Source organism: Mytilus edulis, chromosome 1 (assembly GCF_963676685.1).
Source record: "Mytilus edulis chromosome 1, xbMytEdul2.2, whole genome shotgun sequence".
Classification (NCBI taxonomy): Eukaryota; Metazoa; Mollusca; class Bivalvia; order Mytilida; family Mytilidae; genus Mytilus; species Mytilus edulis.
This window is the reverse complement of record NC_092344.1, coordinates 34,061,800-34,204,903: the sequence shown is the minus strand read 5'-3', so window position 1 is coordinate 34,204,903 and position 143,104 is coordinate 34,061,800. Positions and strand designations below refer to the sequence as shown.

Sequence of the window (143,104 nt, the reverse complement as noted above, 5' to 3'; positions counted from 1 at the left end):
ACATAAAATACAAAATACACGGCATACACTCCGACAGTACAAACATTCAGCCATATTGTCCATCCGGCAACACATGTCTCTCTCTCTCACGTCACTATCACACAACGTCAAAAAATACGGGAAACAACGTTTACGCTGTTTTGCGATATTACGGACATGAAGACAAAGTCAAATTCACAACACTACTCCCTCTTTTCAAGAATATTTCGTCCTCGAAATAAAAGATAATCAAGACAAATTGCGTTTTCGTGTTTTCCAGTTCATCTCAGGTAACATTGATGATCCACAGGAGCAAACATCACGTGTATAACTGTTTTCATAGATGTTACTATCTCTAAATTGGGTGAACCCATTTCCACGTACAAGTTCTTTATATGTGAAGTCCTTTCCGTATACTGGTCTCGATAATCCAGTATATGTTGAAACTCTAGGTTTGTCATAATTTTTTTCATCATCATTTTCAGAAATATCAAACTGTACGTCACTTTGCTCAATAGGTGTCCATTTTCGGACGCTAACTTCCTCTACCTCACCAGAGGGTATCGTCTGTTGTTCAACGTTTGGACTTCCAAAGTTAGTTGTCATTAGCTTAGAAACTTTTGCAACTGCAACCTCGGTTGCCTCAACAATTTCGTTAAGTTCCTCATATTTCAATTCAACCTTTCTAACGATAACATTCATCTCTGTTCCACCAGTAACCACTGTCTGCTTTTCAACGCACGGAATTTCCAAGATAGCTATCTCTTTGTCCAAAACTTTCGCAACTTCAAATTCAGTTGCCTCAATAACGTCACAAAATTCCTCATGTTTCAATTCACATGACTCAGCGATGTAATAAACAGACTGTTCACTCGGATAAACGAAATTATTACGTACATTTAATTTACCAACAGTATAATTCTCTTTCCCCAATTTCTGGTTAATATCATAAAAACTAATGTCGTTTTGCATATCAACGTCAGTATTTTCAGAAACTTTATTCCTCGAATATCATGCTCTGTGAAATTCATATTACGCTTATTGCCTATTTCAAAATGTTTCTCAAAGTTACTATCTTCAGTGCAACGCGATTTTTCTACGGACTTTAAAGATTGTCTACAATGTTCCTGCCACAATATTTCTTTGATAAGTTCACTAACTGTTGACAGTTCTTTAGTCAGAACTCTATATCCAATGTTACCATCAGGATATCCATATATAGCATACTCAGTAATCAGCTTCACTAATAAATCTTCGTTCACACCAGGGAACGATTTCCGAACATTTATCTCAGTTCTACATACGTACTCTTAAACGCTTTCACTTGTAAGCATAGTTATATTTCTCAATTTCATTCTACAAATCTGAGCAGTCTCAATATCACCAAATCGACTTTTCAATGCAGAATACAAAACAGATACATTATAAAGATCTCTGTTTGGTAAATACAACACATATTCTAAAGCTTTACCTCTCAGTGAAGTAACCAAATAAAAAGCCATATCACTAGATGACCAATTAAAACGTTCAGCAAAGATAGAAAATTTCATCCAGAAACCTTCAAAAAGTCCAGTACCGTCAAACTCTGGTAAGTCACACCAGCTCATGGTTATATATCAAAATGCTGACAAATATAAGTTATTGACATACATAAAACAACAATTATTTATAGATACACGTGACAATGTTGATTTCTTTCAAATTTGCACCTTAGATTATCATTTTATCCTTGAGGCTAACACCGAACAAAAATGTTTAATTAATTTCCGTCCACTTTTGCCGATTAAATACTTCTCTGTTAATTATGTGGTCGAATCTGTTTTAATTCCAATATCACTTTTAAAATGATGAATCTTCGTATTCCAGTGCCGTATCGTCCTTCTGTTGTAATGCATACATTTGGTCACAATCGTATTGTCGAATAAACTTGTTTGCTGTACCTTCATTGTTTAATTTCATATTTCCTCCCCTCTTTAAATGCATTCCGTCTGTATAAAAATATAAATCATCTGTTTGCGTAGATCCGTTTCTGTTCGCTGCCACCAATGTTGTAAACGTAGAATTCCGAGCGTTCATAAATTTATAACTTAACACCATCTTTGTAGAAAATAGCAGTCACGATTTATTCACACTATGTGTATATACAGACGTTACATAAAATACAAAATACACGGCAACAACGTGTCACGGTACTTGTCTATCCCAAATTCATGTATTTGGTTTTGATGTTATATTTGTTATTCTCGTGGGATTTTTTACTGATGCTTGGTCCGTTTCTGTGTGTGTTACATTTTAGTGTTGTGTCGTTGTTCTCCTCTTATATTTAATGCGTTTCCCTCGGTTTTAGTTTGTTACCCCGATTTAGTTTTTTGTCCATGGAATTATTAGTTTTGAACAGCGGTATACTACTGTTGCCTTTATTAATGAATTTGTTGTTTTTGTGTTACATATGATTAGGGACTTTCCGTTTTGAATTTTCTTCGCGGAGTTCAGGATTTTTGTGATTTTACTTTTCAGTACTTGGCCTTGTTTTGCAGATATGAATTCAATTCATTAAAGATATGTATAACTTGAGGATACCGAAATTGCACCTATTTTGACAGTTTTTTCACAGACGTTTTTTGTGCTCCAAACAAAAGATCCATTCTGGGTTTATTTTGTGGAGATGTATCCTAATTTAATATATAGTTACACCGATTTAATTTTGAATCCATATTAAGTCATACAAAAATGGGTCTGAATTGACCTCCAAACGATCCATGATTCTGTAATGGGGAGTACCCAAATTGCATCCATGCTTAAATTCACATCCTTAAAAATCGTATAACAGATGTTTTGTTTTAATTCTTCAAATTTTTAGAACAATTTTACATTAGTCCATGCTTACTATTCTTTTGTTTAAGAAATGGATGTTTGTAACATATTTTATTTGTTAATTTTTTCTGAACGTCGCATGACAACGTTTATTAGATTTTACTTTACAGTAAATACTTTATCTGTTAAGATAAACTGTGAACGTTTTGTTAATATTTAAATATATCAACTTAAATACGTGAATAATGTCAAGTCATACAAATACTAATATTTTAGTCTCAAATTAAAACTCTTAAGATTTCCGCAGCTATATTTGTTCAGCAGGTGTAATTTGGGTAGTCGGTGCAATTTGGGCACTGTGACGTAAAGTAATCTATCTTAAATACTAAAACAGAACTAATTTTTGGGTAAAAATCTATAGATTAAGTGTCGTTTTATACGCCCCCTCACAAGACGGGTGATTTAAATTACCTTCTTGTCCGTTTGTTTCTATATGTGTTAATGTTTATAATCCATTTGATGAATGACCATTTAAAAAATCTTTGTTGATGGAAGATGAGAAGGAAATGAACCAATACTTCTGTACTTTTAGTATAAACAGACAAATTTCACTCACATCAATTTCAAGTGAATTTCACCTCAAACGAGCGTGAATTTTAAAATAGATTATTTCAAATATCTTTTTAATTTTGTGAGATTCATTTGAGATAATGTGAAATTCATGTGAGAAATGTTGTCTGTGTATATCATGTTGAATTCATTTAGTTTTCCAAAATAAACATCGTACTTCCTCGTGACAAGATATGAACTATCAGTATGTATGTGTAAACGCCATCCAAAAAAGATAACAAACACATACAAAAACAACAAAGTTTTCTTGAGAAACACCGTGAAATAGATGCGAAAGATATCGAGAGGATATGCAAGCTAAAAAATCGAAAACAAACTGACAGAAATATGGCAAAACACGAAAACCAACAAAAAAGACATTGTTCAATTGGATGCAAATGACAGCATGTTACGCCTTCATAAACAAAATATCAATCTGTAGACTTTACCAGAATTAATGTTTCTCTTAGAAATCTATTTACAAGTCGGCCATGTTTCATGCACTAGGGATGTATGTTATATTTTACTTTAATGAAACATCGTATCTAAAACAATTAAACACCAACATGCTATCTATCGGGTTCTGTTGTACTTGAATTTAGTCCAAAGATAGACTTCATGCATATAAAGATCATTACCCTGAACCAGTCTCAACATTGGTTGCTATTTGTCGTATTTTTACTTCTCTTTGTCCTTTAGGGAAAATAGGTTTTGTGAAGGACAGACTCTGTAAAATATATTAAGAACTTTCAAAAACTCAGGAGAGAAAATGAAATTGACATATTGTATGGATATCAATTTATTCTGTCTAGTATTGAAAACCTTATGTTGAACTTAACTGTATTATAAGTTTCGCAGAAAATTGCTTGTATACCCGTATCTCCTTTAATACATACCAAGATAGCAGTGAGTTCGACACTGCGACGATATAAAGTTTCGATTTAATAAACTACCAAAGGTCTGAAATCAACATCAAATCAATAGTGTCATTTATTCAAACATTTGTTTTACAAACCAAATCTTTTAGAAGGAAATCCCGCTGTTCGAAGTATGTGAGGACAGTCAAAATAAATCAAACACAATATGCTTAACGCACTGTTGATCACATGGCTTGAATCCGATGCGCTTTTTTGGATTTATCTTTATCAATTTGCTCACAGCCATATATTTGAAAGTGATGATTTCCAGGAGGTAGGTTAAAAATCTCATCTGGTGGAATTATACCATGAATGATAAACATTCGTTTGCAAAACTTGTTTTTTTCTGTAACTGTTGTCATTACATTGACCAAATATACATAATTATCTAAGAGCACTCATCTTTTTTTCATGTGTGATTTAAAACACTATAAGTTTCTTTTGAAAAGCAAGTCTCAAAACAGTTAAAGCCAAGACGATTTAAGATTGTTTAGGCAAAAAAGGGTTCTGAAGCAATATTGCCCTTGAAATTGTACATGTTCTTATAAAAAAAAAGATGATGTAGTATGATTGCCAATGAGGCAACTCTCAACAAGAGACCATAAGGACACAGAAATTAACAACTACAGGTCAGCGTACGGCCTTCAACAATGCTCAAAGCCCAAAGCTATAACAGGGCCCGAAATGACAATGTAAAACAATTCAAACGAGAAACAACTAACGACCTTATTTATGTACAGAAAATGCTGAGATACATGTACAGCAACAGCTTTTGGCTTAACTAAGATAAAGAATTACAGACTTTTCACGTCTCAGGATAAGACCTTCAATGTCGGGAAATTAATGATGTGTATTACAGTTCCGATCAACTGTCATTAATTCATGTTCATTTTACTATGCATAAATTGCATACTGAAATTCAATATTGAAAAATCCATTATTAATACGTGTTTATTTGTTTTGGTAATCTGAAATATTCACCATTTGTTTTACTAAACAATGTTTACAACAATGCAATATCTGTATTTCATTTCTTCTGCCAATCTAGGCACACCTCAAGAGAAGCACACCTCCAGATTCGTGACTATTTGTAAATGTTTTACTTTTAAACGAGTAAAGTGAACATTTGTTTTTTTAAAAACATGTATGTATAACGCACACTTTTTAATAAATTCAATCAATATCAATCAATATCTAATAATACCACATTTGCATTACTAAATCAACAAACACATATTACCTTAAATTAGGATAGAGCGAAGCAGTCCTAAGCTTTTTAGGAATCTCAAACGTGTATTTATTTAAATACAATGTTTCTTTAAAGTAAAAATCTAACATATGTCCCTAGTGCATGAAACATGGTTGGCTTGTAAATAAACTTCTAAAGGAAACATTCAAACTGGTAAGGTCTGCAACTAGAACATTTGTTTATTAAGGCTTCACAAGCTGTCATTTGTATCCAAATGAACAATGTTCTTTTTTTCTCTTTTTCTTCCATGGTACTGTCAGTTTGTTTTTCATTTATTTAAGAATTGAATGCTTATTTTTGTAACTTTATTGGGGTGTAAAAGTGTTGACCGAAGTACATTTTGAAAAATGTGTACACTGTCAACGCTTTTACAACCATATGAAGTTACAAAAAGAAGCATTCAATACTTATAATTACATTTTTTAGCTATGATCATGAAAACACGAATTTTATAATTTTTTTTATTTAATTCACCTGTGCACTTTATTGTGGGACCACGTGTTTTCGTGAATGATAAGTTTTATTGACTGATGCAATTGCTTAAGGAATAACATGTGATCTGCAGTTAGCCAATCAGATTAAAGTATTATAATGAAACATACATCTAATGTAATTATTAGCTTGTATGTCCTCTCGATATCTTTCACATTTCTTTCACGGTGTTTCTCAAGATATCGTTATTTTTTTTTGTAGGTGTCTGTTATTTTTTTAATTTAATCCATATCTACAAAACAATTAACACAATTAATATATAACCAACAAAACCAAATTCAGTTAACAACACTGGATTAACAAACACTGTTTAGACATAAACTAAATTATTTTGAAGTTTACTTTGCAAAACATATGATAGTTTATATATTAGTCACATATGTCAACCCAAAAGGCAGTTTATCTTCAAGGATTTTTAACATATCAATTGCAATAAGCTGTTGTTTTCAATGAAAATCTGGAACACAGTAAGATGAATAATAAGAACTGTAACTGTGAAGTTATTGTCACGTTTACAGGACACTCTAAGGAATTTAAAGACAAAATTCAGAATCAAATCAATTTAGTTGCAAAGTAAGAACTTAAGTAGAGCTATAATAAGAATAAAGTTACTCATTAAGCGTTAATTATTTCCCTAAACATTTTCATGCAATTTTGCGCATTTCATCTCATAGGAGCAAATGTGTAATTAATGAACACAAAAAGCCTTCAAAACATATGTTTCTTAAACCAAAGACTCAATTTTCAAAATTTGAAGTAGAAGTAAAAGAAAACTCACAACAAACTAATTCTTCGACTTGATGACAATTCATTCTCATTTTAACAGGTTTATAATCTATTTCCGGCAATGTCGTAAACTTCAAGAAAAACTGAATGTTTTACACTCGTTTGGCTAGGAAGAACTGTATTAATACACTGAAATAGAAAATTATTTCAAAAGGTTCTGTTGTACTTGAACTTTGTCCAAGGATAGACTTCATACATATAAAGATTATTACCCTAAACCAGTCTCGACATTGGTTGCCATTTGTCGTATTTTTACTTCTCTTTGTCCTTTAGGGAAAATAGGTTTTGTGAAGGACAGACTCTGTAAAATATATTACGAACTTTCAAAAACTCAGGAGAGAAAATGAAATTGACATATTGTATGGACATCAATTTATACTGTCTAGTATTGAAAACCTTATGTTGTACTTAACTGCCAAGGCTCGGTGTTGAAGGCCGTACATTGACCTATAATGGTTTACTTTTTAATTTTTTTTATTTGTATGGAGAGTTGTCTCATTGGCACTCACACCACATCTTCCTATATCTATTATATGTTTCGTAGAAAATTGCTTGTATACCCGTATCTCCTTTAATACATACCAAGATAGCGATGAGTTCGACACTGCGACGATATAAAGTTTCGATTTAATAAACTACCAAAGGTCTGAAATCAACATCAAATCAATAGTGTCAATTATTCAAACATTTGTTTTACAAACCAAATCTTTAAGAAGGAAATCCCGCTGTTCGAAGTATGTGAGGACAGTCAAAATAAAAAAGGGGAAAAATCCAACACAATATGCTTCACACACTGTTGATCACATGGCTTAAATTTGATACGTTTTTTTTTTATTTATCTTTATCAATTTGCTCACAGCCATATATTTGAAAGTGATGATTACCAGGAGGTAGGTAAAAAACCTCATCTGAATGGTAAACATGCGTTTGCAAAACTTGTTTTTTTCTGTAACTGTTGTCATTACATAGACCAAATATACATAATTATCTAAGAGTACTCTTCTTTTTTTCATGTGTGATTTAAAACACTATAAGTTTCTTTTGGAAAGCAAGTCCCAAAACAGTTAAAGCCAAGACGAATTAAGATGGTTTAGGCAATAAAGGTTCTGAAGAAATATTGCCCTTGAAATTGTACACGTTCTTATAAAAAAAGATGATGTTGTATAATTGCCAATGAGACAACTCTCCACAAGAGATCAAAAGGACACAGAAATTAACAACTACAGGTCATCGTACGGCCTTCAACAATGAGCAAAGCCCATACCACACAGTCAGCTATAAAAGGCCCCGAAATAACAATGTGAAACAATTCAAACGAGAAACTAACGGCCTTATTTAGGTACAGAAAATGCTGAGATACATGTACAGCAACAGCTTTTGGCTTAACTGAGATAAAGAATAACAGACTTTTCACGTCTCAGGATACGACATTAAATGTCGGGAAATTAATGATGTGTATTACAGTTCCGATCAACTGTCATTAATTCATGTTCATTTTACTATGCATAAATTGCACACTGAAATTCAATATTGAAAAATCCATTATTTAAATACGATGTTTCATTAAAGTAAAATCTAACATATGTCCCTAGTGCATGAAACATGGTTGGCTTGTAAATAAATTTCTAAAGGAAACATTCAAAACTGGTAAGGTCTGCAACTAGAACATTTGTTTATAAAGGCTTCAAAAGCTGTCATTTGTATCCAAATGAACAATGTTCTTTTTGTTGTTTTTTTCCATGGTACTGTCAGTTTGTTTTTCATTTATTAGCTTGTATGTTCTCTCGATATCTTTCACATTTCTTTCACGGTGTTTCTCAAGATATCGTTATTTTTTTTGTTGGTGTCTGTTATTTTTTTAATTTAATCCATATCTACAAAACAAAACCAAATTCAGTTAACAACACTGGATGAACAAAAACTGTTTAGAAATAAATTAAACTATTTTGAAGTTTACTTTGCAAAACATATGATAGTTTATATATTAGTCACACATGTCAACCCAAAAGGCAGTTTATCTTCAAGGATTTTTAACATATCAATTGCAATAAGCTGTTGATTTCAAGGAAAATCTGGAACACAGTAAGATGATTAATAAGAACTGTAACTGTGAAGTGATTGTCACGTTTACAGGACACTCTAAGGAATTTAAAGACAAAATTCAGAATCAAATCAAATTAGTTGCAAAGTAAGAACTTAAGTAGAGCTATAATAAGAATAAAGTTACTCATTAAGCGTTAATTATTTCCCTAAACATTTTTATGCAATTTTGCGCATTTCATCTCATAGGAGCAAATGTATAATTAATGAACACTAAAAGCCTTCAAAACATATGTTTCTTAAACCAAAGACTCAGTTTTCAAAATTTGAAGTAGAAGTAAAAGAAAACTCACAACAAACTAATTCTTCGACTTGATGACAATTCATTCTCATTTTAACAGGTATATAATCTATTTCCGGCAATGTCGTAAACTTCAAGAAAAACTGAATGTTTTACACTCGTTTCACTAGGAAGAACTGTATTGATACACTAAAATAGAAAATTATTTCAAAAGGAAATTGCTGATACAATATACAAAACTACTCAAAAACACTAATTGTTAATGAAAAGAAACATTAACTCTAGATACTCTACTTTGTGCATCATTTTACTTCGATTATGACCATTTATTCATCGACGTTTTTTTATGCTCAAAACAAAAGTTTCCATTCTGAGTGTATTTTGTAGATGTATCCTAAACAACTATATAGTTATACCGATTTAATTTTGAATCCATATTGAATCATACAAAAATAGGTCTGAATTGACCTCCAAACGAGCCATGAATCTGTAATGGGGAGTACCCAAATTGCATCCATGCTTAAATTCACATCCTTAAAAATCGTAAAACAGATATTTTGTGCTATTTTTTTGTGAACGTCGCATGACGACGTTTCCGTAGATTTTACTTTAGCAGTAAATACTTTATCTGTTGAGATATACTATGAACGTTTTGTTCATATTTAAATATATCTACTTACTATGCTTAAATACGTGTATAATGTCAATTCATGGAAATACAAATATTTTAGTCTCAAATAAAACTTGTAAGATTTCCGAAGCTGTATTTGTTCATCAGGTGCAATTTGGGTACTGTGACGTTAAGTTACATATATTAAATACTAAAACAGAACTACTTTTTGAGTAAACATCTATAGTTTAAGTGTCTTTTATACGCCTCCTCGAGAGAATATGCAAGATAATAGATTGAAAACAAACTGACACTACAATGGCAAAAAACGTAAAACAACAAAAAGAACATTGTTCATTTGGATACAAATGACAGCTTGACACACCTTTATGAACAAAGGTTATAGCTGCAGACTTCCCTAAAATGAATATTTTTCTTAGAAATTTATTTACAAGCCAGCCATGTTTCATGCACTAGAGATGAATGTTGGATTCTACTTTAATAAAACATTGTATCGAAATGAATATCCACGTGGTATCTGATTTTGCCGCACCTGAATCCAGTCCAAAGTTAGACATCATTGTATATTTAAAGATCATTACCCTGTACCAGTCTCGACATTGGGTGCCGTTTTGTCGTATTTTACTTCTCTATGTCCTTTTATGGAAAATTTACTTTGTGAAGGACAGTCTGTTAAATGTATTTAGAACTTTAAAACTCGTAGGAGAAAATGAAATTGACATATTTTATGGAGATCAATTTATTCCGTATATCTAATGTGTGTGTTTCTTAGAAAATTGCTTGTATAACCACATCTCCGTTTTTTTCCTAATAAAACGATGATTTTGCGTTCGGTTAACACTGCGACGCAATACATTTTAAAATCAAACACACTGCAAAATGTATAAAATCAACATCAAATTATTAATGATATTTATGGCAAAGTTTTTTCATGAAACCAAATCTTTTAAAGGGTAATCTCGCTGTTCCACGTTTCATTAGAAGAGTCACAATAAACAGGGGGGAAATCCTCAAAACATTCAAATGTTTATCGCAGTGATGCTCACATGGCTTCTTAAATAAGATTGATCTATATAGATTTAATAATTAAACATAAAAGTAAACCACAATGTTAAAAACGAAAACAACACGTAATGAATTTTATGCGTCCGAAGCGCGTTTCTGGATTTACCTTTATCAGGAAAGATGGAAGCCGAATTTTGAAAAGTTTTAATTACTAGGAGGTAAGTCTAAAATCTCGTCTGCTGAAATTATATCATGGAAAAAATTCATATGCAAACCTTGTATTTCGATAACTGTTGTCAGTACATAGACCGAATATCCATAATTATATGAGAATACTATTCCTTTTATTGTCATGGGTGATTTAAAACACTTTAACTTTATTTTAGGAAGCAATTTTAGGAAGAGAAAAATCTAACATTGTTGTGGTGTTTAAGATGCTTAAAAATAGCCAAACAATGTAGATACAATTCATCTAAATAGCAGCCCAAAATGTTAGATCTTTAAATTTGCGGAGTCAAATGTTTTGTTCTTCTTTTGCCGGGATTCGAACTAATGCAACTGAGATGTCGTAGCACCAAATCGCGCTGCACGATGGAGTTGCGATTAATCGCTTAATCGACTACAAATACCAGTTTCCATACCAAAGATTGGTTATTCATTCTATTTTCTGACATCAATAAAAACTGACCGCAACGATATATAAAATAGTGCTGAAAGTGGCATTATAATATCATCAATCAATCAATCGATACGTTCGAAATCAAATATTAGTCGACTATTACAGTATTATACCCCGTATCCTGAAAACATTTTAATCTTGACCATCAAATGTATGGATCATAAAATATTGTTAACATTTTGATAAATGGTTAGCTGATATTACAAACAAAGAGAAGCGAAAGATACCAAAAGGGACATTCAAACTCATTTCATTCTATAGAGCCTGGTTTAATTATACTTTTAGCTGTCTGAATTTTAATAGCGTTCCTTCCTTTCGGTAAATCAGTTATACGCATGAGAATCTGTGCACTTTATGGTTTTAAAATGATTCATACCGATTAGTACAGGTAAACAATACTACAATACAATTACATAATAGTTTGTTTATCATGAATGAAGCAAAGTGACTCATTTAGTCTCTGAAATTTATTTTGTTTGTTTTGTAGAAATATCCTAGATCGTGTAGATATACTTATCTTTACTATAAATAAACACTAAATCAAACTGAAATATTTCATACGTTGTTTTACTTTTGTAAGATTTGTTATACATTACATCTTATCTTTAATTGTTTTATTTTTTTTTATGTTTGTGCAGCGGGTTTGTTTCCGAGTATCTACGTTATGCAATATAATGTTTCTTTCATTGATATCATACATCAAATATGTTTTCCTTTGGGCGCAACTGTTAAATCTTATTTACTGTATATACATAAATAATGAAGATACTGTTATTAAATCTAAGGTTATACGTCTCTTTTAATGACAATAAAAACAAAATTAAAAAGACAAACAATCTTACTGACAGATCGATAAAACCTAATCACTTTAAAAAAAAGGCAATTAAAATCATTCTTAAGAGAAAAGAGGAAAAGTAAAAGAATTAACGATAGATAGAGGAAGGATGTATACGAACATAAAAATCCTAAAACAAGTCTTATAAAAAAAGAATCTTCATAATAAGTACTCAAATTCATAAACCATAAAAACTGTATTTTTATTTTCCAAGACAGAATGGGGACACTAACATTGCACAACGCCCTTGCAAAAAAGGCAGAATAACACAAAAGGTATACTAAGAACATATAACACTCTTGGGGTGGTCTAAGGAAATGTCGAGTTTTATTGCTAAAGAACATGTATGCATAAAAAATTAAAATTAAAATTTGAATTTGAACGTTATTTTTGTATTGTTTGAGTTTTGAGGTTACCACAAATTCTTCTTCTAAGATACTAAATTAGGGAAAAAAAATAGCTTTTGTGTTTTGTTTCTCCATCTCTCTAAAAAAAAACATGGTTCCTACTCTCCATGTAGTATATGGCATGGTATTGCGTGCAAAAATTCGATATTTTTCATTTAAATGCAATATTTTTCATTTAAATGCAATATTTTTCATTTAAATGCAATATTTTTCATTTAGATGCAATATGCTTTATTTAAAGGTATAATTTTTCATTTGAATGGTATATTTTTTTCATTTAAATGCAATATTTTTTTTTCAAATGGTATAATTTTTCATTCAAATGGTAATATAATTTTTCATTCAAATGGTATAATTTTCATTCATTGACAAATGCAATATTTTTTATTCAATTGGTATAAATGTCATTTGAATGCAATATTTTTTTTATTCAATTGGTATAATGTTTTTTTTATATGTAATAATTGGATCATGGGAAATTCTTTGATGCCTTAAGGTCAAATTTGCAACAACGTTTGTGATTGGTCGGTATTTATTTGGAATTTCTCCCCTTTCTTTCTTAACTTGAGTGACCAAGCACTGGCGTAGCTGGGTCATTTTTACGTGTACGTCCGAACCTTGGCGAGGAATATGAGGGGTGCCAACGGTTCAATGTTAAAGCACCTGCTGGTAGTGGGTTCGAAAGGGACGAATCCTCCGATAGCTATTAAGAATGAGATACCATAATGATTCCTGTCAGTAAAAAATCATTGATAGCAACATACTTTTGAATCTAACTGGTTTATTTGAATTGTTTTGGTTAAAATTTGTAATATGTAAACTTATTCATCGTGTTAAGCTAGCTAGCCTAATGGTCATTGGTTTTAGAAAAAACGTCCAAACCAATATTACTTTTAAATAAGTTTACACCAAATTTACAATAACCTTGACAAATCTCACTACTAGCCTTGTTTGTAGTCTGCTCGACTGTCTTCTCTACTACTTGATTGTCTATTAGTGTTCTTTGTACCCCAAATGAATTCTTTAGAAATATATTTAGTAACGCTTCGAATACCAGATAGTTTGGCCGTATAAACTTTTCAATGAGTTGATAAGTCATTTAATTACACCTTATGTAAGAATCCTGGGTTTTGATTGGTTGATAGCCAGTGTATTTTTCACCAATTTACTGCTATCAAATGAATATCGTTCATTTTTAACGTTGCAGGGGTATATGCCAAAAGGATATGCCTTTTTTACCCTCTCTGCCGTGGTATTTGCCAAAAAATACTCTATCCGACTGGACGCTTGTAACGTCACGATCATCAATGCGTTTTAGACATACGGTGTAATTAAACAGATATAGCATGTTCTTGAGGGGTATTTGCGAAAATACCCCTCCTTAACATGATATATCTGTTCAATAAAAAATCTGGACTGATTATTGTTATTATTTAACGTATTATTTATTGTATATTACATATATTTATTTGAATATTGCCGGGTGGTCAACTTCTCGGGTGTGCACAAACACTGATAAATGCATGACTTTCATACTCATGATTTAAACTATTTGTACTTTGCATGCGATGAAGGGCCAGTTTTATATGTATATCGTGGTAATGTTTACCTATGTAATACTTTAATTATCCCGTCATATAGTGATTTATTTTGACAAATATCGTCGTGAGATTCAACTTGTTTACATCTGCCATGACACCGTTTTGTACTTTCACTTTGCGATCTCACATTATTATTTGTTTAAGTTAACACTTTATCAATGCAGATAAATTGCGTATTTATTATGTTTGTGCCTCCCTTTTCATTAACATTGTCTTTATTTATGATAGAACAGGGTTTTCATTGATCTCATTTAAGCATTATATCTAATGCGTAAGGTTATGTAAATTACACCCAAGTTCATACGCCGTATCGAGAAAGGAATTTACTGTCCGTTTAAATATAGCATTATATAGAAATGTCCTTTTAGTTTTATTTGCTTTTAAATATAATTCGGACAAGAAGGACAAAAAGAGGACAACTTAATAACGAGTCTTTATTTAATAATAACGAAATCTGATTGTCTTCTTGGACGTTTCAAGCCAAAAGACGTAAGAAACGTTGCTTTTGATTGGACGATTATATGTTTACTTTAACGTCATAGTAAGTGCCAAAAGACATAAATAGGAGCCTGTAGACAGACATGTCATTCTGAATCAATCTCTTGAACCGTCAACTACCTTTTATATTGACCACCCGATTTATTGTTTTATTTGTTGAAAGATGAAGTTCAATGTGTATTTGATGTTTATTATATTGAAATAAAAAACTGAGTCAAAATACGACTGAAATAAATACTATTGTTATGTATTACAAATCTTAGTGTTTCTTCACACTGCCGTCGATTCCACTCCTCCTGAATGATGGTTAAACAGTTTATAGTAACCCTAGGTTTGTTACAATATTATAAATAGCCTCTGACTGAATTTTATTGTATCTAACTGGTTTGGTCTTAGTAGTATTCACCTCATGTCAGATTTATAAATAAGCAATCACACGAAATTCCTTCACCCTATTATACTTTCAATGATCTTCAATAGCCTATGTACTATCGCCCTTCCCCTAAAAAAATACATTTCAGAAAAGAATCACTATAATCACTATTGTACGGTTTTGACGTGCAAACATTACTTTTTACTTATTTACTCCGTTATTTACTGAATTGTGTTGGGTAAAATATACATTTTCATTCGGTTTTGGTGAGGTTATTCATTTTTAAAGCCTAACCATAAACCATAGTTAGTAATCAGTCAACCTATAAAAAATTAGTTGCGAGAAAGAAAAGGAGCTAAGTAAATTAAATAATAATAACACAATTTGCAAAATTAATGTAAAAAAAAATAGTGTAATTGGTATAAATAAATTTATGGCTATACTAAGGCCATCATAAGACACCTTTCGTGTAGTCCTAACTTTATGACCAATTTAAAGAGATGTCATAAGTTAGAACCGCTTTGTGAAACCCACTTAGGACTTAGATGTGTCGTAAGACAATCCTAAGAAATGTCTTAGTCCTAAGACAGCTTTGTGAAACTGGCCCTATATATCTTGAAATCAGTAATAAAGGGCCCGATATAACATTATATGAAACATTTTAAACGAAAAAATCAACGTGAAACAAACTTGTCCCCAAGAGTTACATGTGATTCATTAGCAAACAAGATTAGGCAACAATAGTTATCAAGTAATTGATGAGATTTAAACAAACAAACAATTTTCCCGGTATTCGAAGCGTTACTAAATAAATGTCTAAAGAATTCATTAGGGTACAAAGGACAATAATAGACAATCAAGTAGTAGAGAAGACAGTCGAGCAGACTACAAACAAGGCTAGTAGTGAGATTTGTCAAGGTTATTGTAAATTGGGTGTAAAGGGTGCCGTGAGTTAGCATACAATCGACAAAAGCACCTTTTAATGAACACGAAAATAAAATATTTCTAAGAGGTGCAATATAAAAAAATTCTGGAACACCTAGGATTTCTTCCCACAAAAAGTGAATTAATTTATCATTATTTCCTTTAAAAGGATTTAAAAAATATATAAAATTTTCTTTTGAAATTTTTTTCTTGATCTGGAATATTTCACGATAAAATCTTCAGAACTTTTAAACGAGTTACTCTTCAATACTGCATTGGGAAAGGGGGAGGGGGGGGGGGTATACAAGTTTATTTTGTGATACAGTATATAATATAATAAGGTTTCCAACAAATTATATGATCGACGTTTAGCTATTATCTAGACCCGTACAAAATGTATATAATAAGACACATATATAACAGGGGCGGATAAAAAACCTCGGTGTCTTACAAAATATCAAATATGAGTCGAGACATGAACCAACGACAACCACTAAACTACAGGCTCCTGACCTGTAAAGGTACAGGTAAATAAAGAATATGGCAGGGTTGATATAGAAACGAAGATGTGGTTTGATTGCAAATGAGACAACTCTCCACAAGAGACCAAATGACACAGAAATCAACAGCTATAAGTCACCGTACGGCCTTTGACAATAAGCTAAGCCTACATCGCAGAGTCAGCTACAAAAGGCCCCGAAATCACAAATGTAAAACAAATCAATCGAGAAAGCTAACGGCCGAATTAGTGTACAAAAAAATGAACGAACACAAATATTTATAACAAAGCAACAAACGTTAACCACTGAATTACAGGCTCCTGACTTGGGACAAGCACATACATACAGAATGTGGCGGGAATTAATGTTAGCGGGATCCAAAATCCTCCCCCTAATCTGGGACAGCGGTGTAACAGTACAACAACATGTTTGTGAGCACTCAATCCATCTTGAATCTGGGAATTTGCTCAAAGCTAATAACAACTAGAACTGCAATAAATCTTGTTCTTCCAGATTGAGTTATCAACAGTACACAACGCGTTCTTCCAGATTGAGTTATCAATCAGTACACAATGCGCGGCAAAGGATTTAAACAAAAAAGAAAACGGTCTGAGAAACGTTGTATATAGATATAAGAAGATGTGGTATGAGTGCCGGTGAGACAACTCTTCATTCAAGTCATAATTTGTAAATGTAAACCATTATAGGTCAAAGTACGGTCTTCAACACGGTGCCTTGGTTCAAACCGAACAGAAAGCTATAAAGGGCTCCAAAAATGACTAGTGTAAAACCATTTAAAGTCTAATCTATTCAAAAAAAAACCCGGTATACTTTCATATAAATCTATATACAATGGAAGTTTTTGAAAAGTGGCCCGAACGTTGTGACCATCGAAATTTTTCAATAGAAATACTAGTTAGGACCACAAGATTTTAATAAAACAGCCATTGCCGAACTCGCACGAACGCCAGATTTAGTTAGAGGGGCGATATTCTGAAGTGTTTTTTTAATGATTGGTCACCAATGATTAGAAAGAAAGGGGAGAAATCCAAACAATTATCGACCAATCACACACGTTGTTGCAAATTTGACCTTAAGACGTCAAAGAATTTCCCATAATGCAATTATTGCATATAAATAAAAAAAAACTATTATACCAATTGAATGAAAAATATTGCATGCAAATGATTTTTTTATACCAATTGAATAAAAATTATTGCATTTGAACGAAAATTATACCATTTGAATAAAAATTATACCATTTGAATGAAAAATTATACCATTTGAATAAAAAATATTGCATTTAAATGAAAAAATATACCATTTAAATGAAAAATTATACCATTTGAATAAAAAATATTGCATCTAAATGGAAAAATATACCATTCAAATGAAAAAATATACCATTTAAGTGACAAAATATACCATTTCAATGAAGGAATATACAAATTGAATATAAAATATTGCATTTAAATGAAAAATATCGAATTTTTGCAACCAACACCATGCCATAGTAGTATGAAAAAAAAAATGTTAATCTCCATGATAATAATTTATTTTTGTATTATGGGGAATAATTCAGAAAACACATTGATTTCTAGATGTCCTTTCCGTCTTTACTATTAGAATCATATTGCATTCCTTCTTTTAATATCGGTGTTGTGTCCCTTTGCAACATCTATGTCATACAAATGTTATGATACGGGTTGGACACTTCAATTTCCGTGATTTAATCATCAAAGATCTATAAAAAGTCAATAGTAAAGTTTAGCTGATTGTTTGAGTTATTATATAATGTTCCATTCTGACATATTCCCTTAACTGATAATACAAAATTTAAAAAAATGACTGCTGTATTTACAAATATATATTTAGAGTACTCTTTTGAGTTACTTTTAGAATGTATATATATAACGCAAACCTTTCCACAAACAAATGAAAAAGATAACCATTTTCCCGAAACTTATCACCTCTCATTCCGATTTTTATGTTATCAATGGTTAAAAAAAACTGATACTAAAGAACGTGTATGTTTCAAAGTCAAACTGAAAATTTATTATCTTGAATCATTCGAAGGCGGTTTTCTATGTTTTTGAGCATCACCTAGTTTTAAAGGAAATGTTATTCTGGGCGTCATTTTAATTAAACACCTCAAAATTTCAGATGTCGCAATGTATTCATTCTTCGTAATATTTAATTGCATAATGATCATAATCGAAGTAAAATGATGCACCACCGGCAATGGATTTCTTTATATATATTTGATATATTTACTATATACATAAAACACATTAAACAATTAAAATATGTAAAGGAATAAGCAAATAGAAAACTTTGAAACATATTTTGAACAAAAGAATGAATTAATTTATGTGAACTCAAGATAACTCCAGATTAATAAAAGTAAAAGTGCAAAAGTCACGTATAAATAACTTAGATTAATTCCTCGGCTTATACGGATGTATGGAGGAGATGTTATGCAAATTAAGCTAATCTTTGCTGTATAAACTTCGAAAATTAATCAAGATAACTATTATTTGGAACCATGTTTAGATATGATCAGTTGTTTAATACCAAGAAAACATTGCATGGGAATCTTATTTCTACCTTGACTGTTAAAGGACATAACTCAAAAGTGGTATATTTTCAGTCACTTAGTATTACACAGAAATTTTGGCTTGCATACCTTTGCTTTTTCATGGTTTTAACATCGGTATACTACTGTTGCCTTTATTTAAACTACATGCATTTCATATTGCAGATTTTATATAGGCAACACAATTATACACATAGTTAGTTTATTTTGAATTGAAACACAGTCATTTAGCCTCTGACGTATTCTAATGTTGTGGTTTAATAACAGGACGTGAAGGTATAAATGAACAAACACTTAATCAAACTGAAACATTGTATATGCTATGTTTGGTATTACATCTATTCATCACTGTATTAATATTCTTTATGAATGTGTAGCGGGTGGCTTTTTGGTAGCTACAGTATGCAATAGCGTGTTGCTTTCATCGATATCATATATCAACTCAGGTTTTCCTTACTGTATATATGTTGCAGTGAATTTGTATAATCAGTGATTATGTAAGCTCCCTGAAATTTTCAGGGATTATATCGAATCACTGGCTAGCTAGGATAGGGATTATATATGATCACTAAAGTTTTCAGGGATTATGCATAATCATTAGAAAAAACGTCAGGGATTATACATAATAACTGAAATGAAGAAATAGTTTTATTTATAAAGAAAATGAGTACAAGTCAAATAATTCATTTATAGAATCATATTAAAACATCTTTATTAACATGAATTGTAAAATGTTATTAAGCACAATCTATCAAAATGATAACCCATTTTTTTTTTAAATGTTAGTACCAATATATTAAAATAGTATGCTTCACATTTGTTTTAACACATTATCCACATTTTAAAAATCCCTTTTCCTTCCCATATCGAATCAGATTTTACGACACGACTAAGAAAAGTAGAGTGTTCAGTAAAAACATCTGAAAGTACCCCCAAAAATGGGAATTAGCAACCTCGAACTGGATCGAGAAAGATCTCATGTTTTGTGGCCAGGTGATATCCTTTTTCGGACTTTTTGTGAACAATTGCCATTGTTTTATTTAAGTTTCCCTTTCCCTTTTTCATACTGTTTTGAGAAATTTCACAAAATGCCAGCTTACTCTAAAATTTTGTTCTATTTGTCAATCCTAAACTTTGGCTGTTACATTTAGATGCGTAAAATCTCTCAGTTTGACACAAATGTTTCTTGTTCATTTAATCAACAATAAAAAAACACACAAAAACCAACACAAAACAGATTTTCCATAATCTTCTCACCATTTGTTTTACATGTACCACAATTACATGCTCTGTGGATTTGAATATCCATTTGACGCTGGCTTTTGATAAACAAACCATACATGTATTTAGTTATCGCTATGAAGGAAATGTTGATATTATTAATTTTGAAGTCTTCAACTTTATCTCAAAATCCTATGTTGGTTATATCTTTAAGATCGTCCTCTGTTATTAAAACAAAATAAAATTATTTCATCTGGCAAGGAATAAGAAAGAAAAAAGTGTGTCTATATTAACTTTTTTTTTTATCAAACAAAGGATCCTTAAAATATTGACAATCCCTGAAATCATATTAGGGAGTTTGTAGAATAATTATTAAAATGTTCAGTGATTATGTAAAATCAGTGGTCATTTTCAGGGATTATAAATAATTACTAATGATTTTAGTGATTCTACATATTCACTGAAAAATCCGGTATTCTACATAATCCCTGATTATACAAATTCACTGTAACATATATATATATACATATGTTTATTAAAGTTATGTATACCGTATTGCCATGTGTATTTGTTTATAATTATACACTTGTTGAAAGTAAATAATAGGTAAAAAAAAAATTTCATTGGTCTAGTAAGAACTGACAATAATATGTTAATAAGGTCAATTCAAGTATTTTGTGTTATGCTTTTGGCGGTTATATGAATTTAAGATATTGTAATTTGAGGTTCGCTTTTGGTGCCGTAAAGTAGCGGCCTAGACAGACAGTAACAAATGCACATTTGGTATCTTGCATTTGTGTTTAATAAAATTAAAGATTTGCTGCAGACTATCAGGCTAGCTGATCCCATACAAAGATGTTGAGTTTAATTTGTAAATAATTTATGTTCGCTTAAAGTTATGAATTAGAACATTAAAATTAATAATGAAGATACTGTTATTAAATCTACGGTTAAACGTCTCTTTTTATGACAACATAAACAAAATTCATAAGACAGATCAATGAAACATAATCAATTGGATGAAACGGGGTCATTAAAATAATTATTTTGAGCAATGAGGAAATTGAAAAGAATATGAAAGGTGGATATAGGAAGGATGTCTACATACAAAAAAAAACAAGTCTCTGATGCATGAATTTTAATTATTAATTGTTTTGGCTTTTAACTAGCTGTCAGTACTGCAAGTAATTTCAAATCATACTTTTTTGTTAATTTGACCTGTTGATACTATCTGTTATGCTTTTTTGTTATTTTATATTAATATGAATCTTGTCTATATACCAGCTTTGATTACTTGGAATATCTACTAATTGTCACTTCTTCGTACTATGAACATCAAGATTATTCTCCTTAAATCTGCACAGGGAAGTTTTATTTAGCTCTAATTGTATAGTGCCTGTCGAGACGTTGAGGATGATATGTGCCATTGAAGTATGTACTTTTGATCAGCTATAGTGTCCCGCAGAGAATTTTGTAAAACTCTTCTCCATTCATATGTTTACATTCCATATATACCAGTCATGTCAGACGAATTTACAGCTTACTGCAAGCTCAAGCTAGACAAAGATTTAAAACCGGCTATATCAAATGCTCTTTCTCCTCATCTTCATAAAGATTTTCTAAGCCGAGGTGAAATTTCGCTGTCTCTCGAAATTAAGAACAATTTTATCAGTGAAATTCACAAAACTAAAATGAAATTTTCCGATTATAAGTATATAGAAATTTTAAATACTCAGATTTCAACCTTTCAATTAAAAGGCACAGACCGACTTGAAGAAAGACTTAAAAAGACCGCGGAACGAGTTTCTTATCAATACAAGACAAAATTTAGATGTGGCCGAAAACGTTCGTCTTTCAACGAGGGAATAACAAAGATTGCTGTGTATGACTCTGAACTTCAGGATGTGACTTCATTATCGTACCGCCTTTCAAAATTTGAGGAAGATAAAATAGAACTGTCTATTAGATGCAAAGAACTTCATAAACAATTACTTTCCGAAGAAAAACAAAGATCGCGAGGGAATGCCGATTACCAGAAAAGTTAAAACGCGAAAACGACAGCCTACACAAATGCTTGGACTTGTTAGAAAAACACCATATTTCAAGTGTCGGTGGAAAACCGGTTGGTGATCTCGGCAAGTCTCAGAGATATGCTAAAATGCAAACGCTAAAGACACAATCTGCAAAGGCGCTATGGTTTGCTGAGACTTATGGTTTGACACCAAAAAATTTAGTTTTTGAAACCGAACACGGAGAAGACATCAACATAAGATTTGGAGAACAAACAGAAAGTCAATCGGAAAATGATGAAATTCGCCTGAAAGAAATACTTTTTCTCCTCGATAAATTTGCAATTAGTGATCAAGCATATCACGAGATAGCGATGAAGACAAATGACCTGCCAAAATTTTACTTAATAAAGAATTGCAGAGATAAATTTAACAAAGGCATACAGTTAGAACGGACGCCTGGAAATGTACCCGGCGCATTCTTGAATTTCAGGTCAGAAGTTGAGAATGCAATTAAACAGAAATTTAATGATGTTCCGACAGACGATGCTCAGAAAAAAGTCAGAAGTCCTAAAAATACCCAAGAACTTGATTTTTTAAGGTTATAAACATTTTTCGGTTAGTTCTCTGTGTTCCCTTTTTTGCTCTTATATCAAAGAAATTGTACATATTCATTCATTTAGATATCATGATATCATATGTAATCCTGTAAATAATGCCATTGTATCAGACATCTGTAGGGGTATTTTAGTAGAATTTTTTTAAGGATGTATATACACAGCAAGTTAGCCTCGTATACCGTCTCATCTTGAGTATCAAACTGAAAATATTGATTATAACAAGCAAAGTTTAACCTTCATTCCATCATTTGATAATATCTGGTACATAATATATTGACAGTTTTCAATAGTCCCAGATGGTGTTTATCTTGTATATAAAAAAAATTATGTACAAAAAAATGTGCTTTCTTTCCATTTTTGTTTTTGTTTTAACATTTAAAGCATTTACGTCACTAAATTCTCGTAGGTTTAAACAAAAAAAAGTTTTCTTCGTTGCTGTTTGATCAATTTGTAAATGTATATATATATATATATAGCTGTTTGTCCGATTATTGTTACAGCCATTGTAGTGTTTGTATATTGATTCACAAACTTCGGAGGCTTACGGCACGGAGAGTAAATTTATTAAAGTTTGAAAATGTATTTTAGATATTGTTCTTTTATGCTTATAGACTTAGTTTTCTGTCATGCCGAAAAAAACAAAAAAAACACAAGATAGTGTTTTACTATCACCAAACGAAAATTTCTGGTCATTAGTATGGTTTTATATGTTTATAAATATATTGTTATTGAAGTTTTTATATAGTTGATATAGAAAAGATGTTTTGTGATTGCCAACGAGACAACTCTCTACAAGAGACTAAATGTCACAGATATTAGCAAAGTCACCATATACGGCCTTCAACAATGACCATGTTAACGGGCGCCAAACCCTTCCCTAACCTGGGACAGTGGTGAACAGTACAATATAAGAAAAAACAGTATATAAATCATTGGGAAAACTAGCTCAATCCATTTTATTACAATAGACTGCTTGATAAAGCTACCCTTGTTTATTGCAGTATTATAGTCTTGAAATAAATTGTCGTACTAGAGTAAACACACTTATTTTCTAAAATGTTTGAAGTCACGAACATCGGCTGGTCAGTGTTTTCGTTTTTGGCAGAAATTTATGGCAGATCTTTGCTTGCTTTAGTTAAATTTATTAGAAACTTTGATATTGGGCGATTAAGTGCCCGTTACATTATATAGACTATTGTTCCGGACTGCCACGGTATTTATCCCTTTTTAAATGGTCTACTTGTTATTTTTGTAGTTGGCTTGCGGACTTATTGACGTACAACATCACCTATTGTTCATAACAAAAACACATGCTGCTATAAAATGCTTATTTATTACATATTGTTCTGTTTAAGGTAGTAGACATTATTTAGTTTATAAACGTGTAACAAACAGCCAGAACAAAAAAAAAAATGTTTCCAAACTCTTAACCAAATATTCAAGTTAAAAGACAAAAGAGACACAAGAAACAAAAACAGGCCTTCAAATATTACCATTAAAATAAGTGATATTAGAACAAACAAAAGCATATATACAAAAAAAGCATAACACTATTCCTCCTATAGAAATATGAATAAATCGGGGTATTAGAGTAAAAAAAAACACAATTAAAATCTAAAGTAGAATAAGATGACACGTAAATTGTTACATTTTACTAGTAAACTTGTCAAAACCGAAAGCAAATTTATTTTGCATGTTTATAACATAAATTTGAGATAAGAGACAAAAACTACAAGGTGTTAATTGCCTGGCCTCGTTATGTAACCATGCACGCTGGGATGTTGAGATAGCAATGTATACTCCGAGTTATCTGTTCTTGGAAGGAATTTTTCAATAAGATTGGATTACCTCCCTTAAACCGGACTAATTCTTGGCAATGAGATTTTTACCATTCTGATATAATTTAATTTTGGATGTAAAGCGTCCACTGATTGGCTGACGTCCTTTTGTTTATCAGCCCATAGACATAATTTTGTCATGTGGCTGTGATGTCATCAATGTTTTTTCATGGTTTAATCCCGTTTAAAATGAAATTTCAAATTAAATTATAAGAAATAATTGAAATTTTTTTTATAACTATTCAAAATAAAATAAAAAATGTGGTGCACACTGTAAAATGGCCCGTTATGAGAAAAAATACTACAGTCACTCCTTAATTGTTCAAAAATAGTCACATTTTTAACTAAATTTTACAAGGTTGAGCCTAAACGGTGGGTAAAATATGACACTGACCTTTAATTTATCATGTTTATTTTTTACATTGTGTAATGTCAACTTATGCACTTACTTCATGATGTTGTATAAGATTTGCGAAATTGTACATTTTTATGATCGATTCATTTTATTAAAAAAAATGTGATTTGGAAAATTTTAAATGCATACATGTATTTACATGTAAGCAATATAAAAAATAAAATCAAAATAATTGAAATTACGACACATTTGTTGTTGTCATGGTTGTTGTTTAAGATAAAAAAAAATAATGAACATATTTCAACAAATTAAATGATTTAAAAAGGAAACTAATGTGCAGACAATTTTAATGTGTTTTCGGACATTGATAATATATCAATTGTAGCCTTTGCTATGTTTGAAGGAGGTCAATAATTTACATTTTAAGATGTATTGACTGAGGATAACAATTTTCTAAAGATACAGTAACATGTTTTAAAAGATCTTACCTGGAACATGAACTATACAGTAAGAATGATCTAGGTCTACTGTTCCCTGATCAGCTGATTTTCCTAAAATAATGAAATGCTTTATTATATGAAACATTACACATTTATACAAAAAATTACAGTTTATCAATTTGATAGACATTGTTTTAACTTCACCCAATACATGTAACTACATGTAATATCTGACATGAAAATAGGGAAATGTTGTGGATTTAAATATGTTCACAACAGTCTTTACTCTTAGCCACTTGTCTGAAGACGCAGACCAGTATAAAAAATTAATCAGACTAGTTAGTTGTTGTTTATTTAGAAACATATGTAAAATGTGGGAATATTGGTCTTTTGACTAGATCAGTAGGATTTTGATGCAGACTGCACCACATGCATAAGATATTAATAACACAATACTGTACATGTAAATGTACATGTCATGCATATATTTTCTGTTTGTGAATACTATATTTGGACAGACTGGTAGCCGTAGGTACTGTACATATAAATGTATCTCAATGTCAGTTTTATTTGTGTATGTCTTTGAGCACGTTGAACTGCCTTTAGCATTAGTAACACCAAATTTTGTGATTAAGCATTGTGACATTACAGTGGTCATTTTTTAAGTCTGCAGCTACATGTACACAAATGTTAGTCCAAATAATTATGACGTCTCGAAAGGCTTTTATATTTTTTTGAGGCAATAATTATGAGGTCTTGAAATGCTATTATATTTTTTTCTTTGAGTAAGGTGTCAAAGAACAAAAAAATAGCCTTTCTAGACAGCCTTTTGAAGACATCATAATTATTTGGCCTACACAAATACTGCTATTTCAGTCAGGCCTAAATTAAATATTGTTTGTTTCCCCAATCCCGACCCTGCAAAGCCAGGTGTGGGTAGGTACATTTGTAGGTTGGAAAATAATTTTATTTTTCCATAAGCTTGAACAATATTGGACGATCCGGCAAGCCTGAAAATTTGAAATTAATAGAATAATATTTGACTTAGTTTTGACAATAAAATTTTATGAGCTGCACCAATTTTGCAGGGTTTGTCGGGATTGGGGAAACAAACAATATTTAATTTTAGGCCTCAATATTCATTGGCATAACAGCCTTGTACTTACAAATTGATGTTTTTATAAGATTGTAGTTTGAACAGTTCAATGTATGAAATATGAAACTGTTTTTGGATAGCTCCTACATAATTTCACACAATATTTTTTAGTATCATGAGTTCATAAACATGTATAAATGCAGCACCTGCATGTTCAAGTAAAAAGTGCCATTGGGATATATGTCAATCATGTCAAATTTTAAACAAAGTAATATTTAAACATAATGAACCTTTATATCGAAAATACAAGCATTGTATTACATTATATATACATTTCGTACCTGGTTTTTTCACCTTCCTACACACAAGGCTTGGACGGTCTATTGGTGCCCTTCTTTTCCGGTTCTGCAGCATGAAATTTTCCTTCTCAGCTTCACAGGCGCCTGCAGGAATAGGATCGGGATATTCCTCAGTCGGACCGTTCCCCCTTACAAAGTGCAGTGAGCAGATGTAGCTATATTTCGTCACTTTTTCAACGTTCAGGTCAGGTCGTCCGCAGGCTCTTATCCATCTTTCACACTTCACTCTATTCCGTAATGGCTTTGGGAACGGAATAAAGTGCACATCCTTCTCCGCGAGTCTCTCTGGGTACCTACTGTCACTCTTACAAACCCCGTACATGCAATTTTTGTTCACCATAGTCAATCGGAAATGTGTTTGTTTACCCTGGTTACAATGGCGGATTTGGAAATTCTGCCCGCCTTTTGGTACAGTCAATATAGATTTCGAAATTCCGAAGTTACATACTTCCGGTATGACTAATCACCAAACAATGTGCAAGTGGTCTATTGTTGATATTCATCCCATATGTACATAGTGTTAAATTAGGTATTTATATTACAGAACTTTCTTGGTATTCCTTATTGGAAGATTTTATATGCACTGAGGTAGTATACCTAAAACGACAAAGTTATTTTTCATTTACCTGTATATATTATGAGAAACTGTTTTTTTTTTTAAATTGATTATTTTCTAAGGGTTGTTAAATATTTTGCTGTGGTGTCTTGCCATGGGTTTGTTTGTTTGCTTTTTGGCCTTGAATGTGTGTTCCTAATATTTATTTAACTACGTTTTTGCATTCAGGTATCGCAGGTCAAATTTATTCGTTTATCGTGTGTTAATTTACGTGTTGAAGGCCGTATAGGCGATTGACTTTAACCATAAAATTAAATTTTTAATGCACCTAACTAAGACACGGCTAAATTATATATCATTTGAAAGCTACCCATCTGTACTATCTGTTTTGCCCGGTCGTAATAAAATCGTACGGTGCAATTTCCGTCAAATCAAGATCAAAGGCCAAGGACGAATAAGTGCATATTTTCTAAGATTTTAGCCTGATTGCATAATATGACTTTTATATACTAAATTCACATATGCAAACAATTTAAACTTTTAGCAGATAGATTAACAGTCATTATTCAAATGCATTTTTTAATATTTAAAGCGTGTTTTTGACAGAGAGCACATGTTTCCTGAAATTCGAGTAAAAGTTAACAAAATGTGTGAAAACCCAAATTTTTCTTTCTGGTGCAAATGCTAATCAATTAAAACTAAGTGAAACCCTGTAATGACTATCAAAGGAGTTTTTGACATCATAAAATTCCCTAAAATTATGCTTACTTCTAATCAAACAGCAAATCATAACAACGCATACAGTTGCCCAAAATACCGCCATCTGCGAAAAAACAGCTTTTAAGCATTTCTTCCTATTTAAACATTGTATGTGGTCAATATAAGATTTAATAAACAAATTCTTAAGAATCTGAAAAATTTAGAGTAAAAAAATATGTGCGCGAATCATCTTATTGCTTGAAATAAAGGGGGTGAAACTAAGAGATTGTAATCTGCATTGTAACTACCAGACTGAAATAAACATATTTCGACTTTTCTAATTGTTTGATTTCAAGCTTCATTATAAATATTGATGTAGTGAAAAGACCTTTTATTTATGTAATGTGAATTGAAACTTTAGACGAAAATAAATAGAAAATAAATTGATGAAAATTGAAATTTCAAAGAATTTCAAAAACTAGTAAACACTTATAAAACTTGACTACTTGATTTCTTAAATTGCTTTGTTCATTGTTTACATGCATTAATTCATCAAATAAGAATAATTTTGAAGAAAAAATATCCATTAATACGCAACGATTCTAGTTACAACTAGACTTCCTGAATAGCTTGAATGACTAGTTCATTTTTCATACGAGGATGACCTCATGCAAGAGTTTCTGATGACGACTGAAAAGAAGCTATCATTATCTTGAAACTTCACTTTCAATTATATAGATGATGTCATCTCACTGAATAGTGCAAAATTTGGACTCGTATTTTCCATTGAAATTGAAAATAAAAGACTCAACAGATATAGTTTACTCTATCACGTATCTTGAAATCGATGATGAGGGTTGGTTGAGAACAAGTTTTACGACAAAAGAGATGAGCATAAAACAACCCATAAAAACACTCCTTACTACCAAATTATAAACGTTTCATTTCTATGTAACAACATTATAGCAACGCCTGCATATCTATACTACTAAAGGAGGAGAACGATTTCATTGAGCCTCAACTCCTCTGAAATAAAGGCAACTATAGTATACCGCTATTCAATAGTCATCAATCGATTTACTAGTAACTGAAATAAATCTGGGTCACAAAGCAAAAACTAGGAAAACGCATCAACTATAAGAGGAACACAACGATATAACAGAAACACAGAACTGCTACAAAAAACAAACGCCAACATACAAAGAAACAGATTATTCGATACCAACTGCCATATGCCTGACTTGGTAATGGACATTTGAAGAAAAATGGTGGTTTAAACATGTTTTAAACCAGAGTTCAAATGCAAAGTTGAAATCATCCCTTTGAAAATTTAATGGACGCCACTACGAGCTGGTTGACAATTATGAGATATCTGTTTCGCCAGATGACGACTGATAAGTTCCATCGACATAACCAAATTGCCGTCATTTCTGCCGTGAATGTCACCAACCGAATAAGGCTTGGCACCGAGTTTAGCAATATATGAGCCACAAGACGGGTAAAAGAGAGCCGTGGTGTAGTGGTTAGTGCATCGGACTACTAACACAAAGGTTCCTTGTTCGATTCCCGTTCCGTGAGATTAAAAAATCTGAATTTTCGGCTCTTCCTTGATACCATTTGTGAGTATGGTCTTGAGGAAACGATGAAAGTCCGTCGGAAGGGGACGATAAATGGCTGACCCGTGTTAAAAGAGAGCCATATCTCTTGCACGTTAAACACACCTTTGTAGATTTCGAAAAAGAGCAGGCTAATGCCGCTACAAGGCAGCACACGTACCTGCAAAGTGGAAAGCGATTAATTTAAGTTGCAAAACTTGTTTCCCAATCCACTATAAATAAATATGTTTAAACTAAGACGGGTGTCACATGTGGAACATGATCTGCCTACCATTCGGGAGCCCCTGAGTTCACTCAAAATTTTTTTTTTGGGGGGGGGGGGTTTGTGTAACTCAATCTGTAGTTTTATATGTTGTGTTTTGTATACTGTTGCTTGTCTTGTTCGTTTTTTGCCCGGCTTTGTCAGATCGTTTTTAATTATGAGTCTGATATCCCTTTGATATATTTCGTCACTATTCAAATAGTAAAAGGTTTAAAAATTATAGATCAGTGTAGCTAAATGTATCATAATAACGATTTTGTTCTATATATATCATGTATATATCATCGTGAGCAAATTAAGTTATTTTCGCGGATATTTGTCTTATTGCGTTAATCTTCTTCACATTACTTTGAGGTGATTTTTTGGCCGATTTTCATCACTGCAAGTTAATGTCTTTAAAGTAAAATAATACCAAAGGGACAATCAACATCTCAAACCATGAATCAAATAAAGTTAATTAAAACCATGAACAAAATAAAATTAAAGTCCAAGAGACGAACAACAGTCCAAAAAACACAGCATACCATGAAAACAGCGAATGATCTTATGAGGTCAGGGAGGGTATTTAACTTTTTCATTTTGTTAATTCACAACTGCTTATAGTGTTTAACGTACATAATGACATGCATTTGTATTTTTAAAGCTTATGTAGAAAATGCTCAAAGCATCTTTTATTCAATTAATTAAAGCGATTAAATTTCTAAACACATTTAATATGACTTACTATAACACGATTTTAAACTAAACAAGAAGCAGCCGCATTTTATTTAGTTCGTTTACATCCCGCTTTAGACAATCAAGTGTTTCTAAACAAGGTTACTTATTTCAATGTTGCCTACGATTTAGTCGAAAAGTAATGTTTGCATTTAAACATGCATGATTACAAAAAGTAAAAAAGTTTGACTTCTTAAAAAACATATTTTAACCTCAATTACCTCACATATTTTCTTTTCTTACTTTAAATACCCCTTCTATTATTATGGAAAATCATTCTTCTCCCTGATATTCACAATTAGCGATGTTCTATTTTAACATAGATTAACAAAATGATCGCTATTTGCAGATGGCAGATTTTTGGGCAACTGCAAACACTTTAATAGAAGGCTGATCCGTGAACATTAATTAAAAATTGCATCATAAAATTACAAAACAAATATTCCTTGACCTAAAACATATACATTTATCTATTTTTTTAGCATACAAATATCGATTCCCCAAGATATATTTTGCTTTTTGGATAATTTTTCATATTTTTTTAGGATTTGTGATAAATTTCAATTTTCGGGAAATTTTGCGCATCGAATCTCTTATTTTTTGTTTGATTTGAAAATTATGTATCATGTTCCATAAAGTTCATATGATCTTTGGAAAATTTTATGGTACAAGAATTAGAAAATGGCGTTTTATTTAGTAATCGCAAAAATTAGAATGTTTGTTCATGACCTTTGACCTTGATTTAACAAAAATTGCACCGTACGATTTTTTTAAGACCGGGCAAAACAGAACGTACAGCTTAACAGCTTTCGAAAGATATATAATACAGCCGTGTGTTAGGTGGGTGCATTAAAGTCGTTAACTAAGCGTCTTTTTGAAATAAGTCACTCGCCTAGTACGTTGACCTATAATGGTTTACTTTTATAGATTGTTTTTTGGATGGAGAGTTGTCTCATTGGCACTCATATATATCATATCTTCCTATATAGTACGATGATCAGACCCAATATTTTTAAAATTTAATCGTCAAACATACTATATGGCTATATTATATATCATTGGATTCGGAAATATGAGTACTTTTGGAATATCGATGTCGTAAAAAAAATGTGGTAACAGTTTTGCACAAATTAAGGTCATCATAGGGGATATGTCATAGTTTTGAAGACGAAAAACTACAAAAGAAATTAGGGAGAGCCTGTTGGTTTTCTTTCACAGAAAGAAACTTCTTCGAGTCAGGAATCATTCTTCCTTCAATAATCCGATAAACTGGCGGAAGCTGTAGTCTTTGTGCGGCTTTCCTTTCCAGTGTGAAGTGTAACCTTTGAACTACCGATACTGTGATTTATAGGCGTATAGTCCTAATGACGACTAAAATCTTTTTCTTACTTGGTCACCGTACTAATATCTAAGTCTTATAACAAAAAGGATTGATGATAAATTCTCCTATTTATAAAGTATGTTTTTTTTTTTTTTTACGAAGGCTAAATAAAGGCAACAGTAGTATACCGCTGTTCAAAACTCATAAATCCATGGACAAAAAACAAAATCGGGGTAACAAACTTAAACCGAGGGAAACGCATTAAATATAAGAGGAGAACAACGACATAACATTAAAATGTAACACACATAGACAAAATCCCACGAGAAAAACAAATATAACATATATATTTAACATCAAAACCAAATACATGAATTTGGGATAGACAAGTACCGTGACACGTCTTATCGCAATGTGAATTTACACTAAAAAATAAGAGAAAACGAACGACACAACGTTATAATGTAATACACTCAGAAACGAACTATAATATAACAATGGCCGTATTCCTGACTTGGTACAGGGCATTTTTAAAGGAAAAAATGGTGGGTTGAACCTAGTTTTGTGGCATGCCAAACCTCGCACTTTTATGGCCATGTGAAATATAACATCAAAATGACAACACAGGACTACAATATAAATAAATTGGAGAACACAATTGACAAAGAATCACACGAACAACAGCTAAAGCGTGCATAAGCAATATACAACACATTTATAAAAAAGCAGAATAACAAAAAGGTGTTTCATGTGTACTAAGAACATATTGTCCTCTGAGGGCAGTCCAGTAAAAATGTCAAACTTAAGTTATAAACAACTCGAATAACAAAGTTGAAAAGAAACCTTGGATTTGACCATTATATTCATATTGATTTAATTTTGAGGTATTAACAGGGTCTTTTGTGAAACTAAATAAGGAGTACTGTACATGTTTGTTTTGAATTGCTTCTCCGTTTTCCAGATGAAATAAAAATATAGCTCTCCCCTTTACACGTAGCAAGCTAACAAAGGTGATTTAGCCTCAGTGGTGGATCCAGGGGTATATTTTACGGGAGTTGAAACCCTCTATTATTTTACGATTTTTTTCAATGGGGATCTACAATCTGTCGATACCTGTAACTTGGCATTGCACAATGTCATGTTTTTCTCTGACTGTTTATGATGTCTTTACAGTAAATCCTTTGGATGTTGGATGTGTACGGATTGAAAGTTTAGTCTTAGATGCATGATTTTTTTATTAGTTGTTAGTGGCTTTGAACTAGCTGTCAGATAACTGCAAATACTCTCAGATCTGTTCATTGTGTCTTTTTGTTGTCGGGATGTACAAGTTCCCGGCCACGTCCACTTTTATTTTTGTCCATCTAATGAGTTAAGCCTTTTTAAATTGATTTTTATAGTTCGTTCTTATGATGTACTGTTATACCACTGTCCCTGGTTAGGGGAGGGTTGGGATCCCGCTCTCATGTTTAACCCCGCCACATTATTTATGTTTGTGCCTTTCCCAAGTCAGGAGCCTGTAATTCAGTGGTTGTCGTTTGTTTATATGTTACAAATTTGTTTTTCGTTCATTTTTTTTGTATAAAATAAGGCCGTTAGTTTTCCCATTTGAATTGTTTTACTTTGTTATTTAGGCCCGAGAACACAGTTATTTCGTAGTGCATTACTTTTAGGCAATAAATTCAAATTAAAAAAATCACACCTGCTCTTTCTCAAACAGATTTTTACAGTGTAGTGTACTACTAGTGAGACAAATAATATCAAAATTATAGAAACTTCTACCAGCTCTAACTCAAAATATTGACAATTCTGTGTTAAAGGGGTGTAAAATTCAGTTTGACAGCTTCAGACGTGATAAAATTTGACCTTTTTGAACTGGACCAATTCACTACTTAACATAAAGATACAGCACCCAATTTTTTTTAACATGTAATTACATTCCTCTACTTAATATTTCACGCATTTAATATCAAGAAATAAATTGGGAAAGTGCATCAAATAAAACATGCAAGTTATACACTATTTAAAATAGGGACTATATTCGTAGACAACGAAAACCAAAAGACGATAACCACATCTTATTTTTTATATTTATATATATGGTTGGAAATCCATCCTGAACCCGCCTCTAGTTAACATCTGTAATAATAGGATAAAATTTGGAAAACCTCTTGATTTCGGTATGTCCTTTCCGTCTTTTTTAAACGATGTTTTAATGTATTATTGTTGTGTCCTTTCGCATCTACCATGTCATACAAATATTAGGATACGGCTTGGAAAGTTCAATTTCCGTGATATGACCTATCAAAGGTCTTTGATACACACTTACAATAGTTGTTTGAGAGATTAGAATATGTTTTATACTGACATATTCGTTTTACCGATATTTAGAAATCAAGAAAATTATCTGTATAAACAAATATCTATTCAAAGTATTCTCGTGGTTTTTTTTCTAGTATTTATATACATAACACGAAGTTTTCCAATTTCAAATATATTTGGCAACCATTTTCCCGCCTCTCAATCCGATTTCTGATGTTATCAATGGTATAAAGGCCAAATTATACTGTAGAACTCGCATGTTTCAAAGTCATACTGAAAATTTATTATCTTTAATGATCTCGAGAGCTTTTCTTTATGTTTTTGAGCAACGAATAATTTGTTGGAACGTTATTATGAGCGTGTTTTCAATTAAACACCTCAAAATCTAACATGTCTCTTCGTAATATGTTAGTGCATAATAAACATAATCGAAGTAAAATAATGAATCAAGTGCCATGTTTTTCTTAGATATATATACTACATGCATGAAACATATTAAACAATGGGAAACTATATAGGAAGAAGCAAATAGAAAACTTTGAAACATATTTTGAAGAATTAAAAAGAACAAATACATTCATGTCAAATCTAGATAAATCTAGACTAATACAAAAATGTGCAAAAGTCACGTAAAAGTGCTGACATTAAATCCTTGGCTTAGCACGGATGTATGGAGGGGATTTTATGCAAATTAGGCTAAGCTTAGCCGTATAAACTTACTTCGAATATTTATCAAGATAGCAATTATTTGGAACCATATTCAGATAGCAGCAAATGATTAGTAAGTTAATTAAAACCATGGCAACAGTGCATGCGGATCTTATTTCTTCTATGACTGTAAAATATGTTTTTAACCGAATGAATGATGTGACGTCAAAATGTTTATGTTTTTTTTTAATAATGGAATTTGATCAATTTTGTTTGACCTACATGTCAAGCTATATGATGTGATGTCGAAAAATCTAGTGATTTTAACACCTGAAGAAAAAGATTAATTTTACGACCCGACAAGACATTCCGCGAGTCATTAGATTGTAAGAAGATACAATTTCTAAAGCTGCAGATAATGAGTATTTGTGAGCTACATTTAAGTAGTGAGTATACTTCCCGAAATGTCGAAAATCTCACAATTGAAAACCCTTATATAGAAGTTCAGTGAATTCCGATTCCTTCTATCGAGAAAACCTTGCTAGATAATGCGAACTCCTGCAAATCGTATTAACAGATATTTTAGTTTTCAGGTAAATAAAGTAAAATTGGAACCATCTCATTTTGTCTTTAAGTTGAGTCACTCTAAATCGAACTCATAATTGTATAATAATTATTATTCATGCTATTTTTTTTATTCTTAGAGAAAACTAACAGCGAGACAAACGACAGATGGTTCTTATTAAACTGTTCAGTGTTAACCCGTTCAATATGTGTCAGGCTTGGTATTGATTGTGTGCATGTTATACATGTTATACATGTTATATATGTTCGCTTTTTTACATTTATTTTGCATGTGCTTTGTTGTTGGTGTTTTTATATGTTTTATATTATATGTATTTGTAGGTATGCTTCTATATGGATTATGTTATATAAAAAAGAAGATGTGGTATGATTGCCAATGAGACAACTATCCACAAAAGACCAAAATGTCACAGACATTAACAACTATAGGTCACCGTATGTTCTTTTTTTAATATATATAATTTCTATTTTTATTTTTGTTTATTGTCTATTGAAATTGTGTGATAAAAAAAATCAATGTACTGATTATGCCCGTAATGGGTCCATTATTGGAAATAAAATATATTTTATCTTATCTTGTCTTATATAAGTAAATTATTATGAAAGCTCTAAATAGTTCATTTTCTATGTAATTCTATGTTTATATAAAACAAAATTCTGCTCAAGGTGGTATGGGTGTCTTCCGCCATCTTGGATTGTAAAAAACAGAGGACCTGAGGTCCAGATTTTTTATCATGTAAGTAAAATTTGATTCAGGAATGCAGATATTTAACGTGAATTTATTTAAAAGAACCAATTTATAAGAATATAACTTATATATATTAAGTGTAGATTATTTTTTGTTGTTTTTTAATATTTTCAAATTCGCATTTTAGGGGGAGGTAACTCTTAAACAGTGCATTTTCTGAAGGAATCTACATGAAATTTTCCTATTTTGTATTTTAGCCGAAAAAAACCGTACGGTGACCCTATCTTTTCTTTTGATATTCTCAAAGCATTGTCTGAAAGCTATCTTTTACTGATTTATTTTACAATTCTATCATTTCGTTTAGTTTATAATCACAAAATGGTGTTTTTTCCTTTATAATCCATACAAAATGTGTCATTTTGTCACAACCTGTAGTTTGAAAAATGCGCGGTGACCTATCATTTTTATAATATTTTTGAACATATATCAATAGATACTACGTTTTGGTAAAGTATGAACAAATTCTATCATTTTTATTTTAGACTCCCATACCACCTTAAGGGAGTTCTCTTCTCAGTTTCAAAACAATTAACTTTCAAAACACTAGTTCATATTGATAGGGGATTTATAAAGGAATCAAAAGAGCAAAAAAGTATATAGGTCAATGTGGTTGCTTTCGAGATATTAGCCATTGAAATTTTGGCGGGAAATATTCTCTCTTGACTTTTCATAGCATTATCATTGACATGTTTCAGTTCTAAAAAACTATAAAAAAATAATTAAAATTGTATAAAGACTTTTACAGATGGTTTATCATGATGCATGTAAAAGATTTATAAAAATAAAAATGGGAGTCAATGGGCAATTTTTTTTGATGCATTCAAATGGATAAAACCAGAAAATTCCAAAAATCTGACAAAATTCCATAACATAGCAAGCGAACTTCCTTAAATAAAAAATGATTACTTACTTCCGTATGTACTATGAACATAAAACGATAAATAACTAGTTTTCATTTCATTATGATGAAACTGTGCGAAAAAATACGATGTAAATGTCATTAGCAAAATAACAAATTTGTAAAATATGATCGGATTTTACAACGATCATACACGAAAAACCTAGTTGCGATTCATTACAACAGTTAACTCGGGGAAATCGAATGTTCAAACACATTTTATTGAGATTTATAATACGATTCTGCCAAAAGGCTGTAAAAAAGTGGTGCATTATGGACAGCAAATTACATTGCGAGGAAATGAATCGGATTATAAAGTCATCGAGTAAATAGTTTAAGTTCTACTTGATTTACAATATTCCATATTCGTAAACAAATCCATTAATCTTTTAAATCAAGCGTTTGGGCTCATTTTTTTTATGGATGAAACTAATAACGAGTTACATAAAAACGAAGTCTCTAATTCAAGAACAACCTCATACTTAAGGATGTTTGCTCCTCCATTTTTTGACTTTTTGACAGTTTTTCGGAATCCTCTGGTTTTATCCATGTATTGTCATTAAAAAAATTTGCCCACTAACCCCTACTTTTTTTTTTATAATTTTATTACATAAAGTTTAAAAAGCCATATTTCAAAATTTTATAAAATTTTTGTTATTTTTTCATAGTGTTAGAAACAAATAAGGTGCCAATGTTAAATATATGAAAAATCTAGAGAGAATAATTTCCCGCCAAATTTTCAATGGCTTATATCTCTAAAATGAGCACACGGACCCTCCATTTTCTTCTTCTTTTGTAGTTTCATTATTTATATACTATCTATTCATAATAGTCTTTTAAAAAGCTTGTTATTTTTTTAACAGAGTAGCGAACATCCTTAAAGAATAATTCTTCATACGGAAGTATTTTGTTACTCTTTAATTGCTTTATTGATAATTTTAAGAACGTTACTATCTGTTTGATCAAGTAAATCATTATGATAGTTTTTCATTAACTGTTTTGTCGAACCGTTCAAGAATTCTAGAGCAGTCTTTAAAGTGCCTGTATATAGTGTATCACCTTTGCGAAAAAATCCGTGTAATCTAAATTATGCATCAGCATGAGGGTTTTCATTATCTTTTCGTCGTATGCCATCCATCTGCAATAAATGGTAGAAGATATCACGAAAGGGTAGATTTAAATATCATAAGTCGCAAAAACATACATCATAATCAATAAAAACAATTATTCAAAATTCAAATTATTTAAGCTCCGAAAAACTTTACCAAATGAAATTAAGATTGACTCCAATCATTCCTAAGGTTTCCAGTTTAAATTTAATTCATTCAGAAACTCGCATTCATCAACCAACGTGGCTACGATCACTAAAATAAAGCATAAGGGTTAAATGAAAATAATTGTCTTATAGCTTGAAAATAATAACTTCATTCCACCATACCATAAAAATTATGCTAGAGGAACGCTCTTATTACTGATGGGTATAATATAAACGCAGTAGTTCATACTGATTATGTGTGTTGAATACAAAATAAAAATAGAGAAAATTGGGTATGAAAGCCTGTGATACACATCTCCACCAGAGACCAAACTACATTCACATTATCAACTATGGGTCATCGTTCGGCCTCTAACTATGATTAAAAGCTATAAAAGGCGCGGAAATGACCAACTAGAAAAACTAAAGGTCTGGTTTATGTACAAAATAAAAAAAAACAAAAATGATATATATCACAACAAACGACAGGTTCTTGACTTTGAATGGGTACAGGTGTAGAGAATATTACACTCTAACTAAAAATGAAAATTTACAATAGCCTTTAAGAGGCTCCAAGTCAGGAGCCTCTGGCCTTTGTTAGTCTTGTATTATTTTAATTTTAGTTTCTTGTGTACAATTTGGAAATTAGTATGGCGTTCATTATCACTGGACTAGTATATATTTGTTTAGGGGCCAGCTGAAGGACGCCTCCGGGTGCGGGAATTTCTCGCTACATTGAAGACCTGTTGGTGACCCTCTGCTGTTGTTTTTTATTTGGGCGGGTTGTTGTCTCTTTGACACATTCCCCATTTCCATTCTCAATTTTACTGTATGTGATCTGTTACAGTTGTAAGATAAGAAATTATTAATTATTCTCGTATTCTTTTAAATTGCAATAAAAATATCGTTTCCCAACTTTTTGTAACAATGAAATTTCCCTTTTTCTACATTTTTGAATATTTGCCATTAACATACTTTTATTCATAATCTTTTAACATTATCAAATGTCTGTTTTTCTGCTACGTAATATATTTTAATCCCTGTAACTATGTGGTATGAATATTTTTACTAATATCGTAGAGGATCATTCAACTAAAATTTTGAGGAAATCCTTTCACTTTTTTGGAAAATCATATTTAAAGGACGGACGCAAATTATTGAAAGCATGTAACGTGTAATATGTGCCTAAAAATAATCTAATCATGATTTTTTTGCGTATCCAAAAATGTAAACCTTTATTTATTCACCTGTTGTGTGTAAAAATTATATTGAAACAGTGAAATGATTTCTGTTAATTATATTTTATATGTTGTATTTGTTGCTTATTAACGTTAAACTCTTCTTTTGATATTAGTCGATCTCAGTATAGAAAATTTATATTGGATATTTCTTAAATATAACTTTGTGTTCCTGTGAAAATAACTAATACAGGGAATCAATAGGAATCCATCAGTTCTTACTTAGCTGTTCATTGGACAATTTCTGGAACACTAGAATAAGCATCTGTTTTAAGTTAAACATTTATTAAAGCAGATCGGAAATGGATCCATGAAGAAAGCAAGTATGTAACATATTCAACTCTACTTTTAAAGTTTATTTCATTTGCTATAAGGACTTTATAATAGGTTTAACTTAAAATGGCTAATAATTCATTGATGGATTTTAAATATATCAACTTTTCATCTGAATTGTCATTTGAATATCATGGAGACATAGAAAATTTGAGAAAGCCATGGGTACGTGATGCTCATTTTATACCCACGGTAACTATATACAGTGTAGCTTTCCTTGTCGGATTAATAGGGAATGCATTGGTAATTTTTGCTGTATTTGGAGACAGAAAGTCTAGAAGTGTTACGAAAAACTTCATGGTTAGTTTAGCTGTTGCTGATATACTTTTTCTTCTGGTGTGTGTTCCTTATCAAACGATAGGATATACTATAAATAACTGGTCATTAGGATCCGTTATATGTAAACTTGTTGGATTTGTGGAGATGTTAACAGCCATGGCGTCCATCCTCAATCTATCATCTGTAAGTGTTGAAAGGTAAGTTCGTTTCACTTTTTTGACTCTAGATTATATTAAATTTTACGTTTTGTTTATTTTAAAGTTCATGTTGATATTAAAGTATGTTCGTGTAATCATATTTGATGCAACTTGCATATGATTTAATTAGAGATGATAAACGCCCAAAGTTCAGTCATACAGCACTAACAAGTCTTAATGCTTTTACAGTCTGTACAAACGACTTCAAGTCTATAAGTTTGAATGAAAGAATGAATATTTTATTGTTTGAATACTATATGCATACGACATTGATATCATAAATGCAGATTGTATACAACATATGGTTCAGCTTAAAGTAAATAACAAGTAATGCATGCAATCACTTAATTGTTCGGTCGGTTTACTTGAACACATATTTTTGCAACTTTATGTGGTCACTTAGAGGAGATTTCTGATCGATAAGACTTTGTAATAAAATATTGTTTTGGCTACTTTCTGCTGTCTATGTATATCCTCTGATCTTCATTGCTAAGCTGCTCAAGATATAAACGCGGATATGCTTATGTTATTCTGTTGATGTTATATAAGGTAGCAGTCCAATCATTTTCATGTATTTAATCATTATTGAAATTTAATAATAATTACATTATATTTTTGTTTCATTATAATACTTTATTCTGATTGGCTAACTGTACATCATGTGTTATTCCTTAAGCAATTTCATTACTCAATAAAACTTATTATTCATGATAACACGTGGTCCACAATAAAGTGCACATGTGAATTAAAAAAAAATATAAAAAACTCGTGTTTTCATGATCATAGCTAAAAAATTTAATTATAAGTATTGAATGCTTCTTTTTGTAACTTCATAGGGTTGTAAAAGCGTTGACCGTGCGCACATTTTTAGAATGAAGCCCTTCCGCGCTTCATACAAAATGTACTTCGGTCAAAGCTTTTACACCTCAATGAAGTAACAAAAAGAAGCATTCAATTCTTAAATATACGATCGACCTTCACTACATATGACGTGTAATTGATTTCAAGTGGAGGGGTACTCATTTCATCGGACTCGAAAATTTCTACAGAAGTATTGTGTTTGAAGTTTACTTTCAGATTCAAAATGTTTGTATAAATATTTTTATATTGAAGATCTATTAATGTAAGAATTGAATACTGTTTTTAAAATTTATAAAAAAATGAAAGCGCGTCTGTTGCTGTATTCATACAACATCTGCAGGTTACATGCTATCATTTCATATGAAGTAAAGGAAAAAAAAACCTAGTATGCGATTCTAGTCAATTTGAATTCATTAAAATGTTTGTTTACGCCTCATTAAAAAAGAAACAATCAAGCTACAGTCAAAATGAATATAAATACTTCATGGCCGATATCAATGCATACACGAAATTGAAATGTGTATTTACATCTCTGCTTAAATGAATTATTCAGATATATAAGCGAGCTTAATTGTGTGTGTCTGTAAAAATAGGAAAATGAATAAAAAAAAAATAAGGATACTATCGTCCTAATTACATATACTGTAGAAACATCAATTTTCGTGGGGTTAAAAAGTAGTGGTTTTGTCTCTGTTCCGGACCATATGAATATTTAGACCATATGCGTATGGTCGGGGTAATTAACACTCTGTTACAGTTTACTTTTAATACTTCTAAACTCTTCATATGGTATGAACAATCATTAAAAAGACGCTATCATATAGGTTATTTTATTATTATATAATAATAAAACGATTAGCTAAATAAAAATAAGAAGTTTCACAAAGTTAATTTTACTTACTTGTCAAAACTATAATAAACACATTTTAAACCGATGGTCATTACCGATTTGTTATTATGAGTGAATGGCAATATGTCGACTTAAAAAAATAAATTCCAAAAATTTCGTAATGAACTGTTACACAAAAAGTCACTGGAAAGTAACATAGTTTATTTAAGTTATCTTGTGAGTATGGTGTATTACAGTCATGCTACGATATTTGAGATCTAGCGCTTCTTAAAAACACCGTCGACATATCGGATTGGCCTAAGACCTCAGTATCACTGTACGCAGCTACAAAAAGGCTAGCTTTTCACTCGCAAACACAAGGTGTAAATGAAAAGGATCTAGCACAACCAAGACTTGCAAATGCAAAACAGTTATGATACTAGTTGGAAGTAAATTTCACCCCAAGTCTACATGCAAGAATGTAATTAGCGATGTAAACTAACTATGGCATCAATATTTAATTTTTACGTAGTATTTGAATTATAAAAATAATACATTGTCATGTAACCATCATTTTTTTTTTAGATTAAGGTTTTGTATTATTGAAACTGTTATAATGTAATTTAAAAAATACCATACCTATATCATGTATATGGTCCAAATACACATATGGTCCGGCCCGTTAATATCCAAACGAGTATTATACTCATATGGTCCGACCATACGCGTACGGTCGGACCATATGAGTATACGCATATGGTCCAAATACTCATATGGTCCGGAACATCTCTATATTCGATTTCATTGGGATTTAATTTCGTGGTTTAAAAATAAAAGGAACTGACATTATATGAAGGTTAAATTTTCGTAGGGTATCTAATTTCGTGGATATATTCTTCCCACGAAATAAACGAAATTTAATCCACCACGAAAATTTTGGCTGTTCAGATTTGAGTAATGTATGAAGTTCAACACTATTTCAATGGAATTATAATCGAAGGATTTTTCTTTGTTACGGGTGTTCTATGAATACCATTAATAGCATAACCGTGCAGGACTTGAACTTACTAAGATTTTCCCATAGAGATACTGAATGTAAATATTATGAAAATTACTTGAAGTTAATAGGCCGGAGTTTCCTTATCTTTAGTTTCTTCTTTGGAAAATGTTTACATTAACAGCTTTAGCATATTGGCCCTTGAGGGTTTCAGTAGTACGGAATCTGTATACAACATCTTATATAAGATACGTTTATCATTGAACAGAAAATAAAAGTACAAAACAAAGAACATCATTCTTATTCTTTTTCCTTAAGAAGTTTAATTACGGTATATAACTATTTGTGTCAGTTCATAGTCAGGAGCCTACAATCTTGTGGTTGTCAATGGTTGCTGTCTGTCATATTTGTTTACTGTTGTCTCATAAATCTTTGGTTTTCCTCGTTTGAATTGATTCGCATTTTGTCATGTTGGAGCCTTGTATAGCTGACTACACATTGTTGTATAGTGACGTATAGTTATTTCCTTCAACTTCATTTATATCATTTGCATTCATACCACATCTCTTTCTTTTGTATTTATTTGGTATTGACCAAATATAGGAGTATTTAATACTGTGTAAAATCTCACGGGAAACATGTGGAATTTTCCGATTTAGATTTATAAGGCATATTTTATATATAAGATACAATAGTCAAAGAATTCTGCATTTACCTATGATTTTCAGTAAATAAATTTAATTCTTTTCTCTAAATCAAAGATCTCAAAGAGTACGTAAAACCTAATCTGGATGATTTGACCTTTTTTTTAAAACTTTGAAGCAATCTCAGATTAGATATCCATCAAATGATTATCAAGGCATAGACTCACTCAAAACAACAATATATGTTTAACGAAGTTAAGTTAAATTTAAGATGAGAATGGAATCGATCATCCTTTTAAAATTAATCCTTTAACATTTGTTCTGCTGACAACAAAGGGAGAAATTGAGTAAGGGAAGTGAAAGTCACGTGGTGAAAGTCAGTTTTACATGGAATATATTCATATCAAATTAATCCGTGCAGAACTTTAATAACTCTGTCTCAGAAGAACACAGATACATTAAAGTAATATATTATACAATGCATTATCGTCATGATCTTAGAGGTAGGAATTTGATATAACGATATGGTCGTTTGGACTGCTCCTGTCTGCCAGCATGATAAATGCTGAATTGAAGTTCTTGTAGATATACTAGATGTATAAGTATAGATTATCATGATGATTCTGATTTCCCCCATTTCTTAGACGGTTTACACTTGAAAAAAGTAACAGGAATAGGGTCTTTCCGCACATTGTGACGTCGATCATATTTTCACCTCAAACATTGTGACGTATTCATATAATGCTAATTATCATTAGCAATATCACGTATCATAATAATAACTGATGTCACGAATGATACTTATTTCATCTAAATAGACAAGTTTAAAATGCCATTAATTACAAATGTATGTATTTACAACCAACATAAACAAATAGAAGAAATGTGTGCTGTGTTTTTGAAAATTAAATATAGGGCCTTAGAATGAAAGGTTTTATGCTTTATGCAAAATGTGTAGGGTCGGTTGAAAACAAAACTTTACGACAAAAGAGATGATTTCAGCTTTCCAATTGTGAACTTTCCATTTCTAAGTAGCAACATTCCAGCAGCACCTGCATACGGGGTATATATCTCCCAATTGATACGATATTCCCGTGCTTGCATTTCCTATCATGATTTTCTTGATAGAGGGTTACTTCTCACAAGGAAGCTATTAAACCAAGAGTTCCAAATGGTGAAGTTGAAATCATCCCTTCGTAAATTTTACGGACGCCATCACGAGTTGGTTGACCGTTATGGAATAACCGTTTTACAAATGATATCGGATATGTTCCTTACGTCGTAACTACAATCCCCTTCCCTTTCATGAATGTGACCTACCGAATTAGACTATTTACCGGATTTGTAATCACATAAGCAACACGACGGGTGCCACATGTGGAGCAGGATCTGCTTACCCTTCCGGAGCACCTGAGATCACCCCTAGTTTTTGGTGGGGTTCGTGTTGTTTATTCTTTATGTTCTATGTTGTGTCATGTGTACTATAGTTTTTCTGTTTGTCTTTTTCATTTTTAGCCATGGCGTTGTCAGTTTGTTTTAGATTTATGAGTTTGACTGTCCCTTTGGTATCTTTTGTCCCTCTTTCCTCCGTAAGAATTAAAAAAAATAAACCAAAAAAACCTACCCAACTTCAAACATTTCAAACACCAATATTTTACTTGATAACAACTTGAATGTGGTTACAATCTTTGTCATTATAATATATACAATTATCAAATATCAATTACAATCAATCCGATTTAAATTAGGTGGGTTTTTTTTTTTATCTTTCAGGGTGAAACATTTGTATAGGTAACTTATTACACTTAGTCTGAATAAAAGTGACAATTCTTTTTAACATTCTTTTATGAACATTTAAACTCACTCTACGTGCTGATTATTCTTTTAAATCAGAACCAAAAATCTTAAGTACATATTAAAGGAACACTCATACACGTATCTTTATTAACATATGTTAGTTTTAACCTACACATTATCGTGAATGTAAGACTTGTTAAAGAACCAGACAAACCTAAATGAAAACAGTTTAAATATTTGCTATGTATTAAATGACATTTGAAATACAAAAAGGGATTACAATGCTTTTTTAAATATCAAATAATTAGAATGAAATCCTACTTGAATTAAGATTCCGTGAGCACTAAGTAAAAAGCAATCCTCGAATTACTGCACTGGCGCTCACTTGATTTAAAAACGTTTCTGCTAACATGTGAACATTATGTTCAGTATCAATAAACAATTATATACACGTCGATGAGACAGTTAACTCAATAAAACAAGTTCATCAATAGGATAAAAGTCAGCGTTGGTTTGTTAATACAGTTAGAACTAATGTAACTACAACGAGAAATCTTTTATATATTGCTTCTTGAATTACACAAAGTTCCTTACAAAGAATTGTCCACCACTAAGTGCTTTGAGAAACATAAAACTCGACGGATCCCTTGACAGAAGATTCTTAGCAAGAACCAGAGTGACAGTCTATCTTAAGCTAATTTATTTCAAGAAATATTTTCAATTCTCGCAATTGTTTTAAATGACATTGTAGTAGTTTTTGAGAAACTAAATCATTAACATTTTTTTAGCGGGATAGGTCTTGTTTTTCATTCATCACCTTAATTGTTGTAACTATATATATGTTAAATATATGTTTACCAGTTACCTGTCCTAAGCTAGTTCAAGATTGTACCATCATGTAACACGATTCAGTTTATTGCACGTTAACGTCCTTTTAAGGATTTCAAAGTAACGTTTCTTTATTTGTTAATTAACTGTAATGGCAAAAACAACGGGACCTGTAATGAATTTACAATTATATTGACAGATAAATGCTGTATTATTGATATTTTTGTTTCTTTTGTAATCACAACGAAGTATTGAATTCCTGTCTTTATCAAGCACTCTATTCTTTTAACGATGCTATGATTATCACGAATATCAAGAAGCATTGACTTTCGAATCTGATCTCCGCAAAGTAAAAAAAATCAAGACATTATTAGTAAGTTATCATAATTTATTTAAAAGGTTACTCTTCAATGTCACTTGATGATACTTAAGAGCTAAATGCTTTATCTTAATTCTATTTACGACACTTTTCAACTTGTCCTATCAATCCCAAGCTCTTGATAAACATGTTCTTTAAATGTTGATTGTTATTCAATATGTATCTGAGACGTATATACAAGCTGTTGATATTCTATTTAAATTGCCTAGACGCTTGCATTTAGGGAATTCGATAAGAGAAACAAAAATTTCTTTAACAATTGTGCAAGACTGTGAAATGGAATTGAATCAAAAGCAAAAAACCCAACCCATTCATATGTTTTAATATTGTAAAATAAATGGATACAAAAGACACGAGGGGACATTATAAACTCATGTTATAGGTAAAACGGACAATACCAAAACCAAAAGTCAAGTACAAAGAAAAAAAAAAGAAAATCCACAAATCTCTTCAGAGGAAACTAAAGAATGAGCCAAACGAACACCACAAAAACTATGTAGGTGACACCACGTGGCTAACTATTATAATCCGTAATGTTGGTCAGGCAAGTACAAATTCAGTGATACTTATACTTCTTATTCGACTACGTTACAATCAAGGAAAAGGGGAAGGACTTGTGATTAAACTAATGGAACATATCAGTGGTCATCTGTGACACTGAGTACGGTTTGTCAACTGTTCAACCCACCATTTTTTCTGAAAATGTTATGTTCCAAGTCAGGAATACGATAGCTGTTGTCAAGTTATCCTTTTATATGTATGTTGGTGGTTTTTTTGTTGCATTTTAGTATTTCTGTTGTACCGTTGTTTCCTCTTATAGTTGATGTGTTAACCTCAGATTTAGTTTGAAAACCGGATTTGTCTCGCCTAATCGAATTATGACTATTGAACAGCGGTATTCTACTGTTGCTTTTATTGTCTACATATCGTCTAAAATCATTAAGAACTGATTCCAATACCAAACCTCGGTAAATACGATATTTTCACACTCGACATTAATAGTACTTAAACATTACATTTATTAAAACTAAGTTAAGTCGTATGTTTCATCCCCCATTATATTTTATCGAACCCGGTATCCCTCAAGCTCTTTCACGTCACAGGTATGGTTAGACCGACAAAATTGTCAGTGATAACTTTTTGGTAGACAGTCAAAATCAAAGTCAAATTCAAATATAACGTTAAATCCGATGCCTCGTACAATGACACATGATATTTCGCATATGCTTTGTAATTTGTAAAGCGGCAATTTAATTTCATAATTTATTTCTGTATAGATTAAAAACACGATATAACAAGCTTATATTTAGGAAGAAAACAAGTAATTACAAAAAAGTGGATTAACCAAATAACCGAACTGCAAGGAACATTCAAATCGGAAAGTCCCTTATCAAATGGCAAAATTAAAAGCTCATAAACATCAAAGGAATGAAAAACAACTGTCATTTTCCGGACTGGTATAGGCATTTCCTTATGTAGAAAGTGGTGGATTAAACATTGTTTTATAGTTAGCTAAACCTTACACATGTATGACAGTCGTATAACATTCCATTATATAGAAATAAATGTATGACAACCATGTGTAAGAAAAACAAACAGACATTACAACTATAAATGTCAAAAATATAGGGAACATCAGTCATATTTACTTCCACTTTTGTGTATCGTCATAAAGTTTTCCGTTCATGTCTAAAATAGGACTTCTACATAATATAGGATTCATAAGATGTGCAAGTTTTCCTTATTTTATTCAATAATTATAGTATCTTGATTTCTTTCTAATTCTTTTGTTTTCTACTACATTATCCGTGTAAGATTTAAGAAATTCCTGAATTGAAATATTGGAAGCTAGGTCATAGACTAATACTTATTTATTCATAACGGGCAGAGTGTTCTAAGAGGTTTATCTTTAGTGATCGCTATAGGCTGTAATCTATGAGGTTTTTTTCTCCATGGGTACACAGGCTTCCTGAAACAATAAAACTTGGACGTCAAAACATGGTCAAAGTCGCAGAAAAAGGCATTTAATATAAACAAAAACGAAACAAAAAGAACAAATATCATCGAATTTTGGACTTAACAGGAAATAAATAACTTAACCCAATTTCATTCTAGATAAATTTGAAATTAACAAGATTTTGATTGCAAAACATTATTTGACTCAATATGTATTTGGAATTAGCATGAATATAATAGTTTTATTTTAATTTCTTTCAATAATTTGACTCAATATGAGTTTAACATGAATAAAGGGCTATATTGGGTATATCTCCACGAACTAACTACCAAACAACACTTTAATACAAATCACATGTATGTCCACATAATATTTTTTACAATGCAAATGTTATAATTTGTTAGTATCAAAATGTAAAAAGCTAATTGTTTCCTTATGTCTATCCACTAATAGAAATTAAATTGGATCTTTTCCCATCTTAATGAAAGTTAAATATATTGTGTAAATGGATTGGCATTTGTGATCTTAAAATAGCGATGACAAATTCTAATTTAATGGGTTTTAGATTACTGTCATTTTCTTAATTCCGTATAATAGATTTATTCTGGAACATTGCTATATTTTTAGATTTTCATAGGGAACTCCTTTTCTTTAAAAACTCTATTGTAAATGATTTTATTATGGAAATTATATATACATACCCTTCTGAACATGCCATTAGAGGTTTTTCCATGTAACCATTTAAATGACATTAAAAATACTTGAATACAATTGAAAGCATATACAACTTTATTGGTAGGGTATGGGTATGAGTGGGTTAAGTAACTACATTTAAACTTGATTTCCGGAATAAGTAATACCCGTTACAATGATTTTTTTGTATAATAGTACTTATTTCAAAGCTTCAGTTTACATGCACTATTATTTGCAGGTTACTTGTGCAGACATACTTGTGATGAGCTAGATGCAGGTCATTTTTTCTTTCATTTTCTTTATTTGTCAAGACTGGTGCAGTTTTTGTTTTAGTTGCCAATGCATTAAATTTGACTTACTTCTCTCCGACCCAGTCCTTACAAGTACGTCTACTTGAAAACTTGAAAAGAAGATAAGTAAATGCCACAGTAGTATATTGGTGTTCAAAAGTTATTAATCGATTGAGAGAAAACAAATCCGGGTTACAAAGCTTAAGAGAACATCAAGTATAAGAGGGAAACAAAAGAACAACAGGAACAAACAAGTGCAACAAAACAAACGCCAACATACATACAAACGAATTATTTGATAACAATTGCCATATTACTTACTATGTAAAAGACATTTAAAACAAATTAAGGGTTGACCCTTGTTTAATGGCTATTCAAACCTCCCGCTATAAGACCTGTTAAGACTTGTCATTAACTTATTTTAAAGTTAAAAGTTATTTTAAAATTTTTAATTGTTTAAGAGAACACATAAAAACAGAAACAATGTTATCTCAACGTCAGCTTAAAAATTCAATATGAATACAAGATGTGAAATTACTGTCAACAGGCAATCAAACCAAAAAACCTAAAACCCAAAAGACATCTAGTCTGAGCCTAATATACTATCTTCAATAGTCATGGGTAGTTCTAACATTGATGTATACCCCACATCTTTATTTTTCATTTTCAAATGTCATACTTTGCATCAAAAAAATATTTTGAAATAAGCTTTATACCATGATACCATATATCCATTTATTTTAGGAAAGGCGACACATTATCAAATTAGTTTGGGGAAAGGGTATTTTTAATTTACCAAAATGTACCAAACTACGATTGAATCAAAGGCTAAATACATAATAACTCTTTCCACGTAAAAGTGTACATTAAAAAAAAACCCCACCAACATCAATAACCGAAACACAAACTGTTTTCCTTGTCAAGACATGCTAATCAAACACACATTTGTCTAGTACCCCATACGTTGATACCGATTCTTGAAGGATTTATAATGGTGAGTAATCCATAATAGTAACTTCTATGTAATATTAAATTTGCTAGATAAGATAAAGGCGGTAATTGCAATTTTCACAATAATGTTTTAGCACATTTAAATTGCAACATTAATTATCATGTGTAAGCAGCATGAAATGTATGATGTTATATGAACAGCAGAAAACACAATTAACCAGATAAACACTTGTTAATGAAAAATACAATATAGATAACTACATTAATATGATATTTCTCAGTTTTCAGCTTTCACACAAAAAACATTAAATTGTAAATATCTCTTTTTGTTTGAACTTATAGTAGATCTTGTTTATATGATAAATGTGTGTGTTTTAGTTTCTTTTAAAGAAAACAAAAATGACGAAATTGATTCAAGTCAATAACTCCTATAAAGAATCAATTGATGGTTTCATCATATGAATAATATTGAAGATCTCATTTCGGTGATTAGTTTGTGCTGTTTACGATCATCTGTGTTTTGAACTGTTTTCATCATGACAAGCAAACGCGTTATATTGGTATAAAAATAATCGACATTTAAAGGTAATAGCTATTTCAAGCTACCGATTGATGGTTTCGGTCATATTGTTAAAAAAATAAACGGATTGTTTCAGTTTTACCTTTTTTTTGTTGTTGTTTTTTAACGCTATTTTAAGCACTGCTTTTGGGCTTCTTCGTGGTGGCGATATTTTATTGGTAGAAGAAGCCTGAGTGCCTTATAGTAGATCTTGTTTATATGATAAATGTGTGTGTTTTAGTTTCTTTTAAAGAAAACAAAAATGACGAAATTGATTCAAGTCAATTCATGAGAAACCACCGAACTTCGATAGAAAATCTGAGAATCCTAATCAATACACATTGGAGTCGAACGCACCTGCACGAACGGGGTTTGAACTTCATTGTTATCTGTACAGGGGTAACTACTTAGACCACTTGGCCAACGATGTCCCTTTAGTTTTACCGGAAAAGTAGTTTATATTTAAATGCTGAAAAGTTTAATAGGTTTACAATTTCTATATTAACCCTTTTAATTTTGAAGACAATAAGAAAAAAACTCTCGCTTTATTGTTTCAAATCGTGATTTAAGAACACTACCTCCTTTCTTATGTTGTGAAGAACCACACTGATGCGAAATCAAAAATATACTGCCGATGATATTATAAAAATGCTGGACTTTTTGATCGAGTTTGGAGGATTGATATTTTAACAGACATTCAGTTTCAAACGGGTACTGATTGTGCACTCCTACTGTCCAACTTGTTTTTATATTCGCATGAAGCAGAAAAGGTTCCGAACCTTAAAAGAGACAACGGAAGCTCATTGCGAAATTATTCAATATAACTTTCAGATATATTGCTGATGTCCCTTCACTAAATAACTCATATTTCAGTCAGTAATTACATCCCATACATCCCTCTGAACTTGAAATTAAGGATACTACTTATATGAGAAGGACTGTTTTATGCCTTAATCTTTTCCTTAGCATTGATACAGAGGGACGACTATTTCCTTTATAAGAATTTAAGTTAAAACAACTATATGCACCGGAATTGTTTTGATTATACACATTTTTGATTAAGAAGAAAAACAGCAAAAATACAAATTTTACAACATAACAAGCAATATTCTTGTCATGGGTTGAAAAAAAATTAAATTACTCCTTTACAAACTCAATTCCGATTCTATATTCTCTTTGTAGAAATTCGCCTATAATGTAACAAGCGTCACAAAAATAAATCGTCAATTTTTGTAGCATTGATACATTTGTGTCCGGATGTACTGTCATATAGTCATGTAAGGTGTGCGTTATTATTCTGTGGTTACCATGTTGTAATGTACCATTATTTTATATTGTTTATGTATCTTTCTCTTCTTGGGTTCATTTGTACTGAATTCCTGTCACGTAAAATTGTTATTTTAGCGGTATCTTAAACATTGTCTGATAAGCGGGAGGTTTGGCTAGCAATAAAACCTAGTTCAACTTACATGTACATAGTCAGGAATATGCAGGTGTTATCAAATAGTCCGTTTCTGTGTATATTGGCTTTAGTTTTGGTAGCAGTTCAGTGTCCATGTTGTTCCATTTTTTTGTTCCCTCTTATAATTGATGTGTTTTAGTTTGTGACCCACTGTCGTTATTCATTTTTCTCCTTAAAGGGACACTAGTTACGAGATATACACAAATTCTGTTTATTCTTTCATTAATGAAAATGAAATAGTAGCATAATAATTCGTGTTTAGCACCCAGTACGGTTCAATTTTGTCAAAATAAACTAAGTAACATCGATGATGAATTATTCACTTGCAAATGAATAATTCGACCTAATTGAATCGGTATGCATGTGAACTTCAATTTGATACCTTAGCTAGAGATGAATTACTCATGATTTATGCGTGTTCAGTTATCAAAAGAAAAGAATCTCAACATTGAAAGTGAAACAAAGGTTGAATAATATCATCCACAAAAAATCATTTAGGTTAAATCGAAAATTATCTTATTTGTTTTAAGCTGTAACAAGAAAGAATACAGACTAAGAAAAATACAATTACACGAGGTCGCTATCCATCTATATATGAGTTTATGTTTATATCGTGTTATTTGACCGTCGTTAGTTATCGGAGGTCATCTCGATAGTTAATTAGCCTGGACTAAAATAAAAATGTATATGCATTGTTAACTGTTTTGGTTATTATAAGATTTATTATAATTTGGATATGTGTTTCAAGTATGCTTTAAATCAAATAAGATAATTGGATTCAAATCAGTGAACATGATTTTGATAGCTAGTGTCCCTTTAAGGTTATAATGAAATAACTTGCTTTTACCTTTTTTTATCTACTTTTTAGTGTAATACCATCAATGCATAGTCACCTCGGTTACATACGAAAAAGGGTCGATCTAAATTTGACTTTAAACTTGACAGTTGTATGTAATAAATCTTCAATTTTATGGCAATAAAAAAATTGTGGGTTATAAACGTTTATCTTTGGTATTTCAAAGCACCATTTTTTTTTATTTGCGAATTTTATAGAATATTTTGGAAACTTGAGGTTACATAGTAACTTAAGCTTGTCTAAAAGATAGAAAAGAGGTGAACATTTGATTGGTTAACTTCGAGTGATGGTTACTTTCTTATATACAAAAAATATCATGTGAAATTTTGTTTAAGGTACTGAACAGAATAAACTTTACTCGTGTCAAGAATTTCTTTATCTAAAACAGAGATGATATCTGTGCATTTTTTGACAAGTGCAAATTTAACATAGGCTAATAGAGGGAAATCAATGGTGGTATTATACCTAATTTTGGAAGCTGCATAAACATCTTTGACCTTGTAAGTACTCTCATTTGTAAAAATTTCTTGGGTGAAATATTACAAGATTGAGATTGCATGGTTCTTGAAGCTTGTACACATGTAGACAAGAGGTGAACAGTTGATTGGTTAACTTCTTGTGATGGTTATTTTCTTATATGCAATGACATATGATGTGAAATTTTGTTTAAGGTACTGGATAAAATAAACTTTGCTCATGTTAAGTATATCTTTATTTGAAACAAAGATAAATTCTATACTTCTTTTTTGTTTGAAAAGTGCAAATTTAACAGATTAGGCCTATTAAAGATAACCAAATTGTTTGAAATTTCTCAGGTTGTTGAAGGCTTTAATATATATCTAAATGCTGTTAACCGCTCAATAGGACTCTGAGTGACAGTATCCTCAGTAGCAATCATACAACAGCTCGCTATTTTATAGTGTTTATTTTAATTTGTAATTGAATTTGAATTCTACCCTGTTGATTTAAATAGTCAAAACATAGAAATGATACAATTTAAAAAAAAGACAAAAATGAGACACATGTGACATATTAAAACTACATCAAACTCCTCGGTCTTAATGAAATTTCATTATTTTTAGCAGAATTGTTAGTAATTAGGTTTGTTATATATCGAACATACTGAACGTTTTCTATTTATCTTATAGTTATAGGAAGCCAAACTTTAATGATTCTCAGATGCAAGAAAGATTTAAACATTTGTAATTTGATATCAAATATTCGTGCTGAACCGAAGGTTTCAAATTAAACAAAAAATTCAACGTTACAAAATACCTTGGGCACTCTTTCATTCCTTTTTGTAAGTTTTGCCAAATCATAACGAGTATGATTTCTTAAATTGCTAGATTTACGTGCTCTCTAATATACACGCAAAATCCTTCTTCAAGGCTCAGGTGAATTAACAATCAAATGACAAAAAAAGTCCTTTAGCCATTCGTCCTGTTTTTTGAAGTTTCACGAAAAAGTAAAAATAAAGTTTGCCTGGTTTAGTTGATTATTTTTTTCCCAATTTATTTGCGTAAGAAACTGCCAAAGGCAATGCAACACTTCATAATTTGCCAATTAATTACCTTGTACTTTTGCAGTTGTCGATGGACGTACATCACTTTCGCACGAAACGGAAGTCCCTTACACTTTGAAAAAATTTCTATGCAGAAATTATTTCTCGACAAACTTCTATCCTACTCATTACATATTATGAACCATCAACAAAGAATTTTCCCATCACCATGTTTAACACCTGTAGCGATGTGAAAAGGTTAAACATTTAAAACTGTTTTTAGCCAAGCGAACATTAAAAAAAATGAATCTTATTTCAAATTCTCTTTCAAATCATTTCTTTTGTTTTGAAGATGAATTGTGCCATTAGTTGGTATATCAGATAGGGGACTTAATAGAGCTTACCATACAATATGGTTCTAACGATGTCCTACGTTAATAGAATTATATGTAATTACAATAAATTTCCTTATTCCTTATATGTACAGTGAAAGAAAGCATACTGTTGTAGAAATCAGAAAGCATATATTTTGTTAGTATCAAAAGTAATATGACATTAACTTTCATTCACGATTTATCTTGGCATTTTAAAGCTATTGTTGATAGGAATCCAATTAACTTCCCATCGATCAGTATTCTAGACCACAATGACGATTTCCTTAAGCTTAAAACTGATCATTTACAGATTTATTGTAAGTTCACAGCAGTTGGATCATACAATAACAACTAGACAAACGTAGCCAACCTAGCTTTGGAACGAGCTCATTAGTTCTAGCGCTGGAAAGGGAAAGGGTTGCTAGGAGCATTTTTCTAAATTGATTATTTATCTCTATATATCTCTATACGCATGCTTTTTTTTCTCACTTTGTACAGATTTCTGTCCTCAACTATTCTATATTACATGTTGCACAGAATATATTTGTTCCTTCAGTATCACTTTTCGGTTCTTACAAAGGTACCAAAGTGTTTCTTTTTAAAATCCAACCACTCCCCGTTCCAAAGTAAAATGGTCGTCCACTAAAGCTTTTTTGCACTTTATTTATCATATTTTGGTGGGGTTCGTGTTGCTTAGTCTTTAGTTTTCTATGTTGTGTCTTCTGTACTATTATTTGTCTGATTGGCTTTTTATTTTTAGCCATGGCGTTGTCAGTTTGTTTTCTATCTATGTGTTAGACTCTCCCTCTCGAATCTTTCGACCCTCTTCAATAACAAACCAGTATTTACCAAATGTCATGTGATTCTTAAACTCATGTATATCTAACCAGATCAACAGTTAACTTGAAATTTTTTAGTATCTATTTGTAGGAATCTATTCTATTTGTACTTCGATGAAAATTCCCTAATCAATTGGCAAAATCAAAAGCTCAAACACATCAAACAAATAAATAACAACTGTCATATTTCTGACTTGGTGTAGGCATTTTCTTTATAGAATGGTTTTGTAGCTAGCTAAACCTTTCACATGTATGAAAGTTGTATAAAAATTCCAGTATATTGACAACAATGTGTGAATCAAACAAACAGAAATGATAGGTAAAAATATCAAAATTAGGTTTAAGCAGTCAAAAAGCTTATACACAAAGCAAAATAGCAAAAATGAAAGATCAACATACAAATCTTTACCATAGCACAATAATACAATCACGGGATGTACCGAGTCAAATGGATATTAACAGAAAAGACTTAACAGTATATATATCACAATCAAAGCGACAGTCAAGTGATTTAGACTACATTAAGAATCGTTCAACTGTCTAAAGATCATGCTCCGTTTTAAATCCGTCAGATATTCAAAATTAAATAGTATACAATGATGCCATGTTTAATTATGTTGTCAGTTTGGAGGCATTAATTAAAATTCATGGCCATTATAAGATCAAAGGTAGGAAGAAAATCGTATTTGGTTTTCCTTTATTTATTCTAGTAGATTTCGTAAAAAGATGAACACTCAAAGTCAAGAAGGATAGAAAAACATCAAAGATAAAACATTTTCCATATTAAAAAACCCCAACTAGATTCGAAACCTAAAGTAATCTGCAACTTATTACTAAATTAGTACCCAGAATGGTTTATACTACACAAATCATAAGTAAAACCGTTTTGCATTCTGGTAAATTTTCTATTTATAATGACAGTGAATATGTTCAAATGTATTTACAGCCGTCGAAATCAATTTTGAAACTATCTGTTCATCTGTAGTTGTGGGTACAAAACAAAATCAAAGTGCCCTTCGGTGAACCTTAGGCAATTAACTGATTACAGACATTTGTAACGATGTTTGTATACAAACATGAATTAATAACTCACAAGCCGTAAACTTAGTATTATCTATATAATCACAACTTGTCTTTGATCGTTAATCATGACTTCTTTTTAAACGCGATCTGTATGAGATCTACATTTGATGTGTTTATTTGAAATTTTATTATTGTTTAATTTATAATTAAATATCGTTTCATATAACTAGTTTAAAGTTCACTATTATGTTGACAAATAATGAAACAAGACGTAATATGAAAAATACTAACTCCACAGGAACAGCTTATACAGATTGTCTAACAAGTCGGACTGTATGAACATATTGATGGGTTTCTTCGCATGTTTCTGATTTTGTTCGTGAACATACAAACAATAATTGCTCATATGATAGGTTACTTTTTAGAAACGGTTGTGCATTATTCATTGTTTTATTGACACAAAAAGGACTACTGATACACATAACCAAGAACCAAGTTATATTTTGTAGTTATTCAGCTTGACTTCTGCAACAATACGTAGATCTTTCGTGAAGATGTCTAGCGATGTCATCATATCATAATTCAGTTTTAGAAAGGTAATAACCAAATACCACATCCCAACAAATATCAAAACTTTTCACTGGACGTTAAAGATTTATCCGAGTACTCGAGTACTCGCGAGTATCATGACCGAGTACCCGAGTATTATATTTCAGATCTTTTGACATCCCTAGTAATTTTAGTATCTAAAAAGTCTGTAGAATATCGAAATCAGATACTTTATATATATAAAGACACATTTGACATTCCATTAAAATGTCAATATCTTGATATTTCTAAGCCTAACTTGTCAATTATGTGTTGACAAGAAGCCTCTTGGTCTTGGATCTCGACCAGTTTCGATATATTCGAGGTCAACTTATCAATATAATAAATAAATAGTTTAAGTGCAGATAAACTTGTTGTCGACAACTAGGATAAGATTTTGATCGCCATTCGCGGAGTGAAATTTTTTATCACAAAAGTAGCAGGACATTTATCTCGTCCAGCTTAAATGCAGCTTTGATTTATTGTCTTCGAGGAAATTTTGATCTATTGATATTAATTGATACGATAGTTGATATAGTACAATCAAAATACGAATGACGTACTTATAATATTTTTATAGACAATTACGTGACACAGTGGTCGTATCTTTTCGACTTGTATGTGTTTATTATTAAAGTGTCCTGAATTTCAAAACTTTGGTCGAGATCATCAGTTACAATGAAGTCATTACTGAATGAGTCGACTCTATATGCTGATAGGTCAAGTGTCGTTCCTCAACTGCAATATGTAACTTTTCACATTATAAAACAGTTTTGAGACTTTCTATAGAGTTTCGTCTTTATAGAGGTACACATGATTGCTCTGATTAAGTTTTAATATTGAACATGTCGAAAATACATTCTTACATTATACTGATAACTTGATAATTTCCATAGATTAGACAACTATCTTTTTTCATCAATTTCGACGACTCTATGTTATAAATGATATGAAAATCAAAATAGATAAGTGTTACCTGTTTTTATTTTTCAACATGACTTTGACTTTGACTTTGAATGATTTTCTCTCTAAACGAAGAGCGTCAAAATGTCCTCTACGTACTTTATGAAAGATAACACGCTTTTAAGTGCTAGAATTGCAATTTTTTTGCTATGATCATGAAAACTCGAATTTTATTATTGTTTTATTCAATTCACCTGTGCACTTTATTGTGAGACCACGTGTTATCATGAATGAAAAGTTTTATTGAGCAATGCAATTGCTTACGTAATAACACGAGATGTGCAGTTAGCCAATCAGAATAAAGTATCATAATGAAACATACATCTAATGTAATTATATACTAATACTGTGAACTTTAGTTGTTTATATGCGCCTGTTTTTGTCTCTTGTGAACAGTTGTTTCAGTTGCAATCATACCAAATTTGAATTTTATATCAAAGATCTATCGACAAGAGCCTTGCTATTTTCTGAACTGTTTTACAGAAAACAACAATGATGAACCAAAAAGTAAAATCACAAAAATACTGAACTTAGAGGAAGATCAATTGGGAAAGTCCATAATCACATGGCAAAATCAAATAACAAAACGCATCAAAAACGAATGGACAAAAACTGTCATATTCCTGACTTGGTACAGGCATTTTCAAATGGAGAAAATGGTGGATTAAACATGGTTCTATAGCGCTAACCCTCTCACTTTAATGACAGTCTCATCAATTTCCGATATTTTTACATTGATGCGTTAAATAAACAGACACAATAAATATAATAGTCAAAATATGGGTACATCAGTCATCATCGTTTAACAATTTTAAAATGAAACCATGAATTCATTATTATTCAATAAATAGATGATATTTGCCATATCAGTAAAATGTGTGGTTAGATGTATTTTCTTTTTAAACAAAAAAGTAAATATGAGAGTGACATATATAATTTCCAAACATTATTATTTTTTTCTCAACTTTTTACTAAATTGGTCCTTAAACTTATATGATTCGAGCTTCACCGGTGAGTCTTGTTTTATTACAACATTATAGGTTTGGTAATTTTGATAAATATATAAAACTCCGGTGTAAATGTCTTTACTGGTGGACAATAGAATCACCAGGCCACTAGTCATCCTTTCTGTGTTTACATGAAAAAATCAATAGAATGATCATTGTAATAAATTGGCTGTTTGCGAAACTATAAGTTAATCTAAATGCTAAGTATTGCTAACTCATGTACTGATTACCGTAGCTGATTTTAGCATCACGTTTGGGCATATTTGTTCCTCAATGTTCTCCAATTTTGTAATTTACTTGGCCTTTTACTTTTAATTTCAAGCATCACTGATGAGTCTAGTGTAGACGAAACGCTCCTCTGGCGTACAAACTTATAAGCCTAGTACCTTTGTTAAATATTCTATAAGACAGTTGTTAATACATCAATATCAACATATCTTTGATGAGGAAGATATTCCTTAATTAAAGATAAATTTGTCTTAAGTAAGACTCGAGGCAAACATATTTCTAGATTCAAAATAATTTCAAAAACTTTGAAACAGCAAATCTCAAAAATCACAATAACCGCATTTCCATGCTATTATCAAAGTACTGGCTACTCGGCTAGTATTCAGTTGCACATTTTTTGTTTTTACATTTGTATATTTGTATCTTTGTAATGAATTTATTAGATTCGAAGTTTGGTGGTTAACTTCTGGTGACTTTAATTATTCATATCATAATGTTGTATGTATGACGCGATGGTTGTATTATCTTGTCAGTTTTATAGAAAGCATTGATTATTTATTTAGGAAAAAACATAACAGCTTCCTAAATACACTTTCTAAAAGAATGGTTTTATTTAAACACTTTCATGTAAAAGGTTAATCAATACAGTAAGATCTGTGGCAATGGACGAAAAAAAAACGTGACAAAATTTCCTAGGAAGGCAAATCAGGCGTACCTTATAAACATTGAAATACAGTAGTTATAGGAAACCCTTGAGATATAAAACAAATAGATAAGAGCATACGTAAAATGTAGACTGGATGCAGTTGCCGGAATTTCTAACTTTATGTAGTCGTCGATGCTGGAATTGTCTTATATGCCATTAACCTCCTATTTCATTATGATTACAGCATAATTTAGTGCGTTTAATTTATTTTAACCGTAGTTTCATGCAGACATAAAATTGGGTAATAAGGCAAGATATGACAAATTATATATAAAATAAATAGTTAGGTCTATGATATCAAAAAAGGAGCAAATTTGAGATTTAAATTAAATTCTTAATGAATGTTTCAATAGCTGTCAAAGGTGCTAGGCTTATAATTTAATACGTCAGACGCGCGTTTCGTCGACACAAAACGGAAAGGACATCTAGAAATCAATCTGTTTTCTGAATTGTTCCTTGATAAAACCAAAATACATAATAATCAGAGAGGTTAAAAATCTTTTGTTTGCATACTACCTTTAAGTTAGGAAGCGATGTATATTTATTTAATCTGTAAGATGGAGAAGCTAAACTCAAAAACATGTACAGTTATCAAAGGTACCATGATTATAATTTAATACGCCAGACACGCGTTTTGCCTACATAAGACTCATCAGTGACACTCGGATCAAAATAGTGATAAAGCCTAACAAGTACAAAGTTGAAGAGCATTGAGGACCCATAACTCCAAAATATAATGCCAAATACGGCTAAGATAATCTATACATGTTATAAGAACAGCGTAGATATCGTTTTTTACAATCAAGGTATTACAAGGTTATAGGCAATATCTGCCAAAATTGCATTGATCTTTATAAAATCATGAGTTAACATTCAAATTGAATGACACATGCGATACATGATCTGTCAATCATTGTGACTTTGTCTACAAAATGATATTGCAATAGTTATTGTATCGTCACAAAGAAACAATATCACGGAATGTTTTGTAATCTTACTTTAAACGAATAACTCATTTATTATAAGTTATTATTTTATTGGAAATATTTTTTGATCTCATACCTTAATTGTTTATTTCATTTGTTACCTGTCAAAGCCAAGTCGATACATAAAACCTCATCAAAGATACCAGGCTTATAATTTAGTACGCTAGACGCGTGTTTCGTCTAAATAAAACTCATTAGTTGTTCAAAAATCAAAATCTTAACAGGAAATACATTTCAGACGCATGACAGCATAAGTGGTATTATGTCTGAGGTAAATGGTCAAATGATTTTCTCACCTTAGTCGACAGTAAATAGACGACTTCAAAAGACAGGATCCACGATTACATTAGCATTGTTCTCAAGTGTACGTAAAATGCAACAAAATAAACAAAGGGTTTACTTTAATAGCAATGATAAACAGTAAGTTCAGTTTGTTTCATCAATACATTTTATGATACTTACCATTGTTGAAGCGATTCATCGTAATAAACCATATCGTATAATATAAATACTATTTGATAGAAAGCATTGTGTTTCTAAACATTAAAATTAGATTTCACCACTCTTTTTATAAAACACAGGAACACTGATTTAGATTACACATAGTTTGGAGTTAAGGTTTGATTTTGAACATAGTTTTTGTAATTAATCAAATGTTGATGAATTGTCAAAGTTAAATATCAATGATATTGGACAATATGATTGTAAAAGCTTGATTGCATTATATGTCTAAGATTAGAATAAAGAAAATAAGGAATGAAAAAAGAAAATGACGTTTCAGAAGAAGAACCATATATACAAAAACTAGATGAATTAAGATTAACGGAAAGACTAAAAATTTATCGTATCGAATGTATGTTTTCATTAGTAATTTGTTTACCTTTAACAACAAATAAATAAGAAAAAAAACCAGAATGCAAACCAACTGTTAACATGACAGAACGATGATTTATAACATGGTAAGGTACACGTCGTTTCATGTGTTCTATTGTTTTTCTGTTTGTCTTTTGTATTTTTAGCCATGGCGTTGTCAGTTTGTTTTAGATTTATGAGTTTGACTGTCCCTTTGGTATCTTTCGTCCCTCTTTTTCTAACGAAATTGAAGAATACGAAAGAACAATCAGTTACCGTTGTGACGTCGAAAAGCAAAAGAAAAGTCACAATAAGTTACAAAGAAAACTAAGAAAGCAAACAAAACGAACCACACTGAAAACCGAAATGAACTAATGTGCTAGTGACACTCTCAAATATTGGTCACTTATTTGACAGAAGAAATATTTTTTACTTCCCAATAATCGATATGTTTTAATCGCTTTGTAAAAACAAGAAGTATACAAGAGGGAAAGGTAAATAGTTTTGTGTCAAGCGATCGTGACCACTCTTCGTGACAAGTAATTGAATTTTCGTCATTAACGTTTTGAGTATAAGAAGCTCAGATGGTCTTACATGATGCTTGTTATTCAGTAAACAAAAATGTTTATGTATGTATACGAAGGGTGTCTTTTCCCCTAAATTTCAACCTTGCACATCAATAATATGTTGCTACCAACGCCTTAAAGATTTTAAAACTATCCACAACAGTTAATAGCTTCTCATCGGGTAAGATATAAGATAGTATGAAATTCTTGAAAAAAAGAGATGCGAGGAAAAGTGACTTTAAATTAAACAAAAGTGTTTATGACATTATGTAATCGCTCTATTATATGACATGCATGTAAAATAATCAAATTTGTCTATATTGTGAGCAATCGAGTCACCTAACAACACAAAGTGAGTTAAACAATATCAATCTAAAATCAACGGAAGTTGGTAAAACTAGTCTTCTTGCTGTTGGTTAGTATTTAATATACGTTTTTTCGAATGTTTCAACTAAACTTTACTGATATAGTTTTTTTTTTAATGAAAAACACACATGTGATACAATATTGTTTGTCCTTCAGATAATAATAATCTAACAAGGTTACCAGACAAAAAAAAATCAAATTTAATATCTGGTGTAATAAAATAAGTGCCGTTAATGTTATTACACGATAACTTTGAGGCAAAAACTCTCTCAAATATTGAGAAAAAAGAAATAAAACATTGGTTTTTATCTTTCTCGTGTTAGTATTGGATCGCAAATATAACTAATTGCTATATATTCTGGGAATAATAATAATCATTAAACGAAGAAAAAAGGCAAATCAATTTATAAACTTGTTTTTTTAAAACCCAGAACAACGATGTGTTGATTTATAGTCTTATATATAGTTATCGTTTGGTGCAAAATCCGAAACGATAATTTATGTTTACTTTTGAAATCTACATATATGTTGACTTGCTGAAACAAAAACATAACAAGTAAATATGATTTTGAGATAACAAAAAAATCATAGTTGGACATAATAATACCACATTGATGTGATTAGGGACTTTCAATTGAATTTTCCTCGGAGTTCAGTATTTTTGTGATTTTACTTTTTACTTTTGACCAGTACCCTTGCAAAAACAAAAATTATATTGAATCATTCATTTGAAAATGCATACAGACAGTAGGACACTTTCCGTCATACACTTTTTTCTAAAACAAATTTGCAAAGAGAAGGAAACATTCCCTTTAAAAGGCTATAGTTGTGTACCGCTGTTCACAAGTCATACATCAATTTAACTGAAACAAATCCGGGTCACCAATGAAAATCAAGAAAAACACATGAAATATAACAGGAAATATAACAGGAAAACAGAAACACTGAACGGCTACATAAAAAAACAAAAATCACCATACATAGAAACGGGCTATTTGATAACAACTGCCATATTCTTGGTACAGGACATTTCAAGAAAAAAATGGGTTGAACCTGGTTTTATAGCTAGCCAAAATCTGCTGTTTATACGGCAATGTTGAAAACAACAATATTTCGTGACAAGAATACCGTACAAACAAACGCAAGTACAGAAAGAGACACAGAAGATACCAAAAGGACATTAAAACTCATTAGACAAAAATAAATTGACAATTCTATATTTGAAAATGAAAAATCTCAATAGATTAAAAGAAAAATAAGAAAAATTACAGTACACAAAACATATATACAAAAAAAAAAACCAGAACACAAAACACAACAGTGAAAAACTAAAAACTGTGCAGCACTCGAACCCCCATAAAAGAGGGGCAAAAGATACCAAAGGGACAGTCAAACTCATATATTGAAAATATGACAACGCCATGGATGAAAATAAAAAGACAAACAGACAGATTAAAATACATACGACAGACATAGAAAACTTAATAATGTGAGATATTATTGGCCTGAAATTCATTGGCTGCCGTTGGTTGCTGTCTCCCATATTTGCCTTTATAAGTCTAATTTTTCCATGCGTTTTTTTTTTTAACATTTTATCAAGGCAGGATCACTTATGGCTTACTATACGATATGAGTGTTACTACTTGTTGAAGGCCGTATAGTAACCTAAAGTTGTTAACATCATTGTTCAGTTGTAATAGGTCGGGAGTTGTCTTAATAATAAATTTACCAAAATCTCGTTACTATGGATTCATTATTATTCGTTGGATACTAATTTTCGTTGTTCTCGTGGGTACAGGTGAACCACGAATTTACAACGATGTACAAATTTCTACCAGGTTGTATGCAGACTTTGGCAAAACAACGAAATTACATATCCACGAAAAGGCAACTTTTCCGCAATCCACGAAAATTGGTACCCACGAAAATAAATGAATCAACAGTATTTGTACATTTTTAAACTTCATCAACTAAATGAAATAAATGGAAAATGATCTAACGAAAAAGATTCAAAATGTTGCTATTTCATTCGGAATCGTCAATATAAACATCTTAAACAGACGAACCAGAAAGAACTCATTGTAATATCAACGAATATGTACAAAGTAAAATCACAAAAATACTGAACTCAGAAGAAAATTTAAAATGGAAAGTCCCTGATCGAATGGCAAAATGAAATGGTACAACACATCAAACGAATGTACAACAACTGTCATATTCCTGACTTGGTACAGGCATGTAGAAAATGGTGGATTGAGACTGGTTTTACAACGCTAAACCTCTCACTTGTATGAGATGTCCATTATTCTGAAAATATTGTATTTCACAAATCATTACTGACATCAACGATCGCAATAACAAAATAAAACAAAAAAACTTGCAGAAAACCCCAGCAAGGTTTCTTAGTAAATAAACTATTGTAATAAATAAGATTACCAAAACTACGATAACGTAAATCGGTTTTCTTTTCTCACAACAAATATATCCATTGTAGTACCACTCACGTGCTGTAATCTGAAGTATGTTTCTCATAGTGTAGCGGAAGAAATATCTTTTAAAAAACCTGTAAATGCTGTGAAATTGCGTACAAGTGGTTTGTCTCTGTAAATTTATATACACTTTTTTTCCCAAGATTTTAGACCAATTTATTTGGTTTTGGATTTTTTTATTTTTTTTAAAATTTCGCTCCAAATTTGGTTGATTTTGTTTTATCAATCCACATTTCAAAATATTAAAAAAAATACGAAATATGGTTTTGTCAATTAAACCCCCGTCAGGCAGTATATAAAAGAGGGACGAAAGATACCAAAGGGACAGTCAAACTCATAAATCTAAAACAAACTGACAACGCCATGGCTAAAAATGAAAAAGACAAACAGAAAAACAATAGTACACATGACACAACATAGAAAACTAAAGAATAAACAACACGAACCCCACAAAAATTCATTGAATTCGTTTCGAATTTCTTATTACCGGGTGCAAACAGACATGAAATGAGAAGTTAGAATCACATTAAGACAATTTTTATTGTATAACTAATGGCATGCCTCAGGTGAAACAAAAGTCGTTAGATTACATTAATATAGATGCTTGACACAATTGTTTTGAGTAGAAATCAATTAGGAAAAAAACGTTTTTTTTAAGAGAAAGACTCAATCTAACAATATTTATGACTCTAGAAAAAACAGCAACAAGATATCGCTGAAAGATCTTTGATCTCAGAAATAAATTTTAAACGTTGACTGTTAAGACATTTTTAATGAGTTAACCAATCAGCTTGCGACAGAGCTATTTATGATGATGAAAAATTCATAATTCATGGCATACTGGGATTGCTTATCAATAAATAAAGATGCCGTTAAGATGATACTTTTAAAAACACATTTCTTGCAAGAAAAAACCTGACCTCAAAATTAAGATTTTGCTAAAGAATTATTTAACATTTCATTTCATTTCTGTAATCAATTTTAGTATTTCATGCTTAAATGTTCAATTGTATAATTCTGATTTTTCCCATAAGAATCAAGTTTTCAAACCCCGAACAGACTGCGGTAGTGCTTTGCTCATTGTTGAAGGCTGTACGGTGACTTGTAGTTGTTAATCTCTGTTTCATTTGTTCTTTACTGAAAAGTTGTCTCATTGGCAATCACATCAGATCGTCTTTTTATGTTAATACATATTGTGACCTTAACATTGAAATATTACCATTCCCTCATAAAAAATATGATACCAAAAGACGATACGAACACATAGATCGACAATGTCGATACAGCAAATACAAAAGATTCATATTATATAATAAGATAACACACCTAAGATGCAACTACATCTATGTCTTTTCTATATTAAGAAAAAGCAACATAATCAAAGATCTACGTCATAATTCACTTGGTAATGGACAGTATTTTAACGAAAATGGTTAAAGTAGTTGAAGTTCGTATAAACATTAGTAATTTGCATCGGAAATGTATTTACCACCGGTGTTTATTTTTCTTAATGAAAATATCAATTTCACACTGTTAAAGATCCAATTAACACTTCCCCCATGTATGCATAATTTCCTAGTCTTGAAAAAATAAACAGAGAGATTATGTTATTAGCATTATGGTCCTGAAACAAATGATTTATCACTGTTCATGCTGTATGAGGGCATTTGATTCTATCACAGTTCAGGTAAAAATCAAATAACAATACTGCTTAATTCTCCAGAATGAAATGATTTTTATTAATAATGTTTCACATTACTTGTTATAAACAAAACCATACAAATTATCTGTAAAATTGAAATTTCGTTTGACTTCTTAAGAGGCAGAGACACAATTATTAGATAGTGGATTATTTCGAGAATTGAGACATTTTTATACAAACGATTCTTTTTTTGTGTTATTTTAATGAATTACATTGACATGTCTTTTTCGCCAACTTTGAGAAAATTTTGTCTGTATTCTGTATATGGCAAAACCCTCTTCAATCTAGTTATATTGTGTTATCATTTCATTTCACCTTAACAACAGATAACTGTTTATTTGAAGTATATTTCAACTGACTGAAGATTTTACCAAACTGCTCTAATAGAGTGTCTAAGTAGTATATGTATGTGTTGATCATGTATGTTTAACTCCGTGATGATATTTTTTGATATTTTGGGTTTCTAATCGATTCAGTTATTTATATGGATATATATCATACAAGGAATGATATGAAATCTTAAATTTTCCGGTTTTTTTAGCAAAACAAAAAAAGAAAAAAAAGAAAAGAGAAAATAACCTTACTATTCATACATCTGATTATTCAGAAATCAAGGTTTATTCTGATAGTAAAGATGAAATGGTAATCAAATATCATATCATTTGATTAAAAAGTAAACCTTCGATGAATTATCAATAACTTAATTCATGTACTTTACCTGTGAACTTGATTGTTCAAATGCAGTTTCCGATCATCTTGTTTTGCAGAATCATACAATAATTTGTTTTCTCTCTGATTGTTTTCCTTAAACACAATGCAGTTGTGTATCCAATAAATGGATATATTGACAACAACATTAAAAGAAATGTCTATTTAAAAGTAAATAACGATAGGTCTCATATTCTGAACATAATCTCAAGTAAAGTCGACAAATAGAATATAGAGAGTTGTTACAAATTCAAGCCAAGCTTATTTTTAAAGTTCATAATGTCAGTTAATCTATTCGTGTCCTGGTAGTGATAAACTTGACAGATTTTCTTACATAATTGCAGCTTTTTAGACATTTTTCGTAAGATGCAAAATAAATGAGTAGTGATTACAAGAACTTTACAATCCAACACCAGTAATAAGTTTTCATGAACGTTGAGTCAAAGTGTCACAGCTTATTCGTGTCGGATAAACTTCAATGAAACCACAATGACTTTTAGATTAGTGAAATACGTGACAGACTTTGCTTTTATAATTCGTTCTTATTTTCCGTATGATTCTCTAAATCACTTAATTATTTACTTACTACCTAAAACTAATTTACACTTGTTGAGTTCTGCTTTCACATCTACTTTAAATATGAAAATAAGAAGATGTGGTATGTTTGCGAAATAAGACAACTCTCCACAAAACGTCAAAATGACACCGATTTCAAATATAGGTCAAAGATATTAGCCCGATAGTTTGGATGCAGAAAGAGCGTTTCATCTGCAAAATACTCATCAGTGAAACTCGAACGAAAAAGGTTAGAAGTTCAAATCAAGTACGAAGTTGAACATCATTGATTACCGACAATTCCGAAAGGTTTGCCAAATACAACTAAGGTAATCCTTTCCAGGGATTGATATCGAAATTCGATGAAAATACATTTAGTTATTTAGTCTGGCTCGTTTTAGTAAAATGCAATATTCATAGAATAATACGTTTTTTGGTACAGGAATAATAAATGCATATAAATCTTTATTTCGAATAATTATTACAATTACATCAACTAAATAGAAGAATTTGAAAGCTTTTTAAGTGCTTACTTGGTTAATTGAGGTTTTATATGGATAAATATTAAATTGGTTTTACATCTATATTAACTACGTGTGTGTGGATTGGAATTGATGACAACTTAATTAGATTGAACATGCACTTTCCAAGTTTAAAACACTCATAAATACATGTGCAAAACCACTAATTACAGTTCAATGCTTTTTGTCGATTTGATGTATTTTAGAAAGCATAGCAATACATCAAGAATTGTTTAAGGAATGCGTTACTACACTTTTATCTTAAAGATCTGAATTAAGAGAAGGAGAAAAATTCGAAATAGTTGTCGAAATTTATTTTCAGATGTTGAAACTCAAACGTTTATTAGCGTTATCAAATGTATTTTTATTTATGAATGAATGTAAGTTTGAGTCTGGCAATCGGTAAGAGAGAGAGAGATCAAATTCAGGAAATCACAAAGGGACTTTCTAAGTAAATAACTAAGACAAACTTATTACATTGTTTATGTTTAAATTTCATTGGTTATTGCTACGTAATTACAATTTCCAGATTAGCTTGCGTGCTTTTCTGTTATGTATAATGAAAAATATTAACAATTGGTTTATTACAAAGCAATTTTTTCAATAAGGTGTGGGTAGCTTAGAATCGAATTTATACTTACCAAATACATATATTTGCATTTAGCAATTAATCAAATAAACGTTTATGTTAATACCACTTTATGCATGCGCACATTATTTCATTCAGCTACTAAACGGTTAAATATTATAACTTAATTCAACCGGATTGCATTGATTCAATAAAAGAGGGACGAAAGATACGAAAGGGACAGTCAAACTCATAAATTGAAAATAAGCTGACAACGCCATGGCTAAAAATGAAAAAAGACAAACAGACAAACAATGGTACATATGACACAAAATAGAAAACTAAAAAATAAGCAACACGAACCCCACCAAAAACTAGGGGTGATCTCAGGTGCTCCGGAAGGGTAAGCAGATCGTGTTGCTTATGTGATAACAAATCCGGTAAATAGTCTAATTCGGTAGGTCAGTTAGGATTATGTATTATACGGCAATACTTATCTCTTCTATTTTTTATTTTGATTATTTTCGAATATTTATGTGTATGAACATCACAACGCGTTCAACATGTGGAAAATAATCACATCAGCCAACAAGGGCACATGTGAACGCCAGTTTTTCTTTTGTGGGGTTGTTGTTGCTGACTTTTAGTTTTTTATGTAGTGTTTTGTAAACTAGTGTTTTTTCTTTCGTCAGTTTTCAACGGTGTTGGTGGTCTCTACTCGGCCTACCAGTTTAAATTGTCTCTTTCATATCTTGTGCATTTTGTTATGTAGAAGAATAAGATAATGATAATGATCTCATTCGCTTTCCGACAGAAAACAATTATGTGTTCATTCTGTCAAGAACATTATCTATTTTGAACTCCGGTTTTTATTTAGTCGTCTAACTGTTTTAATCGGAGCACCACTAATGTGACGGATGGAGACAACACGCGCGACTGGTATACACAACTATAAACATGGTATCTCTGGTGTGAGTTTACTTCATAGTTTCAATTACACATACAGTCCATGTATGAGACATTTCTACAATATATCACTACACGACTATCATACATTTTCACATAATGTCCTTACTAAAATTGTTGCTGACTTCTTTACAAACTAAAGTCATTCTAATTTCTCAAGGTCAGGTACAATCACACATGGGATGAAGAAATAGAAATCATACTAAGACAGCAATCTCGTGGATATAAGATAGCATGTCTTAGGTAAAATTATATTCGCCAGAATATTCAGAATTGGTTAGATGTAAATTCAATACGGAATGCCAAAAAAGTAGATTCAAAAAGAAAACTCCTTGCAAAGAATAGGAAGACAAAAACTGTCAATATCGGTGACAAAATCAACTGGGGGAAACTGACAACGATTATTGAATGAGTGTTTATAACAATTGACTAATGAGAACTTGTGTTGTGCTTCGCTGCCAATACAACAGCTATATTTATTATTTTGAAACATTTGATAACTTGTAATATGCATGAACAAATCAGTGCCGTTTGATTATTTCATAGTTATACTCATGTGTAAAATTCATTTAATTTAGAATAAAAATCTCACTTTATCATAAAGACTTTTGGAAAAAAGCCATATCTATTTTCATACTGAAATGCTCAATTGTATAATTACGAATCGCGTAATAAAACTCTAAATGAAATGAATTGTAAACAGCATTTATTACAATTCATTCAAACAACAGCAGGATTTGAGTGATGGAACCAAAAACCTTGTATTTTCTTGGTAACATAGCTGACAGCAAATAAATGATTTTCCATGCTTCCCTGGCATTTGAACATAAACAATGCAAAGTGAGAAATTTAAAATAAATATAAATTAGTTTTGGTTATGTAAGGAGATTGCTGACAGCAATTCACATTGCACGGTATTCAAAATAAAATCAATGGAGTATAGTTAAAGGGCTAAGTCTTTGTTCATTTGGAAATTGTAAATATTTTGATGAAACTATTTAATTCATTGAATTTCCTAAGGCATAATAAATTAACGCAAACAATGTTAACCACAAGTACTTTTCATATCTTTCATTTCTGTGAAGATATAATTTCACGCTATGTTAAAGATTCATTAAACATCACCCGATATCTGCTCCTGTTACCGGTTGGTAAAACGTTGTTCAGTCTTTAGTTTTCTGTGTTGTGTTATTTGTATTTGTACTATTATTTGTAGGATTTTCTTCATTTTTTGCCATGGCAATGTTAGCCTTTTTATGACTTATTAGTTGAAATATCATCACCGGGTTTGTTATTAAATTAGCTACACGACGGGTGCTCATTTGATGTGGAGCAGATTCTGTTTAACCTTCTGGAAGTCCTGAGATCATTCCCATATTTTTGATGGAGTTTATGTTTCTCAGTCCAAAAGAAAGACGAAAGATGCCAGAGGGACAGTCAAACTCATAAATCGAAAATAAACTGACAACGCCATGGCTAAAAATGAAAAGGACAAACAGACAAACAATAGTACACATGACACAACATAGTAAACTAAAGAATAAACAACACAAACCCCACCAAAAACTAGGTGTGATCTCAGGTTTATATGTCTAAAGTTATCTATGTTGTGTTTTTGTGTACTATTGTTTGTCTTTTGGTATTTTACGTTTATTGTCATGGCGTGGTCATTTTACTTCTGACTGGGAGGTTTAAAGTCACTTTGTTATCTTTCGGCTTTCCTCTAAAACGTTAATAAAATAATAGCAAATTGACAATTTTTGTTCAGTCCCAACAACCATCATGTTTTTCGACTCTGACGAACAACAAAAAGTCTGATGAATGCATATGATAATAACCTTTGTTTAACAATATGGGTCTTTAAAAGTGTTTAGTTTATGTAGTATTAAGGTTGTCAATCCAATAATAATAAATGGTCAGTTGAAATAAAAATATTTAAGGGAATGCCTCAATTGAAAAGTCTATGGATTCATTCCGCAAATAATTGTCATCCATTCTTTACATAATCTTAAATTAAGTCGACATACAGATGATGCAGAACTATTTAGAGTTAAAGCCGATCCTATTTTGAAACCCATTATGTCAGTCTATATATTCGTATTTGGATACTTTTATGCAAACAACCATGAATTTGACGCAAAATAAATGCGGGTTGTTATTATCAAATGTCATGACTAGTTATTTACCACTCTTTTTAGCGTAGAGCTGCATTGTGTTTCCGTTAATGGGAACCTCATGAATATTAAGTAGATTAAGTATCATCTTAAATTTATTGTTTTATCTCATTTAAGCGTCAAAAGTACTACTAATATCTTAAAAGAGGGACGAAATATACCAAAGGGACAGTCAAACTCATAAATCTAAAACAAACTGACAACGCCATGCCTAAAAATGAAAAAGACAAACAGAAAAACAATAGTACACATGACACAACATAGAAAACTAAAGAATAAACAACACGAACCCCACCAAAAACTAGGGGTGATCTCAGGTGCTCCGGAAGGGTAAGCAGATCCTGCTCCACATGTGGCACCTGTCGTGTTGCTTATGTGATTACAAATCCGGTAAATAGTCTAATTCGGTAGGTCACATTCATGAAAGGGAAGGGGATTGTAGTTACGACGTAAGGAACATATCCGATAACATTTGTAAAACGGTTATTCCATAACGGTCAACCAACTCGTGATGGCGTCCGTAAAATTTACGAAGGGATGATTTCAACTTCACCATTTGGAACTCTTGGTTAAGAGAACTGGTGAAGAAAACTGCATACATGTATAACAGTTACAAGTTACGCTAAGTCTATTTAACACGGCTATAAATTAAACGAACATCCAGAATCGATACCAATTTGAACAGGTAAACGAACCATGAGAGATAGGGACACTAATAACTAGATTCCTGACTAACAAAGGAGTTTTTTTTATACTTCAGGACATAATAAACATAACTCGTCAGTGACTTTTTGATTAGGGTGAAATTTGAACTATTTCAGATGTGGTGTGTAACGACATCATAACAAGAGGGGAATTGTTATTGCTAACTTTTTTTCTGCTTGGCTGCAAGACCTGAACTTTAATGGACGTTCAATTTGAAAAAAAGTATATTAATAAAATAGTAAAGTACGAAAAACAGCATTTGGACAAAAATTTTCCAAATTCAAGGTATACAAATGCAATTCAGCTCTTGTAGATATTTTGACACTAAAGATATTTCCTTTACATTCTTTTTTCATTTATGATTGATACTCCTAAGAAAGTTGAATGTTATCATTGTTTCAGAATGTTCTTTTTATTTTAAGTGTCGTTTTTTAGTAACTTTTGTGTTTCCAAGTCATTAGTCAGTACATAAAAATAAGGGTAATGTAGTTTATCGATGTTCAAATCTCGTTAATCGATTATAAAGGGACAATTCAAGGTAACAAACAAGAACCAACGGATCCCATGATCCCAAAAAGGAGCGATTGAGATTGTATCGAAATTGTAATCGTCTCCAACTAGGCATGAATCACACGGTCATGCGAATTCACAGTCAAAATGACATAATAAGTTAAAATACAAATCAGACGACAAAAAACTGAAGATGTAACATAGTAGAAAATAATTTAGGGAGTTTATACACTGACTAGAAGTACAGGAATCAACAAGTGTTCGTGACACTTAAGGATGTACTTAGGTGAAATTCAAAAAATCAAGAATTTTGAAAATTTATACTTTAATCGGAAGAGCATTAGCAATTTTACCTTAAATTTGCATTGGTATAATTTTGGTCTCAAATCAAAAGAAAATAAATCAAGTATTTGCTTAAATTTTGGCAAATGACCTTTCATGAGCTATTAAGTCTTACATAAAAAGGTAAATGGGTGTTGTGGGGCAAAATATTTTACCTTGTATCATATGGTAAAAAACCAAGGATTCCGAACATCTAACACAAATTCCAAAACCTCACCTAAGTACAACCTTAAGCTCTGTAGAGTTGATTTCAGTCGTTCTTCTTCATAACTCTACCATAACAGTTTTCGATGTTTAAAGATCACTCACATGTAAATTAAATCCGGAAAGTGATATTATGCATGCTACGAAATATGGACTTATAACATGATAGGGTCATACATTACCTGCCAAACTGTGCCTGATAAACGAGACAGTTGTGCAATTATTTGGTATTTTCAATGATCATTATTGGGTTGTAGCAATGATCAAACTAGTATATCGAAGGAGGAAATATGATTAGAGCCCCTCAAATTGCAAGACAGTGAATTTCTTCAATATTGTCAAAATTATATTAACTTAAGACGTAGCAAGATATTTTAATAACAGTTGTGATGTCACATTCATTTCCTAATTATGACAAAATGGATGAGGGTTTTGGCCCAATATCAGCATATAAATATAATATTTATATAAAACATCTCGTAGGGAAATACATTTCTGACTAAAGTTATGGAACAAGTCTGAATTATTAGATTCGAAAAATTGGAATATTTTGACAAAACATATTTATATGAAGGTGATAGTACCATATTGTGTGCAGGGAATAATTGGGAACTTAAACAATGCCATGTTTTAAGAACATAACAAAACAAATGGAAACATCAGTTCGCTTCATACAGTTGTTTAAGTAAAATTATTGTTTCCCATTTCATTAGGGGCATATGGTATAAAATATCAATACATTAATTTGTTCATGTCTATCCGAGTAACAGCCTGTTCTAAATTGAAACCTTTGACTAATCCCTCAAATGACATGGTATTTTCGGGAGGATACCATGTTAGAGCTTGATACTGTATCATGTGACAAATATAGTACAGGGCAAAAATTATCAAGAAAGTGTTCACGTTGACCGTAAAGGAGAAATATACTGCTTAAATAGGGAGACTACATTATCCTGCTTAGAGTAATTTCTCGCAATTTGATTGGCTGATATTGCCCAAAAAAATTTCAGTACAAATTTTTATCACGTCAATTGGAATTATCTCCCTTATTTATAACGTCAATTGGAATTATCTCCCTTATACCATTGACCTAATAAAACAAATTAAATTTGAGTTGCTTAATAGTCCTAATAAAAAATTTCACAGTTTCAGATTAAATATCTATAATAGATTTGATTGATATTGTCCTAAAATTGAATTTGAATATGATAATATGTAAAATAACAAAATCAGGATGAATTCGTTACACAGTGTTCAATTGTCCTAATACGGAATTTATCGGGTCAATAAAATTCATATCGTATAAGAACAATTGCACACTGTGTAACTAATAATATTAGTGTCCTAGTCATAATTGAGGTAACCACTATCCTCAACTTCTAGGATAGTACTCATGAATCAGACTGAGAAGGTTTTAGATAGTAAACATCATATTCAATATAAACTGATTCGTGTGTGGATAAAACGAAATTGATTCTTCAATCTTTGTAATGGCACTCATTAAAGGTTGTATATCATATAACTGAAACACGGTTTTATTAAAAAGAGAAAAGAAGAATCAACAACATTGACTCTCTTTTGCTATAATTACTGCAAGTTCATAAAAAAGAATCATTATTTCTCCATTTCATTTCCTTTGCTTGTATTAATGAATTGAAATAACACTCAATTCGTTTCCATAATAAAGGTTAAGTTGGTTGTCACTTAAACTACAAGATGATTTCAACATGTTGTACACCAATCTGTCATTACTGTTCTAATGTAAATTCGTTAATTACGCATTTAACTTGGAATAATTGTAAAGCCTACATGTTTTTATTTATGAACATCGCAAATAAAACCAATGTTTGATTCGTGCATTGTGACAAGAATTGATAAAAGGTTGAAAATGGCACTTGATTTCTTGAAAGAAGTAAAACTTAAAACAGTTTGAAATAATAGGATCGAAAAAAAATGCCATTGGTGTTTACATATTTGTTATTAAAACATTTGATTTTATGAAGACCTGTGTGTCAAGACTGTACCATATAATGAGGGTGCGTTTTATAAGTTGCAAATTGTACGACAACATGTGCGGGTTTTTATATTTCACGAGTAGTATACCTTTTTTCTGTAAAATATTCATATATTGATATTAACGAATAGTTTTCCTTTCTCAAAACGATCTACGAAATGAAAGCAATGCTACTTCTCAACAAACCTTATTCCGTGCTGATCCTTTGTAGCTATTTCACCGGAGAAACCATAGGAGCAATCCCATATAAATGGATATCGATTTTTAAGAATACAACTTGAAACTTATATATAACAGTAGAGGATACTTCGGTTGTATCCTTCATTGGGTAATGCAATATAAATATCATTGTTTTATAGTTCTGATTCCACTTCTAAGTAATGGATGATAAAAAAAATTAGACCCGACAAATGTATATTGTATATGTAGGTAAACATAGTAAGCTTTCAAATTGTCATTTACAACTCAGCTTTTCTAAGAGCGTTTGAAAGCCTAAACCATAAATAAAAGATAGTTGCTTGAATCTTATAACAATGATATATTCAATCACCAAATTTGACAAGTTAAATATTTCTTAAAGTAGAATTAGGAAAATTAATGAAAATGAAGTATAAAGCTCGATTTAAAAAGAAATATTAATTAAGTGCACAGATTAGTGTATACCATTGCAGTGATTTAAAGTTTTATTATCTTTTAAGTTTAAAACTTCGGATTCATTGAACGTTGTCCGTGCATTTCAGGCTTTAGCACTACCATGTCAAGTTAAGCGAGAGGTTGCAAAAAAAAAAAAATGATGATTTGTTGCAGAAAATATTTAACAAAATAAGTTCTAATAATTGATAATCTTAACATTCATAATTTACTACTTCAATTCACAAACAATCGAAAAGCGAACCTTGGACTATCACACTTCAACCATTTATATAAGAGAATTCAATCTTTTTATATGTGTTAGGTGCTAAAAAGCTGGAATAACTTCATCTGCTGATACGAAATAAAGCCGTCCACAAGTCTGATAATGGTTGATGTCATAAAAGAACAAATCGTACATGAACACCAAAATTAGAACCGAAAAATACGATCTCCTTTAAATATATTGTGCATCTGCAATAATTGATTTGGTTTATTATTTTAGTATTAATCACAGAGTTTCCTTTTTCTTTTGAGTGGTTCCTCATTCTTTTAATTCATCAGACTTTTATATCTCTTTTTACAGTATGGTTTTTGCCATTGTTGAAGGCCGTGAGTCAGTGTGTACATCTTAGGAGGTAGCATTATTTATGAGTTGATAAATACCAAATATCTAAAGAAAAAAAAATTCTTATGTTCCATACCCACTCAATTGTTAAATTTTTTTATGGCCGATTTTTTCTTCATACTTAAAAGACTATCCTAGTAGTATCACTCATCAAGATTAATGTCTAGTTTTTATGTTTTGAACTTTTAATCCGAACGTAAATATCTATTGCAGATTCATAGTCATTGTATTACCTATGAAATCTCGTCGATGGTGTACAGTCGGGAATACTAAAAAGATTCTAATAGCTGTGTGGGTTGTTGCAGTAGCATTGTCGTCACCAACTTTTAAACTAATGGTAAGTGTACCTAATGTTTGTCTTTGTATGACATTTATATCTTAAACAATTATCAAACGAAAATATAGACAAACAATGGAATATCATATCGTCATAATTTATTTAACTATGACATTCGTCTCGTTATATGAATTTCTTTTTCTTGGATTTTGTTTTATAAGGAGATCATAAATTAAAACAAATTACCAAAGGGAGAATCAAATTGATAATTCAAGTAGAAAAATACTGACAAAATCATGAAAAGATACGAAGAAATGACACATACAAAAACACAATCCTCACCAACCACAAAGTTCGATAGCATATGCTCTGGAAAGGTAGATATATTTTGCATATATAAGCGTGAGGTTTGGCTAGTAATGAAATGGAGGATTAACCCACTATTTTCTTGTATCAAGTCAGGTATATGGCAGTTGTTATCAAATAGTTCCTTTCAATGTATGTTGGCATTTGTTATTGTTGCACTTCAGTGTTCATATTGTTCCTCTGTTTTCCTTATAGTTGGCGTATTTCCCTCGGTTTTAGTTTGTAATCATAATTTGTTTTCTCTCAATTGAGTTATGACGTTTTAACTCAAGTATACTACTGTTGCTTATATTGCAACAGGTTTGTTGTATGTGGTAAGTAGATATTTGGTGTTGTTATAATCGAGGAAAAGAAAACGTGATTAATAACTATTATTTTTCCAGGTGACAACTTAGTTATGAAACAAGACTACTTGAGTATCCTTGGACAAAACCGATCAACATCGTGCCCAAATATTTTGTTATGAGAGAAGTTACCTTAAAGTAAAAACGCTAGCTTCTTTTTGTTCCATAGAAGCGAGCGACTCAAACTTAAATTCCTCGGGCAATTGTTCTAATAAGAATTCATATGCGAGTTTCTAGAACAAATAGCTTGAAATTAATTGTGTCTCAACTTGTAGATTTTTTCATTTTATGCAACTTTTATACATTATTGTTATTTTCTAAGCAGAATTGTGAATATACTACACCTATTAGCGTATATCTACACCAATTAGTGTAAACAATTAACTATTTCGATCTACTTGTTTTTTTTTTCATATTCAGCTGGCGTTTAATATTATATGCCTGTATTGATAATTTTGCCACTGTACATTCTATCATAGTAAGGCATCTGTTTTTGTTTGGGCAAAAAGAGAAAGCCACAAGATACCAGAAAAACTTTCAAACTCATTAGTCGAAAATAATCTATCAATGCCATGGATAAAAAAGAAAAAGGATCAGCAGATAAATAATATTACACAAAATATATCATAGTAAACTATAGACTAAGCAACACAAACCCCACCAAATCGTTTTGTGAACTCCGGAAGGTCAATCAGAGCCTTCTCCAAATTTCACAAGCCGTCGCTCATGTACAACATTACTTAAACCATTCTCAAATTATCTGTGTTCAGTAAAAAATCTGGAGAGCATATATCAGTTTACTATCAAACTATTGTCAACGAAATAATAAATTATTATAATCGGAGGTATATCGACAAAGGATTTGAACATTAAGGATGTACTTAGGTGAGGTAAGGTGAAAAATAATAGATTAAGAATTTAAAATTGATACTATAAGCTGGTAGAGCATCCATTAAGGATAAAGATAAGCTAAAAATATTGATAGGTCATGGACCTCCTTTTCGAGATATTTGAAATTTAAAATATGGCAGGAAAAGGCTGACTCGGACTTTTACCTTATATTTGCATTGGTATTATTTGGGTCTCAAAACAAAAGAAAGAAAATCAAGAATCTTCTAAAATTTTGGTAAATGACCTTTTATGAGCTATTAAGTCTAAATGGAAAAATAAATGGGTGAACAACACCAAGGAGTCCGAACATTTGACACAAATTCCAAAACATCACCTAAGTACATCTTTAAGATCGTAATTACTGCTAGGAGTCTGCAAATTATGAATATCCAAACAATTCATGAACCATCAGTCAATCAATTATAATCAAACAAGGCTGAATATCTATATCAGCTTAAAAATGAACTAACACCTTCCGACTTTACGACATTGTTTGTCCATTTTGATAAATGGCTGTATGACTGATTCGATATCGAATTAATCTGTTGACCAGAAAATAACAATAGCAATACCAAAATGATAGACGGGTGATTTTATTACTTCATGTTAATGATTAAAAGATTGATGTAAACAACAAAGACAAGAGTCCAGGGTCTAGACAACTTCAACTAAAATTAAATCATCGTCAGTATCTTCTTAAAGTGATTTTTTGTTTTGCCAATTTAATTTGCATTATTTGTTTAAAACTGTTGGTCAATTTCTCGGCATGTGATCCGACACTGAGCCGGTCCCTTCAAGACTCATTTTGCTGATAATTTTTTTTTATCAAAATTATCATGCTGGTCTGTTCAAGCGCATAAAAGTATATTTTAAAGCCGTTTCTTATGAATGTCCAGTTGAAAATCAAACAATGTATAGCGATTAACTTGAAGTTAAGATTTTTTCTAAATATATGAAAAGCTCTCATTACTTTGTATTATTTTCATTTTCATTCCTTAGGCTGTGATGAAAGTTTCGAAAAAAGTAAATCTTTTATTTTAACTGAGTTAAAAGTAGTTTGCTTAATTTGGTTCACTGTTCTCGAATATTAAACAATCAATCAATCATAAGTAGTGCTCTTGTTTCCCAAAATTATGTTTTGCCAAGACAAACCATAAACTTTGATGATCTTGTTTTCTTTTCATTGAAGCTAAATTTTTATTTATGTGTTCAATTGACAGGGGAGCTAAGGGTTTTTCAAAAGGTAAAAAAGAATGCAAAAAAAAGTTTTAGAAGGAACTTAATAGATTTTTTTCCTTTATCCGTCTTACTCAATCGGTAGAATCATTTCTCTATAAAATTCGCCGAAAATGGAATTTCTTATCTGAAATTATCTGACCTGCAAAAATTAACGTGTATTAGCAAGTTTTGGAAGAAACTCGTTCAGAATTCAAAACAACTAGGGTTTTCCATACACAACTGGTTTCAGTGAAGAACATTTGTTTATGTAATTATGTTACATATCACTGTAATTTCAAAACGATTCCTATTTTCCCTGAATTCAAAATATCTCACCTTCATTCCAACTTTCAAGTTTTTTTTTAAATTGCATTATGTCTTGTTCAAATCAATCCCCAAAATGACAGTTTTATAGAAACTTAAGTCTTTATTAAGAAGAAAAAACATGTAAGAGAATTTTGATAAAAAATCTATTTATTAGGATTACAGCTAGATACTTTTTCCCTATGTATCCTTATTATATTACATTTATATCAAATTATCAAACGACCACCTGCCAATCTTCAAATGCATTTGTTTTTGTACTCTTATTAGTCATCAAAGGTTTCATCCTTTAATCGAAGCATAATACAAAAAAGTTATCTCCATTCTGTCAACAATTAAGACCAGTCTATTAAGGTCCCCTTTCTACATTATCAGGAGTAAAACGATTTTAGTTATACAGATAGCAACTTCCGTTTTAGTAGCTAAACTCGGATTTGAAATCAGTGACTTCATTTGTTCCATAATCATTGACAAAGGAGACGCGTTAATCGTTTAGATGACGTAGTTTTCAAAATAGAATCTTCATTAATTCAGAACAAATGGTGCTCTTATTCTTGCTGTGTTGTTATAGAGTATAGTCCTCTCAATACATAATTTAAACTAATTTAGTATTTTCCTAGAATAATTCTCATATAACTTCTACTACATTCACAATTGAGTCGGTTCAGAACTAAATTCTACATCAAAAGGGATAAGTTCACCTCTCTAATTGCACACTTTGCATTGTTATGTAGCAACATTACTGCATTGCTTATATAATAATTTGTAAAAATTGAACGAATCAAGAGATTTTTTACTTTTTATGTTTGCATTATCCAAAGAAATGTTGTGAGCATTTCAGAAAAATGTACGTCGAAACCTCAGTATTAATTCAATATTTTACTTGAAATCAACAGCGTGTAAAACACATACCGTAAGAAAAGCAACAAAAGGACCCCGTGTTTTCAAATGTAATTAATGGAAAAGCGATTGATACAAATACATTTGTCGGTAAAAAGTTTGTTAAGAATTTTTCACAAAACAGTAAACCAGTATGAATTTCCCGTATAATAGTTTATTACAGTTTAATACTGAATTGTTTACGCAAACCTCTTGGTCAGTTTTTCTACATTTCTCCGTCACAACGTTATGCTTCTTTTAGATTTGTTTTATTGGTTTTGTTATCACATTGTTTCCCAGAAAAATCTTTATTCTATATTCCGAAAATTTATTTGGTGACCCAATTTAAAGTCTATATTAAAGATAAACTAACAACTAAGGAAAATCTGCAATCTTTCTGTAAACCGAAATATATCCCAAAAATTGGTACCGCTTCAGTTTTTATATAAGAGTTTCTGGCTGGTTATCATGAATTTATCTGTAAAGATCTTTTAAGGTGCCATATCAATCGTGTATTAAGCTTAAACGATTTTTAATATTTGTTTCTACTTTCAGGATACAGAACATACCTTATTTCATCAGAATGGAACCATTGTACCAATAAGTCTGTGTTCATGTGTAACAGAATATGAATCATCAAAACTGACTTTTTCTGTATACAAATTAATAATCATGTTTGCACTCCCTACACAGATCATGATTATATGTTACAGCGCGGTTATATATTCATTATGGATTAGTTCAAAACAATTAACACAGCTGGTACCAAGTCAAAGGTAAGGACTAAAATGCTTTGACAACACATTCCATAATCTATGTTTTGTTTTGGTTTTAGTTTTTGCCATAGCATCGTCAGCCGTTGTCGAGATTAGTGTTCCTTCGATATATTTCGCCTCTCTATTTGCAAAAGCATATCGTAATGGATAAAGTCCATACCATGTGGTTCGTACTGACGACATATCTGTTATGTTCCGGTACCTAAAACTATATTTTGTATTTGATCATTTATGCCAAAAAGTGACCGTATGAATTTTTGGTTTTCACAGCATTTCAATTCTAATTTTATTTTATTCTTCCAAATGCGTCAATTTGAGCACCACTAATGAGTCTAATATTGCTGAAAAACGCATCTAGTGAAATTAATTATAAGCATAAATAAACTCATCATAGATACCAGGATTAAATTTTGTATTGACGCCAGACTCGCGTTTCGTCTACAAAAGACTCATCACGAAGCTCGAATAAAAAAAAAAAATAATAAAAAGGCCAAATAACGAAGTTGAAGAGTATTGAGGACCAAAATTCCTCAAAGTTTTACCAAATAGCATCTTTCATGAGTTTTCTCCTACTTTTTTTCTTAACCCGTGTATGAATGTTTAGTGTACACGAATCAATACAAATAAGTTTGCTTTTCTTATATTGTTATAAAAAGTATATGTTAATAAATTGGTTTTTTTTAACTGCCTACCCTTGCAGTGTTCACCTATTTAACTACGATTTATACATTTTTTGATTGCCCCCATGGCACCGACTAAGCCAAATAATCAATGTTGACATCATTAGAATACCTAGGAAACAGATTGAGAATATTAGTAATTTTTATACGATGTTTATTAAATATATATATAGAACATAGAGCTTTAGAAATCTATTTTCCTTATTAACAACAAATTAATGCTTCATCTGGATAAATCAAAATAACACGTTGTAATTGGGATACCTTTTAGATGCAAAAGAAAACATTGGATTCGTCTTTTAATAACAATAGAGTTAAGTTGATAAAACTGCCAAGAGACCATCAACACAACATCATTATAAAATATTTTTCCTTTATGATGAATAATTATTCTAACTTCTTTGTAGTTAATGTTTATAATTGACCGCTTTTCTGAATGAAAATTCTTAAGTAGCAAATATTGGCTGAAGTTTATTGTATTATTCCTGATGATTTATAGCACAAATCTTAAGAACAAACATAACATTAAGACATTTGAGCTTCATATATAATCGGAACATGACTTTTTATATAATAGCCATCATTTCCATCAAAGTTAAGTGGAAACATAATCTATACTTCGCACATTTTGTTATATATGTTAGACTCAGATCGACGTCCGGTCTCTAATCGACGTCCGTTCCTCAAATCGACGGCCGTTTCTCAAATCGACGTCCAAATCGGACGTCACATTTTCAAATCGACGGCCGTTTCTCAAGTCGACGTCCAATTCTGGCGTCACATTCTCAAATTGACGTCCAATATTTTTACCTTAATCGACGTCCAATGTGACGGCGTGTATTGACAAAACTACGCCCGATTGATTGTAGTCGTCTTTTATGAATCAATGTCCAATATTATTTAATGATAAATTATTGAACTTATTTATTTACACTTATTCATGTACATGTTTTGTAAGGTTCAAACATTTATACATACTTTCCATATAGATTTTTTTCAACCCGAAATAGGTATCATGCATATCTAAGTTTATCTTGATAAAAAGTAACTCGAATCGATCTATATAGTAGTGTGTCATTCCTATCCATGTTAATAAATGACATGCATGTGACGGTATGTCAAGAAGAAAACATCCTAACAACAAAGAAAACCAAACGACATCTAGAGGGCATTATTCAATCTTCAACATTAGACAAAATAAAGAAGTGCAGCCAACTGTTTTTTTTTTATTATAATTTGTTCTTTGTAAGATGTTTTTCAATTATTTTTTCAGTTTTACACCTGGAGTGAAATATATATGCAGGAAATTGGCATTATAAATTATGTTGTGCTGTTACACAACTGTTCTAGGTGCACACGGCACACATGTTTAACCCCGACATATTGTTTTTGGGCCTGTAGTGCAGTGGTTTTTGATGGTTTATGTCTGTCATATTTGTTTTTCGGATTGTTTTTGATAAATAAGACCGTTACTTTTCTAATTATAAATTTTTTGCGTTATTCATGTCATACAACATCTCCTTATTTTTATGCAATCTCTAAAATTAAAAAAAAAAAATGGTATCACAACCTGTTTACATATTTAGTCTTGTTTGTTCTAAATCTTTTTGTAAAATTGTTTTTAAATAGATCCTATATGTCACACATGATATGTTTAAAGGTCTAAAAGGGTGGTTCAGCTGCTGTCAGTTGTGGTTAATTTTGTATTCTGTGTCCAAAACGGACGTTGGTTATAGAAGCCAAAGATTGGACGTCGATTAGACGGACATAACATTGGCCTTCGATTTGGAAATTTATTTTATTGTGACGTCAGATTTGGACGTCGATTTGAGGAACGGACGTCGATTAAAGACCGGACGTCGATCTGAGTCTTACATATATAGTGATGATATAAAACCGAATGGATAGGGATCTATTAAATAAAGTGATAAAATTGAAGTGAATCAGTGCGACATAAACGTAAGGAATAATACCCCTAGAAAACAAGATCATTGTAACAAACATAAATAACTTTCCTTTGCATATTGCCAACTATTATATTCAGTCATTCACCTCGAAAGTTCCTTGATTTATTCTATATATCAGACTTGAAAATTATGTGCACTTTTCCAAGAAGTAAATGATTAGTAAATTTCAAATGACTATGATTATTAACTGCTGTTCTCTCGTTAATCGGCATCAATGGTTTCTATTTTTAACACCTAACTTCTACCATTTTTTTTATGATATTAACAATGATGCAACTTAAAGATTTCATTCAATTTTATTTTCCATGTTAAATAATACCCCAAGCATATTATCGAACGGGATGCCGGTTGAATATATTTTTTATACATTCAAACGTTTTCGCAGCATATCAATATATAAATATTTACTAGCTTTGTTAGTGAGAACTATTATGATCTTATCTACTACACTAAATATAAAACATATATAAATTTTATATTTAGTGTTAAATCAAACTGCCGTCGTTAACTCTTCAATTTCGTTTTAACCCCATAATACTGAAACAGACAAAGGCATATTTTTTGTTCCTTTTGCCAGTGAGGTGGCACATGTTTTAAATTGTTTGTGAGAAAATTTAATAGGTGTTGTCAAAATATCTGACGATGGTAAATTCGATACCTGTGCAAGCGTCCATGTGGAGCAATGACACAAACATTATGCAAATGGTGACAAATTGAAATAAAATTACTTCTCGGTTGTTCGATTAAAACCCACTTTCTAATGTTCCGTGTAGCGGATTGTAATATCATGTTTATGCTAAGAACTGCCAGAGCACCACTCCTACATACAACTTACGTGGTTGTTGTCACAAACCATTAAACAATCATTTATATGTTAAATTCGTTTCATAAAAAATATATGGCTTCATGACCTTCAAATCAAGGTTAAAAGATCAAATATACACTATAAAAGTTCACAAGAAATCAATAAAACAATTTTACAGCATTGGAATAAAAAGCTAATTAATTAATACATGAATATTTTCAGTGGATAAAGTTTTATTTATGGCAGGCAATGTTTTCGTTTTTTAAAACATCACGGAAATATATTGTTACTGAACTGTAAATGTTTATTGATAACATTTAAACATTATTCATGAACCTATACAGTTTCAAACGTTTGTGCCTTGTTAATTCGGATTGATGATTACATCAAAGAACATTTAAACACATCTTACTGGATGAACGATTTAATTTGTTATCACTGTAAGAACTTTTAGAATAAATTTTAAATAATTCAGGTTATTCTCTATCACAGGGTCAATAGTACATTGGTAATATGGAACCGAAAGCTCTTAAGTTATATTCAAACTGAGTGTTTTTTCTCCTTACTAATATAAATATATGCCTTTCTTTTACCAAAGACATTAATTTAACTGTGTTAAAATGTGAAAGCTAATTTCCGGTGCATTATGTTTGAAAGGGAAACATTTTGAATATTATCAATTTTTCTTTTGATATTAGATAAACGATAATGTCTATCAAGATGTTAGATAGTCACTTTTATGATTTTCAGGATTAAATTTAAGATAGAATGCTATATAATTCATGTCTTATGTCGAAAAAGTATTGAAATTGTTGAGAAATAAAGTTCCTAATGACATTAAATTCAATAATCAATATGTTCCTATTCACACACTGAAGGAAAACCCAAAACGAATGCACAAAGAAAACTAGTCATGTAACGATAAGAAAGTGTTTTCTTTACTGAATAACAAAATCGACAGGACAGTACGAAAATAAGTAGATCAGACACTGTAAGTTATCAGATGAAAGCATAGATATGATCAAATGTAAAACAAAAATAGGCTTGCTTATACTTCCAGCGTTAACTGCATTCATAACATTCATATCTTCAATTATTAGGTCGGGTTTTTAAATTTTTTGATCTATAGACAATATAACAATATTGAAAATATACCTATTATGATTTTGACTGATGTATAATGATTAACAGATACTTCAAATTCTTATCTTTTTTCGAAACTGAAATCTAGTAGCAAACATTTTTTATATTTTCATTACTTTTATTGATACCAGGACTAAATTTTGAATATACGCCAGACGCGCGTTTCGTCTACAAAAGACTCATCAGTGACGCTGAAAGTTAGAAATGCTAGATCATGGGCAAAGTTAAAGTTATAATTGCAGTTGACCATTTACAGACAATTCGCAATTCTATTCAGTCTATTCAGTAATGTTCATTAGTTTTTCAGTATGTTAATGATGTTTTAGAGGTCAAAAGTACTGAATAGTCTGAAAAAATGTAAATCACAAAAATACTGAACCCCGGGTAAATTCAAAACGGAATGTCCCTAATCAAATGGCAAAATTAAAACCTCTAACGCATCTAACGAATGGATAATAACTTTTAAATATTAATATAGACCGAGTAGATTTCAATCCAACTGAAGCCAATGATCTAGCAGTTCTAACTTTACTGCTTTGGATACGTCTGTAAATTCATCGAAAGACTAAAAATTACTTGAACAATTACTCTTCAGTCTTTTAAAAGCTGTAAAGATAAAATCGACTGTTTCAGATCAAAACTGGTTTACAAGTAACTTCACTAGGAACTCACTAAGCCGAATACTTGAAAGCCAATAATACATTCGAACCGCATTAATTTAACAGCTTTTTGACAAAAAGTACCTAGAAAAAAGTTATTAGTGTTTTTCAGGGACATGATCATTTTTATTTAATTTTACAATTACCGACACATTCTGCTGAGCGTTGTTTTTTTAAAGTTTTTATACATATTTTCATTAGAAATAAAGAAAGATGTTAAACAGTTCTTAATGTATACATGATGTGTTCATATATATGGCTTTTAAGAAGATTTAATTTTTAAAATTTTAACTTTAACGTATCTAGTAAAGTAGAAGTATGCAAGACTTGTATTCCGGATAATGAACATTGTATGCCGTAAAAAAAACAACGTAAAGCTATAATTAACTTTCTCCTGGAAATTAGCCGACTTTTGCTTTGATTGTGATTCAAATATAAACTAATCAACTTAAATTCAAACAATTTTGTTTTTGTAACTTCAATTTGTGAAAATGACATTTGTTTGGGAATATATCCTTGATATTCTGAAACAAGTTTATTTTGAAGACAAAAAAGTTAATTGGCTGAGAAAAAAAAATTCCATTATCAGTCAGCAGGCAATTAATGTTGATTTCTTTTTGGATTTGTTTTACTTTGATTTGATTATGACACAATCGTTCATAAAAACAATAGTTCGTCGTTGTCAATGCACTCAATATCCTTATTTAAGAATAGATAGTCGTTCGCTATTGATTTAACATCAAAATTTCAAGGAAGCGTTTTTTTAAAAACAATATTATAACATGTAAAACTATAAATTGGAGAACAATAAGTGATTATTTAATGCATCACATTAAACCTCAATTAAGGGACTACATACGGCATCTCCATCCTATGTTTACCAGAGAGTTATATTCATAAAAAAATGTTGACATTTCCTCATACTTTAGATACATTGTTATATTTCTGTTCGAATCAAACCTTCAAAAATATTTAAGTGGTCTAAATATATCAGACTTGATATTTCCTTGTTTCGTATAATATTACAAAAAAAATAATCCCAGACCAACTGTATTTTAGATAATGTTTGATTGATTTAACTAAGTGACATTTATTCATATTGTATGATATTTTGTTCTATTTCAGATCGTCGAATCCATCAATAGAACGAATAGCAATGCGTCAAACATTTCATGGGGTGAATTCAGGGGTACGGAAGTGCAACGTTCTGCACAAGAGCAACAACGATATTCTGAGGGCAAGAAAACAGGTAAATATAGAAGTTTCACCTGCATTTTAGAATAGAGCCAATAAAACAACTCTGTGGTGTATCAATCTTCTTTTAAACAAAATAAAATATAAACACATTGAAACATATAGTCAGCATTTGTGTCAGCATACCAAGCTATATTTTATTCCAGGTGTATACAAATGTGAATAAAGTTAACAAAAACAAAGATAAATCTGCCATCATAACCCAGTTTTCCGAATAATGAAAAACAAAAAAAAAGTATCATCAGAATCATGAAAATGTTTCATGTGATACTTTCGGGGTCGAAATAAAAAAAAACAAAGGACAAATCATAACACAAAATCAGTTTATGAACAGCAAAGAATCACACAAAAGTCAATTAGCATTTTTAATATAAGCGTCATGTGACTAATAGGATTATCAATTGTCGTCACTTATCTGGACAATTAAGCGTGAACATGTTGACCGTCTTACTTCTTTAAAAAGAGTTTTCCCAGAATAATAATGTTTGATATTAAATACTGACTATTACCATACCTATATTTAGTTAAACTTTTTGGAATTTTTGGTCCTCGATGCTCTTCAACTTCGTTCATTAATTAACCTTTTTTTCATTTTATGATTCGAGCGTCACTGATGAGTCTTTTGTAGACGAAACGCGCGTCTGGCGTTAATATAGAAAAATAAATTATCGTATCTATGACGAATTTATTTTCACATTATCAAATTGACACTTTCAGTTAATTGTTATATGGAAATATGAAATTTCAAAATATAGAATTATTTTACCAGGTCTAGTTACTATAAATATTTTAATAGAGATTCTGCCATAAAACGACAACGTGATGTCGTTGTATATGTTCCATCCTATCAAAAGTAAAAAACAGAAAAACGGTATACATGTACATGTTTCCTATTTGTCTGATGTTGTATTTATGTAGCGTTTCGGATATTATTTTTACACTGCATTTAATATTTTGTGATCATCATGCGATAGCAAGATAATATCATGAACTGATGAACAGAGATAAAAAAAATTAAAAATAAAAGAGGAAGATAAAATGTCATTACAACCCTTCATGTCTTCTGATTCACATATATCTTTAATATTATTAATTGTAAAATGCAAGAGTGCATTGATTTTGTTTCATAGAAAACGTTTATATTGCTTTCATGTTTGATAACAGTAGAGATTTTTGACAGTTCAGACTAAAAAATTACATTTTGACAGTAAATATCCAAATTTGTATTTCTGCCTTTGAACATCTTGTCAGTGTGATGTAATTTCAATGTCAAAAACTGTATCTATAATGACATACTTTGAATTGACATCTAATCAATAGCTTAAAGACGTAATATATAAATTGCCCATAACTGTTATAAAAATACATCGTCAAGATAAACATCTATTTCAATAATAGACTTTTGTTAAAATACATTCATTAAAGAAAACAGGATTTGCGTCAGACGCGCGTTGTGACTACATACGATTCGTCAGTGACGCTATAATCAAATGACCTCTTTGATGTATGTATCAAATTGAAATATTTGAATTTCATTACTCGGAGTATGCTTACTTTTATAGGTAATTAAAATACTAGCTGCAGTAGTTGTTGTGTTTCTCATAGCATGGGGACCAAAACTGATTATACAGGTTATGCAGGATATGAAGCTTGATATAATATACACCCCATCAGCATTTTCTACACAGGTTTGTATATTTAATGCGTATTCTTAAAAAATTAATTTCTAAGTGTGATATTCAAATTTAAATAGTCGCAGATATAAAAATATCATAGTTACTTTGACCCATTTCGACACATTGTGCGTAACAGCAATCGATCTTAAAAATTCCTATCAATCTAGACACATGTTTGTTCACATTTTACAGAAAATGTTTTCTTAATAATAGTGTTAAAATTATAATAGTTTACTGCCAGACATTTCTGATTAAAACAATACAAAGATCTGGTATAATTACCAATGAGACAAATCCCCATCAGAGACCAATGACACTGAATTCTTTAGATCCGAAGAATAAAAAACGGGAGATTTTTGATAGATACAAAATCATTACTTAACAAAAAGAGTTCTTTGAAAAATACATTCAACGTCCTTTGTTCTAACGATTGTTGTATATTGTTTATCAAATACTTTTATAATTGTTGGTTTTCCATTCATTGGTTAGATGTGCAAAATAAACCTAGTTTTGAATATGTTATCATAACACTTTTACATGTACATGTACAATATCATGATCAACCTGTGTCTGTAGATGTTGATTTGGGTAATGTTTGTTTAAATTTGCGAATGCATATTACAACCCACCAACTCATCATGATGCAATAAACGGATTTTGCTTAATCTAGTTAGTGTTAATATGATTATTTTACTTTGATGAATTTCATATTTTATTTTCGAACATACAATTGAAACTTTATTTTTACAGGTTGTTTTCAATTGTCTACCATATATACAGTCTTGTCTTAATCCAATCATATATGGCTTTATGTCAAAGAACTTTAGAAGAAGTATGAGTTTAGCTTGTAGACGATATTGTATTCTGTGCAGACTATTGAGGTGCTTCAGACACAAAAAGAAAAATAATTTCAATGACCTTGAAAATGATTCAAAGTTCAGTAATGGCTTGACAGTGCAAACGAGGATCGTCTGCAAGACCAGTGGTTCGTCTGACGAAGAAAAATGTGACTCCACCTATATTGCATAAAGTGACACCCATTTGTTTGCGGTAATCATAACCGACCGTGCGAGGGCTGCATAGCCAGTCCAGGTCGTTAATAACTTCCATTTGTAACGTGAAATGCAGATGTGCACATGTCTCAATACGTAATTACTTAATCTATCCATTTAAGGGTTAATGGGATATAGATTTAAAATATTGGTGAACGTCATATACCACTGTATTTAACGAAACAGTAAAAGTAATCTAATGGATTTTACTTGTAAGCAGTAGCTTTTTGATTGACCATCTACATAAAGTAAAATTACAAATCGCAATTTTACGATGCTAGATTCTTCCAATTTTTAATCTTTTAACCTCCAGCTGCAGAATAGAATACAGTGCAAAGTCATTTGGACATTTCCTTAATTATTTGATGTAGTTAAATGATATATTAAACATGTAAAAAAAACTCTGTCTGCTTTGACAAAACAATTCGTTAACATTTTTCACAATACTGAATATACATATTGATAAGAGTTAATGATTTGTTTTCCTTTTTTGCTTATCATATAACATAAAAATTTTCCATAAAAGACTTCAGATTTGTTTAAACCTTACGAGTTAAAATAAGACTGTTAGCTTTTCATTGTGATATATTATTTATTAATACTGAAAATATATTTTTTGACATTTTCATATTTTAATTTCCCACACAACACATATCAAAAGATTTAGATGTTTTGCAATGACAGACAATAATTGGTTTCAATGTTTTTGGTTTTTCTCTTTGCTCGCCTGCACTGAGTCGAAATATCAATCGGCGAAACTAGGCTACAAACAATGCTTTCGTCAATCGGTTGATAAAGATGAAAAAGGACATTTGGTAAAGTTGTCTCATTGCTCATTGCTAATGAGCTATGAGCCAGCTATCAATCAGAGAACAAATTATGAGGATGCAAATAACGAACACAAGAATTGGTACGAATTTCAGCAATGAAGAAAAATCTTACCATATAAAGTTACCATATAGAGTAAACAGAGTGCCTGTCCCAAGTCAGGAGCCTATATATTTAGTGGTTTTCGTTTGTTTATGTGTTACATATTTGTTTTTCGTTCATTTTTTTACAAAAATAAGGCCGTTAGTTTTCTCGTTTGAATTGTTCTACATTGTCTTATCGGGGCCTTTTATAGCTGACTATGCGGTATGGGCTTTGCTCATTGTTGAAGGCCGTACGGTGATCTATAGTTGTTGATGTCTGTGTCTTTTTGGTCTTTTGTGGATAGTTGTCTCATTGGAAATCATACCACATCTTCTTTTTTTATATGGAAGACAATTTGAGTAAAAACACAACAGATCAAACACATTGTCTAAAACAAAAACTGAGTGAATAACATGAACGAGAAAATGAACGAGAAAAAGGAAGTGTTAACATATTTTAACTATATACATCATCCGCCATGGGAATTCACACTAAGTAAGAATTTAACAATCGACGTCTTAAGTTGTATCTAAAGAACAGAAAACATGTCGCTAGTGATTTGAGAAAAATACCCATCGTATAGGTCAACAAAAATGGGATGGTGACCGTAAAAGCTTTATAATGTCGATTTAACGTTTCCTTCTTCATATATAAGAATGCGTGGTATAAGTGTCACTGAAAAAACTAATCCAGGTCTTCATTTGTAAAAGTAAACCATTATAGGTCAAAGTGTCTTCAACACATATGTCTTTTGGGGCAGTGTTTTTTTTTGGATATCAGTATGCCCCTGATAATTGTGTCCATAAAGTCTTAACAAGCAGGAATTCAAAGTAATAACTAAGATATGTCATGCTAGGCACAGATCATATGTTGCTACTGAGAAATAGGAAGTTCACATTTCAATCATCACGTTTTTTTCAGGAATTCAACGGTTTTTTATATTGACCAGTCGGTTAAGCTATAAGATTTTTTTTATCAGTTAAAAAAATCATTGTTTAGAAAAGCTTATCAATATACTACTAGCAGACCAATTCTGATTCGCTGAAGAACAACTTTAAAACGATTTTTCGCAAATTTCAATGAGTGCTATCAAAGGCGACATATATTGCAATAAAACCAAGGTCACTATGTTTATGTCTTCTAATCCTTTTAACAAAGGAAAAATATTCATTTACCTCCAGAGGGGATTGTCATAAATAATTATTATTACCTCTGGCGGTAATGTTTAATATATCTTTTTAAAAAATCAACTAAAAATACCAAAGTAGTTTGCTGCTGATATTGTTTTCTTTGATAAATTGGTTTTCCTCAGGCATCTACAGTTGCAACTAATTTTCATATATTCATAACTTAGTTTTATATCATTTTTTTAAATGATATGATTGCCTTTCTATGTTTTGATCTTGTATGTTACACTTATTTTTCAATTTTTGTTGAGAAATATCATCAGTCAAAAATCATTTTTGTGGTAAAATCGGTTATCATTAAAACATTTGATCGACTACTTCTGCTGCAATAATGAACACTAATTTTAAAGGAATAACAGTAATGCAGTTAAAGAGTTGCCACTGTCAATTGGCGATTTGATTCTTGCAAATGCAGTTTAACAGGAGACGTGAAGCGGAGACAGTAAAACGGATTGAGACAATCGAATCAAAATTAACTACAGTATTGTTATTCATATTCTAATGCATCCCGAAAAAAAATAATACGTTAGATATTTGAATAAATGAATAAATTTAGAATAAATCAAAATTCCACAAAATTTCTTACCCGATTAATTCAATCGTTATATTCAGCTAATCTACGATGGCTACATTAAGGAAATCGGACACGGAGAGGGATTGGATTATTTGAGTTACAAAAATTCATGAATGATTTCGGCGCAAAGACTTCAAAGCTAAATGTGACGTCATACAAATGACAATTTACAATCTGAAGGTTGTTACGTTACTTCTACGATTCGTATTTGAACAAAATCGCATCAAAACAGAGATGTTGAGGTAATTGTTGTTTTATTTTCGATAATATGGTAATATCCTATAATTGTTGGTCCAAACAATTCAAAACTGGTTGATCCTTCCTTATTTACGATATGTCACCTGTGGATTGGATAGTAACTTCAAGCCAATGAAAACAATTGTTATAATTAAATGTGGTTCCTTCAACCAGCATACGTAATAAATCTCAAGACTTTACACCGTGTTTTTAAATTTTATTTAATGAAAGTTTGTTGCCTATAATTAAAATAATAACTAACAGTGTTTTGGGATTTTTTGCTTATACTATTAAAACATGTGTCCCTTTTCAAAAGTCTTCCAACTATTTCCGTGATTTAGCAAGGTATTCTTTGATATTTTTGTTACGTTTATACGCTATGACAGGCACCTGGATGAAGATTTCACTGCATTGTTTGTCTTTTTGCAGATTGCTCCAATGTTTTCTTATAACCTTACTAAGGTTTTTTACCATTGGATTATATTTAGTAATGAGATATCGGCCTTCAATAAGGTTGTTTTTCTGCTTGTGGTATCTTTAACGTTTCTAATAACATTCTCTGTTTTTTTTTTACAGTATCGTCTTTCAACTAACTTATCTTGTAAGTTAGTTAAATGTCTATCTAACTCATTGATGTCAGTATTATTTCTAATATGACGTATAGATTCACACACTGTAATACTTGTGAATGTGTGTTTCGGATGTGCACTAGTGATTGGTAAATATTGATACGTTGCAGTTTTTTTAATATGTAATTTAACATCAAGGATGTTATTATTATGGAATCTTTCACCTTTGTACACTTTGGTATCTAAATAGGTCATACTAGAACTAGACACCTCAAATGTGAATTTAAGTAGAGAGTCAATTTTGTATGTTGGTTGAAGGAACCGCATTTAATTATAATTCGAGTTAGACTGGGTTCGTTTGACAGAATCGCTCTCTTGTATGGTTTTTAGTGAATAATTCGCAGTATCGTATTAAGATACGTAAGGATTTCATTTTAGAGATAATTGGGTTCATATAAGTGTTAAATGTTATCAACTGAAAATACATTATTAGATGAATAAATATGTCAAAAAATAAATACAAAAAATCAAAAATATTGGTTCAAAGTATACCATTAGTTTTATTTTACTGTTGAAGCAACTTTTAATGTTTCTATGTTAGTTTGGTTGGTCATTCCTACGATCTGATTTGTTTTTTACCCATTATTGGGCTTGTATGATGGCCATTTCATTTACAGGTAAAAGGAGATTTCCACGAACTTGCTATGATTTTGCGATTCCATCACCAAATTAAGTATATTCTGATCTAAAAACACATATTAGGGTCTTGCAATTCATGCTAAAAATTTTATACTTAAGTATTTTATTTTGGATCCGAATTAGTGAAATTAATCGACCAACTACGAATTATTATTGTTTTGGTAAACACGTGCTATTCTTATATTGATCTGTGTACGCCTGCGCTTTTACGAGTTACATGAGCATTGGTGGGTTTCAAAATATTTTTTTTGCGTCAGACTGATAATATTCAAAATCAAGAAATAAAATTGTCGTGACAAATTGGCACCAAAGAACATGTCATTCGAAATTCATTTAAACAATGTATCATATTGTCAACCATTTTTTGAAAAACGACATTGACACTGCCTTTTTACGAGTAAATAACACTTATTGCTTTCGCTTTAATCTCTAAATTCTCTACAGTCATGGGAATAGAGAACAAGTTAGGAAAATTTCTGAAGTTTTATCGGAGAATTCTTGATTATTTAACGAGAAATATAATTAAGGTAACGGAATGAGTTGACGAATTTACTGAGTTTGGTCATGAGCTGTGATTCATGACAACTTGGGAATAAGCCTACTATTATAAAGGCGCAATTGGTGTCAATAAGAATAATCGAAACGTACACATATTATCGTAAAGTGGTTTTACTAAAACTGCATGTAATATAACAAAGACGTCTAAACTGTATGAATTTGTATTGATGACTGAAGTACAAGATAACGTCATAAGTACACAACGTTGGATATACAATAATGCCGCGTTACGTTAACGTTCTCTTCTGTGCGTGATTTCCAACATTCTCCGGCCCACGAAAGGTCAAAATATAAAACTTGTAAAATAATTAAAGTCTCTTTGTTAAAATAATAAATATGAAATTAACTTTAAAGTCCATCATAAATTAAAACTTTACCACAGTTTGTAATAGTACGGTGCAATTTATTTCACGTTCTTTTTTCTTGTAAGTTTCTCCCTGTAATCTAATTCCTGATATAAGTAAAGCTTTTTGCACTGAGATTTTGATTTTTCCATTCCTTGTAAATCATCGTAAATGCATTTGTTTTTGTTAGTGTCTCTTGTCCACAATAAAGCTGATTTGTCTGTTTCATTTACTTTCAACGGACCAGTGGTTCTTTGTTTTGTCCTTGAAGTGTCCTCAAATGTAGAAATATGTTCAATGTTAATAGTATTCCTCTCTGCTGTATCCTCGTCAGTGTGCGTCTCTTCCGTTTCTCCTAAATTGGTAGTACTAAAGTGTGTTTCGTTGATTGAACTGGTTCTTTTGAGTGGTCCTGAGAGTAGGTATCCTAGTTTGGACTTTACTGCTGTTGGTCCCTCGCCCCTAATGATATCATCCTCGACAATATCCCAGTATTGATCAATTCCAACAAGCAGTTCAATTTCAAATGTTGTATCCTCATTTACGGTATGTGCTAATCTTATGTTTTGCAAATACGGCAACTGTTTTGCAGTTTCAATGTTAGTCTTAAATGGTGCGGCGATTTTAGGTACAATCAAAACGTCGGTATTTTTGTTGCTTTACTGTTGGCACCCTACAAATAACAAATAAAACAAGTGGAATATGATAACGGGATATGCAAACTGACAGATAAAAAACAAACTGACAAAAACAAAAAAATACGAAAGGACAAATAACAGTATACAAAAGACAAAATAGAAAACTTAAGTCTGTGCAACATGTGAGGGATCTCAGGTGCTTCGAAACGAAACAACTTGTAAAGCAGAGACTGTTTGCCTTCGGGAGATCCTGATAACGATTTCCAGTATCTCATGTCATGAGTACATCAATTGGTAGTGTACGTGTTTGGGATTTTTCGGTTTTCAAGGATCATCAACTTCGTATTTAATTTTATCGTTTTTAATTCCAACGTAACAACGTACGACATACGAAGTAATAAGCACATTAGCTTTGATTAGTTTTAACTGTTTATGTGCAGAAACTTCGATTAAAACAAACAACTTCCTGTCCTTATGGTTAAATTTAAAAGGGATTTTTTACAATGTTGGTCTTCCCATGATGATTCTAGCATGTCTATCATTGGTATTCATATTATTGTTATCCGAGTACAACATCGTTTGGCTTCGTCGTTCATTAGTGGACTTCTGACATAGTTTTGCAAATTACCTATGCTACTCTTAGAACGCTTCTATTTAGAATTTATGCGTTTTCACTTTCATATTGGCTTGTTTTGAGCCTTGGAGTGTTTTAATTAAAGTAACAGTAGTTTATCGATGTTTAAAATAAACAGATATTTGTATTGACCTAATTGACCTATTAATCTTACATCATATTTCATATTCGTATCAGAGACCTCTATGTATTTGTCTGGATACTTGTGAAGCTGGCTTGGTTTGTTTTCATAGACGTAATCCTCACATCTCGTTTAGTTATATTTCTTAAGAAGTGGTACAATCTAAAGAAAAAACAATAATTTATGTTCTACATGTTATGCATGCAGAGTTCTATTCTAAAAGTGAATTAACACAATTTCCGATCTCAATAATTATCGTGTATCGTGTTTCTTGTGGTTAGTACTTCGCTTTAGGGTTATTAATGAAAGGCGTTGTGTTCATATCAAATTGTATTCAAGTTATGAGACGTTGCGCACAAGGCAACGTTAAGTAAACAAATAGGCAACGTAAACAATAGGTAACGTTACGTAAACAAATAGGCAACGTAAACAATAGGTAACGTTAGTGACGTTAGATACTTAGTAATGTACAGCGGCTAATACTTGACACTGGGGGCGCAGAAAAGTGAAAATTAATCTAAAATTATGAAAAAGAAATCAGCATACAAAGTGTGAAATGATAATTAACTATTTAAAGTCCATGTAATAAAATAGAAATTGTTAAACTATCTATTCACTATGATCATTATCAAAATTACGGCGCACTTGATACCAGTAAGTTTATTGTCATGAAAATATTAAGTCCATGTTTGAATCTTTAGCTTGGCTTCAGTTTTACTCGGTGCTCTGTCTCCGTTGATTTTCATCATTCCTGGTTCCCTGCTAAATGTGTGAATCCTACCATTGTTCTTCATTGTGTTGCTGTTTGATTGATACGTCTCAAAATAGGTTTTGTTAAATTTAATTGAATTGTCAGATACTTCTGCCATTGATTCGATTTTCCCAAAACGTTTCAAATCGACTTCTTCTGTCTTGTGTTGTAACGTTAAAGATGAGGATGTGGGTCCAGCTGAGTCTTTCATTGGTCCAGAAAGTAGGTACTAGTATCCGAGTTTTGATTTTACTGCGGTCGGACCTGGTCCACGGATAACTGTGTCTTCTACGATATCCCAATAGTAATCAGAACCTATTAAAAATGAAATCCTGAATTTATCCATGTCGCTTACAGGGTGCGCTAATCTAAGTCCACTGAGGTAAGGCAGATTAGCAGCATTATATGTCGTGCGATTGTGTAACTGTGCTGCGATAGTAGGGACAATCAATACTTCCATTGGTATTTTCTTCCCATTCTGAGTTTGTAAATCTATAACGGCAATGTCCAAATTGCGTATATTTCTGTTTTCATCTCCAAATGCTGCTAGGCTAACTGTCGAGGTTCCATTCGGTTTTAATTGCAGTTCAGCGGTTAATTTCTCGCTAATAAACGACTTTTGAGATCCTTCATCTAAAGGAATATTAGCGGTAGCTGACCTGTCATCTACCCAAACTGGTGATATGGCTGTCTTTAATAAAACGTCTGTCCTTGGTTTAATGTTCGATGTCGACGTGTAACATGTTAATGCATCATTTTCGCTCTCTACTGTACTTACGATGGTATTTTGCGGTAAAAGTTTTGCTGTACTTACGCTTTCTTTTTCTTGATTCTTATTACTGTCACAAAGACTAGTGTGGTGCTTGTCATCACATTTTCTACATCTAAAACGCGAGCGGCATTCTGAAACTTTATGAATTCCAAAGCAACTGTAACATACTTCTTTCTGGTCAATGATAGCTAAGCGGCTCTCTCTGTCTATAACACTGGTACATTCGACGGACAAATGCGATTGTTTGCAATAATACAGGTTTTGGGTTTGAACTGATTTATTACATATTGAGGTCTTGCAGTGATTTTGGGTTTAACTGCTGTGTGAAATGACGCTGTGGGTGTGAAACTGTCTAATTTATCTGAATTACCAGTTTCCTGTACGCCCATCTCTTTGCCGATTGCTTCTCTAAGGGACCTTATATCCCAATTCCGTTCTCTGGTCATCAGTGCTTTCATTTCGTTGGGCAATTTTCCAAATATGATTGGTACTAAAAGTGATCCAAATGTGTCTTGCGATTGTCCGAGCGATTCTAATCCCCTAATGCACGATTCCATGTTATCGTAAAATGCTCTTATGCTGTGCGGTGTAAGTGACGGATGCGTAAGTTCAAGTAGATTCTGCATGTACGCGTTTATAATGGTTTGTGTCTGTCCATACCTCTCCTATCCTTTAACAATATAATTGCGTGTTCATAGTTGGCGTTTGATAGAGATAAACCGGATATGCATTGTGCGGCTTCACTGTGTACCTGAGATTTGAGATAGCTGAACTTTTGTATATTTGTCAAAGAGGGATTGTGGTGAATGGTTGTCTCAAACAATTCCCAAAATGTCTTCCATGTTAATATATCTCCCGTAAAACTCGGTAAATCAAGCTTAGGTAGTTTGTGATAGAAGTTTGTTGCTGTTGTTGGGTTTGCATTCGTATAAACGGTAAATACATTTTCTGAATGATCTGAATTATGATTTGCAATACTTGTTGACGGAAAATTTGATGAATCAAGTGTATTGGCTATTGGAACATAAGTTGTTTCACTCGCCGTTTGCTGAAATGGGGTTGTTTTGTTTCCAGAAACTATGTCCTTGAATCGGCGATTGGCGACTTTCATATTCATTGCATAATCGTCCGCGTCAAGAATTTCTTGTTCCATGTCTTCTAATTCGGTTTCATCTAAGATCTGTAAGTCTAAAGATTCAAGCAGGTTCCCCTTCTTTGTAAGGTTGTCTGCGGCAGCCGAAAGTTCTTCATGTCCAATATCATCTTGCGAAATTCTTTCCTTTGTTCTATTAATTAATCTTGTAACTGCACTACGGTGACCACCACGAATTGCTTTCAATTTCTCAATGGGTCACGGCACCAATATCGTGTATCGTGTTTCTTGTGGTTAGTACTTCGCTTTAGGGTTAGTAATGAAAGGCGTTGTGTTCATATCAAATTGTATTCAAGTTATGAGACGTTGCGCACAAGGCAACGTTACGTAAACAAATAGGCAACGTAAACAATAGGTAACGTTAGTGACGTTAGATACTTAGTAATGTACAGCGGCTAATACTTGACAATAATACCCATTTTAACAGTCATATCCTACAACGTCCAAAATAATATCTTATTTGTTTACAATCTTTACTCCTTCAACTCAACTGAGATATTACTGGAAAATACGTTTGGTACAATTTTCACATGGAACATTGACAGACTAAAACAAGAATTACTTTAAGGGATCTAAATTGTTTTGTGGACTTCATTTAGTCAATAAAACAATTATAGATGCAAGGCTAAATAGACGTTTTTTAAGGAACGTAATATGTTACAAAGTTAATAACTACGTCGTAACTGCAATCCCCTTCCCTTTCATGAATGTGACCTACCGAATTAGACATTTTACCGGATTTGTAATCACATAAGCAACACGACGGGTGCCACATGTGGAGCAGGATCTGCTTATCCTTCCGGAGCACCTGAGATCACCCCTAGTTTTTAGTGGGGTTCGTGTTGTTTATTCTTTAGTTTTCTATGTTGTGTCATGTGTACTATTGTTTTTTTGTTTGTCTTTTTCATTTTTATCCATGGCGTTGTCAGTTTGTTTTAGATTTATGAGTTTGACTGTCCCTTTGGTATCTTTCGGTCCTCTTTTAATAAACTTGATAAACAGTATAAAGATCTACAAAAGAGCTATATAAACAACTAAAAGAACCATTATAAACTTTATCAGAAATCAAAGCATTGTGACTACTTTATTTTAAAAACTTACGATATTGACAGCATGGTATTGGACTATCGTATAATTGTAGTACTAGTGTCTGGGGACCGCATTACACTTCAGTAGTACCTAGAGTTAACCATAAGTTTTTTTTAGGTCTTGCTTGTTCTTTTGTTTGCTGTGTAATATTTATAAATTAATGTTTATATTTCCGTTGTCTGATTCTGATTGATCCCTTAATATATGTCCACCTATTTGCAACAACACTGGCTCGATTATCATTTGTTTTGTAGAATTGTACTTACTAAAGATTGACATTAACGATATTAAAGCTTCGAGAATCCAATATATAAAATGAAAATTCATGAATTCCATAACTTTTGGTTGTTAAAATTTTTTCAATCGGGGAAAATATGCTTAATACTAGAACGTTTATGCCAGACTAAGGAGATATTTTTTTGTCAGACTTGTCAAAATTATCTGCAATATTCTCGTTGTTTTCAGATTACAATTGACGTTTGATTTATATTAATATTCCAACAGTCTGATCATATAAAGCTTCAAGTTAAAACGCATTTTAAATTAATTTTGTTTTGATCCTTATTTTTACCTTGTCATTATTTGTATCTAAATTCCGTGTATAAGCTTGTGAAAATTACAATAACGACAAAATCATTAAAAAGTAATCATTGTATTAACAGTATCGAACATGATTCTGTAACTTTTGTATAAGACAAAATTTCCATTCATGATATCTAGCAGTCAAAGTTCTTTGTTCAAAGAAGACAGGCAGACTATTTATTATTAATTTCATTATAGTCCTGCATTACGTGTTGAGATTTCATAATTCAATCTGAAACGACATATTAAAAACGTGTATAGTACAAGCAATAATGGATGTTAAAATCCAACAAGATTAAAAAAAAAAGGTTAGAAATTTGCCTCAGTATGCAGACGTGTAATTAATAATCGTTTGATGAGGAAAAAGTTATCACGTTTTTTTTTATTAATAGTTTATGTAATTTTTGTCATGGTATTAAACTAACAAAATGTAAAATAACAAAAAAACGACCTCTTGTCATAATCTTGTTTTGGTACAAGCATTGTCTTATGTAGACAATGATGGATGTAATCTGCTTTTATAGCTAGCTCTCACTTGTATGACAGTCGCATTAAATTCAACGGTACACAAAACAAACAGACAAAACGGTTCAACATTGTGTTATAATCTTAATCACAACAAATTAACAATGATAATATGAAAAGTTTAGGAAACAAATGTATCTTTATATTTTGGACACGTTCAGCAATCAACAGAGAGAAAAAAATGTTTATGCATGCATGAACCAATTCTTTAACATTAAACTAATAATACGAAGTATCAGTACAAACAAGTTTTAAAATCTATTCGAGCATACTGCACTGAACAATTTTCCGTGAAAATCAGTACCAATTTATAACAGGATATAAACTGATTCAGGGAAAGATATCAATTTCCGATTTTGTATTAGAGGTATTTAACATTTAATCCTTTCTCGCTAGGGTAAATAGGCCTTAAGTTAAGCGAACACAGCATACGTGTAAGAGTACATTATTTATTCTATGTATTTATTTACTGTTAAATACATGCCCATCATTTAAATTCACAAGAAGTATTTCAATGTTTTTTCTCTTACGTGGAAAATTTTGCTTTTCCGGGATAGGAAAATAATGAATTAACACGGAAACACGATTATGAAATCTCTTTTCAAATTTGTTACGAAATTAATGAATGTTGAATGTTTATTTTATGGGAAGTCTGGTTGATAAATGTTTTTGTGATATCTTTCATTTTTTCGCCATCTGAATAAATTATTCTTATGTAAACAATTTAATATAGGTCAATTAGTACATATCACTAAAAGTTTACTAGAGAAAAACACTTAATTGATTAAGTGTTCTACGTTTCGAAATTTAGATGAATGCATTTATCTTGAACATTAATAAAAGGCGCTATTTTGTTTTTCAATAAAGGCGAATCTAAATAAAGAAAACAGATGTCTTAGTATCTTGTTAGCATTCTATAATGTATCTAGCTCCCTTGTTTTATTAATTTTGTATTAATATTGTGTCACAGATCAAATTTATTCGTTTAGCGTTGATATGCCTTTTGGTTGAGTTAAGTCATTTCAATTAATATTTTCTAGTGTGTTTCTATGTTGTGATGTTACACTATTGTTTCCAGTTAGGTTGAAGGTTGGTGCATATTAACAAGTTGAAACCCGATGCATTTGTTTAACCTGTTCTAATTCGGAACATAAAGTACAGTGGTGTTCATTTGTTAATGTGGTTCATACTTTTTTTCATTGTTCGTTTTCATATAGATCAGATGGTTTTCTTGTTTGAATGGTTTTATACTAGTCCTTTTTCGAACCCTTTATAGCTTGCTGTCCAGTGTGAGACAAGGCTTTTTGTTAAAGGCCGTAATTTAACCTACAGAGATTTATTTTTACAAATAAATTATGATTTGGGTGGTGAGTTGTCTCTTTGGCACTCATACCACAACTTTTTTGTATCTACATTCTTTTTTTGTGAAAATATTTGTCGTGTATCAGATAATATGTTTTTTAATATAGGTGTTTGTAAATGAATTTCTAACTCAATACAGACCAATAACCGTTTCGGGGTTGACATTGTCCACGAGGGTGTCACAGCAAATTATTCATCAGCAATACTGTGGTGTCATATACTGTCACAGGTAAAGTAATTTTCATTTACTTCACTATACAAAAATAAGAGGATTAGTATGATTGCCAATAAGACAACTCTCCCGGTGCCACACATTATAAAGAATTTTTGGTTTTTAATATTCTCATATTTTAAGTGAAAGTTTAGCCTACTATAAAACCAGGTTCAGTCTACCATTTTCTATATAAAAAAATGTCTGAACCAAGTCAGGAATATGACAGATGCTATCCATTCGTTTGATGTGTTTGAGCATTTGATTTTGCCATTTGATAACGGACTTTTCGTTTAGAATTTTCCTTGGACTCTGGTATTTTTGTTAGTTTTTCCATCTTATTTGTCTGTTTCAAAGATAAAACAGTTGTTTGGTGTACTAAACTACAAGCCTGGTATATTTTATAAGATTTTATTAGAAAAACTTTGAATAAGGAGAGGACGGGGTTTTGCAATTAAAAATTATATAACAATAGAAAATTTTTACATAGTATAACTGCACATTTACTAAAAATCTATAACAATAGAAAATGTTTACATAGTATAACTGCACATTTACTAAAAATCTGATAATTTTCATAAGAGAATGTCAATGGTCGTATGTTATTTAACTCAACAATATCATTATTGCATATATTCTACTAACATTTTGTTGACTTCCTGACCTATTCCAGACGAAGTCTAATAAAACGAGTGTAAATTTCCTTCTGAAATCATAAAAAGTTGTAATGGTGTACATGTTTCTCTATGAGTATTTCATTACACTCGGTAAATACATAAAAGCAACGACAGCATCATCATTACAATATAAGAAATATTAACTTACAGAAATGCATATCCTTTTACTTGTTTAAAAACCCCGGATTATACTTGTTTTATTACAAAATTGGTATTGTCAGTTGTAAACTTAGTTAGTAAATGCCTTTCATAAATTCTCTTTTAATATACATATGGAGTAAGAACACCAAGGTTCAAAGTTGACTTTATAGGATGTGTCTACTCTTCCGAAGTCCTCTTTGATCTTAAAGCTGTTCAAATATTCAAGTATGTGTGCATCTTTGGCTTTCACGTAATTTGATTTAAGTATGACTGTTAAAGGTTAATTAAGCAAAACGGACGGACCAAATCTTAAAAAGTGTTATTTACGTTTACTTAGAAGGTGGTATACATGTTTCACTTGATTTCGGAGGGATATTGGGTAAAGAAGAACATAGAATTTAACCCCTTCAATGTATTCATTAGTTCAATGAAGGAGATGCATGCTCCAGAGTCAAATCTGCTTTCACTGTGATGACAAGTATACTAGTATCTCAAAATAACAAGGATGTTTTAAAAGTTCAATGCTTGTTTTCACTGAAATAATTTGGATTTCTAGCATACACTTGGAACAAATATCTAAATAAAACTGGAATTTACTAAAAGTAGTAAACAATGTCCTTCATTTCACCGATCAAAACAAGATTTTTCAACCGCAGCTGATTTGTTGTCTTGATTTGAGCATGAACTGGAAATAACACACTCTTAAAATAGAACATATCCTGTCATTTATAACCATTAGTATTTTTTATAGAAGAATATACGATACTTAGAGTAAAAAAATTACCGGAAACATTTTTTTATCATTTTATCTTTTTCCTATTTTCAAGGACATTTATATCGTATCATTTATCCTATTGACGGTTGTACCTGACCCGCAGTTGTTTAAGGTGATCATTTTATACATGAAGAATTACAGTAGTCAAATCGTGTTTTCATTCATAATTCATTGCTCTGGTTAAAGGGTAAAGATCGCTAGACAGACTGCCATTTATACATCAAAAACTTATACCCCTGTTATCAATCAAGAAAGATAAAGAAGGTAATTGAGAATGGAAAAGAGGAATGTGGTAAAGAGACACAAATCCGACCAAAGAACAGAAAATAGGTCAAGGCCACCAATTCGTCAAGATCTTAAACACAGCGAGGAAATCCTGTAACATGATACAGGCTTCAGCTGGACCTTAACAAAAATATGTAGTAGTTCAATTAAAATGAACGTCAGGTTTAACTTAGAAACATATAAATGAACCAAAAAAAAAAAAAAAAAAAAACACCATACAAGACAAACTAAGGCTCGAGGCTGCTGACTTGGAACATGCCAAAAATACAGTGCAGTTAAACATGTTTTATGAGATCTTAACCCTCCCCTATACATCTCGCTAATAGACAAACAAAGAAAAATGCGCACAGTTTAAAAAAAGCCCTAGTCTGGTGCTAGAATAGGTAATAGAAGAAACTAAGCAAAATGAAAATGATACATGAACTAACAAAGGACTATTAGCAGTTACTGACATGCCAGCTCCAGACATAAATTAAACTGATCGAAAGATTATGTCTTCATCATATAAAAATCAAGTGTATCTCGTATCATACCAACGATTGGTTTTATAATATATGTGTTTAATTCCGATACAAAGATCCTTCGAGTGAATTAACATTTTGGTGACCCTCTGCTGTTGTTTTTTATTTGGTGGGGTTGTTGTCTCTTTGACACATTCCCCATTTCCATTCTCAATTTTATTCCAAACAAATGCCATCTTTAATGACCGGTCAGCAGTATCCGAACTATATTCCTTCTGAATAAGCCTGTTTTAATGTTTTTATTTGCTTGTGAGGTGAATGACGACATGTTTGTGCTTTGTATATAATATTACCATTTAAGATTGGATATGAAATACCCCAACGTATGAGATGTCTGCATGTTAATTTTTATTTTACGGACATAAAAAATGATGTCAAAAGGAAAAGAAAAAGTATTCTGTCGTAAATTATGGAATTTAGCTTCCTGTTTAAGATATAGATATCCAGTTTCAGAAAAGGGCAGTGTTCATTTTTAGTATTAACTTTATTCAAAGACTAAAAGTGTTATTACATTTTTTGTATCAGACGTTGTTATCATGGGCCTTTGCTGATTTTAGTAATAAAATGTAACTCAGAACAAATGTGTATGATCAATGACAACCTGATGATTGTTTTTAATAGAATTGTTTTCAATCATTCTCTGAATCATTTTGGCATAACATGTAGGTCATTGAGTGCATAAGTCAGACATTTGATAAATTTATATATTATATAATATAAATATTTTGTGTCAATCCTCTTGTTCCTGACTTCGGCCTTTCTATTTAGTATGTATTGTCTTTTTGTCTTTTTGCTTGTGGTCACGGTGTTGTCCGTCTTTCTCCAACTTATGATTTTGTTACCCCCTATGTATCTTCTCCCTCTTTGTACTAAGACACTTGGCTGTACTCTTTTCTATTCTGAGATAGACATTTTAATTGTTTTGACATTTCTTTGTTGAGGAAACCGTACATTGATATCTCTATGCTAACCATTGCATTTAATGATAAGTCCTGGTAGAGAAAAGTTAAATAGAAATAATTTTTAAATAGCTTTTACGATTTGTATATTTCGGACATGTAAACTTCATTGTTTTAAGATTGTTTTAAGATTGTGATTTTCGCGTTTCTCATTATTTATAATAAAAAGTAAAATCACAAAAATACTGAACTCCGAGGAAAATTCAAAACGGAAAGTCCCCAATTAAATGGCAAAATCAATGACAAAACAAATCAAACGAATGGACAACACCACACTGTTTTATTGTTTTTTCAGTAATTTTAAAGAATGTTTTTGACTTGATCATTAATTAGCTTATAATGTAATAATAACTCTAGGTAAAAAAAGAATTGATAATTTAGAACAAGTCAAATCTTTCAAATAACTTGACTGGCATATTTATTGTTGCTACTGTTGGTTCAATAGTAGTGTTTCGAGTCATGTTTAAGGTGGCACTGCAGTATTTGCATTCCAGAATTTATGTTGCTCTTTTGTGTACCCTACTTAGGTAAATGTATCTAAATAGTGTGATTGGACAAGAAATACAGTATCAACTGAACATACTTTCCCATACTGAGGGATGAATCAGGTGTAGAAAAATATGAAATAATTTTACATACAGATGAAAATGAATTTTTGAGAATTTTTCTAAATTTTGTATTCACTGCACCATAAAAGACCTAAAAGTACTAGTGACCTTAGGTTTTAAAAATAGCAAAACAAGTAAACGGTCAAATAAAAGTACTTCAATTCACTGTGAATGTAGAATTTTTCGCAGTGTTAGAAAGTGGTGAAAATTCTAAATAGCTATCATTATCCCTTATTGGCCAGGAAATACTACCGTGCCACCTCAAACGGAAGTTTCGAATATTATCGTACTTTTAATCACGTGACACCTGACTTTTTTTCCACATGTTTACTTCCAGTTATTTCGCGCTTCCTTGACAATGAATAAACAACAACAGAAAAAAGTTACAAAATGGTATCATTGTGTCGCAGAAGGTTGTACATCTGATGACAGGAAAAGAGCAAAGTATCCGTACATGCAAAATGTTCGTTTTCATTCGTTTCCGACTGAGAAGAAGAATCCCAAACTGCGGGGAAAAGTGGCTGAAGTTGCTGAGACGAGATGAGGCATATTTTGTTTCCACTTTTAAGCAAAGAGTGTATTTGCTGTTGTATTTTCTAATCTGAAGTTTGTTCATAGAAATTTCTTCCATATTGGTTTGTATACTACTACAATATGTATAATTTATAACAATAATACCAAAGGGGTATTTTATCAATTAATTATGACGGGAGTTTAGGACAATATATGAAATTAGTAATCGTTAGAATCTTGTTCAGCATATCGACATATTGGGTTTACCTTAATTTTAATCTCAATATTATAGTTTTTTTTATAACGGTGATTTGAATACAATAACTTTATGTTGGAGTGAGTTCATCACAGATACCAGGCTTAGATAAAAAAAAATTAACGAACGTGGAATTGAAACCCATATATTCGTATATACATATGAACAAAGGAGGGCTGGGTATGATCTTAAAGTCCGATTCTTATCCAACTGTATGTCATTGATGTATATGGTATTCCAAAATATCAAGGTATTTCCTCAAGGACACAAATTTATTAAAATGGCAAAAGCTACGATTAAGAAAACAAGCTTGAGTGTGTTTTGTTTCAAACATTTATAAAAAGGGTACATCGAAAAAATAATTCCCTACAAGCAGTCAGTTTGGATTTGCTTTGTAAATATATCAAAACTAAAACATTATTGAATAAGACCACACATTACATATTCCTTATACAGTTTATACTATGATTTATATACGTTTTTAATCTATATATATGAATATATACTACTGATTTTACTTCCTGGTAGTTGTAATTTTATAAGACTACCTGATTTCAACAAATTACAACCCGCAACTCAATAATTTTTAACTTTTCCATGTCTTAACTCTTGAATTACACAAACGCACTGATAAAATAAAACTTCTCCTGTAATTTATAGTCATTAGTGATTTAATAGTGATTTCATAGAAAATTATATACCAAACAAAATATTATAATAACCGGAAACTATCATAATTATCATGAACGTTTTCACTATTTCAAGGACATTATCCAGTCGTAGCAGTCATATTAATGACGATCCTACTAATCCCGCGTGACTTTTATGATGAACAGTGTTTACACAAAGAATAACACCAATCAAAGCGCGCTAAACTTATCATTAAGAATTTATTGTTCAGGTTAAAAAGTTCGATATGGATAAACACATTGATGACTACATCGAAAATGATTTTTCCTGAAACATGTGAAATATAAACAAGAAGACTACCTGATCAACGGTTATAAAAGGGCCAATAAGGTATCAATACACAGTTAGGAGTTTAGTTTCGAATTTTGGCCCCCGTGGTTTTTTCAAGTATAAAAGTAACTGTGTAATAAATTTCATTTTTAGACAGCTGAGTACTAATTTAGCCTTCAAAGATGGTTTATAAGAACATCAAAATTATTTTAAACATGTTTTGTGGGATATCTTCTGTTTAACTCTCCATATTTTCATAGCTAGACTGGCCATCGGTCCAGAAACTCATGTAATGTTTACAGACACTGTTTTTCTACACAAAGATTTTGACCTAATCTTACCAAAAAATGAGATGAAACACATATGATTTTAATTGGATTTATTGCAAGATATCTGTAAACAGTTTCAGAAAAGGTATTACTTCAAGTGATTGAAATTCTACTTTTGGTCAAATTTTGGGGAAATATGTGACATCGTTTTCCACCCTTTTTGCAATATTTTATAACTAATAAATGAAGATTGTTGCAATGGATACACCCAAAACCTAACTGTTTATTGCTACCTAAAACTTCAAGCATCTTTGAAATTGTATCATTTATCAAATGTTGTACATCTAAATGTTGTTGGTGTCGTTTTAAATCGGAACGAAAGACTTAAATCCCTTTTCTATTTTGTTTACATTGGACGTTCTATGCGTTTTCTGTAGCTTTTTTCTTACGACTGTTCTAGTTAAAAGAGGGATACATTTTTTTTAGTTATTGCTTGGTTTAACCAAACCCTTTTTTTCATCCGTCTATCTCGAGTCGGGAACCTCGTCTGTGGTTGTCGTTAATCATATCTTATTGTGTTTTTTTTTTCGTAAGAGCATTTAGTGAAGAAAGCAGATCATTGATAGTTCTTTGATGAATATTCAAGAAAACGTTTAGTAAACCCTCTTTGTATTTTGTCACAATGTCGTTCTGTTAAACCTCTGGCATGAGTGTACACAGGAAAAAGGGGAGGGTGGGTGGCACGCCTGCAAAAATGTTTAACTCGGATACATCATTCATGCGTCAATCTCATTTAAAAAGCCTGTAATTTAATGGTCTGTATTTTGTTGCTGTTTATCATAAAAAAAAATTCGTTTATTGTTTTGCACATAAATTGGGCATTAGCGTTCTCGCTTTATTGTAAAGCTTGATATGCGGTATGAATTGTTCTCATTATTGTAGGCCGTACAGTGGCCTATAACTGCTAACTGCTACGTCATTATCGTATCTTGTGGAGAAACGTTTTGTTAGCAATCATACCGCTTCTTATTTCTATTAAGAGTAATTAGTTAAGTACACATATTTACGTTGGTTCAATAATCTCTTTAACATTTAAATTACCTGGAAACTTATTTCAAATTGACATTAACATATAACATTGATTTGCGATTAAGTTCGTCTAAATGAATCAAAATCTTTAATACGTAACTCCCAGCAGAAGATTTATACTTTTAAACCGGGTGGTGAATAAACTTTGAAGATGAAAACCCCAAGTCAATTTTCAGAAACCATTGACATTCAGATGTTATCAAATAAACTGTTCTCCTTTATAATTTTTTAGGACTTTTAAGGTCATTTCCACTAATTTCATACGTAGACAATATGATTTATGTACTTACAATTAAGTGATATCATTTGCATAAATTATTTTTAGTCACTGTTTGCCTTTACTGCAAAATCAGAGTAAAACTTTAAAAGACAGAAATTTTATTTTATAAATTTTCCTATATAATCTAATAAAAGGGATTGAAATGGTAAGCAAATTAGTTTACTGTAATAGAATATTGTCTGTTGACTAGCTATTCAAAAGCATGTTACAATGTATGACATAGTTTACCATTAATTGTATGAAGGAGAGGTCTTTAATCTTTTTGCACGTATTTGTATTGCCTCAGCATCACACTACCCAGGACAACACTGCATGGCGAAGAACATTAGTCGAAATATGTGTCTTGTTACGATTTTTAATGGTATCTAAAAATACTTGGAAACAAACAAACTCTATCAATGTCAGCTGCTTGCAGTAAATTAAAGCGTTGCAAGTTTATCCCAATTATATAAGTTATGAACTTTCTGTCCGATTGACATCAAGGGGCAAATATTGCTTGTAAGTTAAGGATGAAAATAACTAAACAACCAATACATTAGGTATGTCCGAAAAGAGATCAAGGGCAGAAAATTTTAGACTGCAGTTGAAAAATAAAAGTTTGTTAAAAAGGTACACAAATGTCCTTCAACATATCACCTTCTATATCTCAGATAGTAGAAGTAAGGCTTATTCAAAGAGGGACGAAAGATACCAAAGGGACAGTCAAACTCATAAATCTAAAACAAACTGACAACGCCATGGCTAAAAATGAAAAAGACAAACAGAAAAACAATAGTACACATGACATAACATAGAAAACTAAAGAATAAACAACACGAACCACACCAAAAACTAGGGGTGATCTCAGGTGCTCCGGAAGGGTAAGCAGATCCTGCTCCACATGTAGCACCCGTCGTGTTGCTTATGTGATTACTGTGACGGATGGGTTAACTTAAAGTCTGGACAGGCAGTAAAACAACGTCTGGTTCGTTTGATCGTATAATCTCAACTCAATATAGTAACATGATACATAACAATAGAACAACGTTAACAGAAGATATGATGACGTTAACAATGTGAATGGAAACGGCGTTAAAAGTAGTGTTAACGTTTGACGCGTAAGTTAAACTGTCTCTAAATCACCGACATACTCGGGGCCACCAGATGCAATGTCCATTAGCTGTGATATATAGTGGCATGCGGAAAGAACAAAAAATAGATTGATCTCACAAATAATTAAAAAAATATTAAATTATTATATTACGTAAAAAACTCTTTGAATTTGACAGTCGTTTCACAAATAAGAAAAATTAACAAGTCTGTTCACACACGTTAGTTTCTTCGTTCACTTCGTCTCAGATAACATTCCATGCTGTTGACTTCTAATGGGTAGAGTTTCGTCACGGGTCGATTTGTAACTCCTGAATTGGTACGCACCATAGCAACGCGAACTAAACCGTCCTTGCCTTTAATAGTGTCCTGCACAACTCCAAGTTTCCAATGCACGCGCTTCGATTCGTCGTGTATCTGAACGACATCGCCTTCTTTAATCTTCCGAACGTCGACTCCAGCTCTTTGGTGATATTCTCGCAATGAAGTAAGATATTCTCCTTTCCATCTTGTCCAGAAGTTCTCAATCAATTGTCTCTGTCGTATCGCTTGATTGTTCAAGTTTGTGTGTGTTAATTCACATACATTTAGATTGTCAATAGCACTATTTGACGATACATACGGTAAAGTTGTTATCCTACGTCCATAAATAAGATGGGATGGTGTAAGCGGCTCCGGATCTCTGATATCTGTTGAAATATACGTCACTGGTCGATCGTTGAGTGTGGCTTCGATCTCTGTTAATACAGTCCTTAGAGTCTCATCGTTGACATGTGCACGTCCTAATACTTTCTTAAGTGATGTTTTTGTTAAGCCAATCATTCTTTCCCACATGCCCCCGAACCATGGAGCTCTATTTGGGATGAATTTCCATTCAATGCCATAATTCTGAATATTTTCTTTAACTTTTCTAGAATTGCAAAGTCGTGAAATTTCGTTTGAAGCAGCTTTAAATGTTAGCGCATTGTCTGACATCATTATTTTCGGCACTGATCGTCGACTTACAAATCTCCGGAAACACAATAAAAAAGATTCTTCGCTGAGATCGTAAACTAATTCCAAGTGTACTGCTCGAGTGACAGCACATGTAAATAGGCAAATGTAAGCCTTCGATTCTTCGTTGTGTCTGTTCCTTATCGTTAGCGCTCCTGTGAAGTCTACACCGGTTATGCTAAAGGGTGTAGCATCTTGAACTCTCTCCTTTGGTAATGGTGGAATTTCTGGTGCGGGATAAGATTTTCCGATTACTTTTCGGCACGTTACACATTTCATCAATATAGATTTCACGCACTGTCTTAATTTCGGAATCCAAAATGTTTGTTGTATGTATGCTAGAGTGATATTTATACCTGAATGTAGTGTGTTCTCATGTGCTTCTAACACTATCAAATGTGTAAGACGGTCCTTTGCCGGTAACAGATATGGAAACTTGACTGTTTCTCCTACTGTCGCATTGTCTATTCGGCGATCACCACAACGTAATAATTGCTTTTCGTCTAGAAAGAGCTTTAATTGTCGCACAAGTGTTTTACGTTTTGTAGAATTATCTATACAATTAATTTCGTCACTAAATATTTTACCTTGTTTATATCTTATCCATAGGAATTTTGCATTTTCAATTTCATCAATACGTAATAAATCTTTCTTTCGTTCAGTTTTCTTTGCTCTGCAGTTTGTTGCGAATCTCATTACATATGCGGTAATTCGGGTTAATTTTCTATAAGAATTGTACCGTTCGATATCTATGATTTCTCCTATACCAATACATACATTTTGATTATTCTCCATTGTTTCAATTTTGTCATCTTTCTCCGACATTGTTGTACATACACTAGACGTTACATTGTTTCCGTTCCATGTCGGCCAATCGTCTTTGCTGTTTAACCATTTAGGTCCACTAAACCATATTTCGTTCTGTTGCAATTCTTCAGATGTTATACCACGTGTAAGCAGATCTGCGGGATTGTCTTTCGTAGGGCAATATCTCCATACATTATCTCCACACAAACTTTTAATTTCTTCAATTCTATTTTTGATAAATTGTCTCTGTGGTTTTACGGATGCAAGCCAACTAAGAACGATTTGACTATCACTCCAAAATTGTATTTCACTGAAAGTGTCCGGAAAGTTTTTGCAAATATGATCAGCAAGTCTTGCTCCAATTACAGCCCCCATGAGCTCTAGTTTTGGTAAAGTTATAGTCTTGATAGGCGCAACTCGATTCTTTGCCATTACTATTGTTGGTTTTCTGTCATACATGATGTACGCGCATGCGCCGTACGCATGAGTTGAAGCATCGGTAAATACATGAAGAGTTGGTAAATTTCTGTTATTCTCGTTTTGTGTCTGAGTACTTCGATGAATCTCTGTTTCTAAGCTCGATGCCAGATCTCGTGAAATTAATATCCATTTTGATTGGATATCTTCCGGTAATATTTCGTCCCACTCCAAATTAAGCTTCCAAAGTGATTGCATAAAGATTTTCGCTTTTACAGTAACTGGGCTTAATAGTCCTAACGGATCGAAAATCTTGGATGATTGCCGTAAAATATATCGTTTAGTCAGTTTTCCTTTTTTGTCCATCTCGAACGTGTTACTTTGATAAAACAACTTGTCCGATTTAGCGTTCCATTGCATACCAAGAATTTTAGTAAGCTCATCTTTGTCTAAGGTTTGTTCTTTGCTAGCGATTTCTTGTAATTTTGGACTGTTTGAATTCCAAGAGCGTAGGTTGAATCCGCCTTTCGTAAGTAATTCTCTCGATCTCCTGTAATAATTTATTACGCTATTTTCGTTATCAAAGCTAGTTAAAATGTTGTCCACATACAACCCATTTTCAAGTGTATCTGAAAGTTTCCCCGGATTTTCCTGAAAGTGCTTGAGAAGTGTGGCGCTCAAAATGAATGGCGAACATGTAGCTCCGAAGAGTACGGACTTGAAGCGATATGTTATTAGCGGACTTGATGTGTTTGTTGGATCGCTAAGCCAGAAAAACCTCGTTGCATCTCGGTCTTTCTCGTCGAGCTGTATTTGTAGAAATGCCTTTTCTAAATCTGAAGTTGTAGCATATTTCTTAGCGCGAAATCTCATAAGTATTCCCGTAATGTCATTCATAACAGGTGGGTGTGATTCTAAGCATTCATTTAGACTTGGATTATCTCTTCCATCTTTGCAGCTACAATCATAAACAATGCGTATTGGCGTAGTAGATGATTCCTTGGCAACAGGGTGATGTGGGATATAATGTACGGGTCGATCGGTAGGAAGTTTTGTTTCCTCAACCTTTTCAATAAAATGTCTTCTCTCCTGCTCCATTATGATATCTCCATACATTTTAAGTAAATCAGGTTTGTTTCCTAAACGTCTAATAACGTTACCTGTCCTCTGTTTCACCAATTCCATGTTATGCGGCAGCGGAAGAAAGTCTGGTTTCCATGGTAACTTAGCTGTGTACTTTCCATTTTCTAGTATAATAGACTTTTCTCCGTATTCTTTTACAACTTCAGACTGACTTTTAATATTATCGCTTCCTGAAACCCCTAACGATTTTAAGTTCCAAAACTTTTCCAAGTCGCAAACAACGGCTCTGTGATCAGTCAAAATATTCATCATTGCCGATTGTTTTGAAGTACTTCCGTTCTTAGTTAGTACGGGTCCTGACAAGAGATAACCAATTTTCGACTTAACTGCGGTCGGTCCATTTCCTCTTATTATTTCATCTTCAACTATTGACCAGTAATAGTCTGCGCCAATCAATAAAGATATGTTAAACTTGTCTTCTGCGCATATCGGATGTGCGAGTCGTAAACCATGTAAGTATGGCAGTGCTTTGATTTCCCTTTGGGATTTTGTCTGAATGGGAGCGGCAATTTTTGGTACAATTATTACTTCTATTTCTATTCTTTGATTATCAACTGTTTCAATAGCTATGTTTGCTTTGTCAAGATGACGAACTTGTCCTTCTTTTCCTCCAAATCCAGATATTTTCAGTGCAATCTTTTCGGTGGACTCAATTTCTAATTTTCTAGCTAAATCTTCAGTTATGAATGAGTTCTGTGCTCCCTCGTCAAGTAAAATATTTGACATTATCGATCTATTTTCGGACCAAACTGGAGTTACGGCAGTTTTCAGTAAAACAGTAGAATGTAAGGATGTGCTTAGCTCCAGTGGCGTTTCCTCTACGGCGGTATGTGCTACGGTCTTTTGTGTACTATACTGGTTTTCGGTCAAGCTCTTTGTTTCTGTGGTAAGAACTTGGACATGTATACTCGTGTGATGTCTCTTTCCGCACTGGTGGCATTTGAATTCAGACTTACATTCAGCTACTCTATGACTTCCGAAACAGTTAAAACATACCTTTTTTCGCTTTACAATTTCTATTCGTTTCTCAACATCTTTCACGTTTTTGCATGTATTTGGATGGTGGGATTCTTCACAAAATAAACATTTCTTACGTGACTGTTTTTTGTTCTTTCCGGGAAATGTTTCGGCAATAAACGAAGCGGTCGGTAAAATTTCTAAATCTTCATTACTTGTACCTGTAGATTGTCCTGCGACCTGTACGCATACTTCCCTCTTTATGGCTGTTCTCAATGATTCGATGTCCCAGTCGTCGTTTCCGCGGTCTCGGGTTATGTTTTTCCGTACATCGGACGGCAACTTATTGTATATTATAGGCGTAAGAATGGCTCCAAATGTACTCTCGTTTGTTCCTAACGATTCTAATCCGCGTATGCTACACTCAATTCTGTCGGAAAAGTTTCTCAAACTGTCTGCGTTTGACCTCGGTGCGGGTAAATCAATTAAATTTTGAATATATGCGTTCGTGATTTTGTGGTTCTGACCAAACCTCTCTCTTAGTATTGATACGGCTTGATAGTAATTTGCACTTGTGAGTGGTAAACCGGCGATACATTGCGCGGCTATTCCCTGAATTTGATTTTGCAAATACGTAAATTTCTGCACGTCTGTTAATGTTTGGTTATCGTGTATTGTTGATTGATACGCATCACAGAAAGGTTGCCAGTTTAACAAATTGCCATTAAAATATGGTAGATTCAATTTTGGTAGCTTGTGGTAGATGCTAGAATTTGTTGCGCTCATTGACGATTACATGTAGATGTGGAGTTGATAAAAACAAAATCTGCTGCATTTGGATTTAAGTTCTGATTAGAGCTAGTTTCATTTGATTTGTTTTTCTGTTTTGAACTTGATGAATTGCGTACTTTTGTCAAAATTCGTTCTATATCTAAAACATACCGATCTGAGTCTTCTATCTCTGCTTCCATGTTTTCCTCTGCAATCTCCTCTAATATTTCATTATCAAGTTCCGAAAGAATATCCCTCTTCTTCTTCAAAGTTTCACATAGGCTCTCTATTTCGTCGCGTTGTGTTGTTTCTTTCTCTAATTCCTCTTCAATCTTTAAAATTAATCTCCTTGCGGCTCCTCGATGACCCACTCTAATGGCTTTCTTTTTCGTCATTATCCTCTGGTCACGACACCAATGTGACGGATGGGTTAACTTAAAGTCTGGACAGGCAGTAAAACAACGTCTGGTTCGTTTGATCGTATAATCTCAACTCAATATAGTAACATGATACATAACAATAGAACAACGTTAACAGAAGATATGATGACGTTAACAATGTGAATGGAAACGGCGTTAAAAGTAGTGTTAACGTTTGACGCGTAAGTTAAACTGTCTCTAAATCACCGACAATTACAAATCCGGTAAATAGTCTAATTCAACTTCACCATTTGGAACTCTTGGTTTAATAGCTTCCTTGTGAGCAGTAACCCTCTATCAAAAAAATCATGATATGAAATACAAGCACGGGAATATCGTATCAATTGGGAGATATATACCCCGTATGCAGGTGCTGCTGGACTGTTGCTACTTAGAAATGGAAAGTTCACAATTGGAAAGCTGAAATCATCTCTTTTGTCGTAAAGTTTTGTTTTCAACCGACCCTCATTGTCAATTTCTAGATGTAAGTCAAGATATGAAGCCGACTTAACTGTATCTGTAGTATCCTTTATCTCCAACTCGATGGGATAGATGCGTTCCACATAGTCACCACATTTTGAATTGTTTAGTGAAAGAACATCATCTATATAGCGGAAAGTAGAGTTAAAGGATATTGCTAACTCTTATCTTTCTTCCTAAGAAGTTCCTGCATGAAGTCAGCCTCATAATAATAAAGAAACAAGTCGGCATGTAGAGGGGCAGAGTTTGTTCCCATTGGGATGCCGACAGTCTGTTGAAAAACACGTCCTCCGAACGTTACAAATATGTTGTCACTCAAGAAATCAAGCATCTTGATAATATCGGTTTCAGAGAATTTTTTGTTTGAATCAGAGTGATTCTTTACAAAGTATGATTTATCCCTTCCTAAGACAAGATACTTGTATCTACGTTGGTCATTATTTTTTATGAAGCAAAGTAATACCAACTCTTTCAATTTGTCTTTTAGTTTGGAATGTGGAATACTTGTGTAAAGAGTAGAAAAGTCAAATGTTTTAATACTGTTACAAGATGAAAGAGAGTTAGATTTTATGTACTCTAAAAGATCTTTGGAATTTTTAAGTATCCACATCTGATTCACGCCACCTCTAGAATAGGCAGTTTCACAATAACTTTGAAGCCCGTCTTTGATTGCTGATAAAATAGATGTTCATAATTTAGAAAGAGGTTTCGTGGAGCACTTGGAAGACCCAGCAATATACCGTTGTTTGTAAGGACACTTATGCAGTTTAGGCATCCAATACAGTGATGGAAGATCCAGTTCTTCATCTTTGGTTGAAATACCAACGGAACAAAGAACAGACCTATGATTATCCAGGATTTCCTCTTTGGTAAGTGTCATGAGGGTATATGTTGAGTTTCCAAGTGAATTGTCTATACCTAATTCGTTTATCAAGCATGTAATGTAGTGACGTTAACAGACAAAAACGATGTTATTTGGGGCTTTGTCTGCGGGGACAACAACATATTTATCATCGAGGTCGGATAAGTGTTTAGCAACATTTGGGTCTTTAAGGAGTGACGTAGCATGGGCATTGATGGACCCATTCAGTTTCTTAATTCTGATTTGTATTAACGACCTCACTGCCTTAATCCATTCGGATAGAGTGTCTACGTCTTCCTTTTCACGTTTAGCCCATTGCCTGGCATAATCCTCGACTGAGTCCATGAAAATTTAAAAGTTGTATTTCCAATTGATGGATTTAGGCTCACGATATTTCGGACCTTTCGATAACACATTTCGTAGAGAAGTGTTATTAACAATGTTAAGGTCATCGGTAATAACGTGGCCAGCAGGATTATATATGAATTTGGAACTAGCACAAGTGCAATCAGGAGGTTTAGACTTGAAGTCGTCAATATCGAGATTCTGCAAAACGTGTTTGTAATTGAAAATTTTAGTTGCAATAGGTTTGGTATAGGTATAAGAAATTATTGGTACAGACTGGTCTTTGAAATAAGGAGTTATTTTCGATTAAACTAATTTATGATGATAGATATTGCCTAGGTTGACGTCATCGAGACCTTTGTTGGCAAAGGAAAGATTTAGAAAAGATCTTTTCTCTTTTTCATCTTTTCCAATGCGAACTGGCTTGAAAAGTCTGTGACTTCAACGTACGGAGAGAATGACACTATCCATTTAGGATGTAACGTTCCCTTTTCAGATTGGACATGGCTGCGTATACATACTCTTACTGCCTAGGTTGACGTCATCGAGACCTTTGTTGACAAAGGAAAGATTTAGAAAAGATCTTTTCTCTTTTTCATCTTTTCCAATGCGAACTGGCTTGAAAAGTCTGTGACTTCAACGTACGGAGAGATTGACACTATCCATTTAGGATGTAACGTTCCCTTTTCAGATTGGACATGGCTGCGTATACATACTCTTACTGCCAAAATGATGCCTTCATTTAATCATGTATTTTAATGCAGTCTGGTGAAATTCAGGTGACCTTATTTCTAATTGTCAAAATCCTGGGTACTTTATTACACGCAAGTTTAAATGAATAATTTATCTTGAAAAATGTCAATTCTAAAGCACTGGCTTATGGAGGTTTTTATTGGCAAATTACAATTTCATGAACTTCATGAATTCAACTGCTTTAAAATGCATGACATATTATTACAAATACGAGTCATTAAATTTTTTTAAAGCCGCAATAAAAAAGTGACAATTAATTGTGGAACGGTACGTGCAGCATGAATAAATCCGTATAGTCTCGGTCACACCTTACCGGATAGCACGAATGGACGCCTAACGGATGAAAATAAAAGTTGGCCGTTGACAAAATTGTTATCCGTTAGGAGTACGTTGATGTACTGACTAAATAAAACGGACGCGTAACGAATACATAACGGACACACACCGGATATGCAACGTACGAGAAACGGAAATGTACCGTACAGAACGGATGTCGAACGTACATCCAACGGGCGAGTACCGCATAAAATGGACACCTAACGGAAGCGTACCGGATAAAACAGATGAACAAGATTTACGGAAAAATAAAAGGCGATAATAATAATACATGTAAATTGAATAAATATCCAAAATGTTTCTGTATAACTGATTTTAGTTTGTTCTCCAAAATGCCGCCAAAGGGTAGTGTCTGGACTGAATAAGAGCTGCTTGATTGTGAAGACGTGCACTTACCCTAAGATCGATTATGAATAATAAGAATTCATGAACCTTAAGAAATCTAATTATTATTTAGCACATACTATCTTTTCATTCATTTCTAGAAATTTTCAATTGGCATTTATTCGTTTCAGATCCGTTCATCATCCGTTTTATCCGTTATACGTTCAATAGAAGTCTGTTTCACATTCGTTAAAAATCGGTTTTATCCGTTGGACGTCCGTTAGAAGTCCGTTAGTGATTTTATCTTCCAGACCTCCAACAGATGTATAACGGACACGTAACGGATACAAAACGGAAACGAAACGGACGAGTACCGTACAAAACGGACGCCTACGGGACGTTCAACGGACATATCATCCAATGGACGTCCTTTGAAAGTTTTGAACATGCTCAAAATTTTCCATCGGACAGAATGGACGTCGATGGATAAAACGTACAATAAACAGACATGCAACGGATATGGACGGACGTCTAACAGATAAGAACGGATGTCCATCAACGGATTAGAAAAAAGTTATCCGTTAGGCATTCGTTCGAGCTATCCGTTAAGGTGGACCGAGGCTATATATATATGGGATTATTTAAGCGTCATCTAAGTAAACATGTTTAGACTGGTAAAACCTTCGCAGTAGGATCAGGATTCAGTTCAGGTTATCTTTTAATGATCTGGTATAAAACTTGCCATAAACAAAGAAAGAAAAGAAAGTACTATAGCTCTTTATGAATTTATTTTACAAAAATCAAGTGCACCAGTTATCCGTATTCGATAAAGTTTTGTGTTTTAAATTTTTAACATTTTTTCACATATCTAATCTGTTCTTGCTCTTTTTCAAAGTTTATATATGCAACCGCTGTATTCTTATTTCCATGGTCAGTACCTATACATCAATGTTATTATCACATATTATAATGGATAAATGAAAAAAAAATATGTATACTTGTATATGAAATATATTAATTATATAATTCATTGCATCATATACAATGAATTTCAAATTTTTGGAAATTGGAAAAATGCTATAAAAAATCTACTATCAGAAAACGACTCAGTACCTAAATAATGAATGACAGAATTGAACTGAGAGGATCTTCAGGAAACATTTGCAATGAATACTAATAGAAACTTATATACACTTTGGTAATTGGGGATAGGATCGTCTTTTATCAAGTTCATTAGCGTACAAGGATGTTATTCATTTTTATACATAGCAGTGTTTTCATCAATCAAGTTAAAGTATACCTCATTGCATTTTTGAATCACGTAAGACAAAAAAAAATTTCATCGAAATTTGAAGTTCTACAATTTCATTTTAAACTTCAGTAATTATTTTTCAGTTCTTATGCAAGACATTTTGCTGGGTTAAGACCCGTGTATGATTGAAGCTCTTGGTAAAGGTAAATTAGTATAATTTTGTTTTAAGGATGATCAAATAAGATAAAAGCATATACTAGTTATAGTAAATGTCACTGCTCACGACCATGTGTTGTGTAATTTTTCAATTCAAATTAGCTTCGATGTAGGAACATAAAATATGGGTTTTTTTATCATCAAACTGGAAATTTGACATAAATACCCGCTATAAGCAGTTAGTTTAGTTCAGTTTTGTCGAAAAGCCTTACACCATCACTGATACTGTCATTTTGTTTATGGTCTTGCAAAACAAAAATAGACCTCTTTCGGGTTCGTATGTTCGCGAACTTTGATTTGATCTTTAGTTGTACGTATGTTAATTTATCAATGCAAGCAGGAACAAAACCAGAAAAAAATAAAGAAATCAAGCAGCTAATAGGAAGTTCCTTGACTGAGTCGATCAACAAACAAGGTGCTAAATAACAACTAATAAAACGACAAAAGACGCATAGCATAAAGTATCAGTTAGGGAACGACCATCTGATTTCAAAGGGGGATGTATAAATATTTCCCCAAAACATATTCTGATCACCAACTTGATAAAATAAATATTGTGGTCAAGCAAATTACAAAACAAAATATCCTGAATCTAGATTTACCCATACCTTATAATGTTGAATTTTGATAAATATAATTTGATTATTCGCGTTTAAAAACTAAAAAGACATATCTGACAAAAAACAATAACTTACCCCCCCCCCCCCCCAACCCCCATTTTAAAATTTTTTTTTTTTTTTAAATAAAATGGTGGCTCCCTTAGTAAACACTTAACGTTCAATATATCTGACTTTTAAATCATGATTCACCAGACTCATGTGTCAATTAATACATATCCATTGAAAGTAAGTGTAAATACATGTACATCATAACTAACCAGCCCGAAAAAAGCACGAATTTGAGCAAAAGACAAAATTAAAGTATAAGCATAATATAGAAATAGGCAAGCAGGCATTTATAACTATATAGCAATACACATTATTCTTTGAAAACTACATCAATATTAGTAAGAATAACTTTTCCTTCTTATTTGCTTCTTATATACCATTGTTTATCTGAAACTATTTTGTCATATATTCTAACAGTGTAAATGAGTCATCATATTCATTCAACATAGTCTCTAGTTATTTTGGTCGTGGAAACGGCTTGCTTGAAAAGCTAAGAGGGAAGTTTTCGACTTGTTAACGCCCGCACTTGCTTATCCTTATTTCATGTTTGGACAATGAGTCGAATTCGATACATATGGGATCTAAATCTGATATGTTTTTACGATTTAACTAGCCGAGAGAAAACTGAGTGTATTATGATGTAAAAGACTAGTGGGCAAATCACGTTTTTATTGTGTTGATCTGGGTATTTTCATTATTTCGTTACATTAAGAAAGTATATAACGAATTGTTTTTTGTCTCTGTTGGATTTATATCTTAAAAGCTGAAAGTATCTATTGCAAGTGTATTAAGAAATTATTGAAATACGTATGACCACTGCATTACATTTCATCTGATGTCAGAATAAGTAACAAAAGAAACTGATATATTAATTAACAAAGGACTACTAACAGTTACTGACATGCCAGCTCCATATATACCTCAATTTCACTGATCAATAGATTATGTCTTTATCATGTGAAAATAAACCACATCCCCTCCCGTTAGGGTTTTAGTAGCACACCATCAGAAAATATATGAGAAGAACGTAACCCCTATCATGCTAAAAACTGGTTTTAGAATCAATGTGTTAATTTCCGATGCAAAGACCCTATGAGTGAATTAATATTCATACCAAAATATGCAATCCTTAATTACCTGACAACAGTATTATACCTATATCCCTTTTGAATAAGTATGTTTAAAGGTTTGGTTAGCTTTTGAGGTGAATTGCTACATTTTTGTGCTTTGTAAACAATGTTACCATAAACTAATGGTTGTGAAATGCCTGAACGTATCAGAGGTCTGCAGGTTTATTTATATTTACGAATGATGTTCTTGAAAACTTAGTAAATATTTTAACTAGTTTGTGATATCGAAAACCCTAGTGTAATACAGTGATACAGATATTTCTTTCGTTAATTCGTTAAAATCGAATACGTTGTTACGTACACGAGCGAATCGAACAAGTTGAGATTTTAAACACCATAAATAAAGACAACAGTGAAATACCGCTGTTTAAAATTCATAAATCGATTGTCTGTCAGTATACATTTATGTTTATATCAGGTTACATAACCATAGCCAGTATTCTATGATTATCTCAATAGTAAATTAACTGGCTTCTAGTCCTTAAAAACATTATAACAATTTCAGACATATAAAACGTGGAATGATTGCCAGTGAAACCACTGTCAACAAGATACCAAATGACATAGGTCACCGTACGGCCTTCAACAATGAGCAAAGTAGTTTATGTATACGATGAAATTTTTCTTTTAAATTTATATATTTTTCTCTTTATATATTTTCTAGTAATGTTCAGAATCATATTATAGGACGGAGTTAATCTGATGGAAATGAATTCAGCAGATAAACAGGATTTTTTGTTTCAATTTAAGTATACTCTTAGCAATAGCGCTTGTACTATATATATGAATGAAACTGGATTGTACTTCTAGTAGTTATGGTAAGTCTTACATCTTGAATGACACAAAGGCACTGATAAAATATAACTTCTACAATAATTTATAGCCGTAAGTAATTTTATAGTGATTTCATAGAAATTTATATAGCAAACAAAATAATCACCGGAAACTATCATAATTATCATGAACGTTTCCCTATTTCAAGGACATTCTTAGTTGTTGCAGTCAAACTAATGGCAATCCTACTAATCACGCATTACTTTTGTGGTGCACAGTGTTTACACAAAGAATAAAACCAGTCAAAGCGGTTAAAACTTATCATTAAAAGAATTTATTGATCAAGTCAAAAAGTTCAATACGGATAAGCACATTGATGAGTACATCGAAACCGATTTTTCTTGAGATATGAAACTAAGACTACATGATCAACAGCAATAGAAAGACCAATACTACTTCAAGCTATCTTTGAAACAGTTTCATTTATCAAATGTTGTACATCTATTTGTTATTGTTGACTTTTAAATTGGAATGAATCATTTAAATCCCTTTTCTGTTCTGTTTACATTGGACGTTCTATTTGTTCTTTGTAGCCTTTTTGTCATTACTGTTCCAGTCAAGGTAGCACAATACAAAGATTTTATAACTCCAACTCCCAAGTTTTAAAATGCTGTAACTTTCTTAATAATGCTTGAAATTTTATAAAAGTGGTAGTTTTGGATAGCTAACAGATTACTCTTTCAAATTAATGCAAGGTTAGTATTATACAATAATTATGTAACCAATTATAATGTTAACTGTGTCTAAAATATTTTTCACCAAATTTCCACTTTCAAATGAAATTAGCTTCTGCATAGGTATCCCTAGAGGGTTGATTTTATTATATGTTGTTCCTATGGCCATTATCTACAAAAGGGTGTCTCAGATTTCAGATAGAATGTATAGAACAAATTTTACACCTAATTAAACACTATCGTCTTTTATGTGGTTAGGATGGTTACACTAGTTAGAGATTTATGAGAGAATGGAACACCATAGAGACAATCTGAGACACCCTTTTGAAGCCCATGATGTGTTGATTAAGATTTCGTTAAAATTTTCTGTATAGTTAAAGAGATGGTAGAGCTAAATTCATTCAAGTGAACTTAACCAGATTTTGCCACTAATTACATAATAATTGATTACATAATGATTGCATAATAAAAATATTGCATTCATTTAAAAGATTAATCTTTTATCTATCTATATATACCTCTTTTATTATTTTCTATGCATTCATAAGAAAGTTACAGCATTTCAAAGGTTAGTGATTGGAAGTAAAAAAATGAGGTGTTGCTTTTTCAGTGGAAAATTTCACAAAACAATTTGTGTTCATATTGCAATGAAATAGATAATTATAATCATTTTTTCATTACATGTTCATATCATAAAACATTCTGGAAATCAATGAAAGTTTTACTAAAAAAAGTCTTCATAGGCGAACATGTAATAAGTCTTCATTCCTTGGTTATAGGATACAAAATTCATGACGATGCATACTATGCGCTAAATCATTTGCTTAGCTTAATGTTCTTTTCAATCTATAAAACACATTATGTTTCCAATAAAAAAACCAAAGCAGTAGACACATTAAAATTTTTTGAATATGAGGTAGAAAATACTGTAGAACTATATAGTATGACCAATTTAGAGATCAGCAGTTTATTAACAAAGGTGTTGAATATTTTGAAGAATAATAATGAAGTCATTTTTAGTTTAAATAAGCTACATGTATAAAAATTGATTTTTTGTTCCTTTATTATAAATGTACTAAGCAAGTAATTATCTGTAATTGCTATGCCTAAGGTATGAGTATGTATGAAAGTTATTGAAAGTAATTTGTTTGTAAAATGTATCATGTGACAGTGAACAAGTATGACTGTATGTGCAGAAGTTTGTTGGTTCAGTAATTATTACTACAATGTATGATGTTAATGTGGGTAATTCAGATATAAATGAATATGTAGGTGTGTGTGTGTGTCTTTATCAATATATAGGTACTTCGACACTTGTACGCTACATGTGTGTGCATTGTTTACAAAATTTGTCAGGTAAAGGTCACGACACGGTATTTATCTGGGTCAAATCAATAACAAGTTTATTAAAGACTGAAAGTGAAAGTGCAACTATGAAAAATATATTTACACTTCAACTTACCTTTTCGCAATATTATTCAAAGCTTAAAACCACATAGAAATTAATAATCCAAATTCTCGAAACACTTAAAAAAATATTGTCCCAACACGAGGAACAGAAAAGTCGTGCGAGGTCACTTGACCGCAATTCGTTTTTGATTAGTTAATAAAAGAACCCAAAAAGTCATTCCGGATGAATGATCAATTTCCGTAAAAATATTATTGTGTAGATATTTGTTTATGAATATATCAAAAAATACTTTTTGTGAAGATGCAAAGACTATTTGTAACAACTATAATAATAGTTTAATATGTGAATTAAACCAATGTAATGTATTAGTTAATTTTACTGAATATTATCCCTGGGTATTCAGTGGTAATTTAACAGGGAAACTTGATGAAATGCTGTACACCAAGTTTAATTGTTAAACAGCAATATGTGCAATAAAGAATCAATTATAGCGTTAAAAAAAAAAAAAAAAAAAAGTAAAAAAATCTTTGTATTGTGCTACCTTAAAAGAGGGAAGAATCAATGCTGAGTTGAGTAACCAAACCAATTTGTTTCATTCGTCTATCATCTGTGGTTGTCGTAAGCATATTTCATTGTTTTTGCCTTTGAGAGCATTTAGTGAAGAAAGCAGATCTTTGAAAGTTCGTTGTTGATAGTTCAAATATACGTTTGGTAAACCCTCTTTATATTTGTCTTAATGTTGTTCTGTTAAATCTCTGTCATCATTGTACACAGAAAAGGTGGAGGGCTGGGTTGCACGCCTGCAAACAAGTTTAATTCCAATACATAATGTGTGCGTCAGTCTTAAGTAAAAAGACTGTAATTTGGTCTTTTGTTGCTGAATATCATATTTGGTTTTTACGTTTATTGTTTTTTTACATAAACAGGCGTTAGTTTTCTCGCTTTTTATAGCTTGATATGCGATATGAATTTTGCTCATTATTGTAGGCAGTGTACAGTGACCTATACTAATTATTGCTAACTTCTACGTCATTATCTCTAGTGAATAGATTAGATGCCTCGTTAGCAATCATGCCACTTCCTTTTTCCATGCACGTTATTAAGTTTAGTATATATGCATGTATTGGTTCAATAATCTCTTTAACATTAGATTTACCAGGAAACTTATTTCAAGTTGACATTCAAAATAGAGGACTGATTTGCGATTTAGTTTTGTCTAAGTGAATTAAAATCTTTAATACGTGCTACCAGCTTTTTTTTTTAATACTTTTTATACTTTTATTTTGGGGGGTGATTAAACTTTAAAGGTGAAAACCACTAGCAAATTTCCAGAAATAATAAAGGTCGTTTTCACTTATTTCGTACGTAGACAATATGATATATGAACTTACATTTTAGTGATACCATTTGCATATATAAACTAATAGTTAAACAGCTGTTTGTCTTTAATGCATAATTATAGTTCGAAAGACAGAAAATTTATTTTATAAATTTTCCTAACTAATCTAATAAAAGGGATAGAAATGTTACGCAGATTATTTTAAGGTAATAGAATTATGTCTGCTGACTTGAATGAAATTAACTTACTAGCTGTTCAATGCCGTGTTACTATATATAACCTAGTTTACAATTAATTGTATGAAAACGAGGTTTTCAATCTTTCTGCACGTATTTGTATTCCCTCAGCATCACACTACCCATTAAAACACTGCATGGCGAAGACCATTAGTTGAAATATTTGTCTTGTTACGATTTAATGACATCTTTTTCGTATATAAGAATTTCTGGTAGGTATAGTTATTCATATAATAAGACTTACATATTTGATTGTTCAGTTTTATCGAGGGATTTCTCGTTGGTTGTTTTCGTAAGGTTGTTTGTATTAGAGAAGTATCAAGAGAAACGTCAGCAATCGTCTTAAGAAGGTGCTTGGTCGTTATGATTCAGTACACACCGAATTAATAAAATACGTCTGAACAGTATATTTAGATCCATAAATATTCCGAAACAAACATTCACTACCACCATCAGCTGTCTGGCAGTTGTAGCCCAATTATAATGATATGATTTATGAACTTGTTGTTTTCTTGAAATCAAGCGGCAAATATTGCATGTACATTCAGTATGAAAACAAGTTAACAGAATATAATTATTTCTGAAAAGTGAGAGGAAAGTGATCAAGGGCGGGAAATGTAGACTACAATTGGAAATAAAAGTTCGTTAAAAATGTACGAATAGTTATCAAAGGTACCAGGATTATAATTTAGTACAACAATTGCCTTTCAACAGATAACCTTCTGTTTTTTCAAATAAACGTAGTAAGTCTTATTTAACGTGAAAAAAGAATAGCACCATACCTATCCCTATCGGATTCAATGTTCTCTTTTTAGATTGGACATGGCTGCGTTTTCATACTCTTAAAGCCAAATTGTTGTCCTCATTTAAGCATGATTTTTAGGGCAGTATGGTGAAATCCAGGTGACCTTATTACCAATTGTAAACCTTATCATATGGGTACGTTATTACCCGACAGTTTAAATGAATAATTCATCTTGAAAAATGCAAATTCTTAAGCATAGGCTTATGGAGGTTTTTATTGGCAAATTACAATTTGATGAACTTCAGGAGTTCAACTGCTTCAAAATGTATAACAAATTGTTACATCTACCAGTCTTTGAAAATTTAAAAGCTACAAAAAATCAACGGGTTTCTCTAGAAGAAACACGGTAATCTGTATCTCTTTTTTTTCTATAAGGATATATACAGATCTTAAACATATATAATCACAAATTGGCAATTAATTGTGGAACGGTACGTGCAGCATGAATACATCCTTATGGGATTTATTAAGCGTCAGGTAAGTAAACATGTTTAAACTGGTAACCAATTCGCAGTTAGATCAGGATGCAGTTCAAGATATCTTGAAATGGTGTGGTATAAAGCGTGACATTAACAAAGAAAGAATTATAGCTCTTAATGGATTATTTTTACATAAATCGAGTGCAACAGTAGTCCGTATTCGATAAATTTTAGATATTGGCTTCATGTTTTTTAAATGGTGTAAGTACAAGTGGGCAATATGGTTTCATGAATGTTTTTTTTTTTATGTTGTGTTCGTGGTTTTTACTCAGTCTGTAATTATTATATTTTTTTAATTATTTTTCACTACCTGTTGTTCGTTGCTCATCCATATCAAAATGCTGTTTTTAGTTTGGTAAATACGTTGTGTAAAAAGTAAAATCACAAAAATACTGAACTCCAAATAAAATTCAAACAGGAATGTCCCCAATTTGAGTAAAAGTTTACATGCGCTATGTGTATGGACTCCCCCTCCTTCAACTCCCGATTTTTTTCCGGTGTTTTAAATTTTTTACTCATTTTCACATATTTAATCTGCTCCTGTCCTTCTCCATTTATTATATATGCTACCCCTGTATTCTTATTTTCAACGGGCAGCAACAAATTATACTATTATTATTATAAATGAAATAAATATATATATATTTATATATAAAATATATTAATCATGTTAATTAGATAAGACATTGCATCATGTACAATTAATTGCAAACTGTTGGAAATTGGAAAATTGCTATAAAAACTACTAGCAGAAAAATGACTTAGTACTAAAAATACGTATGACAGAATTGAACTAAGAGAATCTTCAGGAAACATTAACAATGAATACCAATAGAAACGTACACCTTTGTTAAAGAATTTACATACATACTTAGAAAAAAACCTGTGCTTTCTTGTTAGTTTGAAAGTCACTTTGGTAATTGATCAGGATAGGATGGTCTTTTAATAAGTTTATTAGCGTACAATGATGTCATACATTTTTATACATATCAGTGTTTCAATCAATCAAGTTAAAATATACATCATTGCATTTCTGAATTACGTAACACAATTTTTTTTTATCGAATTTTGAAGGTTCTAAAATGTCATTATAAATTTCAGTAATTAGTTTTAAGTTTTTATGCAAGAAATTTTGCTGGATAAAGACCCGTTTATTATTCAAGCTCTTGATAAATGTAAATTAGTACAATATTGTCTTTAAGGATGATCAAATGAGATAAAAGCATATACTAGTTAGTAAATGTCCCTGCTCATGACAATTTGTTGTGTGATTTTTAAATTAAATTAGTCTCGATGTAGAAACAAAACTATACCTTATTATTTACCAAACCGAAAATTTGTCAGAAAAACTTGCTATTGTTTGGTTTGGTTTCATTTTGTCGAAAAAATAGTCTTAAAACATAACAGATGCGTTATGGTCTAGCAAAATAAAAATCAACCTCTTTCGGGTTTGTATGCATGAGAACTTTGATTTCAACCTAAGTTTGACGTAAGTTCATCAGTATGTTATGTTATCAATGCAAAAAATAAAATAACAAAAAAACTAACCTCCAAGGAAAATTTAAAACGGAGACAAGTTCCTGTTTGAATTATCCTCTGAGTTCAGTAGTTTTGAGGTTTTACTCTCCCTGATCAAATGTCAAAATGCAAACAGGAAAAAAAACAGAAACTTTTTTAATCCGATGAGGAAACCTAGCAGCTAACATGAAGACCAAGTTCCTTGACTGAGTCGGTCAGCAAACAAAATTTGTTCTATCTGCAGGTGACACGATGATAAAAACATTCAGCTGTAACAATAAGACGCATAGCATAAAGTTTCATTAAGGAATAGCCTATCTGACTTCTAAAAGAGGGGGGTATAAATATTTCCCAAAACATATTCTCATCACCAACTAGATGAAAAAAATATTGTGGTCAAGCAAATTACAAAAAATATTAAAAGTATTCTGAATCTAGATTTTCCCAACCCTTATAGTGTTGAATTTTTTTTTGTTAATATAATTTGATTGATAGCGTTTAAAAAACTAAGATAACTCAATATATTTGACATTTAAATTATGGCTCACCAGACTTGTGTGTCAAGTAATACATATCCAAAGAAAGTAAGTGTAAATACATAATAACCAACCAACTCGAAAGAAGAACAAATTTGTGCAAATGCCAAAATAAAGTATCAGCATGATATAGATAAAGGCCTTCAAGTATTCATAACAGTATAGCAATACACATTATTTATTATTGTGTTTTTCTTTGAAAACTAAATCAATATTAGTAAGAATAACTTTTGCTTCTTCTATGCCATAGTGTTGACCACTGCTTATCTGAAACTATTTTTTCACATTTTAACAGTATGAAGGAATCATCATACTCCTTCAACCTTGTCACTAGTTATTTTGGTCGCGGTAATGGCTTACTTAAAAATCTTAGAGGGGAGTTTTCGACTTTAAAAAACCCACAAAAAACAAAAATTAAGAGGCGACTTGTTAACGCTAGCACTTGCTTATCCTTTTTAAATGTTTGAACGATAAAATAATGAGTCGAATTCGGTACATGTGGGATCTAAATCTGATTTTTATTACGATTCAACTAGCCGAGAGAAAAATGATTGTGTTTTGATGTAAAAGATCAGTGGGCGAATCAAGTTTTTATTGTGTTGATCTGGGTATTTTCATTTATTTCGTTTATTAAGAAAACCTTGAAATACAAATAACCACTGCATTTCATTTCATCCGGTGTCAGAATAGGTAACAAAGAAACTAAGCAAAATTACCATGACACATAAGTTAACATAGGACTACCAACAGTTACTGACATGCCAGCTTTAGAAATATCTCAATTTAACTGATTCAAAGATTATGTCTTCATAAAATGAAAATCAAGCACAAAATAGTCATGTTTACTTTCGAATAATGTAAAAAAGATTTTCCTGAACTGATTGTTGTTTGCATGTTCTTTACTATATAAGATGAAACGGTATAAGACATATAAATTATCCAAAGCCATTAAAGCGTGAAATGTAAGTCAAGTTGTATAGGACTACTTTCCTGTCCAAAATGTATGCACTGATGAAGTTGCATTGATACGTGATGTAGAACAAATAAAAACTACATAAAATGATCCGTATTTTTCAAATAAACAAAGTTTAATTTTGGACCCTGTGGGTCAATTTAAAACCGGACCCAAGATCGAAAATCTAACTTCACGGTCAGATTTAGCATATTATGCCCCATTGAAATTGGTCAAGAAGTAATCTATAAAAAATATAAGAAAAGTAGTGTTTATTTATCCATTTTTTGTCCCATCCCGTTTAGATCTAAGCCATAGATGTACGTATTTAGTGATGAAGTGTCATTGAATTGGATAAATATAACCACTCATATAAATATAGATGCCGACGAATTTTAAGAAATATAATGGAATACATTTAAAATAAATATTATTTCTATTAAAGCTATATATATATATTGGAGTGTTAAATTAAACTTTCCTTCACAAAGTATAAGCTTTATCACACCCATTTTCTTACTTTAACTATTGTTTGAGCAGGTCGGCTAAATTAAGACTTGAATAGTTAAAAATGAACAAAATTCATACAGTGAAAATGCACCGCATAATTATATACAATACTTATGAATCGCACTACAGTGAAAATGAAAGTAAAGTAACATTATTCGAAAGTAAACATGACTCGCATAAAGAAAGTATCATAGTGGAATTTAGTTCAACATGAACAAACTGAATGACAAAACCTATTCTACGTTATACAACATTAATAATTGTGTTGAAATGAATATCTTACCTGCTTGTTTTAAATCACCTGCACGATCTGTTCGTGAAAAGTCCAAAATATTCACCTATTTTGGTATATATTCCACACCCGTCCGCATCTCTTACATCATATTACTTGTATTATTTACTTCTTAACATATACATTTGAACTATTTGTCTTCATTTTCTTCAAAAATCATACAGTTTTCGTCTGTTTATTTATGATTCTACATCAGAAATTTATGACATATACAGTGAAAATGGTATTTTAGGATCCACACTTTACATACACTGTTATTTGAACAATTCATTACCTTATTTGAAGAATTCATTTAACTGTTTACAAAATTTTGAAATTTTTGAAATACTAAGGCTTTTCTACCTCAGGCATAGATTACCTTAGCTGTATTTGGCAACACTTTTGGGAATTTTGGTTATCAATGCTCTTCAACTTCGTACTTTATGTGGCTTTTTGAAATTTTTTTTTTTAACTTTTTTGGATTCGAGCGTCACTGATGAGTCTTCTGTAGACAAAACGTGCGTCTGGCGTATATATAAAATTTAGTCCTGGTATCTATGATGAGTTCATTAACCTTATTTGAACAATTCATTCGCTAGTGGTTGATGCTCAAAAGGAAGCTATTAAACAGAGTTCCAAATAGTGAAGTTGAAATCATCCCTTCGTAAATTTTACGGACGCCATCACGAATTGGTTGACCGTTATGGAATAACCGTTTCACAGATGATATCGGATATGTTTCTTACGTCGTAACTACAATCCCCTTCCCTTTTCATGAACGTTACCTACCAATTAGACTATTTACCGGGTTTGAAATAATATGATCTACACGACAGGTGCCACATGTGGAGCAGGATCTGCTTACCCTTCCGGAGCACCTGATATCACCTTCAGTGTTTGGTGGGGTTCGTGTTGCTCAGTCTTTAGTTTTCAATGTTATTTCTTGTGTACTATTATTTTTCTGTTTGTCTTTTTCATTTTAGCCATGGCGTTGTCAGTTTGTTTCCGACTTATGAGTTTGACTGTTTCTCTGATAACTTTTGCTCCCCTTTTTTGTTGTACCAAGTGTACTAGTAAGTAGAAAGGAAAATTCAGTCGTTTTATCATTTCAAAATAATCCACATCTCCTTAATCATGTTTATTGTGTGTGAAAATTTTTCTTTGATACTTATTCTTAACTTCTTTCCCGATAGAGATGGGTTTAATTAACTAGCTTAAAAGAAAGCGTTGTCGTTGTCTTGTTGAGGTCATAACACTTACTTACCGAAAGCAAATCAATTAAAAATAATACAAACTTGAAAAAAACAATAAATAACATTATTTAGCTAAATCCTGTGACAATTATTCTGCAATTTAAATGTCATATAGGGAACGATTTAATGGAGTGCAAATACTGGTATTTAAGATGTTTATACTTCTTACTTTAAAGTAACTCCCTACCGTACTCTTATATTTTGGTCTTATTTACTGGGGATATTATATTATGTTATCTTTTATTATTTTCACCTTGGAATGTAAGAATTGCATGTTTCTATCACGTTTTTGTACGCCGAAGGAAAAATAAATATGTTTTATGTGAAAATTTATCATTCAATTATGACACAAAATCCCTACATAAATTTAACAAAACCTGAAATTAATATATAACGTGTTGTTTTCATTTATTTGCAAAAAGAATTGAAATATATTTTATTTCGTTTGAAATTGGTGTTTTCCCGTTCGCTATTAGTGCTAATTATTTATAGATGGGAACTAGTATAACTAGTTCTGCAACAGTATGTATTATTTATAGAGTTTGATGTCGGATGTATAATGCACGAGGAAAGTTTTGGCGGTTTCTATGGGTAGGATTTAATGGTACTATATAAAGTTTGGCATTTAAATGTAATATTATCGAAGGTGCTTGCAGTTGCGTCGAATTGAAGTTGGTCACACTGGTATATTAAGTAAAGATGCAAAAGTGAAACAATGTTATATGGAAGTATAATGAATGGAGTTGAGTATAATGTTGATTTTATTTACAATTTTAAAATTAAGTCTGGAGATCAAATTATTAACGTTAAAGCGAATTTAAAATATAATGTATACTTTTGGAAAACCGTTTTACAGGCTTATAATTTATTTTAGATACGATAGAATTTGGTTACATAATTCCATTCAATAATGAAGCATGTTGTGTTCATTAACATTAAAACAAATCAGCTTTTAAGCATGCAATTTTTGTTGAAAAGTCTTTATGATATTCTATAATTGTATCAATGGAATAGAGTGTCCTTAATTTGTATTAAATCCGATAACTTTTTCAGTACAAAGTTCAGGTATAGAAAGACGTGTACTAGATTTGAGTCGTGTAAACAAATATATAAAAAACGAAAGATCAAATTTGAAGGTGTTAATGGAGTATAAACGTTTGTACATAATTCAATATATGTATAAATTTTATTTGAAGCATAGATGAGAATTGTGATCATCAAAAATTTCATTCCCCCCCCCCCTAGAAATTTGACTAAAATCAGATTATTTACTTTCACAGTTTTCTTAGAAAACGATCAGAGTTTTAGTACAATATTGGAGAGAAGTTTTTTACACCTGGTACATTCAGTGTTGATGCATTTGCATATGATTGGTCAGCATTTAATAACTGCATTAGTTTGGATAGTTCCTACATGTATAATTATTTGATTGATAGGGTTATCTAATTAATTTTATACTGCATATGCGAAAAGCAACAGCTACATTAGTGTTACTTAAGTGAAAATCAGCTGTGAATTGTTTACAGTACGAATATTAAGGCTATATAAAATATTTCCGTGATTTGAGAAATCGAATTCAGTTTTATGCAAGGATCGGACGAACACAGCATTTTTGATATGCAGCCATTTAACAGTTATTTGTTAGATTTAATTCGGTCTGCCTACTAATAGTAATTTAGAAGGTATATATTTAAATAAGATACACTTATAAGGGTATGGCACACAGTGTGTACAGTTTATTCGTGAACATTATAGCTGTTCTATGACATAATATACAGTATTATGATGGACTTTGTATAGAATTTCATGAGCTATGTTGTACCATAGATGTACAGTGTAGCAGTGTGATTATAGATGTTGATGTATGTAAATAAGAGATATGTACATGATGTATATATGTATAGACTTTCATGAGTTGTGTTGCACAGTGTAACATAAAGTATCGCAGTGTGATTAGAAGTTTAATTTTTCACGTGTCGTTAGTTTACGGAGAAATACTGAATTGTATGTACAGTACTATACAAATATAGCCTTTGTATGAGGTCGATACAAGGATATATTGACCTGAAAGAAGTATATTGACTGAGGACGAAGTCCGAGGTCGATATACTTCTTTGGGTCGATATATCCTGTATTGACCTCATACAAAGGCTATATTTGTTATATTATTAATTTCTGACCATATTTGTGTCAAAATCGTCATTTAGGTTTGTTGGAATTTTATAGATATTACATTATCTCCTTGACAATAACAACATATTAGTTACTATTTCATTTACTTTTTTTTGGACATCTTATGTATTTGAAGATTTTTTTCGTCAAATAATCGATCACAGATATCATGTGTTTCAAAACGTTAAACAATATCCTGAAATTCATTACATGACGTCACAAAGTATATTGGTTTTTAGATATTCTAAAAATAACCGTGCAATATGCTTTTTGCAGGTCAATATGCGTTTTGCTATCCGCCGTTTTCTCTCTACCTTCGAAAATATAGTTTAACATGTGACTATCCCTAAACGAATGAAATTTGTTTAAATATACGAATTAATAATATTAGTGTATAGTTTGTATAAGGTTAAGATACGTGATTATTTTATAGCGGAAATTTTCCTCTGATACTATCACTTTATTATAGGCCGGTGCAGACAGGGCAACATTCAAGTTTCATTCATATTATGAATGTACAATGATACATGTATATTTGTTTTTAAAACAATACACGTCCGGGTATGTCTGGCGAGACGTCTTGTCGCATTGGATCGGATCCATGTTTCCAGTTGACCCCTTTATTAGGTTTATTGGGTTGTTCCTAGCCGGCGGGGTAGTTCCTGAGTTATTCATTTATTCAGTTATTGTGTTTACATTCATGCCAACCATACATAAGTTATTGTTTGTATATGTTTCACATTAATTTAGTCAAGTTGTACCTAATAGTTCATGTATATATCCTGGTTTCGTTTTGGGAAAAATTGTGGTCTATGTTTTTTCATATGTTATATAGATATGAGATATGTATATCTTACATTAATTTGTAGGATCCTTTACTATAGATAATTTAGCTGATCTGTAACAATAACATCTGCATGCCTTATATATCATGTACTGCAGTACGCCGCTAGATTAAAACTGACGTGGAAAGGTAACACACAACCAGCGAAAGTTCTATTTTCAAGAGCCCAGGTGGTCGTGTGGTCTAGCGGGACGGCTGCAGTGCAGGCGATTTGGTGTCACGATATCACAGTAGCATGGGTTCGAATCCCGGCGAGGGAAGAACCAAAAATTTGCGAAAGCAAATTTACAGATCTATCATTGTTGGGTTGATGTTTAGACGAGTTATGTCTATATATAGACTTTCACGAGCTATGTTGTATAGTCTACCATAAAGAATCACAGTGTGATTAGAAATTGATGTATGTAGATATGAGATATGTATATGTTTTGACTTTCGTTAGCTATGTTGCACAGTGTAACATAAAGAAACACACAGTGTGATTGGAAGTTGTATATAGATATGAAGTATGTATATATCTATAGAAGTTTAATGTTTATCTAATTAACATACATGTATATATGAAGTTTTTGATTGTTTTCTTCTATTTGCAGAATCAATGGAAACAGTCTGGGAAATTATCCAATGATTCAAGATTTGAAAAATTGTCTTTGCATTACCATCTCATGTGGGAGCGTCAGTCTAGTTCACTATATATATACCGTTATGAAATATAAATTTTATTTTTGGAAAATTACGGTTTTGGTGTTCCGATTGTCGATTTGGATATGAGAGAAGTCCTGTTAAGTGGTTAAAGATTTATCTGCAATTAACTTGTTTAGAATCTGATTTCATTTTCGTTTTGTGTTCTCTTTGAAGTCGCGAAGTGTTTACTAGCTAAGAGAAGATAATACACCTTTATCGTACTATAGAGCTCGTGATGTCAGTTTGAAGATGGTTAAATGAAGAAAACTTTTAGATCATCAGTTGGTAATATCTTTTTATATCGGCATCTTATTCTGAACTGTTTCATTTCCTTTGTTTCGATGTTACTGCGAGCAACTAATACTATATCTGTGTTTGTTTTGTTTATAGCCTATTGAATTTAGAGATTAAATATTTTAAATTCGGACGAGCAGGGCGAGGGAGAATTTAACTTAAGTTTCTGTTCTCTTTTGCAAAATGAAATCAGACCTTCAACATGGAACAAAAAATCAAGATCAGGACGATCCTGAGTACAGTTTGAGAAAATATTCTCAACTTTATGTCGATAACTCTACATCAGAGTATTAAAAAGTAAAATCACAAAAATACTGAACTTAGAGGCAAATCAATTCGGAAAGTCCATAATCACATGGCAAATTCAAATAGCAAAACGCATCAAAAACGAATGGACAAGAACAGTCATATTCCTGACTTGGTACAGGTATTTTCAAATGTAGAAAATGGTGGATTAAAATAAGCATGATTCTAATTATAGCGCTAACACTCTCACTTTGATGACAGTCTCATCAAATTCCGTTATATTTACATTGATGCGTTTTTGAAAATAGATTTGTTTAAAGACATTTGTTTCGCTTGCATGAAAGATAATTTTTGGTTGTGACATTGTATAACTTTCCAGTCATGCGATGATTTACAAGAGTAAAGTTTTATATAGGCTAATTATTGTGGCCCAGCTATCATGCATGATTTGAATATTTCAGTTAATTCACTGGTTCTAATAGGCGAGCGCCAAAACAAGGATTCGGAGGTTTTTAATGCACCTACCTAACACACGGCTATATGATATATCATTTGAAAGGTCTTTTATCGTACATTCAGAATTGCCTGGTCGTCAAATTGGGAAATGGTCACATTTTTCTAAAAACGGCAAAAAAGGGGAAAAAGTTATAAGTCATAATTTGACGATATTGTCCGAAAAATGCAGTTTAACAAACAAATTTATCTGCAATATAATATGAAATATATCCTTTGATAAACTATAGTCTATCTAATTTTTGTTTCTGAAATTAAATTAAAAAAAAAAGTGTTTAAAATGAAAAAAATCTCTTATTTTTGTGAAAAATCATTTTTTTACGGGTATTGACGTAAAACGCTCGGTAATATTTAATTTTGCATCGAAAACAGACAAATTCTATTGGTTCTATATTAATAACATATATAACAAGTTTTTAAAGTTCTAATCATCGGTCTCGCCTAGCATGTTTTTTTTTATACCGACAAAATATTGATAAAACTATATTAAAACATATCGTAAAACTGCTTTAAAGCGCATATTTACCATGTTTACAGCACAGTTAAAAATATATGTTAGTTTGGTCTCCTGTTAGTTCGACAGTTATAAATACAAAATTATTTAATTGTCTTAAGCTTGCCAACCACGTCAAGGTCGAAGATCACTAGCAAGTTTGTTTGTTTGTTTGTTTGTTTTTTGTTAGTTTTTTGTTTTTATTATTTTAACTACCACTTTCATCGCATATGGAACTTTAGTACACAACCATTTATTTCAGCTGGTAGAGTTATTATAAGAACATACAATTAATAATAATATACATATTTACATTGAATGACAATGAGGCAAATTAAACTTTATGTTGCCCCTTTGCTCAAATGCTCTTTCGATTTTAGTCAATGGTATCGTTTTCATCTTCATCATATCGTCATTCATTTGATCTTTGAGGTCGATGTCCTTTTTAGAATATATATTTTGGCAGGTATCACTACCCTGACATGGACAAAGCTAAGTGCAAGACATCTGCTGCTTTTGGCAAATATATGACTTGCTACATATATACTTCCCCTTGCAAGAACATATTAAGGCTTGCAGGAAATCGAACGTCATCATGCCTAAAAAGTAGACTGGATCCGGGCCATTTGAACTCCTTATTCATAAGGAGACAAAGGATTTGGGTGATCGAGATGTGAGGCCATCCAAATTTTCGTTTGAAGATATGACCGCAAACCATGTTCTTTGAATGCAGGTTTCGCTTGGTGGCAATAGCAACAAACTTGTGTCTTTGCATGTTGCAAGTTTAACACGTAAATTGTTAAAGTCAACATGTGATGAAGCGAATTTGTCTTTTGGGTCATACAAGCTTGAAATA

General features: G+C 31.6%; 1 protein-coding gene across 1 annotated transcript; it reads left to right on the top strand.

The window, feature by feature from the left end:
- Positions 1-39,774: 39,774 nt before the first annotated feature.
- Positions 39,775-93,676, top strand: LOC139481547 (allatostatin-A receptor-like). Its single transcript, XM_071264965.1, has 6 exons — positions 39,775-40,842; positions 78,874-78,997; positions 83,515-83,735; positions 90,115-90,238; positions 91,806-91,931; positions 92,670-93,676. The coding sequence occupies exons 1-6, from the start codon at positions 40,433-40,435 to the stop codon at positions 92,946-92,948; spliced, it is 1,284 nt and encodes a 427-aa protein (XP_071121066.1). The 5' UTR covers positions 39,775-40,432; the 3' UTR covers positions 92,949-93,676.
- The last annotated feature ends 49,428 nt before the right edge of the window (positions 93,677-143,104 follow it).

Coding starts and splice junctions, on each gene's coding strand:
- LOC139481547 (XM_071264965.1), top strand. CDS start 40,433: ATGGCTAATAATTCATTGATGGATTTTAAATATATCAACTTTTCATCT. Junction 78,998..83,514: donor CACCAACTTTTAAACTAATG/GTAAGTGTACCT, acceptor TTCTACTTTCAG/GATACAGAACATACCTTATT. Junction 90,239..91,805: donor TTCTGAGGGCAAGAAAACAG/GTAAATATAGAA, acceptor TTACTTTTATAG/GTAATTAAAATACTAGCTGC.